Genomic DNA, 132,976 nt, shown 5'->3' with positions numbered 1-132,976 from the left:
CCACTTCAGAGATCTTAATTTCCCCATCTGTAAAATGGGTGAGTTGGCTTAGGCAGGCCTAAGACCTCTTCTTTTTCCAGTAGTCATGTATGGATGTGAGAGCTGGACTATAAAGAAAGCTGAGCACCGAAGAATTGATGCTTTTGAACTGTGGTGTTGGAGAAGACTCTTGAGAGTCCCTTGGAGTGCTAGGTGATACAACCAGTCCATCCTAAAGGAGATCAGTCCTGGGTGTTCATTGGAAGGACTGATGTTGAAGCTGAAATTCCAATACTTTGGCCGCCAGATGCGAAGAGCTGACTCATTGGAAAAGACCCTGATGCTGGAAAAGATTGAAGACGAGAGGAGAAGGGGACGACAGAGGATAAGATGGTTGGATGACATCACCGACTCAATGGACATGAGTTTGAGTAAACTCCGGGAGTTGGTGATGGACAGGGAGGCCTGGTGTGCTGCGGTTCATAGGGTCGCAAACAGATGGACATGACTGAGTGACTGAACTGAACTGAACTGGACTGGAGCACGCCAGGCCTCCCTGTCCATCACCAACTCCCGGAGTTTACCCAAACTCATGTTCATTGAGTGAGTGATGTCATCTAACCATCTCATCCTCTGTTGTCCCCTTCTCCTCCTGCCCTCAATCGTTCCCAACATCAGAGTCTTTTCAAATGAGTCAGCTCTTCCAATCAGGTGGCCAAAATATTGAAGTTTGCTGCAGTCCATGGGGTTGCAAAGAGTCGGACATGCCTGAGTGACTGAACTGAACTGAAGACCTCTTCTAGTGTTGACATTCCAGAATTCTATTTATTTATTTATTTATTTGGTTGTGCCATGTGGCATGGGAACTCAACTGTGGCATGTGGGATCTAGTTCCTTGACCAGGGATGGAACCCCAGGCCCCCAAATTGGGAGTTCAGAATCTTAGCCACTACCAGGGAAGTCCCCATTCCAGAATTCTAGATTGAGGGCAGACTCTGCCTTAAATTTTGTGTCTGATTCCCCAGGGCAGGTCCCCTCTGTACAGCAGATCCTGTGCTGTTGGCCATGATGGAGACATCACCTGTGAAACAAAAATTTCCCTCTGTATCCTATCTTGCTTATCGCACCCTTCCCACACCCACCCTCCTCATGTAAATTAGCCTGGGGACTCAGATCTTGGAGAAACTTTGATCTCTTTATCTGGAGGCATAAAGATAGCATTGCAAAGCCTGTGGCTAGTGTGGAGGTGGCATGGTTCTGCATGCTTCACATTTTTCTGGCAAGTTTTATTCCTACCATATTCTCAGAGCAGGGACTTCTCCTCCAACAAGACCCTGGGGAAACTGGTGATGGAATGTAGGCAGGAACAAGGACAGGGTGGGGGAGTCTTCTTGGAAAGGAAACATCAGCATATTCTGATATGCAAAGATTTGAAAAACCCTTCACTTCAAGGTCACTCAGAAAGAACGTGGGACTGAGCTATGGACTTGGTTCTTTCACTGTATCATTTGAAAAAAGATGTTTCATGTTTCCAAGCATTAGGTGCCAAAAGGCCTCTTTCCAAACCCCCAAGTCCCATTCTGCAGCTCTCCAGCCCACCATCTGTCTGCACGCTGCCAGTGCATGCTTTGAAATGCACATCTGACCATGTTCCTCCCTAGCTTAAAATCAGTCTCCAGTTTGACTCCTACCAGACCACCTCAATGACCAGTAGGAAAAAAAAAAATCAGTAAAATCTAAGTTCTTCTCCATGTCCTTTGAAGCCCTTCAAAATCTGGTCCCAGGCTATAATTTTTATTCCATCTTGTGTAGATCTGTGCCTTTCTCCTACTCTCCAGCCCACCAAACCTGCTGACCTCCTACTGTCCTGTGTCATATCCCCCTCTAGGCAGCTCCAGCAGGACGAACCGTGTCTGGGCCACTCCAGCTGTGTCCACCCTCCGGCACCCATCCCGGATCTCGGGACACAGGCTCAGTTAAGGTCTGCTGCCTAAATGACCAGCTAACTGAGCTATCATGTAAATTAAGGCCCCTGGACAAGACAGTTCCTAAATTCTCTTCTGGCACTAGCTTCTGAGAACTGTTCCCCTGGACCAAGCTCAAACCTGCTTAGAATATGACCCTGTTCATACTAACAGTCACTGCAGTTTCCAATCCAGAAAAAATAGAGACAAGTGGTCTGACAAAGGGTTTGAAAGGTTTTTATTTTTAGTAAAGCATAAAAATGTTTAATAAATCCTCTGGTTGCATAACAATATGAATGTACTTAATGCCACTGAACTGTACGCTTAAAAATGGTTAGGACAGTAATTTTATGTTACGTGGCTTTCACCACCATTTTTTCAAAAGGACCATTCTGACCACAATGCCTCCTAAAGAAAATGGAGAAAGGGAAGATTCCTGGTTTAACAAAATGTTCAAGTGCAATGATACTCAAAGTACCCTAGTACCACTAATTTCCAGAAGTTTCAGCTGTCATGCAGCCCAGATCTAAGAAATAAGCAAAAATAGCCTCTTGAGTGACCACAATAAATGTCACTAGACTAATTAAAGAGCTGATTTTATAAGGTTGGCAATCTCCACTTCATGGTCAAGGAAACTGGGGCTTAGAAAGGGTAACTTGTCTAAATTTATACACCTGGCCAGTTAAAGAACCAAGATTCAAGACTACTTCAAGTGTTGAAAGAGTTTTAAAAGAAAAAATAATTCAAGTTCATGCGCTTTCGATTTCACCACGATTTGACTTCCTGGATGCTGTAATATTTATCATGTCTTCCTTATATCACTTGGTTTGGTTTTTATTTCGTTTGTGCCGTTTTTATTGAGGTATAGTTGATTTACAATATTATGTTTGTTTCAGGTATACAACATAGTGACTCAAAATGTTTATAGATTACACTCCATTTAAAGTTATTGTGGGGGGGGTGGGAGGGGGGATCGGGATGGGTAATACATGTAACTCCATGGCTGATTCATGTCAATGTATGACAAAACCCACTGAAATGTTGTGAAGTAATTAGCCTCCAACTAATAAAAATAATTGAAAAGAAAATAAAGTTATTGTAAAATATTGGCTACATTCCCTATACAATATATCCTTGTTGCTTATTTATTTTATACATAGTAGTTTGTATGGTTTTTGTTTTGTTTTCTCAAAACAACTTTGACTGCTTGATCCAAATAGGACTTTACTGGAAGGAGACTAGGGGCTCAGATAATTGAAGGAACGGCTAACAATCAGGGCCAGACTGGCAGGAACCAGGCAGCTAGGGGACCTTCTATCTAGAATGCAGTGGTTCATGTGACACACACTTGAGCTTACCAGGCTCAGAGACTCTCTGTTCAGGTTTCAAATTCTCAGGAAGAAGAATGTGGTTTCCTGCCTGGGTTAGGTGTCTCCAGATGTATCAATTAGCTCTGCCAGGGAAATGGAGTTCTGGACCCCAGACTGGGCCACTGGGGTGCTGGCTCTCTTCTCAGACAAGTGGGGGGAGTCTGGGTGGGCCAGGCAGACCTCTAGGTGTGTCCCTAGAAGAAAATTTTCTGGGGAAAGGAAGAAGGCATCAGGAGTGCCCTGTCACCCTGAGAGGCCCCTGTGGAAATGCTCTGAGCTATATAAATTCAGCCTAAGCTTTGCATATTGTTCCATTCATGGTTTCATCATTATTCAGAGTTACAAACTTTGGCAGCATATCTGCAATTTTAACCTCAGCGGACTTCTCAAAAACTGTTAAAATTCATCTCACCTGTGCCAAGGTGTCTCCTCTAGAATTTGCCTTCCAAAGGAACCCTGGGGGGTTTAGTGGGTCAGAGGGTTGCTCAGAGGAGGAAGAAATGAAGGCCTACAACAATTGAGAAAGCTCAGAGCTGCCTGGGTGGCAGGCTGTGTTCACTCTCCAGGAACCCTGGAGGGCTCTCTGAAAAAGATGATTAATATGTATTTCATGCATTTGACTCCATTTAGCTGTGTGTGTTTGGGCTCATTGCATGATGACCTGCCCCCACGGCCAGTCTTGTCTAGCAATAACCAAGCCTGGTCTAAATTCTAAAACTCATTTAAGGTTATTACCACCATTAACTCTAACGCAAGTTCAGCTTATAGGCACAGATCACTAACCACATTAAATGGCCAGCCTTTCAAAGTCAGGAAGGCCTGTGAGTGAACCCTCAGCAGCAACAACTACCCTTGCACAACACCTTACTGCTGGTTCAACTGCATGTCTCTACAATCCTGAGAAAGCTGTTATTACAACTATTGAAGGATGAGAAAAATGAGACACAGAGGAGTTCTGACTTGGCCCTAGAACAGAATCTTGGGGAATCCCAGACAGAATGAGGACTTGAATTCAGTCTTCTGACCCCAGAGTATGTTACCTAATGATTCTCCACCTTTACACAGAAGGGCTGACTTCTCCATACAAAGGTACCTTTAAAGACTGCATTGGATTAGTTTCTCTGCCCAAGAAAATACTGTCACCCTTTCCCTATGCTCTGATTGCTAGAACAGCTGAGCTGGAGCAGATCCTGTTGACCATTTGTTGCCAAATCCCGGATTATACAGTAGACAAGAGGGGTTTTCTAGGACTACGTTAAAGTGAGTATAGTTAAGGTAAGGGTTTCAGAACCATGAACTAGAGAGAACCTTATTCTAAACCTCAGGATTGAAATCCAAAACCAGTTTTTGCTTTTGCCTGTTAGATGTCAATCAAAGCTTAGTTCAGCTTCAGTGCTTATACACAAGGTCTTCAGTGTTCTCTATGGATTGATGATTGTCTGGCCTCTCCGTCATCCCTGGGTGTGGGAGATGAGTGAAAGTGGCATGGAAGTGGGTAAGATTTGGGGAGAGAGAAAAGCACCCTCTTCGTGGTTCTGATCTGTGTTTTACAAACTCTGTGTCAGGCTTCACTGATAGGCTAAGTCAATTTACTAAGACTGATACTTTTTTATTTTTAAAAAACTTTTGACCACGCCATGTGGGATTTTAGTTCCCTGGCCAGGAATTGAACCCAGGTCCCAGCAATGAAGGTGCTAAGTCCTAACCATTGGACCACCAGGTACTTCCCTAAAATAATTTTTAAAAATAAACATTTTTGAGGGTAGTGGCTTGCAATGTAAAAAAACCTTTTATTTATTTATTTATTTTTTTACAACAATTCAGTTTAAAAAAAAAGTTTAAAAACCACTGGCTAGATGGATTGAGAGCTGGAATGCCTAGGTTTATAAACCTCTGCATTTTATACTAGGTCTCAGCTGTCAGGGAATATCATGGGGGTTATTTAAAACTTGCCATGTAGAAGCATGAAACCAAAACCAAAAGCTGGAAAGAAAAGATTTAGAAACTAGATTTTAAAAATATTTCTAAATTTTCTGCATTAAAAAGTATAAAAGAGAAGGTTTCCCTGCTGGCTCAGTGGTAAAGAATCCACCAGCCAATGCAGGAGACACAGGTTGGATCCCTGGTCAGAGAGGATCTCACATGCCGTGAAGCAACTAAGCCCGTGGGCCACAGCTATTGAGTCTGTGTTCTGGAGCCCAGGAGTGGCAACTACTGAAGCCTGTGTGCCCTAGATCCTGTGCTCCACAGCCAGAGAAGCCACTGTAATGAGAAGCCTGCACATGACAACCAGAGGAAAGTCCACGCGCCCACGGAGACACAGCACAGACAAAACTAAATAAATAAAAACTAATTAATTAATTAAATTATTTTTTTAAAGTATAAAATAGAATTGAAAGGTAAAAAACAAACTGAAAAAAATACTTACACACACATTTCAGAGTCAATGTTATTAATATAAAAATGACTATACTAACACAACACTGTAAATCAGCCATACTTCAGTAAAATATTTTTTAAATGGCTATACATAAAAGTCTGCATATTCCAATAGAAGGAGAAAGGGTAAAGGCAAATCATTCAAAAAAGGAAGAGATGCAAAGATGTCCAACTTCACCAATAATGTTACTTAAAACAAAATATTTTTTTCACCTCCCAGTATTTTTTAAATACCCAGTTTTGTCAAAGATGTAAGAATATAAAAGGCATCACATACAGCTGGTGGGACTATAATTAGATAAGCTGGAGGAAAAATTGGCAGTCCCCACCAGAAGCCTTGAATATCATGTACCCTTTGACTCAATAATTCCTCTTCAAATAATTTATCTCAAGGAAACAATGATGGGTGTGTTCAAGGTTGCTACAATAGTAGAAACTTGGAAAACACCCTAACTGTCCAACAATAGGAGGGTTAAGGTCTTCTTTGTGTAAAAATTGAAATAAATAACGTGCATAGCAGAGTGTCCTAGTTAAGTCCAGTCTGGGCATAGAGTCTGGGCCATTTGTGGGGCTGGAAGGCTGATAACTCCTCTGGAATTCATTTCCCTGAGCTGACAGGTGAAGGCAGGAGGAAGAAGAAATTTGAAGAACACAAGATTAGGAAAAGGCAGACAATGGGACTTTGAAAATATATGGAAAGAGAGGTTTGAGATAGAACCAGAAAAGCTGTTTTCATGAGGGACTTTTTAGACTAAATTGGCACGTGGGATTAACAATATAGGTAAGTGTGGTGGTGAAAACTTTCCTGGAGAAAAGTAAAGCAGATAAGAGTACAGGGAGTGTGGGTGAGGGGGGTACTCTGCAAGTTTATTTAGCGTAGTCAGGAACTGGCTGCTTGCTCAGTTGTGTCTGACTCTTTGCAACCCCATGAACTGTAGCCCATCAGGCTCTTCTATCCATGGGATTTCCAGGCAAGACTACCGAGTGGGTTGCCATTTTCTTTTCCACAAGGGTGGTCAGAGAAGACCCCTCTAATGGATTGACACTTGTCAGAGACCTGAAGGAAAGGTGAGAAATAAAAAAGGAGTCTAGGCAGAAGGGACAGCAAGTACAAAGGTCCTGAGGCATCAACACACTTCTGTGTTGGAGGAACAGCAAAGGGGACTTAGGGCTGGAATGCAGTGAACAAAGAGGGGAGTGAGAGATGATGAGTCAGTGAAGCAGCCAGGTCAGGTCATGTAGGCCTTTACAGCCACTCTAAAGATTTGCTTTTTACTTTGAATGAGTAGAGAAGGGACATGACCTGAGTTATGCTTTTAAAGGATCACTCTGCAGAGTGCAATGTAGACAACAGACTTCGGGGTCGGGCATGGGGGCAGGAAATAGAAACTGGAGATAGTTAGAAGGCTACAGCAATAACCCAGGCAGAAGGCAGTAACTTGGACCAGAATGATGGCAGAGAAAATGGTAAAAAGTGTTCATATCCTAGATATATTTTGAAGATAAACTGGCAGAAGTTGCTAATGGATGGGGTGAGATGTTGGTTTATGTGTGTTTGTGTGTGAGTGTGTGTGTACATGGGAACCCCACTTCATCCCAAATGAATCAGATTGTCTGCATGCAGATAGTTCATGATATTTTGTAAAAGCTTCCCAAGAAGATGCTAACCAAGGTTGAAAACCACAGCTCTACATTGGTCATAGGTTATAGGAGACTCTCTTCTTTAATCTTTGTTTTATTTTCTATAATAAAAGTTGTCATCAGCGGGAAAGACATTTTAAACAAAACATCTCTCCTCCCCCGCTCTGGGATATAAAATATGGGTAAGATAACAATCACAGGGCTTTATTTTAATATCTCCCATTGCCAAATTCCTACCATCCTTCCATGGCTAGCAGAAATGCTACCTCATCTCTGGAGTCCCTTAGCTCCCTCAAGGCCCTGAGAAGGCTTATTTTTGCTTATTCATTTTTGTAGCGTAGTTCTCCAGATTTTGTGTGTGGAGCCTGCATTTTGACTGGAGGGAGTGGTCCTGTAAACCCAGTCTGGAAACTGTCAAAGCAGGCCTTAGAGGGTTCTATTTGACTGGAGGCCACAGTTCAGCTGGATGAAGTGGTGGAGAGAAGACCCGGAATGTCAGCCAGGGGGACACAGGCAGGCTAAAGGCTGGCCCTGGATCTGGGACAGGCCGTGGCCTCCCCTGAGGCACTGGGCTCCTGGTTCATCTGTCCTGAAGCCCCAACTCTGGGGAGGCAGGGAGTGAACTATTTGTATAAGCCATGGCCCAGGAATGTATCCCAAGTTCTCTGGCAGCAGGCTCCTGATTTGGAGGTCTAATAAAAAGTTACGAAGAGAAATGCAGAAAGCCTCTTTCCCTCTTACACCTCTGCTCCACATGCACTGTTTAGTATCCTGCTTTATAAGCTTTCAAGTCAAATTATGACTAGTTTCCCATGTCATTACACATTCTTCAAAAATATAATTTTGATGATCACATATATTATTCTCATTACCTAACCATCCTTTAATCATTCCCCCATTGTTAAAGTGTAGGGTATTTCTAGCTTTTACTTCATATTAAATACCATATATCTGATCTAAAAGGAAGAATTAGAATGCAATCCCCAAACTATGAGACTACAACCAAGAGGAAAAGTTCTTTTTCAAAGATTTCCTTACTTAAAAAAAAAAATCTTCTTTGGAAGGGCAATCACTCTCACCATCATCTGAGTTATATTTGTCTTTACTATTATTATTTAGATCTGTATATAGCTCTACAGTTCATAAACCTCTTCCCCACATCATCTAATGGACACAACAACACTATGAAACAGGCTGTTATTCCCATTTTACATTTGGAGAAATGAGGCTCAGAAAGGCTACATGACATGTTCAATACAACACTTATTGAGTGTCAGAACTTAGACTTGGGCCCAGGTCTTGGGACTCCTAAAACCACATCCTCTATGATGTGCAAAGTATTAGGCTAGGGTGTCCTGGGGGAAGAGATGGACAGACAGCAGTAGAAGGACAGGTATGGAACAACTCTACAAAGCAGTGTGGTGAATGCCACTGGAGACAAACAGATAAAGTAACACCAACATGGGCCTTGCAAAGACAAAGCAGTTCCTCTCACTGGGGGACAAACACTATAGAGGTTTTTGGAGAAAAATGACTGAAAGTCAGGTCTTTGAAGAGGAGTAAGATCTGGACATTTAGAGTAAGAAGGAGGACTTTCCAGAGGCGCAGTGAGGGCGAAAGGAAAGGGTGGCTGATTGCACAGAGAAAGGAGCAGCAGAGAGAGGTAGGTGGTGTGGGGCTGAGAGGAATGGAATGGTAATTGTAGCCTCACAGAGGTCAGAGCCAGAGGGCCTTGGAGCTCATCTGCTGAGGAAACCGGAGACGGGAATGAATTTGCTGAAGGCAGTAGGAGGGGAGGAAAGGGCAGGTTCTTGGTTCTACCCTAGCCTCTGGTCACCCAAGCCAGTGCTTCTTCCCTGCAATAAACTTGATTGATCTCCTGAATCTAAGGGGCCATTTCCACGGCACAGTCTTTGCGATGGATCTAGGACCTGCAGCAAAATGAGAGATCAGCACCAGACCTTGGGAGGAGAAAGCCAGGAGGCTACCGCAGTGGCCTGGCAAGGTGACAGAGGAGGTCTGAAGGAGCAGGAGTCAGAGGAACAAAGAGGAGGGAGCTGAGAGATAAATATTGCAAAGGTCACACAGCCAGGACCTGATCAGATAAGGCAGGGAATGGAGAAGGGACTAGATCTGAGTTTCCAGCCCCTCAGAGAAGGCAGCTTGATGGTGTGAGGGGGGTGGGGGTGGGGAGAATTCAGTGAGGAGCCAGAGAAACCAGGTAGACTTCCAAAAAATCCTGCAGCATTGCAGAGCAGTCTGCACCTCTGGCTACTGTTTGTGAAAGATACATACGTTGCTATAATTGTTCTGGAAAAATACACAAAAAACTGGTATCACTCAGGGCCTTGGGAGAAAAATGGGTGGTTAGCAAACAGGGGTCTGTCTGTGGTCTCTCCCTTTCAGATATACCTCTTTGGATGATGAGCCACGGGCATGTAATATCTAACAGCAAAATAATTAGAAAAAGGTTTTCAAGTTGTATAGAAAATGGAAGGAAAGAAGTAAGAAAACAACACAAAGGAGTAACGGTTCTTTTTTCCTTCAGAAGGGGAGACGAGCACCTTGAAAATGTGAGGGGGAGGGGATAGTGAACCGTGGCCCGGGAGTGGGAGGAGAGAGCTCCGAGGCCCCCGAGGAAGTCGGGTTGCCAGGGAGGAGCAAGACGTTTAGGAAGAGCAGCGTGGGAAGAGGGAAAATGGAGGGAGTGTTGCCCGCGGATTCCGCTCAGAGCGGGCGTGACACTGACAGCCGGCGGGCCGGCAACACGCTCGTGGACCTGGGGAGAACGACCTCTCAGACCTCGCTGGTGAAAAGCGGAACTGCTCCTGCTCTCGGGGCCTGACATTCAAGGCAGCACCGTTTACGGTGGTGAAACGACAGAACTGTTAAGTAACCCGGCATGGCAGGAGGTCCCTTCATGCCGTGGGTTAATATTAAGTGAATCCCAACTGGGATTTGGGGTTCCCATGAGAAACAGAAAAGATGCAGAGCGGTGTATATTATATGATGCCATTTTGGAAAACAAAAGGAAGTGCCGTGTGTGTAAAACAAAAGTACTGTGTGTGTGTGTGAGAGAGAGAGAGAGATTTTACGTGGTCATGGGGAAAATCACGGACGTATACAGGTTAAAACTGGGATAGTGGAAGATGAGGAAGGCAGAGGGGGCACTCCTTCCTACTCACAGTAAAAAGGAGCAAGTGCTAAACAAAAGCAGGAACCACCCAGTACCCGAGATCGGCGGTAAAGCCCCTGAGGCCAAGGAGCCCGGGGCGCAGGCCCAGTGCACCGGAGCAGAGGGAGGGCCCGGCAGCCTTATTTCCAATTCTTGGGCTTGGGAAAGGGCTTCCTCCCGGCTCTTTGTTAAGGAGGACCGGGAGAGGGCAGGGCGCGTGCGCCGCCGGCCCCTGCGGAAGGGCAGGGGAGGGTGCGCGGGCGGCGGCCCGGGCCCTGCCTCGCCTCGTCGCCCCGCCGGTCGGCCGGGCCCTGCGCCCGGGCTGGCGTCCCCCCGCGGTCGCCGCTCCTCTGCTCGGCCCCGCGCCTCCCGCCGCAGGGCCGCCGCCGCCTCCCGTCCGGACAAAGACGCCTGCCTCGGGCGCGGAGCCCCGCCGCGCCGCTCTCCGGCCGCCCAGCAGCCCTTTGTCCCGCACCCCCTTTTCTTTTCTATCCCCCTTGCTCCGCCCCCACCTCCCTCAGTTCCTGGTAACCTCTCATCTACTTTCTCCATCTTTACAAATTTGCCCGTTCTAGATACCTCCTGTCAGGAATCGCACAATATTTGGCAGGTTTATTTTGCTTTGCATAACGTTTTGAAGATTCACTCACGTTGTGTATGAGGACTTCATTTTTTTTTTTTTTTTTGCAACCTAAAATTTACCATTTTAATGCATATTTTTAAAATTAATAAAAGGAAGGAAAACATTAAGAAAATACACAAAATCTTAGAGATTTCAATTTAACACTTATTAAAAGGCTTGCTTTCCTCCATCTGAGGACACAGCAAGAAGATGGTTTACCATCTGTGAGCCAGGAAGAGGTTGTCACTAGACACTGAATCTGCTAGCACCTTGATCTTGGAATTCTCAGTCTCCAAAACTGTGAGAAATAAATGTTCGTTGTTTACACCATCAAAAAAAGAGAGGCCAACAGCGTGCAACTGGAAAATAATCAAGGGACCGCAAAGACTACACCCAAGTGAAGGATGGGAGTGGAGGAAAGCAGTTAGAACTGTCTTGTCAATAAAAATGTAAAGTGATTCATATTTAATTTTTTTAAAAAAAGTAAAATAAAATAGTGAATTCTCTGACAGTCCAGTGGTTAGGACTCTGTACTCTCACTGTCTAGGGTGCTGGGGGAACTAAGATCCTGCAAGACAAGTGGGGTGGCCAAGAAAAAGTTTTCTAGTAACCATATTAACAAAAATTTCAAAGCAGTAAAGCATTTTACTTAGTCCAATGTAGTAAAAATATTATTTCAACATATAATCAATTTAAAAAAATGAGATATATATCATTCTTTCATCCTTGGGCTTCAAGACTGGGGAGGTCACATAAGTGCTCAATAGCCACATATGGGTTGGAACCTGGGGTGGGTGTCAGACAGGTATCAAAACCCATATTTCATCCCTTATTAGGCTGTGTAAACACAAATTACTTGTTTTCTTTCACCTGTTTCTTCATCTATAAAATGGAACTAACAGCAGTACCCACCCTATAGGGTCATTGTAACGATTAATGGTAGATGGGGCTTCCCTGTTGGCTCAGACGTTAAAGTATCTGCCTGCCATGCAGGAGACCCAGGTTCCATCCCGGGGTCAGGAAGATCCCCTGGAGAAGGAAATGGCAACCCAGTGCAGTATTCTTGCCTAGGAAATCCCACGAACAGAGGAGCCTGGCGGACCCTAGTCCATGGGGTCCCACAGAGAGTAACAGGACTGAGTAACACTTTCACTAACACTTTCAATGGTGCATGAAGCATTTAGTACGTGCTCAGTAAATGTAGATGATTATTAGTGGTAAATTAGATGGCTACTAATTTGAACTAATGAATTTTGGTATATTGTTATTGTGACTTCATTCATTCCCATCAGATGTGCTTTGGGGACAGTCCAGAGGGACAGTTAAAAGAAATGGACAAACTGGGAAAACTTATTTGCAACATATATGATAAGCAAAATATTATTTTTAATATGTAGGAAGTGCCTGCAAATAAATAAGAATATGAAAATTTAAAAAAAGAATATGAAGAATTTAAGTGGAGAATTCAAAAAAGGACACCAATATCTGATTTTTTTTTTTTTTAAGGAAGACCCATTTGAAATAAGTTCAGCTATCCTAGGAACTGAATGAAAATAAACACGATACCATTGCTCAGTAACATTGGCAACAACCAGAACTTGGTGGCACCTAATTTTGAAGATGAGGTGGGGAGATCAACTCTTTTTTCAAATCAAGATTTTCTGAAGTTTCAATCCTCAGATATACTCCTAGATTATCAGGGTAAACAAGCAGAGTTCTGGCTTCAAGGGGAAGCTAGCCAGCCTTTCTATCCACCTCGTCCCTATTCCAAATGAAGCTGAATAGCCACAAACACCTTTTGGCAAGTTTGATTTATGTTTACTTATCCCTTGTGCAGTCATTACATATTTGCTTTGGTAACAGTCCTTCACCTCTATTGTTGACATTTCATGTAGCTTGAAATAGTCCCAACATTGTTCCAAATTTGGGCAGGGCTAACTGACATTCTTACTTAAGCCACAAACCCCCCAGAATATTCTTAGACTTTGGCTAACTTCTTCAGGAATGCTCTATCTGCCAGCAGGTTCAGCTATGTATTTGGGGGACCCAGTGGGAAATGAAGACGTGGGCTCTCTTTTTCATAAAAGAAGGAAAAAAGCTTTTTCCTTTCTTCTGCAGTCTTTGCCACCTGTTATGGTGTTTGCTTTTTTTTGTTGCACCCTCAGGCATGAGAATACTCAAGGGGCAAGTGTGGACCCTCCACAGGTGCCTGGGGTCCTGCACTTTTCAGTCTGGGAAAACTTGATCTAGGGCTGCGGGAAGAAACTCCCTCAGACTAAGTCAGCCTTTGGGTCTCTGCATTCTGCTCTATGGCAGGAGCCTTGAGGTGAAAGATGCCTCATGGTGCAGTCATCTCAAAGGGAGGGAGGGTTACAGGAAACAGGGAAAAAAATACGTTGGTTAGGAGGTCATAATATCATCCCTGCACGTACATGAGTATCTGAAAGTTGGATTAATGAATCAGCCCCCAGAGAGCTGATCCACTGTGTGTGTTAATACATGAGGTCTCAAGCCAGGCAAGGCTGAGGGCCAGTCTGACTAAGCCCTGAAGTGAGCTGACACCATGGAGAATCTCTGTGGATTGGCCCGCCAGTCTTCAGCAGTGACCCTATTCTGTCTCCCTTCGTACACTTCTAGGAAGTTCCTAGATTGCTCAGGGGCCCAAATAGGAGAGATGATAGTTAGTTGAAACCCTGCTTTAAAAAAAAAAAAAAAGAAACCCTGTTTTATTGCATCACAAAATGCCTCTCTTGAGGCACTTCCAGGCCCCATCTTGGAGGGAAAAGCCTTCTGAACATTCAGTAAACATTCTAAAAGATAGTTATGTCGGAAGCCAGGGCTGGGGATGTCTTCAGTTACAGTTCAGGGACCAACGTGCCTCACTCCAGGTAAAGCCAGCTTCCATGTGTGGGTGTTCCCTGCCTCCCCCATTCACTGGGAGTCCAACATTAAAAGAAGCCAACACAGGTCCCTCACTTTAGTCAGCCAAAGGATTAGAAATGATTCTTTCCTGACTCAGAGGGAGGGGCCCAGCACCCAAATACCGGCAACTACATGAACCAAAGAGGACGGTGGGGGTGGAGGGTTGGGAAGGCACTACGTGGGCCTCATTTGGTATCCTTTCCAACAGCTCCCCAGGCCCCAGTGTCCTTAGGGTTCAACTCTTCCCTGAGACAGTTCTCTCCTGTCTGGTCACTATGGTCACCTCTGTCCCACCTGGAACATGTTCCTGTGACCACTTGAGTTTTGAGAAAAAGAAGAGGGAGAAAGCCGAGAGCCTCTTATTGGTCAATATTACTCTTTTCCTCTCAGCAGCATTTATATTATTAACCATCTTCTTCTGAAAAGCCTCTTTTCCTTTTTGTGGGGGGTGGGTGGGTAGGGAGGGGGAATATATCTCTCTTCTGGTTCATTCATTTGTTTATTCACTCAGTCGTGCCTGCTGTATGCCAAGCATAGTGATGGATGTGGGGGACAAAAGGGTGAGACTCCTCGTGAACTCTTCAGGTTCGTCACTCACAAAGGACTTCCCCTTTCCCTTGTACTCTTCCACCTCCCTCACTTCCTCCTCTTTTTCCCCTCGGTTCGCAAAGATGTCCTCTCCTGAGGCTTTTTCCTTTGGTCCTCTTTTCTCCCGCATGCCTTCCTTCACTCCCATAACTCCAATGTCTCACAAATCTCTTATAGCGCAAGAGTCTCTTAAATCCTACCCCCAGTTGAAAACTCTCTCCTGAGCTATAGAACTGATTTTCCAACAACTGACCAGTTATTTGTACCTGGATGTCCCACAGAAACTCAATATAATCCAAGAAAACACTTCTCTAACTTTCCATCACTCCCACCCCCTCCTGCCTTACCCCTCTTGACCACCTTATCCTTGTGACTGAGATGTTTATGTGAACACAAACACTCTTTCCCAGGATAAAAAGTATGGTTTGTTTGACTTTACCCATGCCCCTGACCTTCCACAGCCAGTCAGTGGTCAGTTTCTACAGATTCTGCAGCCAGGCTGTGTCCCACAGATGTTCTTTATTTTCATTCCCGCCTCCACCCTGGCTGAGTCTTCTCCTGGACTGTTAAAAAGTCTTTTATCTGGTTTCCATGCTCCTGGCTTTTCCTATATATATATATATATATATATATATTTTTTAATATTCTACTGAGTATTTTCCCAGGTGCCGCAGTGGTAAAGAATCTACTTGCCCATGCAGGAGATGCAAGAGACTTGGGTTCAATCCTTGGGTCGGGAAGATCCCCTGGGGTAGGAAATGGCAACCCACTCCAGTATTCTTGCCTGGAAAATCCCATGGACAGAGGAGCCTGGCGAGCTACAGTTCATGGGTCACAAAGAGACCCAACTGACCACACACACACAAATTGAGTATTTATATACTATTTTTTTAAAGCACTGTTTATTTATGTATGAATGCACTGGGTCTTCTTGCTGCATACGGGCTTTCTCTAGAGCGTGGGCTCAGTATTCGTGATGCACAGGCTTACCTGAACCTGTGTCCCCTGCACTGGTAGGTGGATTCTTAACCACTGGATCAACAGGGAAGTTCCTGACTTTTCCTCTTTTTAATGCAGAGCTCTCAGCAGGCCTTTTTCTTGTCTGCAGTCTTCAGGGATTCAGGCCATCACCAGAATAAAATACAGAATCCCAAAGTTGACATCTAAGGGCTCATCAAAACAAGGCCTATCCTTTGTCACATATTCTATTTTTCATCAACACAGGCCATTTCCTTCTCCAGGGAATGAAGCATAAAATTGAGGCAAAAAGACTTGATTTCCCATGACTACATCTTCCAGGGCCTAGCACAGAGCCTTGTATGGAATCGCAACAAAATGAAATAGAAAAAATAACAACTTACAATGAGAAGCCCTGGTTACTAACTGTTACACTTAGGTCACCTAATATTTCTCAGCCTGTTTCCTTATCTGTGGTTTCCTTCCTCATGGCGTTTACTATCTATCAAGTAGATATATATGTGAAAGGTTTGACAGATAGCAAAAATAACCTATGTGAATTTATTTAGTCAATAATATTTATTCATTGAAAGGGGAACAGTTGAGGAGAATCACAGAGGGAACATGGGAAGCTGCTCAGGAATAAGAAGGCACAGTGGTAAGCACTGCTATAGAAGGCTTCTTCTAAGTTGCCTAGATTCTCCCCTCCAGTTGCACCTCCACATGGTGGAGACAGTCATCTGGCCCAGTCCTAGCATGAGTGGGGCTAGGGAGGAGAATGTAAATCGAGGCCCCCTTATCAAATGCCACATACCTTCATAAAAGCAAAATCACAAAATATGAACTATGGTTTTATACAACTGAAAGTTTAAAGTTGACTGAATTTAATTAATTTCTACATAAATTGTGGTATAGCTTGATAAGACTAGCAATATAAGTAAAATAAACAGAAACATAATTCTCTTTTTAAAAATAATTTTAAAAAATTTCTTTTTGACTGTTCTGAGTTTTCCTTGTTGTGTGGGCTTTTACCTAGTTATGATGCGTGGGCACTGCAGTGGTTTTTCCTGTTGTGGACCATGTGCTCTGGGGCACAGCGGCTTCAGGGGTTGTGGTACCTGAGCTTAATAGTTGTGGCTCACGGACTTAGTTGCTCTTCAGCACATGGGATCTTCCTAGACCAGGGGTAGAACCCATGTCTCCCGAATTGGCAGATGGATTCTTTACCACTAAGCCACCAGAGAAGTCCTCAGAAACATAATTCTTAAATTATCATACATTCCATGAGATTATTTCTCTTGTGCTCATTTTGGCAAAACCTCTAATGATGTGTGTGTGAAAGTCACTCAGTTGTGCCCGACTCTTTGCGACCCCATGGACTATACAGTCCAAGGAATTCTCCAGGCCAGAATACTGGAGTGGGTACCCTTTCCCTTCTCCAGCTAATGATGTGTGGTAAGTGTAAAATACACATGAATTTTGAAGACTTGTTGCACAAAAAAAAAAAAAAAAAGAAATGCACAGTTTCTCATTGAAATATGTATTTATTATATATTGAAGTTATAATGTATTGGACACATTGGCAAATAAAATATATTATTAAAATTAATTTCACCAGAATTCCCTGGTGATAGGGGACACAGGTTTGATCCAGGAAGATTCCACAAGCCACAGGCCAACCAAGCCTGTGTGCCCAAACTATTGAAGACTGAGCAACCAGAGCCAGTGCTTCCCAACAAGAGAAGCCACCGCAATGAGAAGCCTCTGCTTGCGACAATTAGAAAAAGCCTACAAGCAGCAACCAAGACCCAGCAGAGCCAAACATAAACAAATACTTTAAAAAAATTAATCTCATCTATACCTTTTACTTTTAAGACATACGACAAAAAGTTTAGTTATATTTTTAGCTTGCATTATATTTCCATAGCACAGTGCTGACCTAAGGATTAAAAATTAAAATGAATTTGAAGTGTATAAAATGTGAATAACTCAAAAATTTTAACGAATGTAAAATATAAAAAATTTAAATTATTTTTCAAGTTTTCACAAATAATATTTTTTCTAAGACACTGAAAAGGCCTTCCTTGGCAGCCTAGTGGTTAGAACTCTGAGTTTCCACTTCAGGGGGTGAGGGTTCAGTCCTTGGTCGGGGAACAAAGATCCCACATCCTGCGCGATGTAGCCAAAAAAATAATTTTAAAGTTTTTTTAAAATTAAAAGGAAAAATATAGATCATAATTAATGAATAGCAAACATTTAAATACATTAAAGTGAATCCAGACTTTTATTTAATTTTTAACAAATAGTTTAAACAGAATGACATTAATTTCTATAAAACTAGAACTATTAATAATTCTAGGATTATACATATATATATATAGACTTGACAAATAATTATGCACATCACAGATATATTTATGAAAATTTAAGAGTAATATGAGTCTTTTAATATTGAAAAAGTTCATTTCCTAAACTGTCATATGCAATGCTGTGAGTATTTGGTAAACTATGAGTACATCTGTAACCATGAACAAGAAGAAGAAAGAAAATTGATGATCTGCACTACTAGGAAACCATACTTTATTTTTCAGGAATCTGTTGTATCTCTACTATGGTACATTGATGGTAGAGAAGGCCTTATCCCAGTCACCAGAACTTGTGAACATGTTACTTTTTATGGCAAGAGAGAGTTTACAGGTATGATTATGGTAAGGATCATGAAATGGGGGGGATTATCTTTGTGGGGCCAGTGTAATCACAAAGGTTCATATGAGAAGAAGGCAGGAAAGTCAAAGAGAGAAAGATAGATTGGAAGATGCTACATCACTGGCTTTAAACATGGAGGATAGGGCCATAGTCAAGAAATATACTTGGTCTCTAGAAATTAGAAAAAGGGGAGAAACCAGATTCTCTTTTAGAGCTTCTCCCTGCTAACACCTCAGTTTTAGGACTTCTAACCTCCAGAGCTGGAAGATAATAAACTTGTGTCATTTTGAGCCATTAAATTTGTGGTAATTAGTTATAGCTGCAATAGGAAACTAATACCTCTGCCATCTAAGAAGAAGGATCCAACAAATTAAAAAAAAAAAAGTTTCAATGTTTATTTATGTATTTGGCCACACTTTGTGGCATGTAGGATCTTAGTTCCCTGACTACGGATTGAATCCCTGCCCCCTACAGTGGAAGCACAAAGTCCAAACCACTGGACTGCCAGAGAAGTCCTTAATTTGTTTTTTCTCTTAATAATAAAGTGGTCTGTTCCTCATATCCTTCCTGAATGCCAAAGCAATCTTCCAACATAGAGGCACACAACCCACGAACTTCATTGCATTTGGTCGCAGTCCCCTTTTGAGAGCACAGGTTAACAGATGGAGAAGAGAGTTTCTAAAGGCTTGAATACAGTTAGTAATAAGCGTAGATATTTAGGGTTCTGAGTGGGACTGGACTGGCACTGAATACAAGATACTCAGTGACAAAGATTCCTGAGAGTTCTTTAAATAAATTTATTATTTTATGTGTTTGTGATATATGAGGCCCTGTGGCTCAGTGCTAAAGAATCTGCCTGCCAATGCAGGAGACACTGGCTCAATCGCTTGGTCAGGAAGATTCCCTGGAGAAGGAAATGGCAACTCACCCCAGTATTCTTGCCTGGGAGCCTGGAGGGCTACAGTCATTGAGCTGCGAAAGAGTCAGACAGGACTTAATGACTAAAATAATAACAAAGTATAGGTTACAGAACAGGCACTTCTTGCTTGAAAGTAGGGTAAAACAAAGCAGGAAAGAGTGAATCAGCTGTGTTTGTTTGCGTGTGTGCTGAGTTGCTTCAGTCACGTCCAACTCTTTATGACCCTATGGACTATAGCCAACCAGGCTCCTCTGTCCAAAGGATTCTCCAGGCCAGAATACTGGAGTGGGTTGCCATGCCCTTCTGCAGGCCATCTTCCCAACCCAGGGATCAAACCTGCAGCTCATGTCTCCTGCACTTGCAGGAGGGTTCTTTACCACTAGTGCCACCTGTTTGCTTGTTTAGCACTGATCTAATTAATTTCAAATCTAGAAGCAAAGGCATTGATAGAAGACCTCTTTATGATCAGAAGACCATAGAATCTTGTAAGTTTTCAAACCAATAGTTTGATTATACTTTTTAAAAAACTTTCAATTTACTATTATTATTTTTGGCTGCACTGGGTCTTCATTGCGTCCCTCAGGCTTCTAGTTGGGGTGCGTAGGCTTTGTTGCCCCGAAGCATGTGGGATCTTAGTTCCCCAATTAGGGATTAAACCCTCATTCCCTGCCTTTGAAGGCAGATTCTTAACCGATGGATCACCAGGGAAGTCCCTTGATCATACTTAATGGAGTAATCCTAGAGTTACTCCTTTAAAGTCTAAACAAGGAAAGAATGCTCATTATTTTAAAATATTTTTTAATAAATTCTAGCCACTGCAGTAAGACAAGAAATAAGAGCTTTAGATACTTGAAAGAAGACAAAACTATCAATATTTGCAGATGATATGCTACATTACCTGAAAATACTAGATTTTCTGAAAAATCACCTAGGATTAATAGACAAATTGTTAATTATGATAGATTTTTCTATATGCCAATAACATAAAGTAGAAAATATAATGGTTTAAAAAAAAAACTTCAAAAACATCCAGAGCCTATGTGAAGAAAACTCTCAAACATTACCCAAAGACTTAAAAGAATATTTAGAGGAACATTCTGATTTGCATGAAAAAATGATTATTCCAATGTCTGTGCTTCCAATGCCACCAAACACTTCTTTAATTCTCAGTGGACATCGACAAAAAATAATTCTGACACTATCTTCTAGGAGGTGGTGTTAGATCCCATAGTTTAAGGGCTCAGTTCCACAAGACTGCTCCCACTTCAGACACTAATTCCAAGTCCAGATTCTTACCTGTGCTTCTGAGTGACCAACTATAAATTGGAGGTTCTTATCACCTGCTCCATTGATTCAGTTACTTTACTACAGTGGGTCACAGAACTCAGGAAAACAATTTACTTATTAGGTTACTAATTTATTATGAAAGATTTTAAAGGATAGGAATGAACAGCCAGAAGAAGAGATGGGAGGGACTTCCCTGTTGACCCAGTGGTTATGACTATGCCTTCCAGTGCAGGGGCATGGGTTCAATTCCTGGGTGGGGAGCTAAGATCTTACCTGCCTTGTGGCCAAAAAACCAAAACATAAAACAGAATTAATATGAACTTCCCTGTTGTACAGAAAATAAGAATCTGCCTACCAGTGCAAGGGACACAGATTTGATCTCTAGTCCAGGAAGATTCCAGTTGCCTTGGAGCAACTAGGCCTTGTGCCATAACTACAGAACTGCAAACACCTAGAGCCCATGCTCCACAATAAAAGAAGCCGCTATGAGAAGCTGGAGCACCACAATAAAGAGGAGCCAGAGCCCACTGCAACTAGAGAAAGCCTGAGCACAGCAATGAAGACCCAGTGTGGCCAAAATAAATAGATAAAATTAAAAATATATATAATAACAATAAAATGAAAGTGCTCTACCACCAAAAATAAAAAAAGGAAAAAGAGAGAGAGATGCGTGGGACCATGTTTAGAAGGGTCCAGAACACAGCAATTTTTGTCCCCATGGAGTATGGCATAGGCCACCCTTCTGGCAAGTAGAAAATTCTGATTAACCAAACTGGAAGCTCTCCAAATCTCATCCTTTTGGACTTTTATGGAGGCTTCACTACATAGGTATGATTGACTAAATCATTGGTCTTTGGTGACTGATTTAACCTCCAGCCCCTCTCCCCTTCTGGGACTGAAAGTTCCAACCTTCTAATCACATGGTTTGTTCCCCTGGCAACCAGCCCTCATCTTTGGATGCTTTTCAAAAGTCACCTCATTAACATAAACTCCAGGTGTGGTTCAAAGGGGACTGTTATACATATCAAGACACTTTTTTTGCTCTTATTACTTAAAGGCGTTTTTTCTTTTTAATAATTTTTTTTTAAATTTAGTTTTGGCTGTGCTGGGTCTTCGTTGCTGCACAGACTTTTTGCTAGTTGTGGTGACCAGGGGGCACTCTTTTCTTGTGGTGCACAGCCTTCTCATTGTAGCGGCTTCTCTTGTTGCAGAGCATGGGCTCCACAGCTCACAGGCTTCACTGCTGCACAGGCAGCAAACTAGTTGTGGCACATGGGCTCCACAGTTGTGGCTCCCAGGCTCTAGAGCACAGGCTCAATAGTTGTGGTACCCAGGCTTAGCTGTTCTGTGGTATGTGGGACCTTCCCGGACCAGGGATCAAACCCAAGTCTCCTGCATTGGCAGGTGGATTCTTTACCACTGAGCCACCAGAGAAGCCCTGCTCTCATCATTTAGAAATTCCAAGGGTTTAAAAAAAAAAAGAAAAGAAAGAAATTCCAAGGGTTTTAGAAATGGGATGAAGACAAAATATACTTTTGTATTATAATAAATCACAATATCCCAATTATAAAGATGTCAATTTTCCCCATGGGAAACTGAAAAATGGCCCCCTCAGACGGTAAAGCATCTGCCCGCAATGTGGGAGATCTGGGTTCAGTCCCTGGAGACAAATAGTTGGACAAGACTTAGCACACACCCATTCCTATTTAATTAGGAGCAATCAAAGTAACTTCAAAATCAAGGAAGGCCAGTAGCCACCAGAAACTAGAAGAGGCAATGAATGGATTCTCACCTCCAGATGGAGTGTGGCATTGCTGACACCTTGAGTTTGACTTAGTGACACAGATTTCAGACTTCTGGCCTTCAGAACTACAAGAATTCATTTCTGTTGTTGTTAAGCCATAAAGTCTGGTCATTTGTTATAGCAGCCATAGCAAACAAAAACATCCCCAAAAGGATGTTGAAATTAAATACAATTCAATTTTTCATTCAATTCCACTTTTAAAGAATCTGTAAAAATTATTCTAACATTTTAAGAAAAATAAGAAAATTAAAATGGCCAAAACATTCTTGAAAAAAAAAAAGAACTGTAATGAAGAAGGACTTATACCAGTAGATATTTAAGTGTGCTTTAATGAAATTGTGACTACTACATGAGAACAGAGAAGTCAATCTACAGAATAGAATAAAATCTAAAATCAATTCTATCTATGCCTATATAAGGATTTAGAATATGATTAAGATAGCATTTCAAACTGGTGGGGTAAGTGTGGCTTGTTCAATAAAGGATGTCAGGCAAGTTGCTAATGAACCATTTGTAAAAAAAAAAAAAAAATTTAGATTACTTAACTCATATCATGAGTCACCATTAATTCTAGAGAGATTAAATATTTATGTATAAGTAAATTCTCTACCCAGAGATAATTTTTTTTATTTTTAATAAATTATAAATTATTGTAAACCCAAATGATGATATACTAGGTAGTCATGAAAAACAATGAGAAAAATATTTTATGACATGGAGAGATGATTGCAAGCACTGTTAATTGAAGAAGGCCGGTTATAAAAATGTACTGCACACACACACACAAAAAATGTACTGCACCATTCCATTCAGAATTTTATACCATATGCACATTTGGTTAGAGAAATAACTCAAAAGACAGATCAAAACATATCAGTAATCTTTTTCAGTGGTACAATTATGTGCTGAGTCACTTCAGTCGTGTCCAACTCTTTCCGACCCCATGGACTGTAGCCCGCCAGGCTCCTCTGCCCAGGGGATTCTCCAGGCAAGAATACTGGAGTGGGTTGCCACACCCTCTTCCAGTGGATCTTCTTCCTTCCAACCCAGGGATCAAAACCATGTCTCTTATATCTCCTGAATTGGCAGGCAGGTTCTTCACCACTAGCGCCACTATAGGCTATCTGTATTTTCCTCTTTTTACTTATCTGGGTTTTTTAAAATAATAAATATACACTGGTTCTGAAAAAAAGTATTTAAATTTATGTGATTACTCTAATTAGGAGTAATCAAAGTAACTTCTTTTTCAAGATAAAATTCTAATATGCTTGGTTGCAAGGTATAATATATTGGTTTCACTGGGTACCTACTATTTCTCAAGTACTTTATATATTACTTAATCTTTCACAATAATGTCATGAGACAGATAATAAAAATATAAAATAATTCCCACTTTACAGATGAGGCAATGAAGGCCTAAAGTCAAGCATCAGACTAGGATTTGAAGTCACATCTGTTTTTAAGGTCCATGCCCTTATTTATAATACCAAAACTATGAAAATAACCTAAACCTCCTTCAGGGGAACCAGATAAATTACACTACATTAATACAGTACAAAACTCTGCAGCCACAAAAATAAAACTTAGAATGCTCTCTGTACACGTAGAAGGAAATGTTTCCAGGACAGTGTTAAGTGGGGGTGGAGGATGGGGACCCCAAGGTGCAAAAGGTCTGTACATCATGGCACCATTTGTTAGAATGGAGTAAAGAAGAATATATATTTTAGCTTGGATATGCATAAAAAGCTTCTCAGGTGGCTCAGTGGTAAAGAATCTGCCTGCCGATGCAGGAGACACAGGTTCAATCCCTGGGTTGGGAAGATCTCCTGGAGTAGGAAATGGCAAGTCACTCCAGAATCCAGTATTCTTGCCTGGAAAATTCTATGGACCAAGGATCCTGGCAGGCCATGGTCCATGGGGTTGCAAAGAGTCAGACATGTTTGAGGGACTGAGCATGCACACACATGCACAGAAACATCACTAGTGGGATAAACAAAACCTAGTAACAAGAGTTTTCTGTTTAGGATGGGGGAAACGGGCAGATGGGTACAGGAACAGGAGAGAGACTTTTCGTTCAGTCAGTTCAGTCGCTCAGTCACGCTGACTTCTCGTTATATACCTTTTTAGTTTTGAGCCATGTATATGAATTACCAATTCAAAAAAGTAAATACACATAAACATTTTAAAAGCAAAATAAAATAAAACAAAACTTTGTCCTTTCTGCTCTTCCACATGCCTTAGACATCTTTGGAAGGCAGTCTGCATCCGCTTTTCAATGAGACACATGGGGTAGTAGGCCTAAGGACTCCTCCAGTGGCTGGAACAACAGCGTCAGCAGAGATCAGGCAAGCAGGGCCAGGCCAAGCACGCCCTCTTTCCTTACTCCTAACTTAGAAAAACAACCAACACAAAGCCACTCATCAGCATTTCTGTAGCCAGCTGTTAACCAATCCTCTTCCTGCCCTTTCCTCTTTCTTTTCTTCCTTTTTCCAGAAAAACCTGGAAAGCCCTGCAAAGCTTTGCAAAATGACTTACTTGCTCTGGCTGCCTTGTTTTCCTTCTCTCCTTTGGCCTGTGTCATCCTCTGAGGCAAGGACCGCAGTCTGACTTCCTGCCAGCTGGCCTGCTGGGTTCATTTCAGTGTCTTTAAAAAAAAAAAAAAAAGAAAAGACCAGCTGTATTTTCCCAAACCTACAAACCTCAAGTTAGGAGTCATTTTGTCCAGCTTCATCCAAAGTAGAACATCTCAGTTATAAAAATTTAGCCAAGTAAATGTATTTGGTTTTAAACACAATCCCTTGGTTTCACTTTGTCTATCGAATCAACTCAGAGTGACAACTCTCATAAAATATCTGGTCGTGCTAAGAATCCCATGGGGCAGGACTAATTGTGTGTCGAGTTTAGCAGAGCAGAGAGCCCCAGTAAATTTTCATTTAGTAATTCAGTGACTGTCAATTGACACCTAATATGTATCCATGGCTGTCTGAGGCCCTGTGCTGGGGACAAAAACAAATGTGAGACCCAGCTCCAGCCCTCAATCTCTAATCCCCCGTTAGGACATCTTCAGCTCATAAATGTGTCTGGGCTCATTCATTTTGTTCTTTTAAATCCATTTGCAAGGTATCAACTATACCACTAAGTTGTGAACATTTTCATGGTTAGCCGTGTTCAGAAATATGATTTACGGGGATGGTTTTCTCTAGCTTCTCCCTTTTTCAAGACTTTTGAGAAATAGCTTTTACATTATAAAGATCATAGCAAGAGTTCAAACTCTGGGTAATGTAACCCACACAAGATTCACTAACCTTTCAGGGTGTTAATTAGTTATAACAGTGTCACAGTGTTCAGCTTTCAGTAGCTAGAATTCCTTGGCTAATATGCAGGAAATTTGAGATGTATGCCAGGTGCGTTCAATGAAAGGTTCTGCTCAAATCAAACGTGAGTCAAAAAGCAAGTCATTCTCAGCAGCGTTGAGCTTGGCAAGTGATCAGGCGTCTAAAACCATATAACCAGCCCCACCCCCGCAGAGTACTGGGCTGGAACACTGTCACTGAGCCGAGTGCTGCTAAATGTGCTGGGAACAGAGCAGACGGCACCACAGAGACTGGAGGCCCACGTATATTACACATGGACAGCCTCCCCAGGAATGACACCATGAACTTCATCTGCCCTGGCTTATTCTCAGGGAAAACCCCAACCAGGTTGAGGATAAATGAACACCACAGACTGAAAGAAGTAGCCAGAAGCTGCTGCACCACTGTGGCTTCCACAGATCCATATAAAACACAGCGGCAGGAAGAAGGAGTGTCGCCTTTCTCAGGTTTCCTGTCAGGACATCCTGGCTTGAAACACGGTTTTGTCACTGAAAAATCTGAGCTAGTCGACAGATGGGAGACTGCCAGGTTGTGTCCTTGAGAATCTCAGGAAACCGGTCAGAGTTCACTAGCAGGTATGAAAATCACCTATTTCCATTAATAACTGGTAGATTTTCTTCCAAAGAGGAGGCATGAACTGATTCAAGGAATGGGGCCTGGGGAAGACTCCATGTACACATTCTGAGCAGACAAGGTCTTTTTTTTTTTTTTTTTTTTGGCAATGCTGTGTGGCTTCCAGGACCTTAGTTCCGCAGTTCAGTTCAGGTTCAGTCACTCAGTTGTGTCCGACTCTTTGCGACCCCATGAACCACAGCACGCCAGGCCTCCCTGTCCATCACCAACTCCCGGAGCCTACCCAAACTCATGTCCATAGAATCGGTGATGCCATCCAACCATCTCACCCTCTGTCATCCCCTTCTCCTCCTGCCTTCAATCTTTCCCAGCAAGCATCAGGGTCTTTTCCAATGAGTCAGCTCTTCGCATGAGGTGGCCAAAGTATTGGAATTTCAGCTTCAACATCAGTCCTTCCAATGAACATCCAGGACTAATCACCTTCAGGATGGACTGGTTGGATCTCCTTGCAGTCCAAGGGACCCTCAAGAGTCTTCTCCAACACCACAGTTCAAAAGCATCAATTCTTTGGCACTCAGCTTTTATAGTCTAACTCTCACATCCATACATGACTACTGGAAAAACCATAGCCTTGACTAGACGGACCTTTGTTGGCAAAGTAATGTCTCTGCTTTTTTAATATACTGTCTCGGTTGGTCATAACTTTCCTTCCAAAGAGTAAGCATCTTTTAATTTCATGGCTGCAATCACCATCTGCAGCGATTTTGGAGCCCCTAAAAATAAAGTCAGCCAGTGTTTCTACTGTTTCTCCATCTATTTCCCATGAACCAGGGATCAAACCTGTGCCTCTTGCAGTGGAAGTGTGAAGTCCCAACCACTGAACCATCAGGGAACTTCCATAGCCCTGTCTTAAACAGCCTTGGACCAAATTTACAACAAGATTTAACAAACTTGGGGTATAAGCATTACCATATAAGATGGTAGGCGCTGTTTCACTTGCGACTCTGAAAATCACCTGCGAATTCCCCATTGTCCCATGGGTTTGCCACCCACATTAAACAGTTCAGTTCAGCAAAACAGTATAAGGCTATATCATGAACACTATAAGTCATCTCCCTGGGAGAACCACGAGGTAAAAGTTGTTTAGTTGGTAAGTAATGTCCAACTCTTTCGCAACCCATGGACTGTAACCTGCCAGGCTCCTCTGTCATGGGATTTCCCACCTAAGAATACTGGAGTGGGTTGCCATTTTCTTCTCCAGGGGATCTTCCTGACCCAGGGATAGAAGGTGCATCTCCTGCACTGGCAGGCAGATTCTTTACCACTGAGACACCAGGGAAGCCCACAAGATAAAAAGAGGATCCATTAAAAGGAGAAGAGACTGTAAGTCAGGACCCCGTTCTCCAGACTTGTCATGGCAAGCTCCAGACCAGAACACTCATCCGTTAATTCATTTATTCATTTACTCATTCAACAAACATTTATAGAATACCTCTGAGGTTTTAAGCACTATGCTAGGGGGTCTGAGAACAAAAAGGCAAATAAGACCCAGTTTCCTGCCTTTGAGAAGTTCACAGTTGGAGATGGAGAGCCAAGAAGATCAAGTCCAGTAAAGCACTGTGTGGATGTAGAGTGTGACTGCCCTTCTTGTTGTGTGCCTGCCTTGTTTCAAACACAGTGGCACGCAGAGAATTAGGGAAGAGTGATGCCTGAGATGCACACCCGAGAGTAAACAGAAGCAGGTCAGGGGAGTGGGGAAGGAAAGAATGTCCAGGCAGTGAAAGCATCATGGGCAAAGGGACAGAGGAGAGAGAGAAGCCATGGCTGTGTGCATTGAGAATAGAGTGCGGGAAAAGTGGGGTGGAAGAGAGGAGGATGGATGGGGAAATTAGAATCAGGTGACTGAGGCCCTCGTTGTCAGGAGCTGGGTCTCCCTTTGTGTCCCCCAGGGGTTGGACACACTGGTACATATTAGTTGCCGATAAATATCTGAAGACAGTGAGGTGCCACTGATGGGTTTTAAGCAGGGGAGTAACATGACCAGGGCTGCATAAGAGACAGGCATATTTGGGGAAGACTTGAAGAGGCTTAAAGTGCATGCAGGAAGACCAGATGACCTCAATGACCTGCAGTCATTGAGGGAAGATTTGAAGATGGGCAGAACTAAGGTAGTGCCAGTGGGAGTGGAAAGAAGTGACTGCACACAGGATCACTACCTCGGACAGGAGAGAGGGGGCTGCCATTTTTAGGTCAAACAGTATGCTTGATATTTATCATGTCTCATGGGCAAAGCCAGACCACACGCAGAAACTATTGGTCAACCTGAAGACTCTTCAAAATCACAGACTGAGACTATAAAGCTGGTGGTCTCCACTGTCCATGACTGTGTCTGGGCAAGATGCCACTTCTCAGGTCCCCACAGAACTTCTCTTGCACTTATTCCCACTGCCTCTTCTGTGGCAGAGGAAGCAAAAAAGGACAACATTGTTCAGAAAAGGATGACACCCAACTATCTCTAAGTGACCAATCTCTGTCCAAATGAACAGGTTGGGTTAAGATGAAGGGGCCCCAATCTCTTTACAGAATGTCAGAGGAACAACAGAGATCAATTAAAGTCCTTTGTGCACAGAAAGGAAGCCAGAACTCCAAGAGGGAGAGAGACTTGCCCAAGGACAGACGTAGAGAGGAACAGAACAGGGAGGGATAGCCAAGAACACAGTGTGATCTCTACTCCCACCGCCCACCCCATTAGGAAGTCCTTTAAATTTTCCCTAACCTTATCATTAACAGAGGGGGAGGAGGAGACAGGTAAAGCCAGTGTATAAGCTGAGTTAATTCAGCTACCAGCCACACCAGTTTCCCCAGCTTCAAAGAGAAGGGAGATGACCACTGACTCTGACTGTTGTTACAGGTCAGTGTAGACTTTTGAGGCCCTGTTGTACATCTCTCAGCCATGTTCTGGGGGTACTATCTATTAACACTAGTATTCATACCACCACCTTTGCTCTTGCCTCAACCATAAGTTTCTACTTCTACTATTCTGTAAGTCATAAAAACATTTTTATAGTGTCAATATTTTTGTCCCAGTTTCACCTCTGGCACCAAGTAGTCTGATAAACTTTATAGCTCTGAGTCTTGGTCAGAAAACAGTGTTGTCTGTTGGTGGGAATGTAAGCTGGTACAGCCACTATGGAGAACAGTACAAAGGTTTCTTAAAAAACTAAAAATAGAACTACCATATGACCTAGCAATCTTACTACTGGGCATATACCCTGAGAAAACAATAATGCAAAAAGACATGTGTACCCCAATGTTCACTGCAGCACTATTTACAATAGCTAGGACACAGAGCAACCTAAAAGTCCATCAAAAGATGAATGGATAAAGAAGATGTGGTACATATCTACAATGGAATATTACTTGGCCATAAAAAGGAACAAAACTGAATCATTTGTAGAGACATGGATGGACACAGAATCTATCATACAGAGTGAAGTAAATCAGAAAGAGAAAAACAAGTATCATCTACTAATGCATATATATATGGAATCAGAAACATGGTAAAGATGAGCCTATCTGCAGGGCAGGAGTAGAGACACAGATGGAGAATGAACATGTGGACAGGAGGCAGGGAGATGGGGATGGGGGAAGTGGAATACTGGGATTGACATATATACACTGTGCTCAGTCATTCAGTCATGCCTGATTCTTTGTGACCCCATGGACTGCAGCCCGCCAGGCTCCTCTGTCCATGCAATTTTCCAGGCAAGAATCCTGGCATGGGTTGCCATTTCTCACTCCAGGGTTGGTCAGGACCAGACTTTTCAGTTGAGATAACCGCCATCAAATATACACTACCATGTGTAAAACAGACAGCTGGTGGGAACCTGCTGTATCCAGCACAGGGAGCTCATCTCGTGCTCTGTGGTGACCTAGAGAGGTGGAAGGGGTGGGAGGTCCAAACAGGAGAGGACCTATGTATACACACATAGAGACATACAACAAACCGTACTTCGTTGTACAGCAGAAACCAACACAACATTATAAAGTAACTATACCCCAATTTTTATTTTTTTCCCAATTTTTAATAAAAAAGAAAAGGAAAAAACAGTGCCGTGACACACAAGCTGAGCAGGTTGAGGTCCCTCCCGAACTTTGTATCTCCAGCTTCACAGGCACATCTGTGAACAGTGAACCTCTCGAGGAAACAAATGTGGTCTCTGCAGATTCCACAGCCACCCTGTCTCAAAGCCTGACTTCCTCCCCTCCGGCTCCCCCAGACCCCGCTCCCCCGTGCAGGAAAAGGAGTGGAGGTGTTTCTCTAGCTCTTTCCTCTTCCCCGCTTAGGTCTATCACATCTCACAAGGTCAACACCTATTTTCTTGACCCATAATATTCATATTTAGAGGTTTAGGGTACAATTCTGTTTTCCTCTATCATTGCACCTGGTTTTTCTTGCTTTCAGAAGTGCTCCATTCATACATCATGGCTTACTTTTCCCCAGGCAGTGAGTCATATTCACAGACAAATTTTATCTTCTGGGTCACAACCTGGTCAGCTCCCCCTTCTCACAGAAAATGATCAAAGGCCCAGATCTGGGTCTTTAGCTTGTACATATATCTTACCTTTATATTAACTTGCACATAATTAATTAAACATTTAAAAGAAGAAAATAAGAGAAAAAAAAAATTTTAAGAAAAAACCCTCAGTACATCCTCCAACCTCCCCACCCCTTGTTTTAATTTTCTCCACAGCACATCTGACATCCTATATAGCCCGTCATCCAACACTTCTTTCCCACCCTCCTTCCAGTCTTTCTCCTCACTAGACAGAAAGGTAGGGCTTTTGTTTGTTTTGTTCATTTATATATCCCCAGACACAGCTCAGCGCCTGGCACATACTAAAAACTCAAGACAGGTTAAATAAACAAGCTGCTGACTAAACAGTTCATTTTCTTTCCTTTTCTCTGGGGCCTACCACTCCCTCTCCTGCCACAACAGTGTTTTTTTTCTTTGGCTTAACAGTTAAGAGATCAGATGACCATACATTTTACATCAGCTCTAGAGGGACTTCACTGAAATAGCAGAGGATATTTCTTCTCCATCTCCAACATCTCCATCTATTGAAATCCTATCCATTTGGCAAATCCTACCCAGCTCTTCTGTGACACCATCTTTTCTTTAACCTCTCACAGCAATCTCCCCCCACCTTGGAATCCATAGCACTTGATGCCTGTATCCCTCATCTAGAATTTAACACTTTCTGCCTTGTGCTGATAATTTTCCTGAATGTGACTGCAATAGGAAGGTCAACAATAAGACAAGGGTAGTATTTCCTTGGCAAAGCTGGCTTCCTGCCCCTCCTCCCCAACTTAATTTCTTGCTGATTTAACAAGACCCAAATCTGGGCCTTACAGGTTTAAGCCGTCCCATGTGAAGGGATCCACCTCTAAAACACCTACTAACCAAGTTCACACAGAGGTTGCAGGACATACAAACCAAATGCCAATGTAATGATTCATACCAAGGAACTGTGGACATTCTAATGGATTAGAATGCTTGAGTTGGCCTGACTGGCTGATCTTTTCCTCAAGGGCTAAAGAGTGCTTGGTTGACAGAAACTGAGAACAAAAGTAATCAACCTAAAGTCCCATCTCTCTTTATGGCAGGGCCCCCTTCCCTGCTACAGGAGCAGTCTGATCAAGGCCATCACCGTGCTCGAGTTTCCTCAGTCAAGGCCTGTCCTTCTTTAGGTAGTACCAGGACCAATGCTCTACTTCCAAGGATGGCCAAACCCCTTCTGCTCAGTTTAGACTCTAAACTGCTTTATCACTTAACCTACATTACAACCATGTTCCAGCCTTTTCTTCTTGAGACTGCTCCCAGACGTCTGATTAGTGCTTGGAATGTCTTTAACCATTTGGGCAACAAATTTACTGACACTTTCTAGGTTTACTCTCATGGAGAGCGCATCATCCATTACATGTGGATTTTACTGGTATGAAAGCAGACTTATTTCCTGTCATTGTGGTGTGTAAACTGCACTGACAAAATAGAAGAAATTTCTCCAAATAAGCACCTGGGGGACCAGGTGCCTTGTAGGTTTCAAACTGAGGTCCTAAGGCAGGACAGAAAGAATTGCTTTGGCAGCAAAGAGGAAGGAAAAAAACACCTTCCATTTAAAGCAGCCCAGGGTCAACTAACAAGGCTCATCTGCTCTCTCAATCCGAAACACAACAGCTACCTATCTTGTTCAAAACCAGGGAATATTTACCTACAAAGTCCTGGGCTTTGAGGAACAACTCCAAAATACCTGGGCCCTTATTAGTTTGCCTTATCCTGGGAATGTGTCTATCTTCTGCTCTAGCCAAGTTCAAGATTTTACAAAAAGAAAGGAAACAAAAGAAAGTGGAGAGAGGACTTATGCCTTTGTTGCCTTACTCAGGTCTCTTTCAGTTCCATAAACAATTAGCAGTGGGTACGGGTTGTCATTCTCAGGATGAAGTTCAGAGAACACCCCTCTGCACCAGCAGCAGCTAAGTCACTTCAGTCATGTCCGACTCTGTGCGACCCCATAGACAGCAGCCCACCAGGCTCCTCCGTCCCTGGGATTCTCCAGGCAAGAACAGTGGAGTGGGTTGCCATTTCCTTCTCCAAACATCTCTCTGAGATAGCAGTAAACCTAACTAACACACACACCACATTTCTGCCTTTCCCACTGCTGACTGGCAAATGAGCAATGGTTTGTACATGGAGCAGGTGCGGGAGAGGTGGCTTCTGCCAGATGGTGCTAAAAAAAGGCCCCAGTCTGATACACAAGTCTTTCCATTAACCCATCCATGACCAAAGCGAAGTGGTGATCCTTCTTTGTCTTTGGGGACTTCTAAGATCTCAAAGGCTGCCCTTCAGCGCTCCATCACTTAACCTGCTTTTTTGACTTATACACATGGCAGGTGTAGCCAAGAGACTGGGATACGGAGAGGAAGGTTTTAGTGTAATATGCCTTCACTCTTACTCTCTGGATGGTCCTGAGCACCTCATACTCTAGAAGAGGGTTGACTCCTACTGCCTCTTTCCTGCCTGAGTGCTGCAATGGAACTTCAGTAGGGCCTCTGAAATCACTTGCTCTATTACATTCTTGCTATAAGAAGTGATGATGTACACCATTTACGCTGTTGAACCAGAGTTTCCTCCTCCCTATAAAAGGATAATTCAAACCTAGCTCACAGGACCGGCTGTGGGAATCTAATGAACTAACTTGTGTGAAACACAGTCCCTGCTACATGCTACATAAGCACTCCAGGATACATTCGTTTTCTTCCTTCCAGGAGATAGTCCTGCACTGTTTACTCTGTTAGACCAGCTTCCTATAAGCTACTGGAGTGGCTTGTCCCCATGGCTCGCTCATGCCATCCCAGGAAATGGCCACAGAACTGTAACATGAGATGAAAAATTCTAGGAAGGAGCAGCTAGAACAGAAAGACAACTGCACGGTGCCACAAGGCAGTGTGCCCTAGACAAGGCTCCAAGCAGGAAATCCTGTGGCCTCGCAGTCTCACAGGTGCTGGGGCCCAGAGAAAATTCCCCTAACCACTCTTCCGTAAATTCTCATCAGGCCCCACATTCAACTCATCAGATAATGTATGAACCCTCTACCACCTTTTCTTCTAAAGCCCCTCACTGGGTAGGCTGTGGAGCTCATGCTAGGAAAAGGGAAGTTTCTCTCCATTAGAACTCAGTACTGGGAACCACACAAAGCCTTTTAAAGAACTACCCAGAGATTAACGTCCCTGCAACGTGGCTCTAAGCGTTAGGGTGACTCTAACCCGGTGGGAAAAAGTGGAAAAGCAACTTTTTACATTTTGACTGGCTGACTACTACTAGGCTGCTAGGCACAGACTAGTGAGTCTCTGGAGTGGACAGTGTTTTGAAAAGGAGATTTGAACGACTCGCTCAAGGCAGACAGGCCAGCCAGAGGCCACGCTCCCTTCTCCTTCCACACCAGGCAGGACAGCCAGGGCGAGGCTTGGGCGGGGAGGGGCCCGGGGTCTGGCGCGGCGGCTCTGGGTGCAGTTAGGCCCCACGTGCCCCGCCGCCCCGGCGGATCAGCCGGCCAGAGTCCAGGATCGGCCCCAACCGCACGAGGGTGTCAGGAAGTCGGTGCCCGGCCTTACAGAGGATGTGAAGGTACCTGGGGCACGCCTGGGCGGCTAAAGACCTCAGGAGAGATTCGCGCCGGGCCGCCAGCACCCCTCCCCTCCGAGCCCGCCTCCTCAGCACCTTTGCCGCAGCTCGGGCAGTCGGCCCGGCCCCACAATAGGTCACGAGGCAGCGTCGGCGGCGGGCGCGGCCCGGTCAGTCCCGGCAGGACCGCCCGGCGCCACCCACGGCCCCCACCCGGCGCGCGCCACGTCCCCGGCTCCTCCCCTGCCCCCGAGAGCCACGCGGGGAACCCCGGTGACGTCACCGTCCTCCAGCTTTCGCCTTCCCGCGCTCTCCAGAAAGGACGCGAAGGTGGTGACGTGTCCGGGGCTTTTACGCGGCTGCGCAAGAGACGTCGGCCACAGAACGTCCTGCGGCGCCGCCTGGTGGAAGAAAAGCCCCAAGATGGCCGGAAGCGGCGGAGCCGGCGAGAGGAGAACGTGACTGACGTCAGCTTGCGGAACCGAGGGGGCGGTGGCCGCGTGACCAGCCTCCGCCCTCGGCGCCGGCGCGTCTTCCTTTTGCTTCTTTTATCAGTACAGTGTGGTAGCTTATTCCCCTTTCATTTGAGGTTATAACCTTGCCTTTTCTCGAACTTAACAATGTAAGTTACATTGTTGGTTATAGAAAATTTGGGGGGAAAAGCAAAGGAAAATATATGAAGGAAAGGAATAGCAATATCCCTTTTCATGTGTTTACTTCTGGCCTTTCTTTTACTTTAATCAGGTTGTGAACTCCCTGTATAGCAGTGTTTTATTTTTTTTTATTTTTTATTTTTTTAGCAATGGTTTTAGGTACAAAAGCTCTTGAGGGACGAAAAGCACCAAAACTAAGTTAGAAAAACACGGTAGAGGAGAAACAGAATAGGTTAAGGGTAATAGTATTTAATGAGCGTTTTACAAGACTATCTTATTTACTATGCACATCATCCACAGGAGGAAACTGGGCTCAGAGATTTAAAAACTTGGCTAAGGTTACAGGGCTCATAAGCGGGTAACGGAGTAAGGGATGTGAACCCAGCGGTTAAACTCTGAACCTTAAGATGGTGTTCTGGGGAGAAGGTGAAAAATTGCAGGGAAAATAGATGGTGGCAGACCGGCTTTGTATTTCTATAACCGTCAGATGGTGACTGGTTCCCAGGAGCAAGGCTTCATCCGTAGGATCAGCTTTGCAGTAGTGTGCCATAAAACAGCTCCCACTAATTTGTGCCTTGAACCACCTAGCTATGTGCTTGTTACCAACCAGAAGCACTGCCCTCTCCCATTAGCAGTGAAAGGTGAGGGTCTGCACCAGTGCTGGTATTAGATCCTGCAGTTCGAAGTGCAGCCTGCACTCTGGCAGCATTTCTTCAGTCCAGCAACTTGCTTCATCCAGTCGGATGATAAAATTGCAGGCTCTTGGACTCCACCCTGGAATTTCTGACTATATGGTCTGACTATATCCGTGGGTGATGTCTGTGCACATTAAAACACTAGTGTAAACATGTCCTCCCGCCCTTTCTTGTTGAGATAGGTGGGATGGTAGAAAGATGTGAAGGGAGCCTGGTTGTGGGAGGGCAGGCAGACTGGAGGTTTTGTTTTTTTGTTTACCTGGGCCACATGACTTGTGGGATCTCAGTTTCCTTACCAGGGATTGAACCTGGGCCACAGCAGTGAAAGCCCGGAATCCTAACCACTAGACCACCAGGGAACTCCCTTTAAGGACGTTTAAAAAGAGGATCAAATAAGGAATGCCAGGAAATATCACGACATGGGCCAGAGGAAAAGTAGGAAATCAGAATCTATAAGATTAAAAAAAAGGGTGGGGGGACTACGTTGAGTTAAGCAGGTTCATCTTGGGAAATTCGCCGATAAAATAGACACAGGGCTGTTCTCTGTGACTGACTTTTCTGTGTTGTCTGTGACTTTTGGCTGAGAGAGTCCATTCATTCAAAGGGCTGGAGGAGGGCAGCCCCTGCCCATTCATTCCCTCACCTTCAGTGGATAAAGCAGGAGTTCCCTGATTTCTAGTGGAGGGCAAATCTTGGCTTGTTTCTGACATAGAAGACCTGGCAGTGATAGAGGAGTTACTCTGGGATGACATATACAGGTTGCACTCTGTAAGTGGCCCGGCATGGGGGCTGGTGTGGATGCCTGTGTATGGACATGTGGGCTGGAGGGAAAAGGAAGTGATTGGCTGACCAGACACAACAGGAATCAGTGAGAGAAGAGGGGGACCTTTCCCCCAGAAAGTCACAGAGTTGATGACCTCTGGTACCTTGAGAGACCAGATGGCAGGCCTACAGAACTTCCCTTAGACGGGTGGTTCTTAGAGTCAGATTTTCTGAAGGTCTCTGAGTGCCCTCTCATGCCTCTGAATAGTAGCAAGCTGTTGAGATGCTAGCAATTTTGGTAAAGGCAGATGTGAACCACAGTGTCCTGGGTGTAGGAGTAGCAAGTAGTTCTCACCATGCCCACTGTGTTAGGGGCCTGGCGATGTTGCCTGAAGGAGGAGTTAGGATGCCCATCAGTATACACTCAGTCTGAAGATGGTCAGTCTGTGCAGTAGGCAGCAGGCTGTGTGGACATGGGAAGGTTTTGCACTGCCCACTCCAGAATACAAACAGTGGCTGCAGCATGCAAAGACAGCAGATGGGCAGCCCTCAAAGAGCTGGGAGAGTTCAACAATTAATGGAGGAGGTGTGCAGCAGATGGTACAGGAGGGAGTGCGTATGGGTGGGTGCAGGGTTTGAAGAGCACTGGACTGATGGGAGTATCTAGGCCCATTCTACTCCTGTAGTGAGGGGCACGTCTGAAATGAGGTCACTGCTGATGGTGTCCCAAAGGTATTTGGATGCTGGGAGTGGGTGCAGCAACCCTACTGGTACTCTTAGGACTGTGCTCAGCCTGGTAGAGAGGGTGTCAATGTAACTCTGAACCCATGCCAGATTTTGATGGACTGTGTTGATGGGCCAGGGGGTCCTGGGTGAACACCCCAGCACTGGAAGGGGGGGCCTCTTTGGGTAAATTATTTACCCTGGCTATGTATTTTATGGCCCACATGGTTCTAATGGCCTCCAAGGTTGGAGTCAAGTACTGCTAGACTGAGCCAGGATTTGCCTCTCACAGGTTTAGCTTGATAAGAAAACTGACTGATGTCCTCAAAGACTGAAGGACTTAGAATAGGCCAGCCACTGTGTTTCCATGGGCATTTTTACTTTTCAGGCAGGCACTCTGCCTCACCTAGTTTTAATGTCTCCTCTTCTCTATACTTATCCAAACCCTTCCTATCTTTTTTTATTTTGTCCACGTGGCAGGGTTTGCGGGATCTTACTTCCCTGACCAGGAATCAAACCCGTGTCCCCTGCAATGGAAGCATGGAACACCAGGGAATTCCCCTTTTCCTCTCCTTTAAATCTCAGCACAAAGTCTAATTCTCCCTGGACCTCTGGATTCTCCTCAAGGATATTCCCCATTGTCTGAAGCACTTGAGAACTCTTCACACAAGCCAGCCCCTCAGTTGTAGAGGACAAACAACCCTTAATTTGCCTACCCATCTCCTTCATGTAGGGGCACAGTTCCTTCTTTTACCAAAAATGCTCACAGACCTGTCTCCCACCTCAATTAGGTCCATCAGACCTTTGTTTGGGGATTTTGGACTTTGTACTTTCGAGTTGAGCAGAGGAGTCAGTCCTGCTCTAGAGCAGAAGTGAAAGCCATAGTTCCAGGTGCATTTATTGTTGTTGTTCAGTCACTAAGTCTTTTCCGACCCTTTGTGACCCCATAGGCTGCAGCACGCCAGGCTCCCCTGTCCTTCACCATCTCCTGGAGTTTGCTCAAATTCATGTCCATTGAGTTGGTGATGCTATCTTAGCATCTAATCCTCTGCCACCCCCTTCTTTTGCCTTCAGTCTTTCTCAGCATCAAGGTCTTTTCCAATGAGTCTGTTCTTCACATCAGGTAGCCAAAGTATGGAGCTCCAGCTTTCAGCATCAGTACTTCCAATGAATATTCAGGATTGATTTCCTTTAGGATTGATTGATTTGATTTCTTTGCTATCCAGGATGTGTTAGGAGCCAGAGAGCCTACCAGAAGGAGCTGCTCTGTGTTGATAGTAATGAAGCCTCAGGAGAGGTAGAGATGGGTCAGATGGACCCTGGCTGCAGGGGTTCTGAGGCCTAACCACACCCCTGCTTCACCCAAGGATAGCTGTCTAGCCCTGTTTTAGTGTCCATGAACCAGTCATTCATTCCTATTTTTGCCTGAGCTGGTTAGAGTTGGCTTTTTGTTATGTGCAGTCAAAACTGCCTGCCTATACACTTTTCTCGTCTTCCAAAGATAATGAATTATGAAGAATTTATAAAGCAAGATGATAAAGTGGAAAGAACATGCACTTTGGAATAAAATGAAACATTTTTAATGCTATTTCCAGTAAGATACTTAATCTCAGAGAGACTATTTAACTTTATAAAAGAAGGAGTGGTGGCTAAACTCAAATAATGATGAGGACTAAATAAGAAAAATTATTAACTGAGATTGGAAATGAAAATGCCTGGGATGTAATAGGCAAATAGGAAATGTTCCATTCTCTTCTTTTCTCCTTAAAGGCAGGCTTCTATTCTGTGACTTTCAGTATCTCCATTCTGTGATCAATGAATTAAAAAATAGAAATTGAATTTTACCACCTGTTAAGCTTTTTGGAGAGTAAAGAAGGAAATAAAAAATCAAGTGAACAAGCAATTACAAGCATTAGTTTGAAACATCAATCAATATTGCCTTGACACCTGAATCTCTTTTTCCTGGTTCACTATCACCTAAATCTCCCAAAAGGTTTATAATTTTATAATTAGACCAACACAAGGTATAATTTATAAAAACTAGTGACACTGTGCATTATTTGAGAAGAGAATAAAAGGATATGATTGGAACTCTGTCAGGATGATCTTCAACATTTTGCCCTAACCAACGTATTAATTTTCCAACATGTTAGTATAAGGTGGAGTGCTGCTGACTTCTTAGAGAATTAGGAAAAGGTTGAAACAAACTCTAAAGGTGAGTCCTTCAGGAAAGTAAGTGAGCTGGTTTTCTTTTTGTTTCTTTAAAAACTCTACCCAGGAATATCATCCAAGTTAAATGAAGGCTATACACAGCAGCACCAAAAGGGCTATTTACAAGAAGAGTTTTTCTTCAAAAGAATTCACTTGAATGCACTGAGAAGCTGCATCTTAGCTAAGAGTAGTTCACTAAGGAACAGAGCCATCTAAGTGTCTAACTAGTATTTAAAGTTGTCAAAGGGTGGGGATGTGCAAATTTAGCAGCAAGACTCTTGTTTTGCTTCAAGGGAAAGTGATGGTGGTCAGAGGCGCCAGTTCCAAGGGCTGGTCCAAGGGCGGCCGCTGGTCCTGGTACTCTGCCACATGCCCGTTGCGGTGATGCCCGTACTCAAACTTGATTCGAAGTTCACCGATCTTGGACTGGGGCAGAATATCTGGGATCCACTCGATGATGAAAGGTGTTGGCTCCTTTTGATCTGGGGAAGTGTTGCCTGAAGAGAAAAAAGAAAAGAAAAAAGAATTGATTAGTACAATTCCAAAATAAATTTTCACAAATTTTAAAAGCACAAAGAAGTTAAAAAAAAAAAAAAAACCTATATGAGAAGAAAAAAAAAGGGGGGGGGGCAACAAGAAGAATCAAGGGAAGGGAAAAGTGATTACTGCTTTATCTATCCAAAACTGTCGGCATTCTCAAATAAAATAAGACCCAGCCTTTATGAAAATAGGGCCAAAAGAATCATAAGGAGAGGCCAGGCTAAGAGGAAAAGACAGCTGGATGAGATGAAAAGGGAGACTAGCAAGAAAAGGTCAAGTTTCAAGGAAACCAGAAACAACTAAAATCCACATGGTTCTAACATATATTACAAATCCATAATAACCACAAGAGTGTTGTACTGGTATATATCTAGACAGACGAAAAGAACAAAAAAGAAAGATCCAAAATGGATACAAAAAGAAGAGGAATTTAAGATAAGGCCAAAATGGTATTTTCAATTAGTGTAAGAAATACAAGTAAGTGTTTCTTATAACAAATGGGGTGCATCAACTACATAATTATCTGGAAGAAACTAAAAGATGACAGAATCTTACTTTATAACTTACATCAAGATAAAGTCCAGAATATTAAAGATTTAAATGTGAAAAACTCAGCTTAAAGAATGCTCTTGACTAAATATAAAGTACTAGCAGAATTAAAAATAAGCATATGGTATCACCTCAAAAACATGGAGACAATAAACATAGAAAACATAGTCCATTTAGCAAAAGACAGAAAAACAAAAAGACAGGGGGCTTTCCTGGTGGCTCAGTGGTAAAGATTCTGCCTGCCAATGCTGGAAACACGGGTTCAGTCCCTGATCTGAGAAGATCCCATGTGCTGAGGACCAACAAAGCCCATGAGCCGTAACTCTTGAGCCTGTGCTCTAAGCCAGACAGCCGCAACTACTGAAGCCTGTGCACCCTAGTGCCATGTTCTGCAACAAGAGGAGCCACTGCAATGAGAAGTCTGCACAGGGGAACTGGAGAGCAGCCCCTGCTTGCCGCAGCTAGAGAAAAGCCTGCGCCGCAAAGAAGACCCAGCACAGCCAAAAATAATAAATAATAATAATAAAAAACCAAGACGACAGAAGACTAACTATATTAATTACAGTAAAGGGGATATATTAAAATCAGAGAAAAATAAAAACAATATAATACTGATAAGATTCAACAAGAACAAAGTGTCACAAAAAAGTTAAAAGGATGGCAATCATTAGAAAAATGTAAAACAAAAGAAAGCTGGTGTCACTGTTGTAATATTGAATAAAGACAAATTAAGGGCAAACATTATTTTTAAATTGATGAACTGTTGCTATAGGCTGAATCTATATTCTCTAAAATTTCTCCCTAATATTACTGTATCCTCCCAAAATTCATAAATTGAAAACCTAATCCCCAATGTGACAGTACTTGGAGGCAGGGCCTTTGGAAGGTGATTAGGTCATGAGGGAAGAGCCCTGATGAGTGAGATTGAATGCCCCCATTTAAGACCCCAGAGACATCTATGCCCTTTCTGAAATGTGACAACACAAAGAGAAGGCTGCTGATGGCTTTTGAACCAGGATGCAGTCCCTCATCAGACATTGAATCTGTAGGAATCTTGAACTTCCCACCCTGCAGAACTGTGAGAAATAAATCTCTATTGTTTATAAGTCACCCACTTTACAGTATTCTGTTACAGCAGTGCAAATGGATTAAGATAATATATTTACATTGACATCTGTCAAAAGCTCTAATGTACCAAAAAAACATTGCATTACAATATTTAAAGGCTTTTGCAGTATCAGAAGACATTTAGAGAAACAAAACTGTAGTAGGAAATTGTGTTACAGCTCTGCTTATCTAAGTTTTATAAATCTTAAAGCTATACAAGATTTTATATTGGATAAATAATAATACATTTGCTAGCACAAATTCATATCATACTTTAGGTTAGTGAGAAAATATTTTTAAATTCCTTTAAAAAAATTGAAAAGGCACATCTTCTGAACTCAAAAAAAATAAAAGTAGGAATGGATACTTAAGAATATAAAAATCAAAAGCCTCAACCAAATAGAAATTTTAAATACAAAGTATTGAGAACAGAGAAACTAAACTATGACTATAGGCTATTTAGATATTAATAATAAGAACCTTAAATGTTCCTATTATCAAACATGAATTTTAAAAATTAACTGGTAATTCCAAAAGGTATAAAAATTAAAAAGTTCCAAGAAAATGTTAGAAAAAGTTTTTAAAGAGTTCGGAATGTTTAACAGACAAAAGTGGAAAATAGTTCAAAACATACAAATCATTTTCTTTTTTTTTTTTTTAGTTCTACCACTTTATTGCTACCAACCCATCTCCCTCCACACTCGTGCACACATGCTCAGTCATGTAACCCCAAGGACTGCAGCCTGCCAGGCTCCTCTGTCCATGGACTTTTCCAGGCAAGAATACTGGAGTGGGTTGCCATTTCCTTCTCCTACAAATCATTTTCTATATAACTATTACCAAGACCCAAAAAAGATAGCCTCCAAAAAAGAAATTGTAGGCAATTAATATGTATGAATAGATAATAAAAAATCCTAAATAAAGTATTAGCAAATAGAATCTACATATATATTAAAAGAAAAAAGACCACATAGGATTTATTCCAGAAATGTAAGATTATTTCAATATTAGAAATTGATTCCTAAAATTCATATTGTACACGAACTATACTTAAATTTCATTGCACTTGGGTCAGTAGAATTTATCTTTAGAGGTTTCTCAAAAGATGGTAAAAAGGTATTTAAAAAAATTCAATTTCAGGGACCTGCCTGGTGGTCTAGTGGTTAGGATTCAGCACTTTTACTGGTGTGGCCCAGGTTCAATTCCTGGTTGGTGAACTCCTGCAAGTTGTGTGGCAAGGCCAAAAATTAAATGAATAAATAAAAATAATAAAAAAAACTATATTACAAATCAATTATAGCTCCTAATAAAAATAACTTAATAAACTAAGAATGTGATATGCTATTAAAATAAAAAAATTTATCTGAAATTAATAATCAATAGTTCATTATTTACTAGTGAAACTTAGAGCAGTTTTTTCCAGAAATGGATTCTATATGAAATACTAATGGCATTCCCCTGAAAAGAGTTCACTGGTCAAATAAATTGTGGAAAATTTAAATTACATAAAGTTCAATACAAATCTTTATTTCAGGATTTTTTAATATGCAAATTTATAGGATGAGTTACTAAGAGAGATACATTATATTGTAAGACACTACTCACTACTGCCTCCCTACTCCAATTGTAACATTTTCTGGGACCTGAGTGTATCTTACAACTAGGTTAGTTTTCATGTGGCAAAATTTCTTTTCCCACCAAAAAAGTTATTACAAAGTTGACTGAACATCTTACATTCAAGGGTCTTCAAATAAAAAAAATATAGTATGTAGCATTTTCAAACTTATCAGATCATGGAACACTTTTTTCAGAGAATATTTATCACTATCTCTTCTTCAAGACAGTTGGAAAATGCTATGCTGGGGGAGTTTAACTATAGTAAAAACAATAATTTTACTATAATAAAATGAAAATCCAAAGCTGCTAGCTTTACTATTATTCATTGTTGCTCTTGAAGTTGTAAGTAATTTAATAAGAAAAAGACAATGGTATAAACATTTGATAGGAAATAAATTTATCATCACTTTTCAAGTGATATAATTAATTTCCAGAAACCAACAGGTAAACAACTATCATCACTACTAGGAACTCATTAAGGACAGCAATTTGATACTATTTATATCAAAATCTCACATCCATACATGACCACTGGAAAAACCATAGCTTTGACCAGACGGACCTTTGTTGGCAAAGTAATGTCTCTGCTTTTTAATATGCTATCTAGGACTCTGGGAGTTTGTGATGGACAGGGAGGCCTGGCGTGCTGCGATTCATGGGGTTGCAGAGTTGGACATGACTGAGCGACTGAACTGAACTGAAACCAAAATCTGAAGAAGGGCATGGCAACCCACTCCAGTATTCTTGCCTGGAGAATCCCATGGACAGAGGAGCCTGGCAGGTTACACAGTCTTTGGGTTTGCAAAGAGTCACATGACTGAAGTGACTTAGCATGCATGCATACCAAAATCAAGAGCTTCCCATACACTGGCAGTAACAAGTTAGACACATGATAAACATCTTACTCACAAGAGTAGCCAAAAATATATTTCACAGGAGTTTGACAAAATAATTACAGATTCTAAATTTCTCCATGACATAGTTCACTACCCTGAAAGTGCTTATAGCCTAGTTAGTGGAAAGACAGGTGAGTGAGTACTGGATGGCTAGGAGTGAAGGCTCTAATTGCCTGGGGTTGAAGATCAGCTCTACCACTTCACTAGCTGTGTAACTCTGGGCAGGTTACTGTACTTATCTTCACCTCGATTTATTCATCTGTAAACGGGGATCACAGTATCTACCCCTGAGTAGGCTGATGAGCATTAAATGAATTAATCTATGTAAAGTACTTAAAATAACAGCCAGCACAGAGCTCATTAAGTGCATTTTGTTGCAGGTGTCATTATTATTAAAATACCTCAGTTAAAAATAGACAAAGCAAAAGCAATTAATCAAATACAAATGACTAATTGAAAATTGTACTCTCATTAATATTTGAGGGTAATGTAAATTAAAAGAATGATAGGATATTTTTTGCCTATCAGATCAACAAAGATTAAAAAAGAGAAACTCTTTCATACATGGTTAGCAGGAGTAAACTGTAGAATTAGTACCATCTTTCTGGAGAGCAGTGTGACAAAAAAAATCAAAAGTCAAAAAAAAAAAAAAATCAAAAGTCCTAAAAATGTAAATAAACTGTGACTCTCCAATTTCACTTTTCCTTTTTTTAAATAATCTTATTTCTGGTTGCCCTGGATCTTTGTTGCTGTGCAAGGACTTTCTCTAGCTGTGGTGACGGGACCACTCTCTAGCTGTGGTGTCTGGGCCTCTCATTGTTGTGGCTTCTCTTGTTGCAGAGCTCAGGCTCTGAAGTGCGGGCTCAGTAGTTGTGGCACCTAGTCTTAGTTGCTCCGAGGCATGTGGAATCTTCCCAGACCAGGAATCGAACCTGTGTCCCCTGCATTGGCAGGCGGGTTCTTTTCCACTGTGTCACCAGGGAAGTCCTCCAATTTAACTTTTAAGAATTTATCCCCCAAAATATCCTAAGTAAGTTAGGAAATAATTAAGGCCATAAAAGGTTTTTCTAAAAGGAAGTTAATTATAAAAGGAAGCATTGTTTATAATAGCAAAAAGTTTGATATAACTTAAACTCGGGGTTGATCAGAGTGAGATAACTTAATGAATGACTTTTGTGCAGCTGTTTAAAAATGTCATATTCACAATAGCCAAAAGATCAAGCAATCCAATCCAAGTATCCGGACAGATGAATGGATACACAAAGTGTAGCCTATACATATAATGAAACATTTCTCAGCCTTAGAAAGAAAATTTGACATATGCTCCAACATGGATGAACATTGAAGACATTATGGTACATGAAATAAACCAGTAACAAAAGGACAAAAATTGTATGATTCTAATTTAAGTAATCAAATTCATATAGACAAAAACTGGAATGGTAACTTGGGTTGGGGAGGCAGGAATGCGGATTAGTATTTAATGGGTACAGTTTCAGTTGAGGAAGATGAAAATTGGAGCTGAATGGTAGTGACGGTTACATAACAATGCCAAAGCTCTTTATGGCAGAAAAATTTTATGCTTAAAAATGGTTAAAATGTTAAGTTGTATATTATATATGTTTTATAATAACAAAAAAAGTCTAAAATAATGTTGAAGACAGACATGGAAAGTTGTTCATGATATATTTTTAAGTGGAAAAAGCTATTTAGATATGATACCATGTTTCAGAAACTCTTTCTATGCACAGAAAAAAAAACGAGTGTACACCAAAATCTTAATGGTGATGTCGTCTATGGTGGGTGGGACTGTGCTATGTGCTAAGTCACTTCAGTCATGTCCAACTCTTTGGGACCCCATGGACAAAGGACCCTGATGGGCTTTTCCTGCAGCCTGCCAGGCTCCTCTGTCAATAGGATTCTCCAGACAAGAATGCTGGAGTGGGTTGCCATTTCCTCCTCCAGGGGATCTTCCTGTCTTCTCTCTTACGTCTCCTGCATCGGCAGGCGGGTTCTTTACCACTAGTGCCACTTGGGAAGCATGGTGGGTGGCATTATCAGTGGTTTTTATTTTTCTTTATGCTCTATAGTGAAATCTATGATTTCTGTATAATGAACAGGGATTACTTCTCTAATTTTATTTTAAAAGCAGTGGCTCAAATGAAACAAAACACCTTACCCCATGACTGCCTTTACAAAATGTATGAATGTGTCTTCTTTGCTTAAGGTCAAGACTCAAAAGTCTAGGACAGCATAATACACACAGGTGACCTTCAAAGGAAGGTGTGCTATTGAAACCACCAATTTACTTACCAACTTTGAGAAAAGTTTTTAGTTCCAAGGGTCGCAGCACTGGTTGCTTTTCTATACGACCGTAGGTTTCTGCTATGCTCTCTACTTCTACTTTAGGACATTTAAACAGCTCATAGGTCCCATCTCGGTTCTGGATAAAACTCCGGGTGATTTCCAAAGGCATCTGGATATGGAGACAATACCAAGAAAGGTGAGAAAGGAAAACCTTTACAAGTAGACGAACACTGGATGACAGGTTTTATTCACTCTTTCAAGTACACTCAAAAGTTTTCCTTGTATTTTCAAGTAAATTTTTTCAACAATTCTGCCTTTTCTCCTATATATTGTTCATGGCTTCCCTTTTTTTCTATAATTTGAACTCCTGCCAAACCCTAGTGAACTGAACCCCTAATACCTTCATGGCTACATAACTGCTGCTGGCACAGATCTGCTCTAAAGTCATTTTATTCCTTCCTCACTGCTCTGCTGGCAGCAGTCTCCTAAAAACTATACCAACAACACCTACAGCTCATGTCTTGTGTGCTTCCACCATCCCTGGCACTGAGTCAGACAAAGCCTGGACTGAATTTTATCTTTGCCACTAAACAGCAGGCTGAGCTTCCCACAGCCTGTTTCTCATCTGCAAAATACAGTCCATACCAAGTCATGGCTGTGAGTGGAATGGGGTGATACAGGTAAGTGATGCACAACAGAGGCTCAGCAATTTAACTTTACTCCGGGTTGTTTCAGTACCTCCCTGCACATCATGTTTTCTGTCTGTGACATCCTGCATTTAAAGAAGTTCCTCCATTGTCTTTAGGGTTAAGTCTTCCCTAGTGTTCACATGTAAGTTCTACAGATACCAATTTATTATTTTTCTGAACATAACAATGCCTTGCAGTCAAGCTAATCTTAATGTATTAAATCACATGATGTTGAGTTTTCCACAATATTTCATTATCATAGGAAGGGAAAATCCTCAAGATTTTAGGATCTGCTTGAAAAAAATGTTTAAAAATGTCTACTACTATCCCTGTAAAAAGGAACACAAACTACGAATCATTTCTCTAATGAGAACTCAGTTGCAGTTTGGAGAAGAACACTAAATTGTGCTGGACCTACTGACTTCACAGTAGCACATCATCTCAAGTTATACATATACTTCCCAGGTGCCTGCCAGTTTATTTAGGGCTCACCACAGATAGTAGGGGAGTATTATCTAATTTACAAGAAAAAGCATCCTTGTTTTCTCATCCCAAAGGCAAAGAAAAAAGGATGTTCCGATTTAAAAAAGAGTACAACCTCAAGTTCCAGTGAATACCTATTAAAATCAGAGTTGGAACCATAAAGTCACCAATGTTCCTGAATAATCTCTTAGGATGAACAAAAGGAATTCTCTGTAGTGTCCGTAACTCAACGAGCTGGTGCTTCCTGCACTTGGTTCTCTCTCTTCCCCACTCTGCCCTCCCAGTGTTGTAGAAATCAGTTCTTACCTCCGGGGTATCTAAGATTTGTTTAACCTGAAGGATATTCGTGATATGCCAGGTATACTTGGAAAAGGTTCCCAGTGGCAAGGCATCTTTGCGAACAAAAGCTTTAAGGCAAAAAAGGGGACAAAATTAGACTACTGAAAAATAATAGCATTACCTGGGCTCTTTCACTGAATTTGTCATTTTAGTTTCTAGAGAGTTCAGTGAAGTGATATTCGTGCCTTTTAGAATCTTGCCCTCTAAAAAAGAAATCCTGGGGTTTCCTGGTGGCTCAGTGGTAAAGAATCTGCCTGCCAATGCAGGAGACATGGGTTCGATCCCTGGTCCCAGAAGATCCCACATGCTCTGGAGCAACTAAGCCCGTGTGCCGCAACTACTGAGCCTATGCTCTAGAGCCTGGGAGCTGCAACTACTGGAGCCCAAGCACTCTAGAGCCCATGGTCAGCAACAAGGGAAGCCACTGCTATGAGAAGCCTGTACAACGTAACTAGAGAGTAGATCCCGTTCTCTCTACAACTAGAGAAAAGCCCACAGGCAGCAAGGAAGAGCCAGCACAGCCAAAAATAAATTAAAAAAAAAAAAGAAATCCTATGTTTTCTTTTTTGGCTGTGCTGCATGACTTGTAGGCTCTTAGTTAACTGACCAGGGGTCAAACCCAGGCCCTGGCACTGAAATCACTGAGTCCTAATCACTGGACCGCCAGGGAAATCCCCAAAAAAGGAATTCTAGAAGCAAGTCTATAAACAGGGTTTTGCAAAATGTGGTGAACCAAATGATATGGATTTTTGCTATATGAAGTCTCTGATGCTTTCTTGAGATGCTAATTTTGGGCATCTTAGAAACTTCTTTCTTTGTTTCATAAAACTACAGACACAAGACTCCATTATAAAACAGCTTCTTACAACTTTAGATACATCAGAGGTCAAATCAGAGTCCTTAAAATAATTACATGGAGTTTAAACTTTGCTCATGCGGTTGCCAATCAATTACCCTGCCTCCCGATTATAAAGGAGTTCCACTGAAGGGCCTAAAAATATCTAAAGGATGGGTTAAAATTAATATATTAGACCTAAAGTGTAAATGGGAAGAAAAAAATAAATAAATAAAAATAAACGGTAAGAATCAACATTGTCTCAAACGTTAGAGAGATAAGGCACAAAGATGGGAGATTTTTATGGCCCTAAACAGAGTGATTCACAGTTTGTATCATTTAAAGTGAAAGTGAAAGTGTTAGTTACTCAGTCGTGTCCAATTCTGTGATCCCATGGACTATAGCCTGCCAGGCAGCTCTGTCCATGGAATTCTCCAGAATTAAACTTCGGTCCCTATTATATCATCAAATAACAATTTACTGAAGAAACAGTTATGATTTCCAGCCATAGACACTCTTGGGCTATTTGCCCCTGAGCAATCTTTTCTTCCTCCTTTTTTCTCCCTCATTTTCCTGTACTACCTAATAAGTATCTTAAGATCTCTAGTAGAAAGATATTATATAAAATCAAGAAATAAGTACCAGAATACTGTAATGGTAAAATGTACCAAGCCTGAGAATCACTCCAGAAAGAAAATCTCCCTTCATCAAAAATCAGGAATCTTGAAAAACAAGTTTTAGTGTTTGACACATACTGTAATATGCTTCCAAGAGGCCAGCCCAAATAACAACGGGAGCTTGCAATGCTTTTGTTGAAACTGGCTCATATCTAGAAAATACCGAACTTCTTGGTGGGCACCTTCATTACCCTTCATTGGTGGTTCTTTTATCAAGTTTGTACTTTCTGAATTTTTTCATCAACTCTTACTAGAATAAGCATGAGGCTTTTGAAGTGTGTGATCATTATTCTAAGAGCTGATGGGCTAAGGCTTCATGCTCTGAGCATGTAACTATAAGACCTAATCCTGAAAATCCTGCACAGTTTTTCTCAAACATAATTCTGTAAGGTCTAAACATCTACGGCTATTCCTAAAGAAACATCTTGTACCTGTGGTAGAGTTGGGAAGCCGTTTCTTTGCGCTGCCGATGGATATTCTCTGTTGCAGGGCATCAAAAAAGGACTGAGGAATGTGGAAAACCAGTGGCTCTGGTTTGCCTACAGGAAATAAGAAGAATTCATTTAAAGAAACACAAGTGGGCTTTCTGGTGTGCAGAGAAAAGTGGAGGAAATGCAACTGATGTGCAGTAATAACTAAAAATAGCACCGAGATTTCTTTACACAGAGGCAAAAACCAGCTTGGATGGACCTTTATGAGTCTAGCACTGTCACTTGCCCTACTCCTGATCCCCTGCAATTATAACCAATTCTTGTCATCTACCAAAAATAACTTTTCTAGTCCTCAATTTTGTAAACACCACCACAGCACAGACTTCTCCCTTTGAAGAGGACATGAAATGAGATGAGAACATTGAAGCTGAGTTGAGAAGGTAAACTTGATTCACTCCTGCTCACTCTCCCAGGCATTTGCTGCTTGCATTCATGCTCTCAGATGGCCAGAACTGTGAATGCCAGAGACTGCAAAGTTAGGACACGTTATCCAATAAGCATCAGTCTTCTCTCTGATCTGAAGGTAGGAAAACTGTTTGAAAATACTTAACAAACTTTTTAAAAAAACTTGCAAAACACTAGGTCAACAAAACGTCAATAGAAAGTGTGTTCAGGTTGAAAAAAATCAGAGGTTTTCATACTAACTCTGCCCAAGGGTCAAGCTCCAACAGAGCAAACACATCCAGAACCAAGTGGATTAATAGGTAACTTCCACCTCCCTGGATGCAACTTAAACAGCAGTTCTTAAAGACAGTTCAGATACCTCTTTTGAAATAAAGATCAAACCAAGAAAAATAAAAGGTTTTCTGGAATTTCATATTAAGATTTTACATCCTTTCAATTGATTTTTACCTGCTTAATTGAATGTAGAATGTTAATAACAAAACTGTCATTGCTTTTGAGCCACTATAATAGTAATACAGGGGCTTCCCTGCTGGCTCAGATGGTAAAGAATCTGCCTGCAACTCGGGAGACCTGGGTTCAATCCCTGGGAAGATCCCCTGGAGGAGGGAATAGCTGTCACTTCAGTATTCTTACCTGGAGAATTCCATGGACAGAGGAGCCTGGTGGGCTACAGTCCACGGGGTCACAAAAAAGTCGGACACGACTGAACGACTAACACACTTTTGAATATTAATATATATGCAGTTGATTTTGTTTTTAGCCATGTGGCATGACTTGCAGATCTTGCGTCCCCAACCAGGGACTGAACCTTCACCCTCAGCAGTCAAAGTGTGAGGTCCTAACCACTAGACCACCAAGGAATTCCCATATAGACAGTTTAGAGAACTCATTGAAGAAAGGAATTTTAAAGTCTTTCATCTTGAAATTAGATTAGAGGCTACATGCAGAGACTCTAAAAGTGCTAACTCACCAGAACTCAGCTGATGGGATGCTAGGGTTTAGGTTTATAAATTAATCTTGAAAAACCCTTGTAAAAGACACAGAATCACAGTGCTGGAGGGTGACTTTGACAAGGGTGGTGGTAACAGAGATGGTGAGAGAGGGTGGTATAAGGAATGGGATGAAAAAGGGCCATAGTTTATAGCTTACATTATTGTCAATGTTCTATTTTATGTTTTGGGAGGTAGGTTAGTAGGTATTTATTATATTATTTTAAGCAATATATAAATAAATGAAATTTTAAAAGAAAAGAAAAACAGACTCTCTTTTTAATCTTCCCTAGTTTTTTTTTTTTTTTTAAATGATCTTCTATCGTTGCAGCATGCAGAATCTTTAGTTGAAGCATGTGGGACCTAGTTCCCTGACCAGGGATCAAACCCAGGCCCCCTGCACTGGGATTGTGTAGTCTTAGCCACTAGATCACCAGGGAAATCCCTAAACTTCCCTAGTTTATTTTGTTTTTCTAAAAGTAACTTCTAAAATTCTATTACTGAATAAATTTTATTTATTCTGAACCAAGGTAAATAAAACTAAGCATGTATTTCAGCATCTCCATTCTTGTTCCTCTCTTCACCATGAAGCCACAACTGTTCCAACCCTTCAGCTCAGTTCCTCTTAGTGAGTGTCCGCTGTTGGGCTACTATTCCCTTTGGGGTGCTTTGTATTTAAAATGATTTTCATAAACTTCAACATATTCAGCAAAGAACATCAAAGTGTTGTGAGGTTTGTAAATAATGCCATGAGGAGTGTTTGAAGACCTGAGATGTATCACTTGGAAAAGAGAAGACCTGTCCTGCAGGCCAACGGGTGTGTGCGGTAGCAGGGACTGTTACTTTAAAGCAGGAACAGACTTACTCCATGTGGCTGGAGCACAGACTAAAACCAACAGAAGTATTATTAGCAAACATTTCCAGTTAGTATGAGGAAGACCTTCCTCACAGCTCTCAATGTCCAACGATGTTATGAGCTGCCTCAGAAAGGAGTGAGCTGTTCACCACTGCACAAAACCTGAGGACCATCCATCAGGGATGCTTTTCAGGCAAGGGGCAAGGCCTGGTGGATGGTCCACTTCTGAAATTGCTGAGGTTCTATGAGGCTATCATGATCAACCCGAATCTAGCTTGTGTTCTCCAATCTTCCTGAGCATATCTGTGCTCTGTACTCTGCTTAGTCGCTCAGTCATGCCTGACTCTTTTCGACCCCATGGACTGTAGCCCACCAGGCTCCTCTGACCATGAAGATTCTCCAGGCAAGAATGCTGGAGTGGGTTGCCACGCCCTCCTCCAGAGGATCTTCCCAACCCAGGGATCAAACCCACGTCTCCTGCATTGCAGGCAGATTCTTTACCATCTGAGACACCAGGAAGCCCTTAGCACATCCATGTAATTTTATATAACTATCTTAGTCTCACATGTTTAGATTTTTTCCCATACTTTTTTCCTCCCATGCTTTAAGTTAGAGGGTTTAGAATGACCTTCTAAGGCTTGTTATCTCCCTCATCAAATACACACCCACGCACACCCTAAGACCAAGGCTGTCTACTTTTATTTATTATTTGCTCTGGTTTTTCTTTTCCATCACCAAATTCAATTTTGTTCGTCCTGCATTTTAATTATGTGATTATTCCTTTATTTCATTTAGATTTCTATCCTCTTGTGGTCCAGTGCCCTCTAGAGTGAAGCCCAATTACTTTTTTTTTCAAAACAGAGTAGAGCTATACACAACCACTTTAATTTCTCTGACTTTCAGCAACGGCACAGTTAGATGACCAATACTTACCATCAAACTGATAGTGCATGGTTTGATGGATGCGCTCTGTGACACTGGCCAGCCAGTCTTGGAAGGATAAGGTCACTTGGGCCTCATCTAACAGCTGACCACAGGCTAGGAAAAAAACAAACAACTTTTCATTAATTTTTATCTTTTCTTACAGAATTTAACAGTTAACTCTGAAAAAGCTAAGGAATTTATACTATATAAAAGAGCAACAAGTCAAAATTCAATGACAGTAGGTAAATTAAGGGAAATGGAATACCGCAGGGATTTTCTTTTTAAAAATTCATCTAAAAAAAAAACATCTAGAGAAAGGAAAAAAAAGAAATAGAAAGCTCTGAGAGACTAATGGGTTTAAGACTATTAACCACAGAAAGTTCGCAGCCTTTCAACATCAAACTGCAAACTGAAGAGTGGTTGGTTTAGAGCCATTAATTGACCAGATTCCTGATGAGTATGTCTACATACTGACCTACCATTCTGTTTCTTCTCCTGAAATGTCTTCACGTGTCTGAAGTATATATCCCCTTTTATAAAGATATAAAGATGCCGAAACTACTATTCATTTAAAATTAAAATTCTCATAGGTAAATGAATCTAATGATAAGCTGGATTAAAAGCTATTTTCTTTTTTCTTTGTATCAAAGTGATACTTTCAATTTGTTTACTTCCTGACCTTCTACAAACGTTTGTTCTTGGAATGTGTAAGTTCTTAATTAGTTAATTGAGATTTGGTCTTGTACAATTTGCTGACATGACTGAAGCGATTTAGCATGCACACACATATGCACCATCTGCTATTTATGTATTTACTGGTCTTGTCTTCAAAACCAAAGTGTGAGCGTAGGGATAATGTCTAATTTTTAATCACCCAGCCAAATTATATGAGAGTAAAGAAGATGTTGATCCCCAAACATACAGGCTTAACTCTTCTGCACAGAAAAGTGATATATACATATACATATATATATATATATATTTATAAGTTATGTTCAAATCAAGTCATTCTGACTCAAAAATTCAGAATGATAGTCCTGCTATGGCCTTTCAGTGTTTTCAAATTTCACTAATTTTGTATTTCTTAACAAATATTTATCATTGTATAACTGTAAAATATGTTTTTTCTTCAGTTTTGAACCACCTATACCAACTGCATGTGGGTAATGAGCAACAAAGATAAAATATTCTACAATATCCATGATGCTAAAGCATGTCAGTAATTTTTGTTGCATTTGTTATTTAAAAGACAATTTGGTTGTGAACCTGTTTTGAGGCAGTGGGAGGGATAGCATAGATCTTGACCTCAGTGCTTGCTATTGTTTATCTTGGGGGACAACATGCAACATTTCATGTGATTATATTGCTCTAGGCTTATTTAGGATAATTTTCCACCTCTTTACCCTATTCTGGGGAAGGGACACTTACCCTGCCTTTTTAACGAAGAAGCAACCACAGGCTTTTTCAGGCCACTTTTCCTTAGATTACTGCTCACTGCATCTGGAGGTAGCAGGGAACTGTTTGTCTGTGCACCTAAACCACAATCATCATAGTGTTTAATAAGATGTCTGCAGAGTATGAATCAATTCAACATTAATTTCTGAAGTCTAAAACATATATATAAATATATAAAAAGTCTATGCTAATTTCTACATTAGCTTAGCTTCAGTTTCTAAAAGGAATTAGCATTAGCCTTTATATATAACATTTAAAGTGTCTTACACTCTTCATAGGAAGTTGGAGGGAGGACTAGAAGTGAAAGGAAGAAAAGAAATTCACCCTTTGTTCCATCTCTCAGACAATCGCTATCAATTTTCTGGTGAAGTAGTGTCCATTTTCTTTTTTATAAATAGTTTATTTTGCTGGTTTTGTGATTTTAAGGACCTATAATCACATCCGCCTTCATGGATCACTGCCTTGTCGTGGCAAAGGGGCTTGCATAACTCAATGAAGCTATGAGCCATGCAGTGCTGGGCCACCAAAGACCAATGGGTCATAGGGAGAGTTCTGACAAAATGTGTTCCACCGGAGGAGGGAATGGCAAACCATTCCAGTATTCTTGCTGTGAGAACCCCATGAACTGCACAAAAAGGCAAAAACGAAAGATGAGCTCCACCCCCCTTGCTCCCCGTTGCCCCTGAGGTTCGAAAGCATCCCCTATGCTACTGGGGTAAAGTGGAGGGCAATCACTAATAGCTCCAGAAAGAATTAAGCAGCTGGGCCAAAGCAGAAATGATGCTCAGTTGTGGATGTGATTGGTGATGGAAGTAAGTCCGATGCTGTAAAGAACAGTATTGCATAGGAACCTGAAATTTTAGGTCCATGAATCAAGGTAAATTGGATGTGGTCAAACAGAAGATGGCAAGAGTGCTGAACATCGACATTTTAGGAATCTGAATTAAAATGGATGGGAATGGGCAAATTTAATTCAGATGACAATTATATCTACTACTGTGGGCAAGAATCCCATAGAAGAAATGCAGTAGCCCTCAAAATCAATGAAACTGTCCGAAATGCAGTACTTGGGTACAGTCTCACAAATGACAGAATGATCTTGGTTCATTTCCAAGGCAAACCATTTAACATCACAGTAATCCAAGTCTACACCGCAACCACTGACACTGAAGAAGCTAAAGTTGACCAGTTCTATGAAGACTTATAAGACCTAGAACTAACACACACACAAAAAGATGTCCAATTCATCATAGGGGATTGGAATGCAAAAATAGGAGGTCAAGAGACACCTGGAGTAACAGACAAGCTTGGCCTTGGGAGTACAAAATGAAGCAAGGCAAAGGCTAACAGAATTCTGCCAAGAGAATGCACTGGTCATAGCAAACACCCTTTTCCTACAACACAGAGATGACTTTACATATGGGCATCACCAGATGGTCAATATTGAAATCAGACTGATCACATTCTTTGCAGCTGAAGATGAAGAAGCTCTATACAGTCAGCAAAAACAAGACCTGGAGCTGAATGTGGCTCAAATCATCAGCTCCTTATAGCAAAATTCAGGCTTAAACTAAAGAGAGCAGAGAAAACCACTAGGCCATTCAGGTACAACCTAAATCAAATTTCCTGTAATTATACAGTGGAGGTGATGAATAGATTCAAGAGATTAGTTCTGGTAAACAGAGTGCCTGAAGAACTATGGACGAAAGTTTGTAAATATTGTACAGGAGGCATGGACCAAAACCATCTGCAAGAAAAAGAAATGCAAAAAGGCAAAGTGGCTGTCTGAGGAGGCCTTACAAATAGCTGAGGAAAGAAGAGAAGCAAAAAGCAAGGGAGAAAGGGAAAAGTATACCCAACTAAATGCAAAGTTCCAGAGAATAGCAAGGAGAAACAAGAAGTGAGAGTGAAAGTCATTCAGTCGTGTCCGATTCTTTGTGACCCCATGGACTATACAGTCCATGGAATTCTCCAGGCCAGAATATTGGAGTGGGGTAGCCTTTCCCTTCTTCAGGGGATCTTCCCAACGCAGGGATCAAACCTAGGTCTCCTGCATTGCAGGTGGATTCTTTAGCAACTGAGCCATCAGGAAAGCCCAAGAATATTGGAGTGGGTAGCCTTTCCCTTCTCCAGCGTATCTTCCCGACCCAGGAATCGAACCAGGGTCTCCTGCATTGCAGGCTATTCTTTACCAGCTGAGTTACCAGGAAAGCACACAGAGAAACAAGAAGGCCTTCTTCAATGAACAATGCAAAGAAATAGAGGAAAACAACAGAATGGGAAAAGACTAGAGGTCTCTCCAAGAAAATTGGAGATATCAAAGGAACATTTCCTGCAAAGATGGGCACAACAAAGGACAGAAACAGTATGGACCTAATAGAAGCAGAAGAGATCAAGAAAAGATGGCAAGAATACACAGAACAACTGTATAAAAAAGATCTTATTGACCCAGATAACCACGCCAGACAACCCAGAGTGTGCAGTCAAGTGGGCCTTAGGAAGTACTGCTGCTGATAAAACTAGTGGAGGTCATGGAATTTTAGCACAGCTGTTTAAAATTCTGACAGATGATGCTATTAAAGTGCTGCACTCAATATGTCAGCAAATTTGGAAAACTTAGCAGTGGCCACAGGACTGGAAAAGGTCAATTTTCATCCCAATGCCAAATAAGGGCAGTACTAAAGAATGTTCAAGCTACCAGACAATTGCACTTACTTCCCATGCTAGTAAGGTTATGCTCAAAATCCTTCAAGCTAGGCTTCAGCAGTACTTCAATCGAGAACTTCTAGATGTACAAGCTGGGTTTAGACAAGGGAGAGGAACCAGAGATCAAATTGCCAACATTCGCTGGATCATAGAGAAAGTTAAGGGAATTCTAGAAAAACATCTTCTGCTTCATTGACTATACTAAAGCCTTTGACTGTGTAGATGATAACAAACTGTGGAAAGCCTTTAAACAGATGGGTATACCAGACCACCTTACCTGTCTCCTGAAAAACCTGTATGCGAGTCAAGAGCAACAGTTAGAGCCTTACATGGAACAACTGAATGGTTCAAAATTGAGAAAGGAGTACAACAAGGTTGTATATTGTCACTGTGTTTATTTAACTTATATGTAACGCACATCATGCAAAATGCAGGGCTGGATGAGTTGCAAGCTGGAATCAAGACTGCTGGCAGAAATATTAACAACCTCACATATACAGATGATACCACCCTAATGGCAGAAAGTGAAGAGGAACTAAAGAGCCTCTTGATGACAGTGAAAGAGGAGAGTGAAAAAGCCAGCTTAAAACTCAGTATTGAAAAAATGAAGATCAGGGAATCTAGTCCCATCACTTCATGGCAAATAGAAGGGAAAAAGGTGGAAGCAGTGACAGATTTCCTCTTCTTGGGCTCCAAAATCACTGTGGATGGTGACTGTGGATGGTGACTGCAGCCATGAAATTAGAAGACGACTGCTTCTTGGAAGGAAAGCTATGACAAACCTAGACAGTTTATTAGAAAGCAAAGACATCACTTTGCTGACAAAGGTCCATAGTCAAAGCTATGGTCTTTCCAGTAGTCATGTGCAGATGTGAGAGTTCGACCAGAAAGAAGGCTGAGTGCTGAAGAATTGATGCTTTTGAAACTGTGGTGCTGGAGAAGACTCTTGAGAGTACCTTGGACAACAAGGAGATCAAACCAGTCCATCCTAAAGGAAATCAATCCTGAATACTCATTGGAAGGACAGATGCTGAAGTTCTAATACTTTGGCCACCTGACATGAACAGTGGACTCATCGGAAAAGACCCTAATGCTGGGAAAGATTGAAGGCAGAAGTAGAAGAGGGTGACAGATGATGAGAAGGCTGGATGGCATCACCGACTCAATGGACATGAACTTGGGGAAACTCCAAGAGAAGGTGATGGACAAGCAGGCCTGGCAAGCTGCAGTCCATGGGGTCGCAAAGAGTCAAACAACAACAACGATTACACCAGGATTACCAGATTTAGCAAAAAAATTTTTTTTAATTTCAAATAATTTTTTTTGTAAATATGTTCCAAAGATTACATGGGAAGTACTTATACTAAAAAAATTATTCACTGTTTGTATGAAATTCAAATTGAATTGAGTATTCTGTACTTTATCTGGCTACCTGAGTGATCTAACATTTCTACAAACTCCTTACAGTCATTTTTAATGGCTGCCTGGCATTCTATCAAGTGGTTTGTTTAACTATCCCTAGTGGTTGGACCTTAGTTGTTTCTAATTTTTTATTACTAAAACAAATACCCAATGAGCATCTCTGGACAAAATGTTTTTCCTATATCAAGGATTATTTCCTTTAAAAAAGATTATTTAAAAGTAGAATTACTGAGTTACAGGGTATAAAAATTTTTTTTTTAAATTTCAAGTTTTCTGGGAAAGACTCATAAGTAAACATTTAACCACAATCTCTGCTCTATATTGCTGCCAGAATTCTCTCTCAAAAACACAGAAATAACCAAGTTGCTGTCTCTCCATCTTTCTCCAACTTCCCAGCACCTAAACTATGCACAACCACTTGACCTGCCTCCAGCAATATGCCCTCTATGGATAGGAACATTTTTCAAGGTTCTTAACAAATACTGCAAACTACTTTTACAAATGATTAAAGCAAATTACACTACATTAGCCACGCTGAAGAGGCCAATTTGCCTGTGGCCTCATCATGTAAAAAAAACTTTGCTAACTTGGCATCCAAAAGTATCTTGTTTAATTTTGTATTTATAAAACATTTGCATTTCTCTCTTCACTAGTGAGTCTGGAGTCTGGTCCACATGTGCAGATCAGGTAATATTTTCCTTTCATTCAGAGTCTAGGTTTTCTAACACTTATCAACTATGATACTTTAGCATTTTCACATTGATTTATATGAATCCTTAACTGACACTGATACATTTGAATTAAAAAAAAAAAATACACATTTAATGCCACCTGCTGAAAATGCAGAAAACAAAATATATTTCTAAAGTATCATGGAAAATATAATTAAACACTATCACAAATTTTTAAACAAACACCTATCGCTAGCTGCCATCTTGCGTCCCCGCGTGTGTGCGCCTAACCTCAGCTGGTCTGCCCGAGACCACCTGAGCGCCAACCCTAGTCCCCCGCGCGGCCCCATTTCCGCTCCAACAAGATGAAAGAAACTATCATGAACCAGGAGAAACTCGCCAAACTGCAGGCACAAGTGCGCATTGGTGGGAAAGGAACTGCTCGCAGAAAGAAGAAGGTGGTTCATAGAACAGCCACAGCAGATGACAAAAAACTTCAGTTCTCTTTAAAGAAGTTAGGGGTAAACAATATCTCTGGTATTGAAGAGGTGAATATGTTCACAAATCAAGGAACAGTGATCCACTTTAACAACCCTAAAGTTCAGGCATCTCTGGCAGCAAACACTTTCACCATTACAGGCCACGCTGAGACAAAGCAACTGACAGAAATGCTCCCCAGCATCTTAAACCAGCTTGGTGCCGACAGTCTGACCAGTTTAAGGAGACTGGCTGAAGCTCTGCCCAAACAATCCGTGGATGGAAAAGCACCACTTGCCACTGGAGAGGAGGATGATGATGAAGTTCCAGATCTTGTGGAGAATTTTGATGAGGCTTCCAAGAATGAAGCAAACTGAATTGAGTTAACTTCTGAAGAAGATAAATCTTGAAGAAGTTACTGGGAGCTGCTATTTTATATTATGACTGCTTTTTAAAATTTTGTTTATGGATCTGATAAAATCTAGATCTCTAATATTTTTAAGCCTAAGCCCCTGGACACTGCAGCTCTTTTCAGTTTTTGCTTATATACAATTCATTCTTTGCAGCTAATGAAGCTGAAGAAGCCTAAGAATAAAGTTTGAGACAAAGATAAATAAAATTCTTTGCCTAGTATATGGTTTTATTTTTTATTTCATTGATACCAATTTGTACACAGAAGGCAAAATTGTTTATAGAAAGCTAATCATGGCATGTAATATGACTGATAATGATGAATGGAATCTGATTAAAGATTTAAAATGACAGTATAAGTAAAAAAAAAAAAAAAATAAAAAATAAACAAACACCTATCAATGAAAATTTCGTAAGTAAAAAAAAAAGAAAAAAGAAAACTTCGTAAGTCTATCCTAAGGCAGATTAAGGTGTAAAACTAGTCTGAAAATGATTCAGGGATGAACAAACATATCAATAATACAAGCAGAGTTTGAGTGGATCTTATACTTGGCCAACAGAACCAACTCTTAGCTTGACAAAGAATTATCAATAAGGGTAAAGTTTTTTCAGAAAACAACAACAACATTACCTCTTATATTTGCTGAGATTCAGTGAAACATATAAAACACAGTAAAATAATATCTAAAGGTCACACCACCAACAAACAAACGAAACAGCTTCTCACCAGATACTTCCTCCTTTTTCCTCTTCTTTGGCTTAGAGGCCGTAGACTCACAAGCTGATACTGGTGATTCTGAATGGCAACCTAACTGGGGCACAATAATCTCCTTTAGACCTAAAATATAATAAATTTCTGAATTATTAATACTATCTATGAACAACTATGGGTCCCAACCTAGAGAAAAATTAATTTCTAAAAAATCCAAATCCCCAAAACAAATTATAGCATGACTGTCTGCTTTAAAATCAGTTCCTTTAAAGAACTCCCCAAATATATGTTCTTGTTTATGGGCCATTAATGTGATAAAAGGCTCTACAGAGAAACGTAAAACAAAAAATTTGGGAGTTGCTGCCAGCTAAAGATCATTCAGAAATGAAAACAAAAGCACAAGATGAAAATGTTAAAAACAACATAAGTCTTGATGTAGAAACTTTAAAAGATTTTTTGAGCAAGGTCCTAGTTTTCCCCATCTTCAAACATAAGTAACAAGCAAATGAGACAAAATATAAGGTACTTGTTGCTTGTTCTTTGTTTTCACTAACATAGGGCATCTGTAGAAAAGTAAAAAATCAAAGCAAAGCTAACTTTGCTTGATTCATTGTCTCAATGAAAATGCCCAAGTTTCTTGATCATTAATTTCAATCAACCAACCAACCTTCATGCAAGTGTGCTGACTGGAATTAAAAGAAGGAATGCTTTTCATTGGATTTATCTAGCAACTGCTTCTGAAGGTTGCTAGGACAATCTCCAAATGCCATCAGTGGGACTCTTTCATTGCCATTTTAGAAAAACAGAGTAAATGTGTCAACCACACCACCTACCGCTGGAATCAAAGTTTAGGAAGTCTGAGAATTCCTGAGCCAATGTCTCATCACTGGCAAAGGCACAGATGCAAGCAAAGAAATGAATGCATCTCAGGACCGCCTCATCCTTAGAAGCATTCGACTTGTGTGACTTTAGAGTCTGGCAGGAGCAGAAGAAACGGCGTTCAGGCAAGCTTTTGGCACCAATTTTCTGCACAAAGGATGTATGTAAATACCCCAAACTATGCTTCTGGCTTGCTTTGCATTTCACCACCAAAATGTTTTTAGTAATCCTCTGTACAAGGGGACCTGTGGGTTCTGTGGCCAACTGCCAGATGGTTTGCTTGGTTTCTGGGGAGGCCTGCATGGCATTCAGGACCGAGCTCTTTAGAGTCAGAGGGGTGGCCTCTGCCTGGCAGTTCACTGCCAGCTTGATGTGCTGGCACTGGTTCTCCACAACGCCCTGGGTGGCAGCTTTCAGGCATGAGGGGACATAACACCGGCCAGAACTCAGCTGAGTGATGATGGTCCCATCCACCGTCTGGATGGTTGTCTCTGAAACACCTAGCTCCACAAAGCATCGGTAATCAGGGCCCCGGTCTCTTTGCCGCACTGAGTAGACTTGCAGATCGGAGCCTGTGATGATTTTGACAGCTTCGACACTAGGCTGCTTCCGGGCACCGTACCGGAAAATGGTTCCACATGTCTTGTTCTTACAGCTCAGTCCCCGGGTTCCATTGTATGTGCCACATCGGGGACACTTTCTGATCCCCCTCAATGTGGCCTTCCCCAAATCAGATAAGAAAGCTGGAACTTTGGTCCTTAGAGAGTTTGGTTCCATTTTTCACAGGTTCTAGAAAAGACAATAAGCTCATCAGCCTGAGTATACATGCACAAACACACACACAGTTAAAATCACTTACAATATCTAGTACAGAAAGTAAAATGAAAAGAAGCTATCCACTATTTTCAAACTGTACCCTCAAAGAAAACATCCATTTAAACCCTCAAATAAAATAAAACTGTAGGAAACTTTGCCTTTTGCATCTCTCTATTTTTTAAGGCCTAATGTAATAACTGAAATATTTCTCAAGATTCAGTCTTGTTTTATATAACAAGCTAGATTAGTTAACCTAATCTTTTTTTGACCACACCAAGGGATCAATGGCAGTGAAAGCACAGAGTCCTAACCACTGGACTGCCAAGGAATTCCCTAGTTAACCTGATCTCAACATGCACAGATGTTTGACTTGAGCGACTGGAGAATGGGAAAGATGAGTTCTTTCTCTTCCACCATTCCCCACAAAACCCAGACCAATCTTACCTGTATCAATTGCCAGAGTATCCAGAAAACCATATAACCTGAATTCATAAGACCTAAATGGTGTTTCATTAGTTTGTGATGATCATAGAGGACAAGTGAAGATGCAACAATTTGCAGAGTAAAAAACACTGTTTAACTCAAGTCTTCTGAAATTTGAACTCTGTGGTGTAACAATGGAGACATTCTGCCTCCTCCTTCTTGGCCAGCCAATGGCAAAGCTCATGCCCGATGTTCCATAGTCAAAGATTCCCACTGCCCTAAGTGGAGACCATGGCAGCCTGTAAGTAAAACAGGAAAAAACTATTAAAGTTACACAAAGAGTGATTCTTTCCTTTTAGAAAAGGAAAGTCTTTCACAAATATTTGAGAAATATTTGATAGAAATTATTATGGTTGTTTTATACTTCCAATCAAAAGAAGGTAAAACAGTGCTAATGTCATTACACAGGGAGCTTTCAAAAACACCTAGAGCCAGGGATATAAATAGTTGAACACTCAGCCTTCCTAATAGTAATGCACGGCATTTTCAGAGCACTTTATGCTTTTCAACGTGCTTTTACATTCATTATTTCATTTGAACCTCACCATATTAGTGTCCCATTGGAGCCGAACAACAATGGCTTTTCAGATGAAAATCAAAAAGTTAAGTAACTTGCCTGAGGCCACCTATCAAAATCAGCACTGTGGTTGCCACTAACCCAGTGTCTGCTAAAAAGAATGTGAATCTTTGTTTCTGATTTCCCCCCAACATTATGAAACTTTTCAAACATATAAAAAAATAGAATTTATAGTCAACCTTCATATACCCACCCACTAGATTATAAAATTAACCTTTTACTATATTTGTTTATCACATATCCCTTTCTTCATCTATCAATCCCTGTCATATTTCAATGAATTTCAAAGTAAGGTGCAGGTATCAGCAGCATGCATATTATTTACTAAAGTTTAACATTTTTAATGCTTTTTAAAAAGGTAAATCTGCTTATGATTTTGAAGTAAGGTGTGAGCTTTGCTTTTGCTCTCTGACCCCAAAGAACAGTCTCCCCCACCACCCAGGTGTGCTGAGTGTCGCTGTGCATAGGCTTACTTGCTTACTTGCCCCGGAGTGTGTGAAATCTTCCCAGACCAGGGATCGAACCCATATCTCCTGCATTAGCAGGTGGATTCTTAACTACTGGACCTCCAGGGAAGTTCCCAAAGAACGGTCTTGATAAAAGACTCTCCTTTCACATCTTCTCTACTCCACTAATTAACAAATTGAAAAGTACAAATAAGAAGTCTAGGAATGCCTACATTGTGGTGCTAAGAACTAACCCCCCCATGTAATATCTGCTGAGTGAATGAAGTTTTGTGAAATATGACTGATAGCAGGGTTTCTCCACTTTGGCACCACAGACATTTAGGGCTGGATACTACAGGGAGGGAACACCCATCAGCAGAAAATCAGATTAAACACTTACTGAGCATGGCTTTACTCACCTGAGCAAGACTATTTCCCCCACAGCCAGTCCTTCCTATCAGGAAGGTTGCACAAACCTCTTATCCTCATCCATCAGAAGGCAGACAGAATGAAAACCATAATCACAAAAAACTAACCAAACTGATCACATGGATCACAGCTTTGTGTAACTTAATGAAACCATGAGCCATGCTGTGTAGGGCCACTCAAGACAGATGGGTAATGTTGGAGAGTTCTGACAAAACATGGTCCACTGGAGAAGAGAATGCCAAACCACTTCAGCATTCTTGCTTTGAGAACCCCATGAGCAGTATGAAAAGGCAAAAAGACGTAATGCTGAAAAATGAAGTCCCCAGGTCAGTTAGGGGTTTAATGTGATACTGGAGAAGAGTAGATAAATAACTCCAGAAGGAATGAAGAGGTTGACCTGAAGTGGAAACGACACCCAGATGTAGATGCATCTGGTAGTGGAAGTAAAGTCCGATGCTGTAAAGAACAACATTGCATAGGAACCTGGAATGTTAGGTCTGCGAATCAAGGTAAATTGGATGTGGTCAAACAGGAGATGGCAAGAGGGAATATTGACATTTTAGGAATCTGAACTAAAATGGATGGGAATGGGCGAATTGAATTCAGGTGACCATTATATCTACTATTGTGGGCAAGAATCTCTTAGAAGAAATGGAGTAGCCCTCATAATCAACAAAAGAGTTCGAAATACAGTACTTGGGTGTAGTCTCAAAAACGACAGAATCATCTTGGTTTGTTTCAAGGCAAACCATTCAATATCACAGTAATCTAAGTCTATGCCCCAACCACTCATGCCAAAGAAGCTGGAGTTGGCCAGTTCTATGAACACCTACAAGATCTTCTAGAACTAACACCAAAAAAAGATGTCCTTTTCATAATAGGGGAATGTAATGCAAAAGTAGGAAGTCAAGAGATACCTGGAGTAACAGGCAAGTTTGGTTTTGGAGTGCACATGAAGCAGGGCAAAGGCTAACAGAGTTTTCCTGAGAGAATGCACTGGTCATGGCAAACACCCTCTTCCAACAACACAAAAGACAACTCTACATATGGACATCACCAGATGGTCAATACCGAAATCAGACTGATTATATTCTTTGTGGCCAAAGATGGAGAAGCTTTATACAGTCAGCAAAAACAAGACCAGGAGCTGACTGTGGCTCATATCATGAACTCCTTATTGCAAAATTCAGACTTAAATTGAAGGAAGGAGGGAAGACCACTAGGCCATTCAGGCATGACCTAAATCAAATCCCTTATGATCATACAGTGGAAGTGACAAATAGATTCAAGGAATTAGATCTGACTGAGTGTCTGAAGAATTATGGATGGAGGTAACACTGCACAGGAAGTGGTAACCAAAACCATCCCCAAGAAAAAGAAATGCAAAAATGCAAAGTGGTTGTCTGAAGAGGCCTTTCAAATAGCTGAGAAAAGAAGAGAAGCAAAAGGCAAAGAAGAAAAGGAAAGATACATCCATCTGAATGCAGAGTTCCAAAGACTACCAAAGAGAAATAAGAAAGTCACCTTAAGTGAACAATGCATAGAAATAGAGGAAAATAATAGAATGGGAAAGACTAGAGATCTCTTCAAGAAAAAGGGAACATTTCATGCAAAGATGGGCACAATAAAGGACAGAAACAGTATGGACCTAACAGAAGCAGTAGATATTAAGAAGAGGCAGCAAGAATACACAGAACTATACAAAAAAGGTCTTAATGACCTGGACAACCACAATGGTGTGATTACTCACCTAGAGCCAGACATCCTAGAGTGTGAAATCAAGTGGGCCTTAGGAAGTATTGCTAAGAACAAAGCTAGTGAAAGTGATAGAATTCCAGTTGAGGTATTTCAAAACCTAAAAAATGATGTTGCTATAGTGCTGTACTCGATATGCCAGCAAATTTGGAAAACTCAGCAGTGGCCACAAGACTGGAAAAGGTCAGTTTTCATTCCAGTCCCAAAGAAGGGCAAAGCCAAAGAATGTTCAAACTACTGCACAGTTGCATTCATTTCACATGCTAGCAAGGTAATACTCAAAATCCTTCAAGCTAGGCTTCAACAGTACGTGAATGGAGAACTTTCAGATATACAGGCTGGGTTTAGAAAAGGCAGAGGAACCAGAGATCAAAGAGCGAACATCTGCTGGATCATAGAAAAAGCATGGGAATTCCAGAAAAACATCTACTTTTGCTTCATTGACCACCATAAAGTCTTTGACTGTCTGGATCACAACAAACTGTGGGAAATTCTCAACGAGATGGGAATACCAGACCACTTTATCTGCATCTGAGAAACCTGTGTGCAGGTCAAGCAGCAACAGTTAGAACTGGACATGGAACAACAGATTGGTTCAAAATTGGGAAAGGAGTACGTCAAGGTTGTCCTCTGCTTATTTAACTTATATGGAGAGTACATCATGTGAAATGACAGGCTGAATGAAGCACAAGCTGGAATCAAGACTGCCGGGAAAAATATCAATGACCTCTGATACACAGATGACACCACCATTATGGCAGAAAGCAAAGAGGAACTAAAGAGCCTCTTTATGAAAGTGATAGAGGAGAGTGAAAAAGCTAGCTTAAAACTCAACATTCAAAAAACAAAGATCATGGCATCTGGTCCCATCACTTGATGGCAAATAGATGGGGAAACAATGGAAATAGTGACAGACTTTTATTTTCGTGGGCTCCAAAATCACTGCAGATGGTGAGTGAAGCCATGAAATTAAAAGACACTTGCTCCTCAGAAGAAAAGCTATGACCAACCTAGACAGTATACTGAAAAGTAGAGACATTACTTTGCTGACAAAGGTCCATATAGTCAAAACTATAGTCTTTTCATCATGTACAGATGTAAGAATTGGACCAGAAAGAAAGCTGAGTGCCTAAGAATTGATGCTTTCAAACTGTGATGCTGGAGAAGACTCTTGAGAGACCCTTGGACAGCAAGGAGATCAAATCAGTCAATCCTAAAGGAAATCAACCCTGAATACTCATTGGAAGGACTGATGCTGAAGCTAATGCTCCAATGCTTTGGCCACCTGATGTGAAGAGCTGATTCACTGGAAAAGACCCCGATGCTGGGAAAGACTGAGAGCAGGAGGAGAAGGGAACGACAAAGGATGAGATGGTTGGGTGGCATCACTGACTCGATCGACATGGGTTTGAGCAAATGCCGGACGATAATGAAGGACAGGGAAGCCTGGCATGTTACAGTTCATGGGGGTCACAGAGTGTCGGACACAACTGAGCAACAACAACAACTATTATGGGGGGCTATCCTGTGTGTCTTAGGATGTTTAGTAGCGTCCCTGGTCTCCACCACTAGATGCCAGTGGCAGTCACCGTGCCCTCCCCAAGTTATAAAAAACAAAAATGTCTCCAGGCATTGCTAAATGTCCTCTTGGGGGGCAAAGTCACCCCTTTAAAAACACCTAGACACATTAGCCTGTTTACACAGCATTTCCTTCTGAGGTCAATACATTTTTTTGGTAGGTATTCTCAATCAGTCAGATGTGGTTATTGTTGTTACAATAATGTTGTTACAAAGCTGATTATCTGTATGACCAAATCTTTTAAATTCTGAGCTTCAGATTGCTTTATATATAAATCAATTTTAAAATTACACTGATGATGATGATTTCATGTTATCATTAAAGTGAAAAAATAGAACTACTTTGCTCATTAAGGGAGGAACTATTTGCCAATTATAGTTTATTTTGTAAATAAATCATTTAAGTCTATGATCTTGCAAAAGCAGACTAAAGAGCTAATGACCCTTTTATGTCCTACTTTCACTACCACTACCCCCACTTGCCCCTCCACCCCACAAGTCCTCACTTTTCAAGAGTAAATACAGTTAACAGGCTGGCATATATCCATCAGACTATTTTCTGTGTTTATGAATTAATAAATACATATATGTACACATGTGGGATTTTGGTTTTAGAAAAACTGAGTTACATTATACTCAATGTCCTCAAGTTTGCATTCTTAATATTGTACCACAGTGAATCATCTCTACCAATGAATTTTAGTTCTAGACAATGTTGCAATTAACATCTTAAACACTGACTTTAGTATATAGGTGCAAGTATTTCAGTAGAAAAGATTCTGAACATTGCTTCTAGTTTTCTTAATTTATTGGGTACAGAATAAAATTTTATTGGGAAAAAGAAGTCTGAATTAAAATGTTATTATTGTCTTATTCATCCTATCTCAGTTTCTGTACTCAAATACATTCCAAGCAGATAAAACATTCAAACACCAAAAAAAACGGAACCATCAATACACTAGAACAAAAGGAGTAGGGAATTTTTTCTTAAAATATTTTTTAAGGATATCAGATTGAAGATGGGCTACATGACACAAAACCCAGAATCCAGAAAATAGTAAACATTTAATCTAGAAATGATTATTTGTCCTATTTATCAGTGTTTTTTTAAACTTCTTTATTGAGGTATATTTTATATACCATAACATTCACCCATTTTAAGTGTAAAATTCAATAATATTTATTGTTTATAGAGTTGGGTATCCATCATAATAATTAAGTTTTAGAATACTTCTATCACCCCATAAAAGAGCCCTCTTGCCTTCTGGAGTCAATCACCATGCCCACCTTTAGGTAATCACTAACCTTTTTTCCGTCTCTATAGATTTACCTTTTCTGGACACTCCATATAGATGGAATCATACAATATGTGGCCTTTTATGTCTGACTTCTTTCACTCAACATAATGTTTTCAAGGTTCTACCACATTGTAGCACGTATCAGTACTTCATTCCTTTACACTGCTGAATGGCATGCCACTGTATGGCTACATCATTTTGTTTATCTGTTGATCACCTTATACATACTTGGATCGCTTCCACTTCAGGGTTATCATGAACAATACTGTCGAGCACATTAACATGCAAGTCTTTGTGTAGACAACTGTCTTCATTTCTCTTGGGTAGAAACCAAGAATTAGAATTACTGAGTGGTAGTGTAATTTTACATTTACCTCAATAAAGAAGTTAAAAAAAAAGAACTGATAAATAGGAGTAGTCAGACTTCCCTAGCTCAAGTGGTAAAGAATCTGCCTGCAGTGCAGAAGAACAGGGTTTGATCCCTGGGTCAGGAAGTTCCTCTGGAGAAAGGAATGGCAATCCACTCCAGTATTCTTGCCTGCAGAATCCCATGGACAGAGAAGCCTGGCGGGCTACAGTTCGTGGGGTCACAAAGAGTCGGACACGACTGAGTGACTAACACTTCAGGTCAAGTTTAAATGTAACGTTTTAAGAAACTGCCAAAATGTTTTCCAAAGTGGCTGTGCCATTTTACATCGCACCAGCACCATTATACACTCTCACAAACTTTCTCCATTTCCTGGCCAACATGTGTTATTGTTTCCTTGGTTATGGCCATTAGATTATAATGGGTGTGAAGTGGTACCTCATTGTGGTTTTTACTGCATTTCCCTAGTGAATAATGATGTTGGCAACATTTCACATGCTTATCTAGTCATATGTCTATCTCTTTGGGGAATTAACTATTCAAATAATTGACCCAGTTTAAAATTATGATTCATTTGATTACATGAAAATGGCATTTTTCTTTATGGAAAAAAGTAGCTTAGACTAAGTTCAAAGATGAAAACAAACTAAGCAACCAAAGCAGTGGAAGACTTGTACAGTGAAAACTACAAAACATAACTGAAAGAAATTAAAGACCTAGAAAATGGAAAGGGATCTTTTCATGTTCATGAACCAGAAGAGTTGATCTTATTAAGATGGCACTACTCTTCAAACTGATCTACAGATCCAATATAATGTATTCCTATCAAAATCCTAGATACCTTTTTTTGCAGAAATAGACAAGATGAGCCTAAAATTCATACGGAAATGCAAAGGACCTGGAAGAGACAGAAAAATCTTGAGAAAGAACAAAGTAGAAGGACTCTCACTTCCTGATTTCATAATTTACTACACAGCAAATTAAGACTGTGGATAGAGAAGGAACAAATACTGTATTACATCATTGACATGTGGAACCTAAAAAAACTAAACTCATAGAAGTAGAATGGAATGGTAATTGCCAGGGGCCTAGGGCATTGGAGAAACCGGGTGATATTAGTGAAAGGGTACAAACTTTCAGTTGTAAGACGAATAAGTTCTGGGAATCTAACGTACAGCATAGTTACAGCGGTTAAGAATCCACCTTGAATGCAGGGGACATGGGTTCAATCCCTAGTCCAGAAGATTTCACACACTGGGGGGGCAACTAAGTCGGTGTGCCACAACTACTGAGCCCATATTCTAGAGCCTGTGAGCCACAGGCTGTGCACCCTAAAGCCCTTGCTTTGCAAGAAGACAAGCCACCAGAATGAGTAGCCCATACAGCGCAGCTAGAGAGTAGCCCCTGCTCACTGCAACTAGAGAAAGCCTGGGAGCAGCAATGAAGACACAGTGCTTTGAAATCTTTATTCCAAAAAGAATAAATGATTTTGAAAAAAGAAATGGTAATTATGTGAAGTGATGGAAGCATTAGGTAAAGCTATAGGGGTTATCATTTTGCAATGTAAGTGTGTTACACTTTAAATTTACACAATGTTATATGTCAACTACATCTCAATAAAATTGGGGGGGGAAATGACAATGTGACAATAGACCTACAGATAGATATAGAAACCAATGAAATAGTATTGAGAATTAAAAAGTAAACCCTTTCATTTATGGTCAGTTGATGTTCAGCAAGAATGCCAAAACCCATTAGTGGATAAAGAACAGTCCCACCAACAAATGGTGCTGGAACAATACATATAGCCACCTGCAAAGGAATGAAGTTGGATCCCTGTTTCACACTGTATATAAAAGTTAATCCAAAGTGGATCGTAGACATAAATGTAAGAGCTAAAACTATAAAACACTTAGGAAGAAATACAGGCATATATCTTCGTGACCTTGGAACAGGCAATGGTATCTTAGATATGACACCAAAAGCCTGAGTGACAAAAGAAAAGAATAGAAAAATCGATCTTAATCAAAATTAAAAACAACTGTGCTTCAAAGGATGCCTCAAGTAAAAAGATAACACACAGAATGGGAGATAATGTTTGCAAGTCATATATAAGATAAAGGACTTGTATCTTGAATATATAAAAACATTTGTAAGTTAACAGTAAAAAGACAAATAACCCAAGTTTAAAATGAACCAATGATATGAATGGACATTTTTCCTAAGAAGATATATACAAAGAGCCAATAAACACAAGAAAAGATGTTCAAAAATCATGCCATCAAGGAAATGCAAATCAAAACGAGATGCCATTTCACCAAGATGACTGAAAAAATACAGACAATAATAATGATAAAGAAAAATTGGAACCTTCAGACATTGTTGATAGTGTTATAAAATGGTGCAACCACTTTAGAAAATTGGTGGTTTTGTACATAATGCTCATTGTAGTAGTATCTATAAAAGCCAGAAAGTACAATCAATCCAAATGTCCATCAACTGATGAATGGGTAAACAAAATGTGATATATCCATACAATGGAATACTATTGGCCATAAAAGGTAATGAAGTTCTGATACATGCTATGGCATGGATGAATGAACCTTGATATACTATGCTACATGAAAGAAACCAGACATAAGAAGCCGTACACTGTATGATTCCATTTAAACGAAGCATCCAGAATCAACAAATGCATAGAGACAGATGAGTGGTTGCTAAGGTCTGAGGGGAATGGTGGGGATTACAAATGACTGCTAATAATAATAATAATAATAATAATAATAATAATGGGGTGATGGAAGGTTGCATTACTCTGTGAATATACTAAAATCACCAAATTTAACATTTTAAAAGGGTGAATTTTACGTTATATGATTTAATTTCAATAAATATGCCACTAAAAACAAAAGGATAAAATTGAAAATCAACAAGGACCTACTGTGTAGCACAGGGAACTCGACTCAGTACTCTGTAATTACCTGGATGGGACAAGAATCTGAAAAAGAGTGGATGTGTGTGTGTGTGTGTGTGTGTGTGTGTACAGAATCACTTTGCTGTGCACCTGAGACACAGGACTGTAAATCAACTATATTCCAAGAAAAAGTAAAAATTATATTTAATGGGAAAAGAGAAATATTTGAAATGCAAATAACAAAGGGCTAATTTCCTAAAATAAGAGATTTTACAAATCAATAAAAAAGAAGCAATCCCACTAGAAAAATGAGTAAAGGACTCGGAAAGATAGCTTATTAAAAAAAAAGAAAAAAATTTTTTTCTGGTGGTGTGGCTTGTGAGATCTTAGTTCCCCCAACCAAGGATTGAATCCAGGTCCTCAGAAGTGGCAGAACAGAGTCCTAACCACCAGGGGATTAAAAAAAAAAAAGTTTTAAATGTCCAAAACTCAACCCTGAAATAAGCAAGAAGCAAATTAAAACAGGACTTCAGCAAAGTGACAAAAAGATGTTATCACAGGAGGATGTGGAGAAACACACTCTGCCTTGTTGGTAGGAGTGTAAACTGCAATATTGTCTTCAAAGGGATGTAAATAAAATAAAACTTAAAACACACTTTAACAATTCCACTTTTAAGATTCTATGAGTTCAAGTCTCTCATGAACATGAAACATGCACAGGGGTACTCCATGCAAGGTTGTCCATAACTGCATGAGAACAGAAACAATCTAAGAGCTAACTAAATAAGTCATGGTATAACTATAAAATATGCTACTATAGAACCATTAAAAAGTATCAGATCTATATGTATTGATAAGGAACAAATATCAAGATACACTGTGGAGTGAAAAAAAAGGTATAAAACTTCATGTTTAATGTGATACTCTTGGTTTAAAAGAGAAAAATGGAAACAGGGAAGACACACACCTATATAACATATTGCCTCAGAAGAAGTGACTGGGGACTTGGGAAATGGAAAGAGGGAGGGATATACATACACATTTCACTGTTTTGTAAGATCTGAATTTTAAACTTGTACTAGTATCACTTAGGATTCCCAGATGGCTCAGTGGTAAAGAATCCGTCTGCCAATATAAGATGCAGGACATGAGGGTTTGATCCCTGGGTCAGGAAGGTCACCTGGAGGAGGAAATGGCAACTCACTCAGTATTCCTGCCTGGAAAACCCCATAAACAGCCTGGCAGGCTACAGTCCAAAGGGACGCAGAGTCAGACACGACTTAGCAACTGAGCACGAGTATTACCTCTTACAGAAAGCATACATGAACAAGTAACACAGTTTGTAAGAGAGACGGATAGAGTAGGATAATTAAAGTTTAGAAATCCCGCTATATTTTAGTATAATTTACCAGCCTTTTGCTAATATACAAATGACTTAATTAGCACCAGGACAGTCCCAGTTAGGCCAGAGAGGGTCAAAGGAGGAACTAATGATGTAAGCCCTGATGCAGGTCCAAGATTGGGGAAGAAGGTGGTCTTCTCTCCTCCCCACTTCTCCTTTGATTATAAAAATGCAGCCCTATTGAACAGTTCTCAGGGTTGTGCTCCCTTGCTGGCCTGCTTGTCTCTCTCACAAGCCTCCTATGCTAATAAACTCATTCTTTACCGGCCACTTTGCCTCACACTTAACTCCTGAGCTTCACTAAGTCCTGACACTAGTTGAACGGTTTCAATGAAAAGATCAACATAGTGAGTTCCCATTTCCTCCTAAGTCCGAATTTGAATTTTGGCTGAGCCCCACCTGAGAAGGAATGCAGATTCATAAAGAATCTGTATTTGAGCTCTGCCTTAAGAAAGGTCTCCTTTCCCGGGCAAGTTTCCTGAACAGCCTCCTCGGATGGTGTACAGGGGCGGGCTGGAAGAGCTACCCCACGAACACTACCTGTGGTGGCGGGCTTTCTTTCAGCCATGTGCCATTTGGCTGTAGAGCTATATTCAGTTCGCTGAACGCTGTTTAATTCTTGTGAAGCACAGTAAGTGAACGAGCACCATGAATAAAACATACACTTGCTAACATTTATTGAGTACAAGTAAGCCCTTCCCATGCATTTACTCATGGAATGCTCACCATGATACTTTGAAACAGGTATTATTTTACCAGTGGCTCAGAGAAAGCAGGGATTTGATTCCTGTTCCTCGGCCAGCCTCTAGATAATCTAAGGTGAGTCTGGAATCTGCTGGACTCTTTGTCAAACCAGAAAAGAGAGGAAGGGGCAAGACTAGAGCCAGAACTCTCAACTTCAGGTCCAGGGTGCTTCCGTTTGCCCTGCGCTGCCTCGGAACACCGGAGAAAGGCCAAGATCCCCTGTCAGCCGGCCGGCGAGTCCCGCACCTTCTACCTGGCTTCCAGGACGCAGCCCGCCCCTAGCCGCATCACCCGGGAACCTACTTCCCGGCATCCTCCCCGTGTGACCGCTCACTTCCGGTCCTAAGTAGGCCCGAGTAGAAGCATCACTCGGCCAGCACCCTGCTCTTGGGAAACACTATCCGCCGGGATTCCCGGCTGTACGCCCTTGTCCCACTGTCGCCCACGCCTTCGGGCAACACAGTCCCCTTACCTGCCCTGCGCCCCCCCACCCTGCGGCCCCAGGCTCCCACGCTGATGACCGCCCTCACCTCCTCTCTCTTCGCCTGCCGCGGCCTTTTACAAACGCGGCCAAACTGTTCGCTGTAACGACAGTCGTTATTGGTCAGAGCCGCCCCGCCTCAGTTCGCGTTGTCTGATGGGAGTTGTAGTTTCCTCCTCCTAGAGGCAGCAGACAATCACTGCGGAATCAAGTGGTGGAATCTGCTCCTACCAGGCGGTTGTACCACTTAAGATTTTTTTTTGCTATGGCAAGAGTGCTCTGGACAACTCTGCTGGTACTGGAAGGCACAGACAATTCTAGGGCTGGTCATGGCTATTTCGGGCCTGAGTGAGTCCTGTTTCTGAGTAGAATTCCATCCGTCATTGATGCAAGTCTTAGATTTTCTATATTTTTAGCAATGTCGGCTGCGATTTAGTGTTTTGTCAAGGGAGTGTTGTCCACCAAAGTATTCGCTGTTTCTATCACTTGTGTGTTTGTATCAAGTTATCTTTTCTCCCTTAATTATACTCTGACGTATTACTTGAACGTTTTCCCTTAAAAGGGGATGGAATTGAGTTGAGTTCCGGCATGACCTAGTTTTGGTCCATGGAATTGCACAGAATAAATCTACATACTCTTTGTTGACAATAGCTGCTGAGTACCAATGTGTTAAGGGTGAGGCTTGCATGTAGCGAAAAACCCCGGTATGAGATTTCCTGCACCTTTAGCCTTTATCCTGCTACTTATTAATCTTTGCACTGTGGACTGGTCGCCTGAAAACTGTCAAATGAAATAATACGAATAAATAAAAAGGTGAGAGCTGTGTTTGTTATATCCAGGGGCTTACTTAGGACTGTAGTCAATGAGACAGTCTCTCAGCTATGAGGAAGTGATGTGAAGAGGTTGGGGGGGAGGTTAGCACATCTATGATTTTGGAGAAGGGTTATGTGCCATCAAGCACGAGTTGGTAGAGGGGTGCTTCTGGTGACAAAGCACAGGTATCTTAGTTAATGATTTTAGTGTTTTTCTAAGTATGGAAAGATGCAGGAAACTATGTCCATAAAATCTCCTGAAAATATCCATATGAAGTCCTATTCTCCCAATTTTTCCAGAGCACAGAGTGCCTTGTTTCTGATCTCCACCCTGAACTCCCTTCAAGGTGTGCTGAAGGTCAGTGACTGCAGTGGCTAGTGACTTAATCCTTATAGAGCCAGATGGTGAGTGACATTCTTTAGCTGGCAGAACCTTAGTCTTCTTAACTATTAATAAGAGAAGGGGTCCCTTCCGTGATTAAGATTTGCTATGTTGTTTCTTAATCTGGAGGTAGGGTGAGAAGGGCACATTTTTTCTTTTCCACGAAATTTTTCCAATTTTGTCTTTCAAGTTTTAAAATGATCATCAGAATATTCTGGATCGCAACTTCCCTGGCCGTCCAGTGGCTAAGAATATGCCTTCCAATATACAGGGGAGGTGGGTTAAATCTCCAATTAGGAAACTAAGATCCCACATGTCATGGAGGGACTAAGCCTCCGCACTGCAACTAATGACCCACACGCCCTAGAGCCCATGTGCCACAAGACAGAAACCCATGCGTCACAACTAGAGAAAGTCCACACTAGACAATGAAGAACCTGTGCAGCCAAAAAAAAAATTTTTTAAAGTATATCCTGAATCATCTAAATGATCACCTAATAATACAGTGGGCTTTCAACGTCTGGTTGTTGATATTAGTGTCAAGTGATTACACAAAGCAGTTGTTCTCAGTTGGGAGCACTGCTTACATATCTAGTAGATGCCATAGGTGACAGCCCTTACAAAGAATTATCTGGACCAAAATGTTAACAGTGTCACAATTGAGAGACTGTTGTAAAGAGAGTGTGTTTAAATTTTTTTCCAATGAAATTGCCCAAATGCATCCTAAGAGATTTGTGGGTTTTCAGCTGATACACATTATATGTTCCAAACAACCTCATTCTAAAAGAGGTTTCTTCCAGGGCAGGCACGCTGGGTTCTTCAATTCCTTCTTCAAATAAGGACTTTATACAAATAAGGGCCTTCTTTATTTCAGTATGCTATTTTTTTGCCCACTTATTTCTCTCATTGTTTTTATAGTATTTTTCTAATTGTCATAGGTTTGGGGTTTTTATTTTTCTTTCTTCTTTGGCTCTCCTGGGTCTTTGCTGCAGTGTGTGGGCTTCTCCTGGGGAGCACAGGTCCTAGGGTGGACGGACTCAGCAGTTGCAGCGTGTGGGTTTAGTTGCCCCTAGGCATGTGGGATCTTAGTTCCCTGACCAGGGATCAAAGCTGTGTCTCCTGCATTAGAAGGTGGATTCTTTTTTTTTTAGAAGGTGGATTCTTAACCACTGGACAACCAGGTAAGTCCTAGAAATAATTAATTAATAAGGTAATAGTACATAACCTTGTCTTCTTGACCGTAAGAATGTTTCTAGAGTTTCTCCATTTGCATGAGCCTAGCTTTCACTCTAATTATACTTAGTTCTTTAAGAAAGCTGGTCTAGTTCAAAAGTATTGGTTTCAAAACTTCTCTATTACTTTCAAAGATAAATGTTATTATCTTTTTCCTGCAACTTGTTTTTGTCACTTAACATAAGATACTATTATATCATATTTCTTTAAAAAAAAAGTATTTTTTGGCTGTACTGGGTCTCGTTGCTCCAAGGGCGTTTCTCTAGTTGTGGCGGGTGGGAGCTTCTGATTGTAGTGCACAGGCTTCTCACTGTGGTGGCTTCTCTTGTAGTGGAGCACAGGCTCTAGGCGCATGGGCTTCAGTAATTTATTATTCAATATGCAATCACTATGTCTAAAAGTCCTTGGAGGTCAAAAAGACAAAGGACATAAACAGAAAAGTCACAGAAAAGAAACACAAACAACCAATTACCATGGGGAAAAAAAAATCACTAACTTTACTTGCAATCAGGGAAATAAAAGATCATTTTACATGTCTCAGATTGGCAAAAATGAAAGCTTAATAACAATCAGCATTGGTAAAAGCAGGGCAAATGGGTGCTTTCAGACATTTTTGGTTGGAGTATAAAATGATACAACTTTTAAGAGGGCAATCTGACAATATGTATCATACAATTTTTACACTTTACATTTTTTAATCCATCTCTCAATTCTAAGTATCCTAGAGAAATAGTACACACATGTACACAAACGTGTTCTTGAACTGTTGTTCCAGTTTTTTTATATAAAACAGAGGTATCTTTTTGTTGTGTATTTCCAAATGGGTGAACAGTAGAGGTTTTGTTTTTGGTGATCATTTACTTACCTTTGTGATTTATTCATAATTTATTGTCTTGTTAAAAAAAATTATTGCTTTCTTAAACCCCTCTGCTCCTTCCTCTCTGCTTCCTTCTCTTTACAGCCCACTAAATCAGGAAGGCAGTCTGCACTAGTTAAAACATCCCCACCTCCCACTCCCTAACCCACTGCATCCACATTTTGTTCATACTATTTCGCTGAAAGTGTTAGTTTTTAAAGTCACCAGTTTCTTCTTTATTGCTAAGCCAGTGAACACTTTTCCCTCTGCCACACCTGACCCTTGACTACTATTTCTTTGTTTCCTTCCTGATCTCTACAACATTATGGGCCTTCAGTATTTCGCCCCCATCAGGCAGCTCTCTTCCTCATTCTCCTTTGCAAGTGTAGCCGTCTCTGCCCGCTTCCATACAAATAGACCTGAGTTCTGTCCTCAGTCCTCTTCTCACTCTACTGTCTCTCTGGGTGACTGCCACTCCTTGGGCTGGATTACCACCTAAATGCTGATTACTCCCATCTCTATTCCAGCCTGGATCTCCCTTCCAAATTCTACATCATTATCTACTGGATATTTCTACCTGAATGTCTTATGTGCCTACACCCCATATTTTGGAAGGTAGATCTCACAGAATTGGCCCTGGTTTGGTCCTTTAGTTTTAGCTCTTATCACCTCACACCCAGTATTTTAGGTGGTAGTACTATCAGCACACAGCAGAAAGCCATTTGTTTAAAATGAGATTGAGATAATTAAATTAATTAAATGATTTACTACCTACAGGGTATATATACTTGAAGAAAACAGTCACCAGCTTTTAATGGGGAACACAGGTTTTAAAGATATAATTGCATAAATATATAATTTAAAATTATGGCAAATGCTCTAAGGAAAACTATAAGATGACTTGAGAGGCTCCTGATATAGATTGTGGGTAGAGAAAGGAAGAAGTTTTATAGGAAGAGACATTTAAGTGGAGAGCTGAAGACAAACAGCAGACAGACAAAAGGCATTCACACGTCAGGGTTCTGTAATGGGAGTCCTGATCCCCAATCCACCCTGCTATGCCTTGCTTTATGAAGCATTTCACCTGTGCCAGCCGGCTCACTATTAGGCTCTGCCAACAGAGGGAACTAGAGGAGCACGCAAGGCAATGACAGGAAGGAATGTTCCTTGTGGGTTCTGGTTCAATCTTTGTATTTGGTGTGCAATCCAATGGATCAGTGTACAGAAGACACAGGGGTGCTCCCCTCAGTGGTTCTCTGGACCTGGCCCTGCTACACCCTCAGACTACACTTTTCCTCACTTGCAGCAGCTTCTATGGCAGCTTTGGCTGCACCAGCCTGTAACATCCTCAAAGGATGACAGATAAAATACAGGGCACCGTTAAACATCACATAACTTTTAGTATGTTTCATGTAATATTTTGGACTGTGCTTTCACTTGCTAAATCTCGCAACCCTAGCTCCCTCACCCGGTGGACCATTTCTAAAGATCAACTCTGGCCAATGGTAGGCAGCTTCTAAGGAATAGGTCTGGCCCACGCCTTCTGGCATGTTTCTTACCAGGCTGCAGGTTCCTGTGATAATCAAGCCTACTTTGAAGAGGTTAGAAACTTCAAGTGCTCTCCTAAATCCTTAGCTTCTGCACTGTCCACTCTGCTTAGAAGTAGTAGCTTTTATTTTTTCTTGCACTTGCAATTTTTGGACTCCTTCTAGGGGTTAACCATTTTTCACTATTTACACTAAAATTTCCCTTTTCAAATTTTAGTGGTGGTCTCTGTCTTCTGGTGGGATTCTGACATATAAAGTGGCTTGCAGTGAAGTTGAGTAAGCACTTTAGAAGACAACTGCAGGCCGTATTAAAGATTTTGGTCGCTGTTCAGTTTCTCAGTCCTGTCTTTGTGACCCCATGGACTGCTGCATGCCAGGCTTCCCTGTTCGTCACATCTCCCGGAGTTTGTTCAAACTCATGCCCACTGAGTCAATGATGCCATCGAACCATCTTGTCCTCTGTTGCCCCCTTCTCCTCCTGCCCTCAATCTTTCCCAGCATCATGGTCTTTTCCAAAGATTTTAGATTACATCCTAAATATAATATGAAGCAAAGACTTTCAAGAAGGGAAGAGTCATGATCAGATCTACATCTATAAAAGATTCCTTTGGGCTTCTGATTCTGGCAGAAAGGTTAGCAGTCTGGTACCTGGATCTTTACCGTTCTCCTGGAAACCACAGGGAGCAATAAGGAAAACTATGACCACCGACTCCCACAAACAGTATCTTAAGTGAAGCCAGGGATACAGAGAAAATTCAACACATTCCACATTGAGAAGAAGTGTGGTACTGGATGGGAGGCCAACTGAGTGCTGTGGGGGAAGGACAGGGAGTGAGGAGGGGGCCAGTAGTGGCAGACCTCAGAAATCACTTGCAAATATTCAGTCTGAGAGCCAACCCGTGAGTGGAGCCAGCTGTAGGAAGGACTGAACTATCATGTGAGCACTGGAAGAGGCAGGGAGGGAAGATGTGTTAAGTGCCTAAAGGGTCCAGAGGAGATGTCTTTCAGAAAGCAAGTTAGGGGATCTCCTTGAAGTCAAGAGTTTTGTCACTTAATGGAGCACATGAAGGAATCAAGGGCGCTCAGCTGGCACAGAACTTCTGAACAGGGCCTCATCCCAGAGAGGAACCATGGCTACACTTTTGAGACAATTCATTGTAGCCACAGAGAAGGGAGGTAAGAAACCCTGACAGGGTCTTTCCCCTTCATCCTCCTGCTGGTACTTGGTCTAGAAAAAACCAACCATTTCAAATGTGAATAAACAGAAAGGAGTAAGCACAGCATTTGTACCAAGACACTGTAATTAAAAATAAGAAAGACAGCAAAACTTACCCAGAGTTTCCCCGGAGAAAACTCACAAGAAAATGTTCCCATAAAGCAGTTGAAAATAGTACACTGACATTTCCAGTGTAAATTTTAAAAATCTAATGAAGCAAATGCAGCTAAGAAATACAAGAATTCAGGGAAGAGCTGTCCCTAAAGTGAAACAGAAATTGGTAGAATTTAGGAAACAGAAAAAAATTTTTTTTTTCCAGAAATGAAGGTTACATTAAAAGGAACACAAGTGAGTCGGGATACCACAGGAAGCACATTAAGGAACAGAGATTAGAGATGAGAAATGCAGGGACTTCCCTGGCGGTCCAATGGTTAAGACTCCACGCTTCCAAAGCAGGGGACGCAGGTTCGATCTTTGGTCAGGGAACTAAGATACTGTATGTCACGGTGCCAAAAAAGAAAAGCAAATGAAAAAATAAAAAATAATTAAGAACAAATGACAGAAATCAATGACAGGCAGAGGAAATCCAACATACAATTGGAGTTGCCAAAGAAAACCAAAGCAGTGGAATAGTACAAGTATTTATGAATATAATTCAGGAAAACAAGAAATATTAGCTTGGTACATGTACTTGGCTCAGGGAATGTTTCTTTTCTTACACAATGTTTTCCCTGGCTTGTCTCTTCCCATTTGCCTGATTTTCCAGTATTCAGTCTCACATTCTCCACAGTTCTGTGAAACTTCTCACAATACACAGCCCAACCTCTAGAGAGCCTTAAGTCTGGCCTGCTGACTATCAATCTGGATTGGCTGCCATGTCTCTTCACAACTGTAATCCTAGGACTTCCTATTATCTCACTCCTGTTTGATCCTGTTTCTATATACTACATTGTATTTTTTTCCTGACTTATTCTTGTTCTGATGGAGTTTATGCAGTTTATCCCTGAGAATCAGTCTTCTACGAACTTACATATCTAGTCTTTATTCTATGGTGACACAGAACCATAGTTCATTTACACTTCTGAAGATAGTGCCCCACTGATTCCTAGGTTCAGTGTTCTCATTGGGTATTTTTCTCAATCCTTTTTCTATCTGGTAAATTTTAGGATGGGTCCCTTAGAGGCCTGGCATCCTAAAATTTTATAGTGGTATGGCTTCATATGGATCTTTCCTATTTATTGTGCAAACTCAACATTAGCCTTTCTTCAATCTTAAAACTCAAAAAATCATCAGGGAAATTTTCCTTTATTTAATAAATTCTACCCACTCCCCTGTTTTCTGTTTTCTTCTTGGAACACTTATTGTTTTATAGTATAAACCTCCTGAATTGATCCATATTTTATTTTTTCTACTTTTGCTTTCTGTTCTAGAACATCTCCTTGTCTTTTAATACTCACAGAATTTATTTATTCTCATTTCTTGTTGTGACATTTTATTAGTATTCTGTTCTAATTTCTTGAATACAGTATATGTTTTCAGATTCTTGAGAGCTGCTTTTTATTTAGTTCTACCTTTTGCAGTCAAAGTTCTTCTCAATTTCTGGTGACCTTTGGCTGACTTCATTGAAAAGTGAAGCACTAAAAACCTGTTTGGAAGGTTTGTGTACATGGGCAGGGCTTACTGGTCAGCACACTCCACTCGAAGAGGACTGGTGACCAGTTACTTTTTGGTTTTGTTGTTCAGTTGCTCAGTTGTGTCCGACTCTTTGCGACCCCATGGACTACAGCATGCCAGGATTCCCTGTCCTTCACCACCTCCCGGAGCTCGCTCAAACTCATGTCCAAAAAAAAAAAAAAAAAAACTCATGTCCATTGAGTCGGTGAGAACCCTCAAATATTAGCATCTGTCTTTTCACTCAAGAGCAGCTTAGTATTTCCACAGTGAAAGTGAAAGAAAGTGAAGTCGCTCAGTCGTGTCCGACTCTTTGCGACGCCGTGGACTGTAGCCTACCAGGCTCCTCCGTCCATGGGATTCTCCAGGCAAGAATACTGGAGTGGGTTGCCATTTCTTACGTGTTTAAGTATGGTTATTGGTCTTCTAGAGCTGAAAACAGATAAGCTAGGGATCTCATTTATCTAGTATGTAAATCTGCTTAACTCCTACTTTCTGGGCAGTAACTCACTTAAGCATATTAACCCTGAGTCAAAAATTTACTTTTTCCTTTTTTAGGTGAATTGCTATCAGAATAACTTCGGCCTCCAACTTCAGAGGCCATAGTGTAAAGTACTACTCAACAGAGACTCATTCATATACATTTTACTCAAGGTTCTTAAATTAAAATTTGTTGTTTTAGAGGTATGTTCTTCAAGTTCTAAACAGTCAAAATGTAGTCACTGGAAAAAAATGCAATAACTCTGTACACAAAAAAGATTTTGTGTTTAGAAATCATCACTCTTTCATTGAAAGGGTTTGCTCTTTATTTCCTACAAACACAGTTTATTTTTCCAATTCAACTGTAACCTCAAGAGCACCCTGTAGCTCTTAGTAAACTCAACTCTAATTCTCTATGCAAACTAGTCCTTACCAACCGTCTTTTCCAAAGTAACAGAACTCTTAAAACACATACAAAAGGAAGTTGAGTAAGCACAGAAACAAAACAGGAATAAAATAAGAATGTGAATCTCATTTTCCACAGGGAGAGAATATCACACAAGGAAAATGAGATCCTGATTTCATATAGTAAGTTCTCTACAGCAATTCTTTGCAGTATCCCAATGCAAAGCATGGTTTCTAGAATAAGATTAAAAAGAAATTGAACAAATACCTGAGTGAATATAACAATATGGCTAGACCAAAAAGAAAAAAAAAATCTCACACACAATAATCACTGCAAGCAGATCCCAAAGGTTATAGAAAACATAAAGGAACTTTAATATCCAAACAGTCAGGGCAAAGAATACTGAATTAATGAACCCCTTAAGTGTGAACCACTTCAGGTTCTTTACAGTACCAGATGTATTTTAAAGTAAAATCTGAATGCATATTGCAGAGAATGAATTCATTTTAAAAACTGTAATTTCCTTACCAGATGCTAATACCAGTATGACTTTTAGACTGTAAATTTTTAAAGTGATTTAACACTGAGAATAAGATTTATAGCAAAGTTAGCAATGTTCCTGAATTGCAAATTTGTTCAGTAGTAACCCTTTGAGTAATACTACTTTCTTCTCAAAAAGTAGTCTGTACATTTTAGAATTGTGCAATAAAAAAATATTGGCTAATAAAAAGTATTATTACTTGAGACAGTCAAAATGAAAGGAAAACTACACTTTTGCTTATTTATGCCCAAATAATTTACCCTGCAGTCCACAGATGTATAGGACATAAAATTTTTTTGAATAAGAGAAAAATGACAAGGGTCCTAAAACAGGAACATAAACCAGAAGAATCTAAAAACAGCATCCTATTATTTCATTTTTTGAGTATTTCATTTAAGCTGCTTTTGGTTGCATGCCCTGATCTGGAGAAGTTAACAAGGAAATGAAATTTCCAAGTGTTTACAACTGCATAGAATTGAGCCCCAGAGAATTACACATTTATGAGCTGTCTTTCCTGGGCTCTGGTTTACTGGAGTATTGGCTTAGAGACCAGTTCAGGCTCCTTTGCAGCTACCTGGAGAATACAGGCCAGGAATCTCTTAAGATTCGACGGGCCTTTTCTGTTCCTAAACAAAACACCAGGAGCTCTCTGGTCTTAAAAAGAATAACCAAGCATCCAAATAGGTATACTGGGGATCCTTTCCCTTTGTGAGTCCAACAGGAGAGTTTGTGACTTTTACAAAAAACAAAACAAAACAAACAAAATCTCCCACTATTGTTCTAAGAGACTCTGAAATGTACTAAAATTTCAAAACTAGAACAATGATATCAAAAATTAAAACTTCTTAATGCTTGGAGCCAACCCAAAATAATAAAACTAGGAACTCCAGGAAAACAGGTACCAAAAGAATCAAAGTAATGATTGCACTGAGGATTCTCCTCTTTGAAGGCTGTTTAAGGAGGTAGGATTTCAAGGGTTTTTTTTTGTTGTTGTTGTTTATCTTTTGGCCTCTGAACATTTAAAAAATGCTTTGTCTGGCTGGTCATTCAGGCTAATTTTGAAGTTCACAAGGAACCCCCATGCCTGACATAAGGATATTCTACAGTTTCACAGCTATCATTTGTACATATTAAAATCAAGTTGATTTACTCTTTTTGAGTAAATATAACTAGAATATGGCAAATTAATGTTTTTTTTACATACAACTTTGTGTTTTAAAATTCTTGAAAAACAAGAGCTGATGACTTTGTATTCAAAGACTATCAAAGTGTGTATTTGATATTCACATGCAAACAAAACTTTATAAATCTCCTGTCGACTCTGCATGATGCCTTTAAGGAGGAAATGACATACAAAGTTTGGTAACTGTGCAAAATATTAAGTTGCTAAAACATTTTACATAATGAAATAATACATGTAAATATAGAAGTTGACATATGAAATTAACATGGGTTCATAAGAACTTATCACATTTCAGAGATTTTCTTTAGTAACAAGTTTTTGTTTTTATAATTCCTGGTACACAGCAAAGTTTATCACAGAAAATAAAAACCCTTTTAAACAGATTAAACAGGGAATTCTTGAGGCACCTTCTCATATAAAACACAAGATGAATACAATTATCAATCCATCTGAGAAAAGTTTTCAATCTAAATGAACATCATTTTTTTTCCCATTTAAGTGTATTTTACAGAACTTTAATAAGGCAAGACAAATTTGTGAAAAAATGTAGATACAAAAATGATGTAAACTAATAATTTATATTTAAAAACAGCAGAGGGAAATAGTGGCGATGGGACAGCTCAAACAATGTCTATTTCAAAAAAACCTAAAACAGAATTGTGCATTAGCTGAAGATTACAAAGAACTTCTAGACTCTGCACAGTTTTGGTTTTTCTTTTTTTTTTACATCTTTATATTACATGTTTTAAATCATATCAGGAATGCAAACTAGAACTGCACACTACTTCAGTGGAAAAAAGTTCAACATTGTGCAATTTTCTGCCTCAATTTTAAAAAAGTGGCAGCAATCCCTGCATTTGTATTTGAAACAAGGATCTGAGAATCTTTATCAAAAAAGGTAATGAAGGCAAAAATTGGCAGACATCCAGCATCTTGTTTCTTTTTAAAACAATGTGGATGATAAGTAATTTCATGATTGAAAAATGAATCTTTTAAATAAATACACTGTATCTGACATTTGCTCTGACTGATTTGATAAATCTGTAAGTAAACAACGGCTTTACTACTCCCTGTAGCCTTAAGCCCCTGACTTTAGATTCTGGAGTCCTTTTTCACTGGGTTTCATACCCTGCCACTCGATACCCTGCAGGCTGATTAGGCATCATGCTGCCATTCTGTCCTGGAGGTGGCTGCACTCCATAATTTGGTCCCATCCATGGTGGAGAAGACTGTGTCTGACTGGTGGAGAATGTGAAAGAAGCAGAGGGGAAGGGAAATCCACTGATTAAAATAAAATGTAATGCCAAGAAAAAATTACACATATGTGGGAAATATCCTTTTTCTTAAGCCCAAATATAAGAATAATTGTTATGTCAGAGAAAGCAAAGGCAAAAGGTTTTTTCTTTTAAAAATAAGCATCCATGTAGCTTTAATTTATGCAGTTTAATTCTGTTAGTTTAACTACAGCTAAGAAAACATCCTTTATCTATAAACATTTACTCCCTTTGAACTCAGAAAAACTCATCTTTAATCTCAGAACTGTTCTCCTGGGGTTTGACATACGTTGAACAAGTCACTGTCTGAAAGAATCTTGATTATCTGGTATAATACGGACTTGCATTTATAATACTCAAAGAAGAAATTAAAATATTTATTAGTATATGTAAACTTATAAATATTTCAACATAACAAGATTCATTTTAAATAAAAACTGCAAAGTGTTTTTCAGAAATTTAAGTAAAATTGCACAATTCAGGATATATAAAGAAGCTTTTGTATAACAATGTATGAATAAACCCTTCTGCACAGGAAAAAAGTCTAATGAATAAAGCAACTAGGATCAAAATAATTGTATCCAAGAAAGGCTAGTGACCATTAGTTACATAAAAACCTTAACAACTATTAAGTTCCTATTTTCTTACTTAAATATTTGTTGAGTCATTCAAGCATTACCAAAGTCCTTATAATGCTGGTTATAAATCAAAGCAACGCATTTGCAGGCAATTTTTTAAAGATATACACTTAAAACCATAAAGTGAAAAACTCTCTAAGTCCTTCAAAGGCTATGCTTTAGATAGAAAGCCACATTACCTGCTAATTACTTAAAATCTCTTCCTAAGTTCTTGACATTTTCAAAGGTTAATAATAAAGGAAAAGAACAAGTGTGCTTACTTAAATCCTTGCTGGTTCCATGGCTGGCCATACATTCCATATGCAGGTACTTGCCAACCATTAGGCACATACTGGCCAATTTGTTGTGCATTCCCATACCACTGGCCCCACTGGCCATAAGCTTGTGGATATCCAATTTGATTCTGCTGTTAAGTAAAGTTGTAACAGATAATTTAGTATTATTTGAAGTTATAGGTGCATATACAGTCCTTATATACCACAAATAAACAGCCATAACACATAGGGTCATCATTACAATGAAAACTAAAGAATAAGCAAGAGTAAGTTGTCACTGCTAAAAAACAGTGAGGTCATACTGCTTCAACTCTACAATGATGCTCTAAATGCCATATTCTTTGAGCCAGCAGGTAATGCCCTGGAAATAAATATTCAACTCAGGATAACATTTTTTTTTTTCAGGATAACATTTAAGTGTTTTGTAAATTATCCATATGACTATTTCCTTTAGATAAGGAAGATATGAAGACTATTCTTATATTCAGTTTACTTAATAAAGTTATATAGTTTAGGATTTTCTCAATCCTATCTTGATGTTTCATTTACTCTTTCCTCATAGAAATGTTTGTGGGATCAAGTTTGAACTACTAGAGCTGCCTGGAAAAACAAAGGTGGCAAAATCTGGAAGAAAATGCCAAGGTCCTAAATATCTTTATAGCTTTTGTTTCAACTGAATTCAAACATGCTTGTGAGTTCTCCAAATAGCATGTAAGTCTACTAAGAATTAGAAAAATATTTAATACCCTGTTAAGTTTGTTAGAACATTTTAAAATCCACTGTTGTGTGAGCATGAGTTAGTTGAGGCAGTCACATTCATCATGTCACCACTGCATCCATGAACCATCACTCTGGAACTATAATATTATACGTGTAGGAAGAGCCCCTATATGCCATCATTGTAGCTAGAAACATTAACAAGGATTATTAACAATTTCATTTAAAAATACCTATTAGCCCAATCATTACTTTGCAAAGTCAAGAACCCTCTCACCTGTTGCACAGGATTTATCATATCGAGAGTTTCTTTGCCCCAATAGCATTTCACAACATGGCCTTCAATGGTAGTTCCATTAACAGAAACAATTGCATGTGCTGCACTTTCATGGGAATTGAACCTATTGAAAATAATATTAAGAATTACAATATAAACTATTTAAGGTACTTATAAATAAAACATATTTTAAAAAATCAAACTGGGTCTGAGGTATAACAGGAAGTTAATATAAGAGAATAAAATGGCCTATGTTTTCATTTTTTCGAGAAATTTCTCTTAATATAAAATGATTTGCCTTTGTATTGGAAGGAAGGAATTATTGTGGCGAGTTTAATAAAAGCTAGAGAAATTTCTATTCCTTTATAACCAAAGTAAATTTTAAAGAAAACCACTAAGTTAAAAGTTCAAAAATGATCTGGAGGTAAAAGTGTTTTTTAAAAACCACACCTACCGAACAAAAGAATATCCTTTATCTGGAAAGACTCGAATTTCCATTATTTGTCCAAATGGTGAAAAAGTCTGACGCATTAGTTGTTCTGTTAGACAAAAACCAAAACCGAATCGCATTAAAATCCTACAAATAAAGTACTTTAAAATTAATCTTAAGATGCCACATAGGTGAAGTCCCCATACCTGTTAGCCCGGAAGTGACGCCTCCACAGTACACAGTACAGTTGCTTGGACTAGACTGATTTACGACCTCATCATATGATAGTTGTTTGGTGTTTGCTGGGGAGAAAAGTTTAATATTTTTAGTTCATAAAATGTTCAGAAAGAGGAAAGCAATATTAACTACACTACTGTAATGGTAATATTTATCTTGATCAAAATGCTTGTTTAATACATATTACAATCTGATTAAGGATTAAACCGCCCCGAAGAATATCTAAATATTACTCAGTATTCTCTAATTAATAGGAGACTTGACATTAGAGATATTACTTATATTTATAATTACAAAAATGAAAACTAAGTACATTTTTGAACAGTAGTCTTGATTTGCTTCTCATCTATTTCTGCAATAAGTCTCCGGGAACAGCTCTAACATTTAAAATCTAGTGTTTTTTCCTCCAAAATTCCACATTTCCTTTTCTTCTCCAATACACCTACACTCATATGTACTCTTTGGAGCTGGAGGCTTTCGGGTTGCCCAGTTAGTTCTGATTTGTCTTCCACCAAGCCACTGGCCACCCATCTGTTGAATGGCGTTTTCAGCATCCTGTTCCACACAACATTAGAAATGACAAAGAAGCCACTATTAGTTGATGTTAAACAACTTTGTGCAAAAGAGAAAACTCATGGTTGCTTTCCACAAATGTTTTCTTAATGGAACACTTTATGACACACACAATATATGACAGCCTTCCTAAAATGCAGTGGTGCTTCCATTTATTTTACAACGGTGCTTTTAAACTGTCTTTCTTTTACCTCATAAGGGCTTTTGGGAATTTTAATCACCTGAAAGATTCGAGCCCAAAAGCCCTTGTGAGGTAGCCATTGTCAAGTTCACATAACGACCCAGACTATTATGGATGAAAATCTCACTTTACACAATCCAACAAGCTTTCAACAATAGTGTTTGGTTACTCATTCATCTTACACGTAAATACTGAGCAGTCATCATGTTCTAGACAGCAGTTAACGTTAAGTGCTGGCAATACAGTCAAAGAGGCAGACACGGTCTCTGCTGCCATGGAGCTTCCATTTTTTGGAGGGGACAAATAAAGTAATTATTAGTTATGGTTAAGTGCCATGACAGAAACAAAAGGCTGAGAGCAAGAATATGCCATGCTGAGATACAGGGATGGGAATCTACCTTAGGGCGCCACGATTAGGGAAGGTCTCTTAGAAATGACTTTTAAGCTGAAACGAGAGGAAAAGGAGCTAGAAAAATAAAAAAAGCAGAGTGTTCCTGGTAGAGGGAAAGCCACTGCAAAGTGTGTTAAGGCAGGCAAGAGTTTGGTACACATCTAAAAGAAGCATGTGAAACACGACTAGTTTCACTGGAGTCTAGTGTGCCAAAAGGAAAAGTATGAGAAGAAAAAACTGATTAAGTAAGAATTATCATGATCCAAATTATGTCTTAAGAAGGCCATCCTTATGTTTTAAGGAGAACAGTTTGGGGAGATAAGACAGTAAAAAGACACTTTCTAAAACTAATGTTAATATTCAGATTAAAAAAGAATGTTGGTGACCAGGACTAATACAGTAGCAGTGATGTAATCTAAAGGAAGAGTCAACAGAATGGGGGTGGTGGGGGGGCAGTGTGCACAGTAACTAAAAGGGCAGGAATCAAAGCCAACTCCTAGGTTCCTGCTTCGGCAGTAGGGAGGACAGTGCTGGTATTTACGGAAATGAAAAGCCTGGAGGAACAAGTTTGAGGAAGAAACAATTATTTAAGACACATTAAGTTTCAGATATGTGTAAGACATCTAAACGAAGACATTAAGTTTCAGATATGTCTAAGACATCTAAATGAAGACAGTTTGTTGGTTAAGTGTGAAGTAAGTGGAGCTGCAGATGTAAGATTCAGAGCCACGAAGAAAGACTGGAGAGAAAAGAGTGTCCTAGGATAGAGCCCTGAAAAACAGCAATATGTGAAAACTGGATAAAGGAGAAATTGCGAGCTAAGGTGACTAAGAAGGAATAGCTACTGATGAAGGAAGAAATCCACAACAATGTACTGTCAGAGAGCCAAGCAAGCAGAAATCAATAAGTGAACTTGAAAAGAGTAGGCTTGGTATAGAGTAAGAATAAAGCCAACTTAAGAATAAACTGAAAAGGACGTGGGGTTCAGCTTTGGTTAGCCTGTGTAAACCATAGCTTTGGTAAGCTTATGTGGGCTTAACCTAGCACAAAAGAACAGGTAAATTTAAGGCTAAAAGCTGTTCTTGAGACACATAAAAAGGAAATGATTCTTAAAAAAGAAACAAATATTGCTTTCCACACTAACCAGTCTGAGCTCTGTAAGATGTTTAATAACTCTCTGTTGTTGGTTGAACTGTGTCACTTAAATTTATATGAAGTCCTATCTATCCAGTCTCATAATTGTGAAAGTGACCTCATTTGCATTTGAAATAGGGTCTTTGCAGGTATATTAGTTAAGATTTGGTCATACAAGTTAGGGTGGGCCCTTTTAAAGAAGAGTTGTTATAAGAAGATAAGAAGTTAACAAGGACACACATAGAGGAAAGAGGGTCATGTGAAGACAAAGGTAAGGACTGGAGTGATGCAGCTACAAGTCAAGGATCCAAGGATTGCCAGTTACCACCAGAAACTAAAGAGAGAAGGAAGGATACTTCCAGCATCTTCAGATGGAGCATGGCCATGACGACAACCTGATTCTGGACTTCTATCCTCTAGAAGAACTTAAGAGAATCTTTTTATTGTTCTAAGTCATTCAGCTACTTTGATACAGCAGCCCTAGAAAACAAATATAATTATATGCTCATATATAACGACAGGAAAGACTTCCTCCACTGTAACAGGAGGAAGAGGGAGAAGGTGAGAGCATTTAATGTAGGTTTGGTGGTAGAAAGCTGAAGGAATTTCTGTATGATAGCTTTTACTTTCTCATTTGAAGCTCAGGGTGATGATGAAGAAAAAGAATGAGGAATATTTGAGGAGAAATAAGGGAGCATGAAATAGTTTTTCAAAGAACAGGGAATCAGTTTTACTAGAGAAACACAGGTTTACAAAGACAGTACCATGTATTTATCTATGTGTAACCACTAAATTAGAAGCGAAACCAGCTGACTCAATTTCTCTCTAGCAATAGTCAGTTACTTCAGAGTAAGCAGGGAGGTATGCTCAACCAGCACTGGAGTTTGCCTAGGACACACAACACAGGAGAGGCAAGGGAGCCAGGGGCAATTGCAATCAGTGCTGTGGCACTTTACAACACCAGAGAATGCCTGCCAATCACATAGCACAAGGTTATAGAAACTAAAATATAAATGTGGGAAGATCAAATTGTATCACTTATTCAAAGTTATATACCTCTTGTGTGATGATTGTCAGGATTATAATCCATGTCTGGTAACTACAGAGGTCACACACAGACATCCTCTGCTATATCTGACTTTCATACTAACTATACATTAAATAGTGACATATAGCAGCAGAATATATTCCATAATTCCATAATAATTCCATATTCCATAATTCCATAATGCAAAAAAGTGAGTTTTTACTCCACCCAAAGCTCTCAACCTGTATCACCAGGTATCACAAAACACTGACAACCTATTTATCAGTCCTTTAAGGTAAATGTGGCTATCAGTTCTTTGCATGAGGTATTCTTCTATCTTCCCTAAATATTATGCTGTGATTAACAGTAAAGCTTTAAGAACTAGTTACAGTCTCATAGTTTTTATTTTTTCATCTCCTTTTATACCTAGTAGATGGGATCATACATGACAGAGCTTTTACATCTTGACCTCTCAATATGCTTTACCATTTGCAATTTTTCTAATATATGGATTTTTCCTGACCTCTTAGATTAATACCTGCTTCTTAGAAGACACTTTCACTTCATGAGAGGAAGATGATAGTTATAAAAGAATCTGATCAAAAGATACGATGCCACTGTGTGAACAGCTGACACACAATTACAGTGTATTCTGCCTTCTTTTGCCTTAACTTAAAAGCCATGTTAAGGACTTCCCAGGTGGTGCAGTGGATAAGAATCCGCCTGCCAATGTAGAGGACATGGGTTTGATCCCTGGTCCAGGAAGATCTCATATGTTGAGGAGCAACTAAGCCCGTGTGCCACAACTACTGAAATCTGCATGCTTGAGGGCCCACAACAAGGAGTTGTGCCCCCCACTGTCCACAACTAGAGAAAGCCCTCTTGCACCAATAAAGATCTGGCACAGACATTAATTTAAAAAAAAAAAAAAGCCATGTTAACATTTTTAGGACTGATTTTTTATTTGAAAAGTAAAATGGCTGCAAGCTGGCTGTTACAGCGAATATCTGGATAGGGAGGAATAACCAGACATTAGTTTCAATATAAGCAGACAGAGGAACTAGAAAATATAAGACAATCTGACACTAGTTGGCATAACTGCAAACAGACGTTTTTAAAAACTTGGAAGGAACTGGTACAATAAATGATGCTTATAAATTTCACCCGATGTGGAGAAAAGGGAACCCTCTTACACTGTTGGTGGAAATGCAAACTAGTACAGCCACTATGGAGACTAGTGTGGAGATTCCTTAAAAAACTGGAAATAGAACTGCCATATGACCCAGCAATCCCACTCCTGGGCATACACACCGAGGAAACCAGAACTGAAAGAGACATGTGTACCCCAATGTTCATTGCAGCACTGTTTATAATAGCCAGGACATGGAAGCAACCTAGGTGCCCATCAGCAGACAAATGGATAAGAAAGCTATGGTACATATACAAAATGGAGTATTTACTCAGCCATTAAAAAGAATACATTTGAATCAGTTCTAATGAGATGGATAAAACTGGAGCCCATTATACAGAGTGAAGTAAGCCAGAAAGATAAAGACCAATACGGTATACTAACGCATATATATGGAATTTAGAAAGATGGTAACGATAACCCTATATGCAAGACAGAAAAAGAGACACAGATGTATAGAACAGACTTTTGGACTCTGTGGGAGAAGGTGAGGGTGGAATGATCTGAGAGAATAGCATCGAAACATGTATATTATCAAGTGTGAAACAGATCGCCAGTCCAAGTTGGATGAGACAAGTGCTCGGGGCTGGTGCACTGGGATGACCCAGAGGGATGGGATGGGGAGGGAGGTGGGAGGGTGGTTCAGGATGGGGAATACATGTAAATCCATGGCTGATTCATGTCAAAGTATGGCAAAAACCACTACAATATTGTAAAGTAATTAGCCTCCAACTAATAAAAATAAATAAATTTCACCCGAAGTTATCAATGATAACTTCAAATGATACCTATTTCAAATAGTCCCTTTACCAAAGAAAATCCTTTCTAAAATACATTTCATAGTATCAAAAATTTTAATGGCTCATTCTAAGGCACTCTTGCACAAAAAATACAGTATTTTTGCACTTATCACTGGCAAACAATCGTAACATAGAGGCAATACAATAAAATTAAAGGTTAATGAAACCTGAGTGTATAATCCAGGATTAATGCATATAAAGTCTCCTACCATCCACCTCTGTATTTTTAGAAGTGTGATATCTCTGCATTTAATTGTTTGGAACCTTGAGTTATCACACTAAAAAAACTATTTACTTGAATTAGTAACATATTTACAAGGTTCAAACTTCACATAGTAACAGCTAGAAGTTTCTTGCCCTCCTGTCCATGTGCCTCTCATTACCTAGCCCACAAACAGGAAACCTTACAAGTGTCTTGCTAATCTCTGCAGGGGGAATGCAGGGGGAAAAGAAATCACCCCCACCCTGCCCCCTGCCACACACACACACACACACACACACACACACATATATAATACGCTCTCTTCTTTTTTACACAAAAAAGTTTTTTCACCTGACGATATCCCATGGAAATGTTTCCATAACCAGTACTTACAGAGTTCCTCATTCGTTTTCCTTTTGTAAGCAGCACAGTATTACATTGTATGGAGAACATACCAAAGATTTTATCCAGCTGTCATAAATATAAGCCTTTCCTTCTCTATAACCTCCTTTCACCTCTCATTTGACAAACTATGCAAGCCTTCCTTTTCTCTGAAAAACTCAGAAACTTCAAGCCTATGCAAATTCATGTTCAATAGTGTTTACTGAATGAAGGAAATGAGACATTTTCAAATACATTAATATACTATTTTTAGAAAAATTCCCACCCACTGGAACATTTTATTAGTTACTTTTAAATTAACATGGGAATATAAAACAGGGAGAAAACAAATCAAATATATAAATGAGATACTCAATATCGGTCCTATCTTTTGGATGATGATTTAAACACCTCTACTTTTTTTTTTTTTAAAGAACTATTTCTGTATTTATTTATTTGGCTATGCTGGGTCTTAGTTGTGGCATGCAGAATCTTTAGTTGTGGCACGTGAACTCTTTGGTTGTGGCATGTGGGATCTAGTTCCCTGACCAGGGCTTGAACCCCGAGACCCCTGCATTGGGAGCACAGAGTCTTAGCCACTGGACCCCCAGGGAAGTCCAACACCTCTACTTTTTATATTCTGAAAACATTTTCTCAGTACTTTGCATGCATCAGGTGCTAAATACATATGCTTAGTTGCTCAGTTGTGTCCAACTCTTTATGAGCCCATGGACTGTGGCCTGCCAGACCCCTTTGTTCATGGGATTCTCCAGGCAAGAATACTTGAGTGAGTGGCCATTCCCTTCTCCAGGGGATCTTCCTGACCCAAGGATCGAACCCCAGTCTCCTGCATTGCAGGGGGATTCTTTACCATCTGAACCACCAGGTAAGCCCAAGGTGCTAAATAAATGTTGACTAAATAACCATATAGGAGAAAGAAGTTATCCTCCAGTAAGAGTACTAATTATCAGTGATATGAACAAATGGTAGATGACAGAAATGACTAAAAATTGAAATGAAATGAACATTTTTGTTCTTTCTTCTTATACTGCACATGCACTTTTTATTGAGCTCACCCATTTGTTGAAAAAGGAGACAAAGCCATATCCCTTAGACTTTCCTGTAGCCATGTCTTTTACCACTCGGGCATCTCTGAAATCAGAAACAATCAGAAGTTTAGGTTTGCAAACTCTCCTCTGGATATCAAGTGAGAATTTCATACACAACTCATTTTCATGTTTCATCTTCATTAAAATGAACCTTTCATACAAATTTACCTTTTATTCTACAAAATTTATCATGTATTAGCAAATGAGGCTTAATTTTATAAACATGCAAATCAAAAACTTTTAAAATATATATGTATACATTTTACAGAAACTGCCTCCCACTCCAAAAAGTTTTTACATTTTTAAATATTAAGCATGGTAAAAGCAGCTATTCACATGAATTACTTAACTTATAGGGTTCACTGGCACACTAAATGAATGGCTTTCTTTAACCATGCAATTTATAATTTGCTATTTTACACTATATACTACCTAATCATTAAAAAATTAAAATAGAAAACTGGAAACTAAAAGAATGAAAAAGTTGTATATTCCCTAAATCAATTAATTTTTTTCATTTTCTCAGATCAGTTCACACCCCCCTTCTGAACTATGGGTAAATTTTGAAAACTTGACATTTTCAGAAATGTTAAACTATTGAAGAAAAACACTAGACACACACTTTAGTCTTATTCTATATAAGGAAAGATTTTATACTAAATTCTAAAATAGCAATCATATAAGATTGATTGGAAACTACAAGATATAAAAGCAAAATTTTAAAAAGTCAGAAAGTAAAAAAGCACGCCAACATTTATCCACTGTGAACCGTAGCTTGTAGTTAGCCAGGGCAATTCTGTCCATTCTTCAGAGATACTCTGCAAAATAACCAGAGCCCTATTATTTGAGATTGAGTGAAAAACCCAGCCATGATAGCTAAAACTCCATACCTCAAAAAATTGGACTCAAATTGTGCTTCGCAGGCAATCTGCTTTTAAGTTAGCCAGGTATGTCACAATGCTTGTTCTCTCAGGACACATGAACAAAACAGGCACTTTCACAACAAAAACCCAAGTCAGAAAGCCATGCAATATAATTTTATATTAAAGTATACATAAGCATATTTAGATAAATTTAGGAGTGATTTATTAAGTGCTTAGGGTCAAAATGACAAGAGGTGATGGTGAAAGAGGAAAACTAATGCAAGTCACTTCTCAATATGTAAAAATATTTATGGTACACATGCATTTAATTTGTAGCTGATTCTTCTACAGCAAAATCTGTTAGACTACCCTAAACTCAAGGAATAGGAAAAATTTAAGCTGTATAAATTAGGGAAAGAAAGTGCTGTAATTTTTATACTAAATATTTTAATAGGCCAACATTTACTACACAACTTTTATAAATCAAGCACTGTTGTAGAATCTACAGACAATACCTGACTATCATGAGAATCTCTCAATATATGTATTTATCAATGTATCTCCTTTAATTAAAAAAAAAAATCAAGAAGTGATGCTACCAACTGAAAATGGTTCCTTCAAATTTAGAAACACTAACTCTTAGGATAACCTACAGCTTAGACATTATCTCAACCAAAAATTATGAAACTTAAAGGTCTTATCAAGAAAAAATCATATATACATCAGTAATCATAGTAGACTCTAAGAAAATCTACAGACTGCAATTATGATACCAACATATTTAACAAAAAGAAATTATTGATTCTTGATTAAAAAGTAATGAAATTACTAAAATTTGGATGTCATTTAACTTACACTCACCAATTGTTAAACAATCTTTATCTTAACCCCAAACTAAATATCCACGCTTTCAGAAAAGCTACTTCAATCAAAATCTAAACATTTAATAATATAGCATTTAATCTGTTAAAATGTTAGAAAAGCCTTTTCTTCTTAAAGTTAAGTTTCAGGAAATGTTAACCTTGATTCTTATATTATCTGAAAGAATTCTCTAAGGAAGAAGTAGCAAAGATACAGATCAGAGTTCTTTAATCCTTTACAGTCCTGTGACTACACTGAAAGTGGATAAAATTTACAAAGATACTACACACCAAAATGAAAACAAGCACAAAATTTTGCATACAGAAATTTATAGAGTCTTTAAGAGGTCAAAGGTTAAGACTGTCCAATCTAGATATTTGAAAGCCAGCTAACCATCATCAAAACCCTAAAACAGACTAAAAAGAACAATCAAGAAATTAGAACTTTATTTTCCTAAAGTCAGTTCTAAGAGATCAAGAAAAACGTCACCTAAATGAAGAGCCCACCTATAAACTCTAATCTTGTGACTGCCTTTAAAGTTGGCCCCTTACTTATGATCATTCTTTGGTCTCTATCCATTCCTCATCTCTGCTGTTGGTCTGTTTATCAAACCAAATCAAAGCTAGCATTTTCTTTTTTCTACTCTTCTAGCTGGAACACCAATAATAAAGCAACCAGAAACTCTAAAAACTTTGTTTTCTAGATTCAACAATTACTTCTAAGAAAGTGCAATAATCAACTTATTCTTACTCTACTACAGGCATGCTTTTCACAATATTAAAGTTCTTCTATGATGAATACTCGAGTGAGCTATTTATAACAGGCCTAAACTGTACAATTAATAACAATGCAAGCAATACAGTGCTTCACAAAATACTAAGAGGCATTATTATTGCTGTTAATAGCAACAATAACAACAACAAAAGGACAGATATCCTGGAATTAATATTTAATAACTGTTTTTTAAACTATTAAGGTTTCTTTTTGTTAAAATATATTAACAGAAAATGCATGGTATCATAGAAGTGCCAAAGGGTCTAAACTCCTTAGTCACAGCACAAATTCACTAAAGATTATGACCAGGCTAGCAAGACATTCATATAAGAAACAGGATGGAGGATAGCACATTCGTCTCTTAAAAGCTAATGCTAATTGAAAAAAAATTTTAAGATAATTGAAGGCCAAAGATTTATCAATGGGAAAATAATCTTTGGCTGTTAACTGCTTGAATAGGCTCTAAACAATACATTTATTCAAGTGAATATTAATACATTACATTCAGGTGTTAAAATTAATGTCCAAAAAAATTCACAACAGATTTTCAAATTACTTCTATAAAAGATTGTTTCTAATTAAAAGCATTTTTAAATTTAATCTTCTGCTACTTACGATATTCTTCCAAATGGTGCAAAAGCAGCTTTTATGTCTTCAGTTGTAATTTCTGGACTGAGATCACCAACAAAGACATGGAAATGATCTTATAGGGGGAAGGAAGGGGAAGTGAAAAGAAAAATACAATTTTAGAATTTAAAAAAATGCTAAGATCTATTCAATAAAGTATTCTTAAAATAATTTATGTATTACAATAAAGTATAAGTAAAACTATCCTATATCTAGACAAATTCTATCAGTTTTAAACATAATGAATAATGAATCAAGGTGACAATACAGGAAAGATTCTCCTATGATATATCTAATGGGAGACTGATAGTTACATTTCTACTTATAACCAATTATTATACTGGCCAAAATAAACTAGTAATATATAACAAGTTTTGCAAAAAAAAAATATATATATATAAATAAATGACTTAATTACCATTCTAATAGTAATTATTCACATTTATTCAGTTTACCACTACATTAAATCTTTACAAATTAAAATAGTGGTATTATGAGTTATTAGGCTAGATTTGCCTCAGTTAAGACAGTTTACTGAAGCTAGCTATGCGATATACTTGGTTTAACCATATTTTGTGAAGAACAATCAAAGAAATACCTTGCATTGCAACAGTTTGATGTTAAAGTATTTGAGTTTTCTCAAAAGCCAACAGTTTTGGTTGCCCAGACATTACACCATTCAGTTTATGTGAATCCATGTGCAAGTGAACTAAGACTGAAGGCAACAGAATGAAAACAGTAATCCCTTCACTTTATATCAGAGTCATTAAAAAAGCACTGGAGAGAAATAATGATCCCATATATGAAGTTTTCTTAAAAAGACAATGTTCAAAAAAAAAAGAACACTTTAAATATACAAAATAGTTGGATCAACACTTTAAATGGACATACATATCAATTCTGACAAAGTATATCTGGAAAGAAAAGTTACCCCTACTTGGCAGGCCTTAAGCAACATATTAGGCTGCCATTTGGGAGACATAGTTTCAAGTGCAACTCAAGCAATAAGATCTCAGTATGAAGCACAGAACTTGACCTCAAGGAAACAGGGTATCTTGCCCTTCAGTGCTGAAGTATTTCTAAGGCATCAGCTGCTACCAAGGGGGGAATCAGAGAACTTGAAATAGCACCCAAGTAGCGGACAAGCCACACTTGGTCAACACTGGGAAAAAGGGGGAAAAATATTGCCAGAGAGACAAATAGAAATATATCCCTCCCTCCCCGCTCCCCCCAACATCAAACAAAAAAACTTCAGGTGGTTAGTGAATACCCTTTCAAGAGATTTCATTTTATGTTTAAGAAGATACAATTACCTTGTGAACGCTGTGTGCTGACAACGGTACTACCTGATGACAAAGATTAGATTTGTTCTTAAATTTATTAACACAAACACAGTCAATCATATCTTAGGATAACGATCAAAACATTACTGCAAATGTATGATGTTTATATGCTTTACAAGAAAACTACTATGTACAATAAACACAAAAGGTCAAAGAGTATAAAATATACTTACTGCTTGTGTCTTTCTTTTGACTGCTGGGAGTTGTTGCCCAATTCACTTTGACTTCCTAAAAAAATTTTTTCTACATTTATATTTCATAAAAATAAAGGTCATAATCAGGTATTACAAGATTTGCATCTATGAATACAAAGGTATATGTTTGACAAGAAGCATTCAAAATTTTCTGGTCAAAATTTCAATACTTTAAAAAAAAGAATTAACAACTTTGTTTCACTAAGTAAGGACATTAAAAAAATCATTACCATCTGTTATCATTGCCAATTTTTTTTTTTTTTTAAGAAAAGGCATCTTAACATTAGGAAAAACGCAGAAAGGACATAATCTCAGAATTATTTCATTTTTCCCTTCAACACTTATTTTTTAATGTACACTTCTGCAAGTAATATTAACAAATCCTAACCATACATAACTTCTCTATTAACATTCAACTAACATGCCTAAAAAACCAAAGAATTTTTTTCTCTTTTATTCTTCCCCATTAGTAGTCAGCATTTCTATATGTTTCAATAAAGCCTGGTAATTCAACAGTTACCTCAGTATTTACCATGTGCAAGGCACCATGAAGAATACTAACCAACACATGCTCTAAAAGCTTTACCCCATCTTTTTAATATTAATTGTGATCGTTTTCTTTTTTGTGTGTGTGATCATTTTCTGTAAAACAAATACAATGCTTCTAAAATGAAAACAAAACCTTTTACAACTCAGAATTTTCCAGATGTATGTCACCTTCTTTAATTACGATAGCTTACCTTACCCATTATCTTCCGCCCATTCATAGCAGCTAGTGCTGCAGCTGCATGACGATGCTCATAAAACTCCACAAAACAATACGGATCATTTCCAGCTGTCTGTTGAAAAAGAGACACAAAAGTCAGTTTTAAGCTTTATATACTGTCCTTACTTTAAAACTATACAAAGTTTTATACCAGCTCAGTATCAGGCCATGAAGAATGAGGGGCTGTTCTGCAAGTAAATGTTTAGGATAATGCACTAAACAACAACAATAAAAAATTATCTTTATAGAAAGCTATCTTCTTCAACAGCTTATATTATTCTACTATATGTAATTTAGTGTTTTATTAATGACTAAACGTTCTAATTAACCTTCTTAAACCTATTACTAAAATAGAAGTAAATACACTCTAAAAACTGAAGACATTCTCAGATAAGTAAAGTTTTAGAATAGGTTTTAGAACATGGACTTTCTGACATCAAAATTTTTGCCTGCTTAGAAGGTCTTTAAAAATAAAAATTCTTGGGAATTCCCTGGTGGTTTGGGGGTTAGGACTCCGTGAGTCCACTACTAGGGGGCACAGGTTCAATCCCTGATTGGTGAACTAAGACTCGCAAGCCACTGTGCAGTGCAACTAGAAAGAAATTTTCTCTTCTCTTCTGTTGGTGTTTGAAGTAGTTGAAGCCTGATGACAGACAAAGCCTGGAAGTTTTCTTATAAAGAAGTAGAAAAAACACCCAATATTTTCACACCTCTTGGTGTAAAACACCAAATGGCTTCATAGTCCATTTTAAAATTCTTTCCATAATCACCCAAGCAGCATTGTTAAAATAAGAAACTAATTCAAAAGACTAGAATGATAATAAAATAAAGAAATATGCCATTTTATTTCATGCACAATTAACAGTTAAAAAAAAAAATGTCCCTGGCAATGATTTCAAAGAATTTTAGAGTAAAGAGGCAACCACCAAATTGATGACACTGAAACTATCCATTATTTTATTTTAAAAAGCATTAGAGAAAATGTAAGTGTTTTTAAAATTGTATAATTCAAACTAATGCTATTCTTAATGGGAGTTCTACTACCAAGATCCATGTTGACAGCATCAGAATCAGAAGAGTGGTTAAAAAAGTGGCTTACACCTAAGAGTATGGCAGTCAAACAAACAAGAATGTTCATTTTACTTAATTTGTGTCCAGAAAAACTACACTTTTTAGGTTAAAAAAAAATTCTAAGCACATGCATTATCAGCCTTTGTACTCTGGAGTCTGAGTCACTCAGTCATGTCGGGTTCTTTGTGACCCTATGGACTGTAGCCTGCCAGACTCCTCTGTCCATGGGATTTCCCAGGCAAGGGCACTGGAGTATTCCTCCTCCAATTCATACTCTAGGGAGTATAAAATTAATAAATATGAACATTAGTCCAAAAGTGTAAACAGACTGGAATTTAGACTTTAATAATAATAAAATAATGATAAGAAGCAGGAGAAAGAGTAGTCAATCTAAGTCTTTGAGTGACCAAAGTCCAATTGATACAAAGTGGCAGAGGCTTCCCCAGCTAGTCTTTTTCTGTAGGTGCAGCAGTCACTGACACTTTGCCTAGCGATCTTTACCAGCAAATCGAGAAAGACCTAGATGGAGAGAGAATAGCAGCCTATAGACCTATGGAGAGAATAGATCAATCTGGGTTTACATCCTTGCTTTGCCTCATTTCTGTATATATTAAACAGGGACAACATCTACTTTGTAATATTTCTATTGAGTATTTCTGATGAGGCATCAGTATGAAAATGATAGGCTGTAAGGATTTCGTAAATGCTATTACTAAGATAAGGAAGGAGACCTAGATAAAGGAAAGACTGGTTTTAAATTCTCCATCATTTCCCTATATCTCTCCCTCTTATCTTTCTCTATGGGTATGGGAATCTTTGATTCATTATCCAAAGGCATACTGATATTAAATATGATTAACAGAACACTTCAGAAGAGTTATGTAAAGGATAAAAACATCTGTTGAATCCATCTGTATTATGTGTAGGTCACTCTGCCACATTAGGAGAAAAGTTTTGACATTTTAAAATACAAGACAACAAACCAAAGCCAACTGGCTAAATAATTACTTTTAAAAATACCAAGTTAAAAGAAGTTAAACTGAAATATAATAGAAGAGAAAGTAGTAGATACCAATACATACATGACTTTCTTTCCCAGAGAAACAAAAACTAAAAGTTTAAATGCAGGAAAGACCATGGGATAAAAGGATTTCTCTTTAGTACTGTTCTTCTCATCAAGAGAATTTGAAGCTGCCTTTTTACACATATTACGACTCAGGATTAATTACCGATTACGTGAGTGAATTGATGTTTTTTCTATACATTAAGGTCTGATGAATGGGCACTGCCATAATTCAAGAAAGACTTGAACTGTGACCTTTAAAAATAAAGTTTAAAACATCTTCATAGTATCAAAGTCTACTATTTCTTTTGCCTAATTTCCCACTTTAATTAATAATTGAATTTATAGATTTGCTAATCAACTGACACCACATACAAAACAAACAATTCTGATGCCTCAGTACATTTTAAAACAAGAGCTCCAATATACACATACAGTTCTCATCTGTTTTGGAAATGATTAGATCTAGTCTCTCTTTACTGAGTAAAACAAACTTGGTGGCCAAAATGAACTTATTACAAATTTACTAAGACCTTTATGAATTTAGACTGTATAAACCAATTTAAGAGATCCTAGAAGTAATGGATTTAAAGAATGTATTTAAAAAAAAAAAAGAAGAAAGTTAACTAAGTAAAATACCCTTACATCCATAATCATTTTGCAGTTTTTACAAGGTCCAATCTGGCTAAAGAGTTGGAGAATTAGAGCTTCTGTGACATCTCTGGAAAGGTTACCAACATATCTGAAACACAAAGGAAAACAATTCACCACTTAAAATTTGCTTCTTTTAAATCAGTTCCTAAAGTTGAATACTGAACAGTGAATTGGGGGAATAGGCAGATCTTTGCTGTGTACCACACTATTTAGGAACTTATAAAAGTTTGAAAACTTCAAAATCTCTTACAAAACAGATGTAAGATATGTTACTTACAAATATACTAGACAGTTAGTAGAGAGAAATTAGTATCTGTTTTTAGTGAAGAATGCACAAATTAAACCTGTTACTTTAAGTTTCTAGGCTTATCTTAGGAAGATATACCTAAAATTTCTCAAATGAATCATTTGACATGTAGAACAATTCATACAATCAATCCTAGAAAACTCTGCAATTATTCTCCTTCTACAGCATTACTGAGAACATTAGATAAAATTTCCTCAACGTTTAATTCACGATTGTCCTAAAAGTGTCCAACTGAGGTATACTTTGGTTTAGACAGTAAACATATATTTGAAAGATCATGAATCAATCACTATCAGCTGTTATACATGCTCACAAAAGAAAGGGAAGCCTTTTAATGAATATCACTGATCAGTGGAAGCAGAAAGGAAGTAGAAAGATTCTAGGAGAGACTTTTAACAGATAATGTAAGTTGGTGACCAACTAAACTACTGTAAATAATGTATTACAAGACAACATGACTGGGATGATCCTTACTTTTTTAGGGGGGAGGAGGATAATCCTTATTTAAAGGGTTTATAAATATTAAAAATGGGATTTTGAAATGCAATTACTTCCAGGTATGTTAGTTTTATTACTTCTGAAATCAGAAAACGTAGTCTCCCAATAACTGTAGATGTTTTAATTCTTCTGCCAAGAATCCTTCAGGGAATGTGATGAAAGGTACGGACACTCTCCCCAGAAAAATAAAACACCTATACGTGCCAGAAAGTGTGGATTCAATTTCTTCCTTCCACTTACCCATTCAACAGACTATTGAATGCTTACTATGAAGGCACAGGAATAGGCTAAAATGGCGGAGAGAGAAGTGCCGAGTCTTAAGAACAATGAACAATTCGTTTACAGAAAACTGCTAGACAATAATTGTAGACAGACAGCATTAAATTAACGATGTGTAAGCCCTACTGAAATCATTGATTCAGGCACGAACCATCAATAGATGTAAAACTTAGGTGAAAGGCTGGTAAGAAAATGGATATGTGCAGGGTGCCTAAGAGGTCACATAGATTACTTAACAACTGCAAAGGGAAAATTCACCTTAAAAGTGAGAACTCTACACTGGTCAGAATGGCCATTATCAAAAAGTCTACAAACGATAAATGCTGGAGAGGGTGTGGAGAAAAGGGAACACTCTTGCACTGCTGGTGGGAATGTAAATTGATATAGCCACTATGGAAGATGGTATGGAGATTCCTTAAAAAAACAGGAATAAAACCACCATATGACCCAGCAATCCCACTCCTAGGGATATACCCTGAGAAACCCAGGGTTGAAAAAGACACATGTATCCCTTTGTTCATTGTAGCACTAGTTACAATAGCTAGAACACGGAAACAACCTAGATGTCCACTGGCAGATGAATGGATAAACAAGTTGTGGTACATATACACAATGGAATATTACTCAGCCATAAAAAGGAACTCATTTGAGTCAGTTCTGATGAGGTGGATGAACCTAGAACCTATTATACAAAGTGACATGAATCAGAAAGAGAAAGATAAATATCGTATTCTAACGCACATATTTGGAATATAGAAAAATTTATTATTTTATTTATCTACAGGGCAGCAATGGAGACATAGAGAATAGACTTATGGACATGGGGAGAGGGGAGGAGAGTGTTAAATGTATGGAAAGAGTAACATGGAAACTTATATTACCATATGTAAAATAGACAGCCAACGGGAATTTGCTGTATGGCTCAGGGAACTCAAACAGGGGCTCTGTATCAACCTAGAGGGGTGGGATGGGAGGGAGATGGGAGGGAGGTTCAAAAGTGAGGGGATATATGTATACCTGTGGCTGATTCATGTTGAGATTTGACAGAAAACAACAAAATTCTGTAAAGCAATTATCCTTCAATAAAAAGTAAAGGAAAAAAGTGAGATCTTTAGGCCACTTTGACCCTGTGATCAAACTTTAAGTCATGTTATGAATGAACAATTAGACATTGTTTATACAATATGAATTATACAATATCATATATGAAATATTCAAGTCAGAATGATCTAACTTGAATTTAGCTAAGCTTAAATTCAGATCTAAGCTTACAGGATATTGGGCATATAAAACAATTATACAAATTCAGATCTGGGATATTATATAAGGTGACTTATTTGCTATCTTAAAGGTTACCGTCCTTAAAAAAAAAAAAAGTAAAAAGAAAGGAAGACTACTTTTGATTAAGAGGGACTTAAAAGACACTGACAACTTAATATTCACAATGAATAATCCTTGACTGAATCCTGGATTAGGGAGGGGGTGAGAAATAGCTTTTTCTTACAGAATTCTAATTAATAAATGTATAAGAAATGAGGGAAATTATCATTAAAACACCTTAGTAATAATGCTACAGGTAAGAATTCTTTGATACACCTCCCTCTATGAAGTGAAGATTAATTTCCCTCTCCTTGAGTGTGGGCAACACTTAGTGACTCAATTCTGACAGGGTATGTTGAGAAAAAAGGCAGTCACTATATAGTGGAGATAAGATCTCGGCATCCGGTACAATCACTTCAAGGCAAATAGATAGGGAAACAATGGAAACAGTGACAGACTACTATTTTGGGCTCCAAAATCACTGCAGATGGTGACTGCAGCCATGAAATTAAGACACTTGCTCCTTGGAAGGAAAGCTATGAACCTGGACAGCATAATAAAAAGCAGACATTACATAAGACATTACTTTGCCAACAAAGGTCCGTTTAGTCAAAGCTATGGTTTTCCCAGTAGTCATGTATAGATGTGAGAGTTGGACCATAAAGAAAGCTGAGCACTGAAGAATTGATGCTTTTGAACTGTGGTGTTGAAGAAGACTCGAGAGTCCCTTGGACTGCAAGGAGATCCAATCATAAAAGTCCATCCTAAAAGAAATCAAACCTGGATATTCATTGGAAGGACTGATGCTGAATCTGAAACTCCAATACTTTGGCCACCTGATGTGAAGAACTGACTCACTAGAAAAGACCCTGATGCTGGGAAAGATTGAAGGCAGGAGGAAAAGGGGATGACAGAGGATGAGATGGTTGGATGGCATCACTGACTCAATGGACATGAGTTTCAGTAAGCTCCAGGAGGTGGTGATGGACAGGGAAGCCTGGCGTGCTGCATGCAGTCCATGGGGTCACAAAGAGTTGGACACGACTGAGTGACTGAGCTAAAATGATACAGAGGAGAAACAGTACCCTTCATAAGTGCCACAATGAAAGATATCTCCTCACATGTTATAGGAAAGTAGAGAGACATGACAACTAAACACAATGTATTTTGGATCAGATGTTGGAATAGAAAAAGGACATTAAAAAAAAAAAAAAAGAAAAAGGACATTAGTAGAAAAACTGAGGAAAACAGTAATAAAACTTGTAGTTAATAGTATTGTACCAATCTATTAACTTCTTAGTTTTGATAATCATGCTATGGTTATTTAAGATATTAACATTAAGGGAAGGGTGATGGTCAAGTGAAAACTCTAAACCATCTCTAACTCTTCAGTGTCTATTTTTATCCAATTCATGTGCCTATAAGAAACCCTAAGGATTGCATATGTCTAAGGGAAAAAATGGCTCTTCTGAAAATTTAATTCTAACATCTACTTTGTTAAAGCTAGGTAATCCAGTGATAAACTGACAGTATGTAGGGAACCTGGAGGCTGTCATTTACTCTGCAAAACTTCCAAGATTTTTCTCAGAAAAAAATTTTCTCAAATTTTTTCTCAGAAACTCAAAATTTCTAAGTGATTTTCCCAGTTTGAAGATGGCTAATAAAAGCTACTCTAAAAAGCATTAAGGTCTGTACTGCCTTTGTGTTTAATGTGGCCTGCTATATAATGTAAATTCCCAGAGCCTTTATCAATTAACTACACACAGCTGTTTACACAAACTTGCTCTCAACCTTTGACACCATTACAATAAACCTTATGTTAACATATGTAACAGTCTCAGTTTTATAAAACAAGTTTCTTTAGTTGTCCCATACTTTGTCACATATTATTCTGTTTCTGAAGCAAATGATTTCCTATCAACAGTATAGATTTAAGTTACATATGTAAGTTTTTTTTTTTTCCTTTCAGGCTGCCAAACATCTTCCTACATTTGGAGAAATCTTCACCCTATGGCAAAGTCTGACTCCTCTTCAAAAGATGAAAGGCTTTAATATGGTTATATAGTCTACTATGTATATGATCTGGGCTAGGTCATATTCGGGATACCTGCCCTGAACACAGAAGTCAAAGACAGGGGTTACAGAAGCAGAAACTGAAGAGAATCCACTTTGGTGGCAAACAGCAGCAGAGTCCCAGGTCCAGTGAAGTTGAAGTTGTAATATCAGGCCCTCACTGTATGTGGTAGGAGTATCCTTTTTGGGATGCTCTGTAGTTTGATTAGGACTGTGGGCCTGACAGTTGTCCCTCTTTCCTGAACATTTTCTAAACCAGGTTCCATAAACTTCCTCCAAATTCTGAAAGTGTCCTCTCTCTCTCTCTCTATATATATATATGTATATATATATATTTTTTTTAAGAAGCATGATTGAACAATTCTGAAGCTACTTTTTGAAATTCTAGGACTGAGCAAACAAGTAAATATACTGGGAATATATACACTGGCAATAGAAACCAAGTTCTTCACAGTTGGGAGAATGGAGTTACAAATACAGAGAGGGGAAAGAACAGAATGAACTCTGTAGCATCAGACTAGAATTGGAACTATCAGTGCAAACTCTTGGGCATGTGTATCTCATTCATTTCCCAGCTCTAACCTCCTAGTAGACCTGGTTCAAAGACCTAATGAAGCTCAGGTTCTTGATGTCTCACTGCAGAAAGAACTCAGTGAGACAAAGTGATAGGTAACAAGTGGATTTATTCACAGAGAAACACTTCACAGACAAGAGTATGGCCCCAATATAATTAAAAAAACAAACAAACAAACAAATTCCTTTCATGCTTAAGTTTTCTTGCAGCAATGCAATTAAGAAATTCTGATGGATACCAAAATTGACTCTGGAGCAGTTGAAAGCCAAGATTCCCTGTCACAATGTTGACTAGACTACTAAACCAAAATGTAAATTTCTTACATTTATGTAGTTATAGTTTTCAAGATGCTTTTTATTCAAGAACATTATTAAAAAATCCTTTTTTAGGTGTTCCATGAACTTCTTAACAGCCTAGATTGAAGAATCTCATGTTGATATTTATAACATCACCTCTGAGATTATGCACCAATCTCACAAAGAACTGGAAAGTAAATGTCCTCCTTGGGCAACTGGATAAAATATGAACTATGCATTAGTTAAAAACACTCTATCAATGTAGTTTCCTTAGTATGAAAATTATATTGTGGTTATATAAGAGAATGCCTCAATTTTTAGATTTATTTAAGCCCTAAGTGTATTGATGTTTTCTCAAATGGTTCAGCAAATGTGGCTATTAGCAATTGGTAATTCCACATGAAAGGTATCTATCTAAATCTTAAATGCACTATTTTTGCTAATTTCCATAGGTTTTAAATTTTTCAAAATAAAAAGTTACCTGAGAAGTTTCAATGGAAAAAGTCATCAATGCCAGTGAAAAGTTGACAGTTCTGGGATAGGATTTCATGTCAATTTAACATATACATTATTTTTAGGTGATAACAAGTTCAGATAGTTGTAACACTGGAATCTAAAACATTTTAAGTATTCATTATACTTAATGAATGGAAAATTTAACTTACAGCTCTGGAAAATTTAACTTACAAAGAAAAATCCGCAAGGCAGAATGCTGTATTGCGTTTGTTTTGAGCCACAATCATTGTATGAAAAATGAAGAATTTGATATGAGGCCTCTGAAAATTTGAGTGAAAAACATGAAGAAATAGGTTTTAATCTAATGATAAATTTCATAAGAGTAGAGACATATTTTCATTCATATCTACTACCTGAACTCTGCCTGGAATATTCTAAGTGCTCTATAAACATTTGTTAAAGAGATAACTGTAGCTGATTCACTCGGCTGTACAGCAGAAACTGACACAACAGTGTAAAGCAATTATACTCCAATAAAAAAATGAAAATTTAAGAGAGGGAACTGTATTCTCTTAGAACTATTTTTGAACATTTGCAATGTGATAGAAAATTAATCCATTTTGCCAGAGTTATTATAGTTCAGGGGTAAAAGGTGTATGTCTCTTACTAATTATGAAATTATGACAAGGATATATTGTATACCACAGGGAATATAGTCCATATTTTATATTAAAATAGCAATATATTTTATAACTATAAATGGGGTATAACTTTTAAAACTGTACACTTGTAACTTACATAATACGGTATATCAATTATACTTCAATTTAAGAAGAAATTATGTACAACAGTAAATACTTGTTGTACATAGTACATATGTATATATTAGCTGCTCTGTCGTGTCTGACTCTTTGCGACCCCATGGACTGTACCCTGCCAGGCTTCTCTGTCCATGGGATTCTCCAGGGAAGAATACTGGAGTGGGTTGCCATCTTTTTCTCCAGGGGATCTTCCTGACTCAGGGACCAAACCCAGGTCTCCTGCATTGCAGGCAGATAGGCAGATTCTTTACCATCTGAGCTGCCTGCGAAGCCCCAAAGTGTCTGCAGCTCAAGATAATATTCTGGTTTCCTTAACATCTAAGTCCTTTACCTGGGGTTTGCTTCTGATGGGAAGAGGGACACCTTTTGCTGCCATGATGGGCTGGACAGGCAGAAGAGGATAAAATGGGTGCAGGCCAGTGTTTGTTCTTTTCCCATGTGTTGGGGAGATGATTCTACTCTTGCCGGACAGTATGTAATCTCTCCATGAACAATCTAGCAAGCTCCACTGAAGTTGAGGGTGGAACTTGGTAAGAGCCACGTAGTACATAAGATAAATATTATATGCCAGCATCATAACCTTACTATTATTTAACTGTCTCTTTTTTACAAAAGACAGTCTGCTGCATGATAGCAGAAACCCTCTAATTTTATTAGTTGGCATCTCCTTCACTTGGGTATTAGACCATATGCAGTCATCCATCCTTTGTTACTCTGAAGGGATTGGTTCTTGGACCTGCCTCTTCCCCTGGATACCAAAACCCAAGGATGCTCAAGTTCCTTAAATTTGGCTTATTATATTGAGGGTTCCACATCAGTGGATACAAAGGGCCAATTGCAAACAAATCAGTCTGAAGAGAAGACTTCCCAGGTGGCACAGAGGTAAAGAATCAGCATGCAACACAAAAGATAAGGGAGATGGGAGACAAATTCACTCCAGTATGCTTGCCTGGACAATCCCACGGACAGTGGAGCCTGGCGAGCTACAATCCATGGGGGTCACAGAGTCAGACACAACCGGGCACACACACACATGCCCAAAAGACTTACCAAGACATCCAGGCTCTCAAGACAGTTCTCATTTTTAATTTTATTTTGCAACAAACTAACATTCTAGATGACTGATAATTACACATTTGCAAATTAAAGTTATTGTCAATTTCACTCGCACATTCAACATCAAACGACTGGCAACTCCAGTAGCTTTATTTTCAAAACGTATCCAGAATCAAATCACTTCTCACAATATGGCTGACCCTTGAACAACATGGGTTTGAACTGCGTGGATCCATTCATACATGTACATGGATTTTTTCACTAAATATGAACTACACAATCCACAATCGGTTGAATCCACAGATGCAGAGGCCTGACTGTAAAAGTTATGCATGAATTTTTGATTGCTCAAGGGCTACAGCTCCTAACCCTTGCATTGTTCAAGGGTAAACTGTACCATTTCCAGAGTACTGCTGACAAGAAACTGAATACTGGCAGTCTCTATAAAGAAGCAGTACTGAACACTCATTTGGGGCAAATGAAGATATTTCCTCTGAGCCATTTGGGTACACAGACAGTACTGAAATTCAGACTGTATCTTACCCTCAAGAATGAGTAAAATCTTGATTCACTGCTTGAAACTGTACCTGTTTTTAAAACAATTTTATTGATCACTTACCATGGATCAGACATTGCTAAGAACATATTAACAGTCTCTGACTCCCAAATTATTCACACAAACATTTTATATTAAAAGTAAAAACACTGCTGGCAAAACTTAGGGATGAGCACCTACTCATATTTAATCAGGATTGGTTTGACTGGAAGAATGGGAGCTTTGGTTGAGAAAGGTAGAAGCAAGGGAGGAGATATTAGGAAACGCTAGAGTATGGACAACTTGGGTAAAAGATTCTTGGATGGGGTGTTCTGGTAGTATACAAGGCATCAGTCATAAATGTTGAGTCAAAGTTGAGGACAGCAAAATGGCAGGCTGATGAACAAAAAGGTGTAGGACTTGGGATGACTTACTTAAATTCTAATCTTAGCTTTTCCTTAAATGCAAAATGGACACATTTACTGCAGAATTCTGATGAGGATTAAACAAGCACATAAAGGACTTAACAGTGAACACAAGTATTTGTTGAATAAAACTTCCTTCATTAATTCTCCCACAATGGCTGGTCCTCTGCCCCTAGACTAGTACTACATGTTTTTGTAGACTGGCCTGGGAAAGCTGAAGTTGTCTTCATTATTTGATATTCCCAAATCAACATACTAAAAAGGTTAAGTTATCAGATTATTTTTGGCAGCTACTGAAATTAAAAATTTTGAAATAAGAACCTTGAAGACATTATAATATAAAAAGACAGGCAGTTTCTTAATCTAGTATGCTGTTGGATATCATACTTGTAGTGAAGAGGCAAAAGGGAAAAAAGAGTTCCATAAACTCTATGGGGTTAACGATTTTTTGTTTTTAGGGAGTACTCATCTACAGATACAATATTACAAAAAACAAAAGTCACGTGCTGATTGCTGCATCCTAGTAAAAAGACACTAAAGGTCACTAACATGAGATAAACTAGCAAAAAATTCTATTTATTAAGAAAAGAGTGACTATATTTCTCATAGATTAAAAAACGAAACTTTTTTGGCGCTGAAAAAAATAATTGACTACATTGTATTTCTTAACAACTATAATATCCAGAGTTGCAAAAAGAAACCTAAGAGTGTATTTTTTTTTTTTTTAAAGCAGAGGGTTCTCAAATTGCCAATATTCTAAGAATAAAAATAAGAAAGCTACGTCAAAATTTGGACTTTTTCTTATTTTCGAGGAAAGCAACAAAGGCAGGATCACCTCATCGGACAGTACTTCGAAAACAAAGGAGAATGCCTGGGGCGGGGGGGAAGAGCTACGCTACAAAGAAATGATCCCAAACTAAGACCACTTAACACTACGAAAATTCACGGAAGTGACTAAATATTTTACTTAAGGTACTTATCAATTGTTGCTTCATTAAAAACTCCCCGCTCTTTCAACGACATGTCAATCACAAAAGTAGAAAGCGAAGATAAAAAAGCATTAAATCCAGTTCCCCTCAGTTGATATATACCTCCGGGCGAGAGTTCCATTTTTAAAGAGCAGTTTCAAAATCCTTAGAGGGTCCGATTTGGGGCTTTCTGATCGGGGATGGGGGGGTTGCCACAGAAAAAGAGCCAAAGAGAAGTTTAAGAAAAAACAACTGGCTTTTTCCCAGTTGGCAAGTGCGAGAATAAAGTTTACACCCCTGAAAATGAGTACACGGATTTTCAAGACAAAAATTCTTATCAATGAAAAGAAAATGAAAGAAAGAGTATCTGGAGAAAATCAAAGTAAAATGAAAGCGAGACGGCTGTAAAAATCAGGAGAGGTAAATCGAGAAGCGGGGGAGGGGATGCGGGAGAGAAAGCAAGCATGGGACAAAAAGGCTCGCCGAGTTCTAAAAAGAGGTTTGAATGAAAGTCTTTTCTCCAGGCCGAAGGCCGCCGAGGGCCTGGGACGAGGCCAAAGGCCACGCTGTAGGGGCAGTTACGGTGTACGGACTAATTTAGAGGCTGAGCCCCCTCTCCTTCCATTTCGTCCTCACTGCCTGGGTCTCGGTCCTTAGACATCCAGGTGAGCGCCAGAGAGGGTAACCGTGCTAACGCGGAGTCCACGGGGAACAATAGGCTGGGGAGCGGCGCAGAACCAAAGGCTCGCTCCGGGACGATCACCATCCCGCCCCCCTCATCGCTGCCCCAGACTCACAGAGTCTTAGGCATTTCGTCCTCCATGGCTGCTGCTGTCGCGGCGGCGCCTCCAGGTCCAGCTCCCTACCCTTTACTACCTCACAAATCTTTTGAGCGGCTATGGCTGCGGGATAGCCGGGTTTCTCGGCTGACCGGAGGTTACCCCGCCTCCTTCTTCGGCGGCAATTACACTAAACTGCCGGGCCCAGCGCGAACAATGAAGCCCCAATACAAGATGGCGGCGAGCCGGCAGCCTTGGAACAGCCAGGGAAGTGACCGGGCCGCGCAGGCGCAGAAAAATTTTGCACTTTCAACCTCCCGGCCGCCAGGCTACACCTCAGTCCATATATTAACTTGTTGCGCAGCCGTGCTTCCAACGACGCCAGGGGGTTGTCTCGGACTGCGCAGGCGTAAAGGTTAACTGTTTAATAACTTGAGTCAACATTTTTGAATTCCACCTCCAGATTCGAATGTGTCAACAGTAATTTATAGTAAAATATAAATCTTCATGGAAATGAAAAATTGTGTTTCCAGGAGAAGAAAGACTATAAAAATTACGCAAAGGGGGGACAAAAACAGCGTGCGCCGCCCGGGAATCGAACCCGGGTCGCAAGAATGGGAATCTTGCATGATACCACTACACCAGCGGCGCTGACGGAAGCTGGTCATGCTGAAATACCTTAGGACCAAGTACACGGGGACGTTCGTTCCCAAATGAAGATTTATTCATTTAAAAATAGAAGTTTACCGAGAGTCTACATTATCTGTTACTTTTCAGGTAAGAGATGATTTCGTTTCTTTCATTTTGGTACGGTTGAATGGAAGTCCCTACTTTTTCTGTATGGAAAAATCTCACTTAAAAAAAAAATGTTTTTTTTTTTTTAAATTAACGGAGTTTCCGGGAATTTCCTAGCAGTCCAGTATTTAGGACTACACGCTTTCACTGCCGAAATCAGGTTTAATCCCTGGTTCAGATCCCCCAAGTCACGCGGCGCAGCCGGAAAAAAAAAGTAAGAGTTTCATTAAGAATTTGTCTTCTTGGTGTTAACCAAATTTTTGAGCCAGGAATATATTTACAGATCTTTGAGGAATTTTTCTTTATATTTGAATTTCCTTGGTATAATCAATGTACACTGGAAAATATTTAAGAAACAGTCATTTAATACAAATCAATCCAAGAGTTCTAAACCTGAAGGAATAAGAAGATATACAAATTTTAACCTCTTCCAGGGAGGCAGAAAAATTACGTCAGTATACTCATTATGCATTTTGTATTGCATTTTAAGTTATGTAAAAATTTTTTTAAACATTGGGAAGTGTACATGCCCAAAAATGTGATGTTTTCTTTGAAGTAGCTCATTTAGACTGCAGCACTTTTAGATAATCATTTTTGAAACTGAATTTAGAATTTGTGGTACATTCTTGGGATTTTATTCAGAGACATCAAATATTAATATTTTGAGGGTGAACAATACAAATTTTTTTAATGTATAATTCAGGAATTTCCTGTGGCCTAAAAGTTATGGTTCTGGGCTTTTTTTTTTTTTACTGCCATGGCCTGGGTTCAATCCTTAGTCTGGGAACTGAGATACTGTGTACTGGCAGTCAAAGGAAAAAAAGTGTATAAAGTGTATAATCCAATGGTTTTTTAGTATATTTACAGAGGTATGCAGCCACTCTACAATCAATTTTAAAACATTTTCACCCCCCACCAAAGGAAACCCTTACCAATTAGAAGTCACTCCCAATACCCCATCTCAGTCCTCCTCCCCAATCCACTAATCTTCCCTCTCTATAGATTTGTCTGTTCTGAACATTTCACATTGTCCACAAAAAAATGATTAATGGTTAATCTAAGAAAGAAATACAGGAACCTCCTTGGTGGTCCAGTGGTTAAGACTCTGTTCCCTCATCGGGGAACTGGATCCCATGTGCCACAACTTAGAATTCAAATGCCACAACTAAAGAGGTCACAGGCCACAACTGAAAATTATATATATGTGTGTATATATATATATATATATATATATATATATATATATATATATATCTCCTGCATATGGCAACTAAGATCTGGTGCAGCCAGATATTAAATAAATTAGTAATTTTTTTTTTTTTAAAGAAATAGAGAATTTTATTCAAGCCAATTTATAATCAAGAGGCTTATAACCCGGGAACAGTCTTTCAGCAAGCTCTGAGGACTTTCTGCCCATTAGGGGTTAGTGCACAGGGCTGCCACCTGCTGCTGCTGGTGAGGGAGCTCCAGCCCTTGTGCACTGCCTTAGGAGGCCACCCTGGCCTGGCGGGCCCAGTCAATGGTGGATCTGGAGGTGGTGCCTGAGCACTCTCTGGGAAAAGAGCAATAGGTGTTTGCACTGGTCTCCTCTTTTAAGCATGACCTCATCCTTAACCTGACTCAGGAGAGGATCAAACTACTTACTGTTTGAAGCTTTCAATCAGACACTTAAGGTGATTCAGATTTACCACTTGACTAAAGTACAGTTAAACTATTGTGGTGTGCATTTTAATTGTGCAGGTTGACCAGTCTTCGGTGCAACCCATCCTGGAGTGGACAGCTCCACTGCACAGCTCTTTCAGCTCAACCTCAGAGGACTGTCTTTCTCTGTTCAGCTAGACTCATGCACCAAATTTCCCAAATATGATCCCAATTTTGCCCTTGTTCTGGCTCCTCTCCAGGTACCCCACAGAGCAACTGTGAGATGAATTTACATGTATAGTGGAAACAGCCTACAGGATACCAAGGCTCCCATGGTGCCCCTGAGATGTTTCCTGGGCATGTATGCTGAGAGTGTAGATAATCTTTGATATGGAAGTGGATCCTCAGGTTTATAACTTTGCCTACTTGCTGCAGGTTGTGGACCCAACTTATTACCAAATGGCCCTGATGCAGGTATTTGAAATCTTAGTATATTTTGGCGTTTCCTGCCAAGATGGTCTTAGCATGCTTGGCTCTCCACACAAGGTCTTCTACAAGTCAGAAGACAAGATGAAGATTCCTTCTCCTTCACCTCACAAGCAAGTTCCATCCAAGTGTAATGACTGTTGTTTTTTTTGGCTGCGCTGTCTTCCTTACAGCATGTAAACTGTCTTGTTATGGAGCACAGGCCCTAGAGCACGTGGGCTTAGTTGCCCCGGGGTATGTGGGATCTTAGTTCTCCCACCAGGGATGGAACCCATGTTCTGCTTTGGAAGGTGGATTCTTAGGTACTGGACCACCAGGGAAAGTCCCATGACTGCTTTTTAACCACTTACTCTCAGAATGAACATCTGCCTTGATGTGAATACACACAAAATGAAGAGGTTTGTCCTACATACCAGTTACCCTAGACATTATAATTTTAATATGTATCACTACAGTGAATTCAAGATTCCACTATCTGTAAAGAGAGAAAACACAGGGTCAGACAAAAACACGCATGACCTACCGCAAGTGGGTCAACATTCAGGAGCTTCTGGGCCATCCTGTGGGAAAAAAAAAAACCCTCTTGTCTTGCACAAGTCCTCCTGCCCAAACAATTCCAATCCATTTGTCTCCACGTTCTGCTTCGCCTTCAACAGATGGTCTCTGAGGTCAGGCAGAACAACCACATTGCCTTGGTGACTCTCTATGGCCCTCCAGGCCTGGTGCCCACCTGAGAACCATGGAGCTATACCCTAGGAACATCAGGACCCATGCTCCTCCATGGAACTGTGTATCACATACTATTCAGCAGGCCACCCTCTGGGTTTTCTTGGACACCTCGCCGGTGTGGAAGGGCTATTGTGATATGTTAAGGTGGGGCTCAGACTGGGTGCTCTGCCTTGAAGTAAGAGGTCCAGATATTCCTCTGTCCCCCATTCTCACCTGCTGGTGCCAACAGGGGACACAGATTACAAAGAGAAGCACAACTGTGCACCTTGATACCCGGACCCAGGAGCTCTCAGCTAACATGTGAGGAGACAGGGCTCTGTCTTTCCTGTCCCATGCACACTGGGAAAAGTCTTTCTTTTGGGACTCCTTCTGTGATTGAGGACACAGGCATTCAGGACAAGGGCAAGGTCCTGCCTTTGGACCAACATGGCCATGTGGCCCTGAAGGCAAGCAGGGAGCATGCCTATAGTCCTTAGTGGTGACTTTTTTTGCATTACATCCACATTAGTTACTTGATAAGCTGGTTGTGGCCAGGGTGGCCTACCTGTCCTTCCCCGTTTCTTTCTTGTATGTGCTCCCTGCCAGGCCTAGTAGGCACACCCAACTGTTTGAAACACAACTTTCTACCATCAAGGTGTGTGCCCAGGCCTGGTTCCCACTGCTCTTGGAGCCAGCCTGAAAGGTTGCCCGTTTCCTAACTCTTCCCCGATCTGGCTGGTAGGACTGCATGTTTCCATCCTGTTTGCCTCTTTCATTTGATGCCAAGGTTTTAGCTAAAGGCATCTTCCTTCTTTTGTGTGTGTTTCAGCATTCTGTTCTGCACTGTGAGCTTGGCTCCCCTGCCCTGACTCTGGACAGTGTCTCCTGGCTAGGTCCATTCATGGCGCAAGGCCTCTGGGGCTCAAGGAGGTCTGGGCTGCTCAGTCTCTCTGTGGGATTTGCTAAAGAAAGTAGCATATGTAAAAAAAGAAAGAAAGAAAGAAAGAAAGCTTATGTGTCTTAAGAATATTAATCCTTTTGAAAAGAATTGAGAAGTTTATAATTTTACCCTGTTTTTAATATTTTGGCTTAGCAACTTGTGACACATAGATGAGAATTTTGAGAGTTTTTCACCTGTGTGTACTGATTTTTGTAAGTACAACTATTTTGTAATAAATTCATGTTCAGCCTCACCCTGCAGAATTTTTAACAACGAATGTGCAGAGGATCTGCCCTGGGCTCCTTTGTGGTGCCCAGGCTGATAGCCAAGCTTGTGTGGCATTCGCATAACTTTGTGACTGATTGTTTCCCTACGTAGACTGTGGCCTGGCCAAAGACCCACACACATCCCACTCTGGGGCAGCCAGAACTGTTCCCATCCTCCTAGAATGAGGGAGCATTCCTCCTGCCCTGCCCATAGTCCTCCTCCTATGGCTTCAGCAGCAGCTCACCTTGTGCTGTTGCTGGAATGTTAGCACTAAAAAAAAAAAAAGAAAGAAATTAATGCACGGTTATATACATTTTGAAGACAAAGCAAATGATGACAGTTTGCATCATCCAAATCTGCATGTACAGATGCAGATTAAGGATTAAGAAAGAAATGTGGGAATTCCCTGGAGGTCCAGTGGTTAGGACTCAGTGCTTTCATTGCCCAGGACTGTGTTCAGTCCCTAGTTGGGGAACTAAAATCTTGCAAGGTGTATGGTGCAGCCAAAAAATAATAATAATAAATAAAATAAGAACATTTGAGCTGGAAATGAAAACCCTCTTCAGTTGAGGAGGAAAAGAAATAAAACACCCCCATGCTCAATACCTCATGTTATATCCTAAGGAATTACTTTTCTGGTGCCAGAAATAATTGCTCTTTACCATCAAGCAGGAATTCCTGTGTCTTTTAAGGAAATCTAGTTAACACACAATTGCGGAAGCAGGGCGCACACTAAAGAGAAGTAGCGGCCTAAGTGAGCAGAAAGAGTTTTATGTTTAAATTTTTTTTGGCGTGCCTTAAAAATGATTTTGTTTCATCAACTCCCTCTTTTGATCCTTAATCTTTTGATAGAAGGCATTTGGTAATCAAATATTTGGTCCCCTGATGCCACCCAGAATGGTTGTTTACCTAGGTCCATCATATCCCTCCATTCCTGGTTCTAAAAGCCTGCTCTTTCTTTCCTTGTAGGGGGGATTGTACTAGTAGAGGCGGAGAAGGCAATGGCAACCCACTGTAGTACTCTTGCCTGGAAAATCCCATGGGCAGAGGACCCTGGTGGGCTGCAGTCCATGGGGTCTGGAAAAGTCGGACATGACTGAGTGACTTCACTTTCACTTTTCACTTTCATGCATTGGAGAAGGAAATGGCAACCCACTCCAGAATTCTTGCCTGGAGAATCCCAGGGACGGTGGAGCCTGGTGGGCTGCCGTCTAAGGGGTCGCACAGAGTCGGACACGACTGAAGTGACTTAGCAGCAGCTGTAGTACTAGTAGAGGGGCTTCCTCTGTGGCTTAGTGGTAAAGAATCTGCCTGCAGTACAGGAGCCACAGGAGACTCGGGGGTTCATCCCTTGGGTTGGGAAGACCCCCTGGAGGAGGACATGGCAACCCACTCCAGTATTATTGCCTGGAGAATCCCATGGACACAGAAGCCTGGTGGGGTATAGACCATAGTGTCTAAGAATAGTTGGATAGGACTGAAGCGACTTAGCATGCACACATGTACATATTGGTAGAATGTCTGGCAGGGACTGACAGTCAATTCCAAATTGTCCAATAGAACTTAAGGCAATTTTACATTGTATATGCATTGTGAATGTTCATTATTTTATAGGGAACTATTGATGTGATCAATAATTTCAAGCAGTTTAGATGTTACTATCTCAGTAGAAGTTGGTGATACACAGCATGAAATGCAGGAAGCCATCACTTTATAAGTCACACAAGCTATAATCAAAATTACCATCGAGAGTAAGAACAACAACAGCAAAAAAGAATAACAATGTCAGGGACTTCTCTGTGGTCCAGTGGCTAAGACTCTGTGCTCCCAATGCAGGGGGCCTGGGTTCTATCCCTGGTCAGGGAATTACATCCTGCATGTTGCAACTAAGACACAATGAAAATTGAAGTTGCCCCATGCTGCAACTAAGACCTGGTGCAGCCAAATAAATAAATAAATATATTAAAAAGAGTAACAATACCGTTAGTAAAGATACGACCTCTTCCTTCCCAAACCAAACCATTTTCCTTGCATCTCCCCTAAACGCGAAAGAAGGTCATTCAGAATGGAAATTGGAGTCTTCATTTGTGTCAAAATATGGGTTATATTAAAAGCCTCTTGGAAAGCAGTTAAAATATCAAGGGCTACGGGATTTTCTCATTATGGACACTTCTGAATTAAGCAAGCTAATGACTTGGTTACTATCATTTAAGGCTTGCTGGGTGAATTTTGTTAAAGTCTCTGTGAATAATGACATCTTCTATTTCAAATGAAGGATAAATATCATGACTAAGTGATCATACCAGTGGAAGACTGATTGATCCCTGTGTGTTCACTTTAAAGGCAGATTGATGGGGCAGTTTCAAAGGCTACCTCCTCTAGGTGACCTTGAGCATGAGTAAAACTGATAGTGCATCTTTCTAAGCAGCCGGGGGAGAGCCAAGGCCATAAATTTGTTCCATGAATCCACTGGATCTTAGTAGGAGCTAACTAATATATTTAGCATCTAGTGAAAAGGAGTATTTATGGCCATATTCCAAACAAATGTCATTAACTGGCTGGGTAAGAGGGTCCCACTTAGTGATATCAGCAGTAGCTTATACAGTCCTAGAGTATCTTTCTTCTAAAATAAAATTTCTAAGGGTCATCCAATTAGAGCCTTGGAGAGAAGTCTACCACGGTACACTTGGAAAAGTTGGATATAGGCTATTGACTGTAAAACAATTGAATTAATTTAAAACTCTACATAGGATTTGTGTCCGTGATAGAAAAAAGTTGGTTTATACAAAAGTCCAAGAAATTAAAAAAAACTATAAATGATCATACAAGTCAGGTCCAGCATCTTAGCATAGCTGTCTACTTCTGATATTGTCTTCTTGTCCTAGTGTGGGTGTCGTTTCCCTTCTCTGTGAGCAATGTATTAAAGTGAGTTGAGGGGGTGGGGTGGAGGGATGGAAGCTCCGCCCCCCCCCCCCAAGTCTCCAGGGATGGATAGGGAGTGATGGCCATCCTCCTTGGTCACCTGAACCAAGAATAAAGCAACAACTGAACACCCCAAAATAAATAAATAAAGTGAGTTGAAGTCAGCAGGTCTCTCCATAGACCATCCCAGTGCAGGGCCCTTTTGAAGTGGGAAATAAGAATCCAAAAGTCAATTTCCTTCAGTTTTACTGTATGTGAGTTAGTTAAGAATACCTGGTAAGGGTCTTCCATCTAGGTTGGAGATAGTCCTTTAAATAATGTCTTTCCTAGTGTGCATAATCTGCCTGATTGCAGGTCATGGGGTACTTGATCTTCACCTAAAGATAGATTACTGTGATAAGTTTCAGAAAGAAACTTAGAATGCCCTTTACAAATTTAAAGTTAACAATAGTATAACATAGTAATGAGAAGCCATTCAGGAAATGAGTGTTAGGCAGTAAATTAAAAAAAAAACAAACTGAACACTAGAATTTAATATGCACAAAGTTATATTGTTGAAAAATAGTTTTTTTCTCTCTAAAATTATCCTTATTTCCTGATTTGAGAGAACAGCACTGAAACATGTATATTATATGTGAAACAGATCGCCATCCCAGGTTCAATGCATGAGACAGGGTGCTCAGGGCTGGTGCACTGGGATGACCCTGAGGGATGGGATGGGGAGGGAGGTGGGAGGGGAGTTCAGGATGGGGAACACATGTACACCCATGGCTGATTCATGTCATCGTATGGCAAAAACCACTACAATATTCCAAAGTAACTAGCCTCCAATTAAAATAAATTAATTAATTTAATAAAAGGTACCTGGAAAAATAAAATTATCCTCATTTCCACTAAATATAGCCAAATTAAGACTAATTTGTTTGCAAAATAAACCTGGTTTCAATAAACTTGTCCTGATTATTTACATAAGGCACTAGTGATAAAGAACCTGCCTGCCAGTGCAGGAGACATAAGAGATGTGGCTTCAATCCCTGGGTCAGGAAGATCCCCTGGAGGAGGGCATGACTGTTCACTCCAGTATTCTTGCTTGGAGAATCCCATGGACAGAGGAGCCTGGCAGGCTACAGTCCATAGGGTTGCACAGAGACGGACACGACTGAAGTGACTTAGCAGCAGCAATTGATTCTATGCTGCTGCTAAGTCGCTGCAGTCATGTCCGACTCTGTGCGATCCCATAGACGGCAGCCCACCAGGCTCCGCTGTCCCTGGGATCCTCCAGGCAAGAATACTGGAGTGGGCTGCCCTTTCCTTCTCCAATGCATGAAAGTGAAAAGTGAAAGTGAAGTTGCTCAGTTGTGTCCGACTCTTTGCAACCCCATGGACCGCAGCCTACCAGGCTCCTCCGTTCATGGGATTTTCCAGGCAAGAGTACTGGAGTGGGTTGCCATTGCCTTCTCCGAATTGATTCTATAGACTCTAAATTGGCTTTGCTGGAAGTTTTCATAAGGAATCTCAGGCTGATTGTTTAAAAGGCTTCTCAAGGGCGGGAAAGCCACCTTAAGGGCTTGCTATTAGATTCTGACTGCAGTATCTATAGATTTGGGTGAATTCCTGTCTTCTAGAGGTCTCCAGAATGAATATCTAGAGATTCCTTTACCAGCCAGGAGGTGAACTTCTTTGTTTACCTAGTAAGGCTGCTGAGAACCCTGCAAGCAGAGTACCAGGTTGTTTTCCAAGGGGCTTTATGAAGTTCACATTTGTTCTTCAAAGCTGTTTGGTCATATTCGATTCTATAAATACCCTGTAATATGACATTCAAATCAAAGCCAAAGTAATATTACCAGTGTTTCCAATTACGTGCTGTTGTAAGGAAGACAAATTCTTATTAAACTTCTCAAATAACTATATTGCCTAAAAATAAGAATTTTCACTAAGAGTTACCAAATTCTGGAATGAGCAGTTATGGAGAAAGGATAAATATTTCAATTCTGCTTAAAAAGGTACAAGTTTCCTTGATGCCTCAGATGGTAAAGAATCTGCCTGCAATGCAGAAGACCTGGGTTTGATCCCTGGGTCAGGAAGGTCCCCTGGAGAAGGGAATGGCTACCCACTCTACTATTTTTGCCTGGAGAATTCTATGGACAGAAGAGCTTATAGACAGTCCATAAGGTTGCAAAGAGATGGACAGTCCATAGGGTTGTAGAGTTGGACAGGATTGAGTGACTAACACCAAGTTGCTATAAGTCATTATTAGCTTAAGGGGAAAGGTTTCCTTAAAACTGGAAAGCAAATATTGAAAGCCAATAATATTTCAGACAAAAAGTCATAAAAATTATAACCATGTTCATCAGTTCATTCAGTTCTGTTGTAGCTAATTCTTGTTGATCTTGATTGTCTGCTAAGGGTTTATGAAACCATCATCAGTTTTCCATTAGAATTCTTTAATTTCTTACTCAGATTAGTGGTATGATTTGAAAATTATTAGAAACCTGTACTTGTCAAAAGGTCCTTACTATGAATATTCTTGAGGATGAAGCATCTTTTTCCAAAGCATCAGAGAGCAACAATAGCTGTCTGTTAAATGACAAAAGACTTTAAAAGGGGTGGTTAAAGATCTAATTACAGTGCAATTGATGAAAGAATCTTGGTTTCATCAAATCAAGTTCTTTTTCTTGCTATTTTTTTAACATATAATAAGACCTTATTTGACTTCTAGTAAAACTGTTTTTGAGTATTTTTCAAATCATATGAACCTAAAATTCATTTGAGTTAGTTTCTTTTCTATTTCTGAGTATTTACGTTAAGAGTTTAGTTTTCTTTAAGCCAATTAAATACAGTTAATTTACAAGTTAATTTTGGTAAAGTCATTCACAGTAAAGATATATCATATCTATAACTTATATACATACAGGACTTGCCAGGTGGCTCAGTGGTAAAAAATCCACCTGCCAATGCAGGAGCCACAGGAGACATGGATTTGATCCTTTCCTGGAGGAGGAAATGACAACCCACTCCAGTATTGCAGAGTCAGACGCGACTGAGCACGCACACACATATAGACAGACACAGCCAGAGATTTCATGACTTCATTTTCAAATCTAGTCATGAATCAGGTATTACAATATAAACTCACTAGTTTGTAAATAGCAACTGGAGTACGTGCATGCTAAGTTGCTTCAATCACGTCCAATTCTGTGCAACCCTATGGACTGTAGCCTGCCAGGCTCCTCTGTCCATGGGATTCTCCAGGCAGGAATACTGGACTGGGTTGCCATGCCCTCCTTCAGGAGATCTTCCTGACCCAGGGATCAAACCCACATTTCTTTTGTCTCTTGCATTGGCAGGCAGGTTCTTCACCACAGTGCCATCTGGGAAGCCCCAACAATTGGAGTAGTTAAGTTTATTTGCATGAGTATAGAAAGGCCTCTTTTTCATTTTTTTCTTCTCAATTTCAGGAATTAGAGATGGTTTAGATAGGAGTAAGGTAAGACTTCCCGAGAACCCTGGTAGAAAATTTACATCTCAAGGCTTAGGGAGAAAAAAGCAAGTTCCTCCTAGAAGAACTTGTTCCCTTAGGGTCTGAATTCTGAAAAGATGTTGATCAAGCTGGCATTATGTAACAGCATGTGCAAAGCCAGTCTGGAAAGATGAGAAGAGCTCCATCTTGGTTGTTTTGGGGGCACAACTTTCCTCAGTTCCCAACTAAATAAGCATTTGCAAGTATTTTGTCCATGGTTCAGTTCAGTTCAGTTGCTCAGTCGTGTCTGACTCTGCGACCCTGTGAACTGCGGCACACCAGACTTCCCTGTCCATAAGTGTATACAGCCCTATGGGGGTTCCCATAGGTGCCTGTCAGGGAGCTGTTAGGCTTTCGAGGAACAATTTCCTGTTATTAATTTGGTATCCTAACTCAGATATGATCTGAACAATTTTCTGAGAAGAGTGTGGTGGATCAGATGTGTACTGTTTCTGAGTCTAAGCTCCCCAAAGAGTTAGCCTTGGATTGGTTTGACTCTTTGACGTGTCTCTGTTTTTCCCTCTGATAGTTTAAAGCTGCTTTGGGTGCTCAGGGCTCTAGATGATCAGTCTTTACATAGTGCGCCTCAGGAAGAGCAACATTCACTTAATGGTTGTGCTCAGATTCCCTGTGAGACTGGTCCATGTTGGAAGGATTGGTCTTCAGACGCTTCCACTAGGTTCTCAGTTGCCTGAGGACATCTTGTGGCCAGAAGGAGCAAGTGTTCCTTTCCTTCAGAGCAGAATAATTCAGCCTTTCATTTCACTAGCAGTTTGTTCAGACCATGTATCTACTTGTTTTTCAATTAAGCCAGATTTAACAAAAACATGGCCACCTATGTTTCCCTGAGCACCGCACTCAGATCCCACTATGTCCCTGCCTAAGAAATGTACCAGTGCCCCTTAAGTCTCCAAGAATAAAATTTTCAGGTCATCATTTGATACGCTCTGGGGCTTCCCTGGTGGTTCAGTGGCTAAGACTTTATGCTCCCAATGCAGTGGTCCTGGGTTTGATGCCTGGTCAGGGAACTAGATACTACATGCTGCAGTTGAGTTTACAGGCTGCAACTAAATGTTCCTATATGCAGCAGTGAAGACCCTGTACAGCCAAATAAGTAAATATTAAAAAAAAAATTAAGATCTCGGCATGAGAACTCACTGGGATACCTGCAGAGTACTGAGAAGGCAGCTGCAAAGAGTTCGTAGAATGTGCCACAGTTTATTCAATGCAAACTGAATAAATAACCATAAATAGCATTCATTGACATACATTCAAGGTCCACTGTTTTTTTTTTTTATGTTTTTTTTTTGTTTGCTTGTTTTTCTACATCTATTTCACTCCTACCCATGACCTCCACCTCTGACAACTACTTGGTCATTCTCTGTATCTATAACTCTGTTTCTGTCTTGTTTATTCATTTGTTTTGTTTTAGATTCCACACATATGTGAAATCATACAGTATTTCTTCTAAATCCATTCATCTATTGATGGGCACTTAAGATGCTTCCATATCTTGGCTATTTGTAAATAATACTGCAGTGAACATGAAGGTGCACATATCTTTTTGAATTATTATTATTTTTTTCTGATAAATACTCAGAAGTGAAGCAGTTGAATTGTATAGTATTTCTGTTTTAATTTTTTTTTTTTTTTGGCCATGTTGGGTTTCTTTTTTTTTTTTTTACTATCCAAATGGTTTACCACAGTGGCTGCACCAGGTTACATACCCACCTACAGTGCACAAGGGTTTCCTTTCTTTTGCATCCTCACCAACAGTTATTATTTGTTGTCATTTCTTTTTTTTTTTTTTTTTGGCTGGGCTGCTTGACTTAGAGGATCTTAGTTCCCCAGCCAGGTATTGAACCTGGGCCCTCGGCAGTGGGAGTCTTAACCACTGGACCAGGAGGGAAGTCCTGGTGAGTGGAATGTTAACATCACTACTATTATTGCATTTCAGTCAATTTCTCCCATAGATCTGCTATTATTTTATACCTGTTTTTCCCCCTAAACTACAAATAATGTTGCAATAAGCATCCTAGTATATATATCCTTGTAACTAGCTCTTTTATTTCTGTAGAATAGATTTCCTATTTGGAAATTTTTCAAAAATTTGGGATTTTTGAAATATGTGGTATCTCTCTATATATATCTTAATAGCTAATGTTTTTAAAAAGTTTTTCACATCCACATGAGCAAAGTCAGTTCCTGAGATCATCAACTACTTCATCTCATTTTCTTCTCCTTTAAATTGTTTTTAGTCTTAATTTTTGCTAATATGATTGATTAAAACTTATATCTCCCCGTTTGAATTTGCATTCATCTAAAGTACTACTTCCCTTGGGCTTCCCTTATGGCTCAGCTGGTAAAGAATCTGCCTGCAATATGAGAGACCTGGGTTCAATCCCTGGCTTGGGAAGATCTTCTGGAGAAGGGAAAGGCTACTCACTCCAGTATTCTGGCCTGGAGAATTCCATGGACTATACAGTCCATGGGGACTGATTGTATAGGTCACAAAGAGTCGGACACAACTGAGTGACTTTCAGTTTCAAACTGCTGCTGGAGTTTAGCATCTCTTCGTGTGTTTTTTTGACCAGTGGTACTTGCTTTCTCTTTTTTGATTTGCCTTTTATATAGCTAGTGTATTTATATTGAGTTGTTTACTTCTTTTTATCCATATGTAAAGTTCTGTGTATATTTCTGATATAAACTACAATCTTGCCTGTCACATTAGTGACAGATTTTTTCTCATGTCTTTTTAAAAACTAAAAATTTTATCTCTAGCTATCTGAGAATGTTTAAGTTTTATGTAATCAAATGTGTTTATCTTTTCATAGTGCTTCTGAATTTTCTGTATTGTTGCCGCATCCAGCATAGCGGGTGAGAAAGACTTGAAACAGGGGTGAGCGCAATGAAAGGACAGACACGTGTAATTTGGCAATTGGGGAGTCAGGGGGCCTTCCTGCTCTCCATGGCAGGAAGACAAAATGGGTCCTTTCAGCCCACACTTTTATTACCAGGAGTCACATGAGATCATTAGGGAATAGCTATACTGGGGAGTTTGATTAGCGAAGGCTCTGCTGTTGATCAGGAATATCTTGTTTTGTTTCCATGAGGACGGATGCAGGGGTAGGCAGTGAAGTGGAGCAGAGAGCATGTCCCGCCCCAAAAATGTCCCTTAAGCATGCTTACTAGGACAATCAGGAGGGCACAGTTTGCCGCACCCTCGAGTCATGGGGCAGGTTCTGGTCTATGTCCCGCCAGGCTGCAACATGCTGTCTAAGACAGAATAAGTAATCATTTAGACTACTTAGAATAAGAAAGAAATGAACTATGGGGAAATGAGAAGGTATAAAATGAATTTCTTCAAGGTGGTTTGAAAGAAAGAAACATGGAGCTTTGGCAGAGTTATAAATATCAGTGTTGTCAAATATAAAAAATGTTGGACAGTATTTGAAGTTTAAATTGTAGTCAATAATATACTATCACAGTAGGGGAAGGTTCAGTTTGAATACAATGTGAACACTAATTAAGTTTAAATTTGTATCAGTAATATACTATTGCAATACCGAAGTTCCAATGTGAACTGAAATCAATTTCAATTTGTACAGGGGCTTCCCTGATAGCTCAGTTTGAGCCCCACTCCAGTATTCTTGAGCATCCATTGTGGCTCAGCTGGTAAAGAATCCTCCTGCAATGCAGGAGACCTGGATTCAATACCTGGGTTGGGAAGATCCCCTGGAGGAGGGAAAGGCTATCCACTACAGTATTCTGGCCTGGAGAATTTCACGGACTGTATAGTCCACGGGGTTGCGAAGAGTCGGACACAACTGAGCGACTTTCACTTCACTTCAGTTTGTATAGAGGTGATCTGCTGTTTTAGAAAGTCACAAGGATATAGGGAGTGGAATAATTAGGAGCTCAGTAGAGTCAAGGAAGTAGAAGTTTTGGAAAATGAGACACCAGGATTAATTCAAGTGAAACTAGGGTTTCATTAACTTGTGCTTATCGTAGTTAGACTCATACCATTCCTAAGAGGCTAGAAGATAGGGGCTCTATCTCTCAGATTGCTCAGTGATAAAGAATCCGCCTATCAATGCAGGAGATGTGGCTTTGATCCCTGGGTCAGGAAGACCCCCTGGAGGAGGAAGTGGCAACCCACTCCAATATTCTTGCCTGGAGAATCCCACAGACAGAGGAGCTGGATGAGCTCCAGTCCACAGGGTTGCAAATAGTCAGATACGACTTAGCGACAGCAGGCATGCATGGACTCAAGTGTTTGCTGGAACAAACACTAATTTCTTTTTTAAAAATATATGTATGTATTTGGCTGGGTTGGGTCTTAGTTGTGGCGTGTGGGATGTTCATTGCATTATGCAAGACCTTTTGTTGAGACACATGGACTCACCAGTTACAGTGCATGGGCTGAGTAGTTGGTAGTGCAGTGGCTTAGTTGCACCTGGGCGTGTGGGATCTTAATTCCCTGACCAGGGATGGAACTGATATCCCCTGCCTTGCAAGGCAGATTCTTAACCACTAGATTACCAGGGAAGTTCCCACAAACAGTGATTTCTTTGGGCAGCTTTGTGTTTTCTCAGGCACTAAAAACGCACTGGGGTCATCCCAAGGATGCAGCTTTGAGCTGTTAGTAACTATGTTAATGTTTTGTTCAAGTTTTTTTTTTTTTTTTTTCATTTTTTCTTAAAGATACAATTGACATAGAGCACTGTGTAAATTTAAGGTATACAACATAGTGATTTGACTTCCATACACTATGAAGTAATGATCATAGTAAATTTAAGAAACGTCCATCATCTCATATAGATACAAAGTTAAAAAAACAGAAGAATATACGTATTTCCTTGTGTCCAGAACTCAGAATCTATCTTCTTAACAACTTTCATTTATAACATAGAGCAGTGTTAATTATATTTATCATGTAGCACATTACATTCCTAGAACTTATTTATTTTGTAACTGGATGTTCATACTTAACAAATGACTGCATCCAGTTTTCCCTCTCCGTATCCACCTCTGGTACCAAAAATCTGATCTCTTTTTCTAAGAATTTGTTTTGAAATGCAATTTACCTATAATACTGTTACTGTTAGATACAATACCAGTATTAGTACAGTACCAATAGTGTTGGGTCCTGCTGTATAACATAGTGATTGAATATTTCCAAACATTAAAAAGTAGTCACCACAATAATTCTAGTCATAAGTCAGTGTACAAAGATACTGACCGTATAGTTTGACTATAATCCCCACACTGTGTGTTTCATACCTGTTACTCATTTATTTCACAACTGGAAGTGTGTACCTTCTTAATTGCCCTAACCTATTTCTTTCCTCTCCCCAGTCCCTCCCCAATGACAACCACTTGTTAACTGTCTGTACCTGTGATGCTGTTTCTGTTTTGTTATGCTTGTTCATTTGTTTTGGCTTTTATTTTTAAAAATTATATTTATTTATTTAGACTGCTGCATGACTTGTGGGGTGTTAGTTCCCTGACTAGGGATTGAACCCAGGTCTTCAGCAGTGAGACTGTGGAATCCTAACCACTGGATCACCAGGGAATTCCCTTTTTTTTTTTTTTTTTTTAGATTTCACATATAAGTGAAATCATACAGTATTTGTTTTTCTCTGTCTGGCTTATATCACATTGCATATTACCTTTGAGGTCCCTCTATGTTGTTGCACATGACAAGATTTCATTCTTGTTTATGGCTGAGAAATATTCCATTATTTATACCACATCTTCTTTATCCTTTCATCATCTATTGATAGACATTTAGGTTGCTTCTATATCTTGGCTACTATAAATAATACTGCAGTGATCATAGGGGTTCATACATGTTTTCTAATTAGTATTTTAATTTTCTTTAGATTAATATCCAGAATTGGATTGCTGGGTCCAAGTAGTTCTATTTTAATTTTGTGAGGAGTTTCTGTAGTGTTTTCCACAGTGGCCGCATCAATTTACATTCTCACTGATACTATACAAGGATTCCTATTTCTTTACATCCATGCCAACATTTGTGATTTGTTGTCTTTTTTATAATAGGCATCTGACAGGTGTGAGGAAATATTTCATTGTGGTTTTGATTCAAATTTTCAAATGGTTGGTAAAGTTGACCCTTTTCATGTACTTGTTGGTCATCTGTATGTCTTCTTCAGAAAAATGTTTGTTCAGAGCCTCTACCCATTTTGAATTTTTTTTTATGTTGAGCTGTCTATGTTCTTTGTATATTTTGGATATTAACCTCTTATTGAATATATCATTTGCAAATATGTTCTTCTCTCATTCAGTCGATCTTTTCATTTTATCGATACTTTCTTTCACATGGAAAAGTTTATAACTTGATATTGTCTCATTTGTTTATATTTGCCTTTATTTCCCTTGCCTGAGGAGACATATCCAAAAAAAATACTGCCAAGACTGATGTCAAAGAGCTTACTGCTTATGGTTTCCTCTGGTGTATGGTTCGAGTCTTACATTTAGTCTTTAATCCATTCTGAATTTATTTTTGTGCATGGTATTAGAGAGTAGTTGCATTTGATTTTTTTGCATGTAGCTGTCCAGTTTTCCCAAAACCATTTATCGAAGAGGCTGTTTTTCCCCTATTGTGTTTACTTGCCTCGTTTGTCATAGATTAATT

General features: G+C 39.7%; 3 protein-coding genes, 1 non-coding gene and 1 pseudogene across 12 annotated transcripts; 2 read left to right on the top strand and 3 right to left on the bottom strand.

The window, feature by feature from the left end:
* Positions 1 to 37,078: 37,078 nt before the first annotated feature.
* C3H2orf42 (chromosome 3 C2orf42 homolog) lies at positions 37,079 to 83,157 on the bottom strand. 3 transcript variants are annotated; one of them, XM_065928971.1, is made up of 11 exons: positions 75,324 to 75,346; positions 73,686 to 73,827; positions 63,245 to 63,522; positions 61,939 to 62,773; positions 61,121 to 61,231; positions 54,680 to 54,784; positions 53,261 to 53,365; positions 50,018 to 50,125; positions 48,042 to 48,142; positions 46,570 to 46,732; positions 37,079 to 40,044 (listed from the first exon to the last, which is right to left on the bottom strand). In XM_065928971.1, the coding sequence occupies exons 4-11, from the start codon at positions 62,759 to 62,761 to the stop codon at positions 39,836 to 39,838; spliced, it is 1,725 nt and encodes a 574-aa protein (XP_065785043.1). In that variant the 5' UTR covers positions 62,762 to 62,773; positions 63,245 to 63,522; positions 73,686 to 73,827; positions 75,324 to 75,346; the 3' UTR covers positions 37,079 to 39,835. The 3 variants fall into 3 exon arrangements, with proteins under 3 accessions (XP_065785043.1, XP_065785044.1, XP_065785042.1); XM_065928972.1 differs by lacking the exons at positions 73,686 to 73,827; positions 75,324 to 75,346 and adding an exon at positions 81,437 to 83,157; XM_065928970.1 differs by lacking the exon at positions 73,686 to 73,827 and having other exon boundaries at positions 75,324 to 75,374.
* LOC136164195 (transcription factor BTF3) lies at positions 59,752 to 60,601 on the top strand. Its single transcript, XM_065928979.1, has one exon. It carries the CDS (start codon positions 59,871 to 59,873, stop codon positions 60,357 to 60,359), a length of 489 nt encoding a protein of 162 aa, XP_065785051.1. The 5' UTR covers positions 59,752 to 59,870; the 3' UTR covers positions 60,360 to 60,601.
* A 1,070-nt stretch (positions 83,158 to 84,227) lies between the features above and the next one.
* On the bottom strand, positions 84,228 to 115,345 carry TIA1 (TIA1 cytotoxic granule associated RNA binding protein). 7 transcript variants are annotated; one of them, XM_065928974.1, is made up of 13 exons: positions 115,058 to 115,339; positions 104,644 to 104,740; positions 101,839 to 101,937; positions 101,078 to 101,132; positions 100,875 to 100,907; positions 99,550 to 99,637; positions 96,404 to 96,479; positions 89,896 to 90,004; positions 89,419 to 89,514; positions 89,237 to 89,321; positions 88,783 to 88,906; positions 87,774 to 87,916; positions 84,228 to 86,840 (listed from the first exon to the last, which is right to left on the bottom strand). In XM_065928974.1, the coding sequence occupies exons 1-13, from the start codon at positions 115,081 to 115,083 to the stop codon at positions 86,714 to 86,716; spliced, it is 1,158 nt and encodes a 385-aa protein (XP_065785046.1). In that variant the 5' UTR covers positions 115,084 to 115,339; the 3' UTR covers positions 84,228 to 86,713. The 7 variants fall into 7 exon arrangements, 6 of the variants coding, with proteins under 6 accessions (XP_065785046.1, XP_065785045.1, XP_065785048.1 ...); XM_065928973.1 differs by having other exon boundaries at positions 87,774 to 87,919; positions 115,058 to 115,336; XM_065928976.1 differs by lacking the exon at positions 100,875 to 100,907 and having other exon boundaries at positions 115,058 to 115,340.
* Positions 115,346 to 115,619: 274 nt separating this feature from the next.
* TRNAG-CCC (transfer RNA glycine (anticodon CCC)) lies at positions 115,620 to 115,690 on the bottom strand. Its single transcript has one exon. It is a non-coding gene; the product is annotated as a tRNA-Gly (tRNA).
* A 1,663-nt stretch (positions 115,691 to 117,353) lies between these two features.
* Positions 117,354 to 118,994, top strand: LOC136163964 (phagosome assembly factor 1 pseudogene; annotated as a pseudogene).
* Positions 118,995 to 132,976: the final 13,982 nt, after the last annotated feature.

Source organism: Muntiacus reevesi, chromosome 3, assembly GCF_963930625.1.
Source record: "Muntiacus reevesi chromosome 3, mMunRee1.1, whole genome shotgun sequence".
Classification (NCBI taxonomy): domain Eukaryota; kingdom Metazoa; phylum Chordata; class Mammalia; order Artiodactyla; family Cervidae; genus Muntiacus; species Muntiacus reevesi.
The sequence above is the reverse complement of the archived record's forward strand: the minus strand, read 5'-3'. Positions and strand labels throughout refer to the sequence as shown.

Bases quoted from the DNA above. Each gene is read 5' to 3' on its own strand.
- LOC136164195 (XM_065928979.1), top strand. From the start codon at position 59,871: ATGAAAGAAACTATCATGAACCAGGAGAAACTCGCCAAACTGCAGGCA.
- C3H2orf42 (XM_065928972.1), bottom strand. From the start codon at position 62,761: ATGGAACCAAACTCTCTAAGGACCAAAGTTCCAGCTTTCTTATCTGAT. The intron at 61,232-61,938 runs GTAGGTGGTGTG...ATTATATTTTAG, and splicing joins CCTAAACTTTGATTCCAGCG to GTCTAAAGGAGATTATTGTG. The intron at 40,045-46,569 runs GTAAGTAAATTG...TTTTCTCTTCAG, and splicing joins AAAAACTTTTCTCAAAGTTG to GCAACACTTCCCCAGATCAA.
- TIA1 (XM_065928973.1), bottom strand. From the start codon at position 115,083: ATGGAGGACGAAATGCCTAAGACTCT. The intron at 89,322-89,418 runs GTATGGGGACTT...TTTGTCTAACAG, and splicing joins CGTCACTTCCGGGCTAACAG to AACAACTAATGCGTCAGACT. The intron at 86,841-87,773 runs GTAAGCACACTT...ATTCTCCACCAG, and splicing joins TGGAACCAGCAAGGATTTAA to TCAGACACAGTCTTCTCCAC.